Source organism: Chiloscyllium punctatum, chromosome 9, assembly GCF_047496795.1.
Source record: "Chiloscyllium punctatum isolate Juve2018m chromosome 9, sChiPun1.3, whole genome shotgun sequence".
Taxonomy (NCBI): domain Eukaryota; kingdom Metazoa; phylum Chordata; class Chondrichthyes; order Orectolobiformes; family Hemiscylliidae; genus Chiloscyllium; species Chiloscyllium punctatum.
In genome coordinates, this window is record NC_092747.1 from 16,668,890 (window position 1) to 16,813,068 (window position 144,179).

General features: G+C 43.2%; 1 protein-coding gene across 1 annotated transcript; it reads left to right on the forward strand.

The window, feature by feature from the left end:
* Window positions 1–55,252: 55,252 nt before the first annotated feature.
* Window positions 55,253–109,013, forward strand: LOC140480984 (cytokine receptor common subunit gamma-like). Its single transcript, XM_072576596.1, has 10 exons — window positions 55,253–55,328; window positions 62,137–62,254; window positions 69,417–69,583; window positions 74,693–74,828; window positions 75,206–75,390; window positions 82,749–82,894; window positions 89,438–89,597; window positions 90,591–90,684; window positions 102,624–102,708; window positions 108,726–109,013. Exons 1-10 carry the CDS (start codon window positions 55,253–55,255, stop codon window positions 109,011–109,013), a joined length of 1,455 nt encoding a protein of 484 aa, XP_072432697.1.
* Window positions 109,014–144,179: the final 35,166 nt, after the last annotated feature.

A 144,179-nucleotide genomic window follows, 5' to 3' on the forward strand; every position in this document is an offset into this window, starting at 1 on the left:
CAGTCACCACTAGATTAAGTTTTGATCGTAGATTCAATTCCAGCTACAGAGGATTTGAACTCACGGCCCTGAAACGTTAGTCTGGATCAATTGTCTTGAAAAAGCACACTACCACCACTTGGGCCTGTAATGTTAATGATTTTGTAAATAAATAGTAAGATAATCTTTCCTGTCAGAGACAAACAGCAACACCATACATTGGCTGAGTACATTTCTGGTCACCACAATACCAGAAGGATGTGGATACTTTCAAGATGGTACAGAAAAGGTTTACCAGGATGTTGCCTGGTATGGGAGATTTTAGCGATGAAGAAAGTTTGGATAGACTGGGTTTGTTTTCACTGGAACACAGGAGGTTGAGTGGCGACCTGGTAGAAGTTTATAAGATTGTGAATGGCATGGATAGTGTGAAAAATGTGAGACTTTTTCTCCCTGGGTAGAAGGATCAATTACTAGGGACACAGGTTCAAGGTCAACAGGGTTGTGGGCGGTGGAGGGGGGGGGGGGTTTAAAAGAGATGTATGAGGCAAGTTTTTCATGCAAAAGGTGGTGAGTGCTTGGAACAAGCTGCTAGAGGAGGTGAAGGAAGCAGACACAATAACAGCATTCAAAAAACACCTGGACGAATCCATGAATAGGAAGGGAATAGAGGGATACGGATCTTGTAATTAAAGACAGTTTTAGTATGGAAGGATAAAATGTAGCTGCACAGGCTTGGAGGGCTGAAGGGCCTGTTCCTGTGCTGTACTGCTCTTTATCCTTTGTTCTTGTTCTGTTAAGATAGCTTTGATGTCGAAAATGCACAGAGACATCAAGAGTAAAAAGGCAAAAGAGATTAAACGTGAGTTTGATCAAATGCCACATCAAAGAGATACATTTATAGGTGGAAGAGGGAAAAAGGAAGTCACTAGTTGATTGAAGTTCTGACTATTGATGTGAGGCATAGCTGAAAAAGGGGGTGGAGGAGTGGGCGTAGCATTCAGAATGAGTGAGGATGCACTGAGCTATGTTTATGCTTTTTTTTATAAAATCGTGAGGGACATAGGTAGGGTAGGCAGAAAAAGACCTTTCTCTTTGGGAGTGTCAATGACTGGGGTGGGGGATGGGGGAGGAGCATAGATTTAAGGTCAGTAGCAGAAGATTGAGAGGAGATGTGAGCAACAACTGTTTCACCCAGAGAATGGTGGGAATCTGGAACTCACTGCCTGTAAAAGTGGGAGAGGTTGAAACCTCTTCTTAAACGTGTCAGAAATATTTAGAAATGCACTTGTGATGTCAAGGCAAATAAGGCTGTGGGCCAAATCTTGGAAAATGACATGAGTATATTTCGGAGATTGTTTTTGACTGGTGCATATGCAATGGCTTGAATGGCCTTCTTCTGTGCTATAGACCTGTCAGTCTCAAAGATGCTGGCAAAGCAATTATGGGCAGAATCTTATAGAGAACGGATGGTGTGGTTGGATGTAACTGGTTGAAGCATTATGGGGCAGCAAAGTGGAGTTGAGGCAAAGATGAGATCAGCCATGTTCTTTCTATTTTTTTTTATTTTTTATTTTTCTCTTCCCAAGATAGGCAAAACACCCGAGTGGCCAGTGACAAGCACTGCCCTTCCCATCAAAGGGCAATGCTGTGTGATCAAAAACAGTGAAGGGGAGGGTAGGGACTAAATCAAAATAGAGTTGGAGGGAGAAATGATGCACTCCACTCCCTGCGGCGCCCACCTCTCCCTGAACAACTCCAGGGTGTTGGTGGACACCGCGTGCTCCTTCTCCAAGGACACCCGGGCTCTAACGTAACCCCATGTTCTTTTTGAGGGGTACATTTGAGGGGCAAATTGCCTACTCCTGCTCCTCATTCTTACAATGTGAATCATCCAAGAAGTCCAATGAGGTCTATCTCTACATTGGGAGCAATTTGACACAGCTTTCAACTAAGATCTAGATACCAAGGTGAAATTTTTGTTTCTCTTTCTTTTTTAACCCCTACGCTACCATCTAACTGCAGTAGAGCTTTTATTTTCCCCAGCACCCACATGTGTGTGCAGGCTCGTGAAATTTTCCTTTTTTTTTCTAATTTCTCTAAGAGCAAGTTATTAGATAGGCAGTTGCTCTCCCTCTAACTTTTAAAATACCGGGTTTCTTTTCTATTCTCTATAAAACCCCCACACTGCTGCCTAACTGCGGTAGTGCTTATATTTTCCCCGGCACCCATGTTGTGCGTGTGCAAGAAGGTGAAATTTTCATTAGGCAGATTGCTCATTAAAGAGGATTGTTACTTGTTAATGACCTTTTTAATTGCATCTCACCTCATTAACATGTATGTTCCTAGCCGTATTCTTGTGTTATGGACCAGGCCAGCCCCCTCAAAACATTTCAGCAAGGTAACCCAAACCCTAACATTATTAGTTGTTTTAAGCAAGTGTCCAGTGGATATGCCAAAAGAGAATCAGCTGGTCAAACCACTTTGTTTTAAACAAAACAGAATTTATTTACAAGATTAATGAATGAAACACAAAGAACAGAAAACAGAATACTGACTAACTTATCCTATCCAAAAACCCAATAGACTACCCTGACTTAATGATGCTGTCCCAAAATACTTCCAACAATTCCCATATATACCCCTTGGCATAAAAGGTAAAATCAAACACGTTCGTACGGGGTAGAAGTCAGAGAGAGAGAACCAGCCTGAGCTCACTTCCAGCAACATCAGGTTATAGCAGTTTTAAGTGGAAGCACTAGCTTTTGGAGCGCTACTCCTTCATCAGGTAGGTTGGGTATAAGATTGTAAGACACAGAGTTTATAGCAAATGTTTACAGTGTGATGCGACTGAAATCACACTGTAAACTTTTGCTATAAATTTTATGTCTTACAATCTTACACTCCACAAACAGCTGATGATGGAGCAGCACTCCAAAATTTAATGTTTCCCAATAAACCTGGTGTTGTGTGATTTTTAACTTTGTCCAGCCCAGTTCAACACCGGCATCTCCAAATCATTGCTTCCAGCAGCTTTTCTTCATGACTACTAAAACCAAACCGGAGATTAGCTGAGCTGAGAGACCTGGCCACCATCCTTTCATTATACAAGTTTTTTTTCTTTAAAACCTGAAAGCTTTCTGCCTGAGACAGTATCTGTTAGCTATCAAATTGGGCTCAAAACCCATTCAAACTCAGACTTTTCGGAACCTGTTTTTTTACAACCTCCTGAAGAAAAAAACAAGGAGAACCTAACCTTGTTAAAGGAACTGCTTCATCATACCCACCCCCCTCCCAAAAAAAAAGAGCCATCATTATCCAAAGATGGCTTCATTTTAAAACCCCTTAAAAGATAGTTAGTACTCGAAAACACTCGAATACATTATACTGACCATAAACGTGCAAACATACGCAACGACATTCCACCTCAGCCTGTTGCATTCCCGCCACTGAACGCCTCTGTTTCTCATTCGTGTCTCAACAATGCATTGGCAATCATGTTTACTCGTGCTGCCACTTGCACAATTTTCACATTGACTGGCTGTATCAACCAGCTCCACTGAAACAGTCTGGCATTTTTGTCCTTAAATTTCTACAGAAATTTCAATGGGCTATGATCAGTATATATGATTGTCTCAGACACATCACTGGTATGATAAACACTGAAATGTTGTAATGCCAACACCAGCCCAAAGTCTCCTTCTCAACTGTCAAATATTTCAGCTGTTGAATGTTCATTTTCCTGGAGAAATACCTGATAGGTCTTTCCATCTTCTCATAATCTTCCTGCAGGAGCACAGCACCGACACCCACATCACTCTAATTGATAGCCACTTTGAAAGGCTTTGTGTAATTAGGTGTGGCTAATACCAGGGCAACGATTGACGCAGCTTTCAGGCTGTTGAATACCTTCAGACAGTACACTCCCCACTGACACTTCTTGCCTTTCTTTAGCAATTCAGTGAGTGGAGCAGCCACACTGCTAAAATTCAGCACAAATTTTGATAAAATCCTCTCAATCACTGCCCTTTTTGTTGATGGTATGGGAAACTCTCCAACGACCTTTGCTTTTGCATCCTTTGAGGCCATTTGTCCATGTCCAATAACATGGCCCAGGAAGGTGACTTCAGCTTTGGAAAATTCACTTTTAACCAGGCTTAGCACCAAGCCTGCCTTCCAAAGTCAATCAACCAAATCTGATAAATGCTGTAAAAAATTTTTCTAAGTGTGACTAAAAATTACCAGGTCATCGGTATAAATGACACAGTTGGGTAGTCCGACAATGACCTTTATGGTTAGTCTCTGAAATGTGTCTGGTGCATTTTCATACCAAATGGCATGACTTCAAACTGATACAGTCCATTTGGTATTACAAAAGCTGAAATTGCCTTTGCTGTTTCTGACAAAAATACCTGCCAATAACCTCTGAGCAAGTCCTCTTAGAAATAAAAGTTGCTTGTCCCACATTCTCAACACAATCGTCCTAACATGGAATCGGATATGCATCAGTCTTTGTAACTGCGATAGTCCACACATAACAGTTGGGTACCATCTGGTTTTGGCATCATTACTATGGGTGAGCTCCAGTCACTGTAACGCACTTCAATTATGTCACCCTGGAGCATGCGTTCAATCTCCTTTTGAACCTGTGCCAACTTTAAAGGGTTATGCCTGTAAGGATGTTGCTTAATTGGAACAGAATCTCCGATATCTACATCCTGCATAATTAGGTTAGTACTTACCAGCTTATTTCCACATATCTCCCTATGTGATAGTAATAACTCTTTCAGGTCATTTCGATTTTCCTCAGGAAGGTAACTCAATACGTTATCAGAATTTTTGACAACTTCCTCATTCTCCAATTTGATTTGAGGAATGTCCAGCTCAGAATCCTCTGAATTTGGTTCTTCCTTCTGTGCTGTAATCAAGAACACCTTCTCCTCTTGCTTTCCTTCCCTGTCAAAATACCTTTTAAGCATATTCACATGACTCACTGTGTGACTTCTTTCTGTCTGGAGTCCCTATCAAGTAGTTCACCTCACTCAATTTCCTTTCGACTTGAACTCCTGTAAAAGCTTCCTCAAATGCAGGAATAGGTATTAAAGGTGCATGTTTCTTACCGCCTGTGGTTTTCCAATTACCTAACATATATGACATAGAGTCACAGAGTCATAGAGATGTACAGCACAGAAACAGACCATTTGGTCCAACCCATCTATGCTGACCAGATATCCCAACCCAATCTAGTCTCATCTGCCAGCACCTGGCCCATATCCCTCCAAACTCTTCGTATTCATATACCCATTCAGATGCCTTTTAAATCTTACAATTGTACCAGCCTCCACCACTTCCTCTGGCATTCTGGATTAGTGGTGCTGGAAGAGCACAGCAGTTCAGGCAGCATCCAAGGAGCAGCAAAATCGACTTTTCGGACAAAAGCCCTTCATCAGGAATAAAGGCAGTGAGACTGAAGCATGGAGAGATAAGCTAGAGGAGGGTGGGGGTGGGGAGAAAGTAGCATAGAGTACAATGGGTGAGTGGGGGAGAGGATGAAGATGATAGGTCAAGGAGGAGAGGGTGGAGTGGATAGGTGGAAAAGAAGATAGGCAGGTAGGACAAGTCTGGACAAGTCATGGGGACAATGCTGAGCTGGATCTTTGGAACTAGGGTGAGGTGGGGAAGGGGAAATGAGGAAACTGTTGAAGTCCACATGGATGCCCTGGGGTTGAAGTTTTCCAAGGCGGAAGATGAGGCGTTCTTCCTCCAGGCGCCTGGTGGTGAGGGAGCGACGGTGAAGGAGGCCCAGGACCTCTATGTCCTTGGCAGAGTGGGAGGGGGAGTTGAAATGTTGGGCCACGGGGCGGAGTGGTTGATTGGTGCGAGTGTCCTGGAGATGTTCCCTAAAGTGCTCTGCTAGGAGGCGCCCAGTCTCCCCAATGTAGAGGAGACCGCATCGGGAACAACGGATACAATAAATGATATTAGTGGATGTGCAGGTAAAACTTTGATGGGTGTGGAAGGCTCTTTTAGGGCCTTGGATAGAGGTGAGGGAGGAGGTGTGGGCGCAGGTTTTACAGTTCCTGAGGTGGCACGGGAAAGTGCCAGGATGGGAGGGTGGGTTGTAGGGGGGTGTGGATCTGACCAGTTAGTCACGGAGGGAACGGTCTTTGCAGAAGGCGGAAAGGGGTGGGGAGGGAAATATATCCCTGGTGGCCGGGTCTTTTTGGAGGTAGCGGGGAAATGTCGGCGGATGATTTGGTTTATGCGCAGGTTGGTAGGTTGGAAGGTGAGCACCAGGGGCGTTCTGTCCATGTTACGGTTGGAGGGGTGGGGTCTGAGGGCTGATGTGGACGAGATGCGTTGGAGGGCATCTTTAACCACGTGGGAAGGGAAATTGCGGTCTCTAAAGAAGGAGGCCATCTGATGTGTTCTGTGGTGAAACTGGTCCTCCTGGGAGCAGATACGGCAGAGACGGAGGAATTGGGAATATGGGATAGCATTTTTGCAAGAGATAGGGTGGGAAGAGGTGTAATCCAGGTAGCAGTGGGAGTCGGTGGGTTTGTAAAAAATGTCAGTGTCAAGTCGGTCGTCAATAATGGAGATGGAGAGGTCCAGAAAAGGGAGGGAGGTGTCAGAGATGGTCCAGGTAAATTTAAGGTCAGGGTGAAATGTGTTGGTGAAGTTGGTGAATTGCTCAACCTTCTCGCGGGAGCACGAGGTGGCGCCAATGCAGTCATCAATGTAGCGGAGGAAGAGGTGGGGAGTGGTGCCGGTGTAATTACGGAAGATCAACTGCTCTACGTAGCCAACAAAGAGACAGGCATAGCTGGGGCTCATATGTGTGCCCATGGCTACCCCTTTGGTCTGGAGGAAGTGGGAGGATTCAAAGGAGAAATTGTTAAGGGTGAGGACCAGTTCGGCCAAACGAATGAGAGTGTCGGTGGAAGGGTACTGTTGGGGACGTTAAGAGAGGAAAACACGGAGGGCTTGGAGGCCCTGGTCATGGCAGATGGAGGTGTAGAGGGATTGGATATCCATGGTGAAGATGAGGCATTGGGGGCCGGGGAAACGGAAGTCTTGGAGGCGGTGGAGGGCATGGGCGATGTCTCGAACGTATGTGGGGAGTTCCTGGACTGGGGGGATAGGACAATGTCGAGGTAGGTAGAGATGAGTTCAGTGGGGCAGGAGAATGCTGAGACAATGGTTCGGCCAGGGTGGTCAGGCTTGTGGATCTTGGGAAGGAGGTAGAACCGGGCAGTGCGGGGTTCCCGGACTATGAGGTTGGATGCTGTGGGTGGGAGATCTCCTGAGGTGGTGAGGTTCTGTATGGTCTGGGAGATGATGGTTTGGTGATGGGGGGTGGGGTCATGGTCGAGGGGGCAGTAGGAAGAGGTGTCCTCGAGTTGGCGTTTGGCTTCACCGGTGTAGAGGTCATTGCGCCAGACTACCACTGTGCCCCCTTTATCCGCTGACTTGATGGTGAGGTTGGGATTGGAGCAGAGGGATTGGAGGGCTGCATGTTGTGAGGGTGAGAGGTTGGATTGGGGGAGGGGGTGTAGACAGGTTGAGGTGGTTAATGTCCCAGCAGCAGTTGGAAATGAAGAGGTCGAGGGCAGGTAATAGGCCAGCGCGGGGTGTCCAGGTGGATGCAGCGTGTTGGAGGTGGGCGAAAGGGTCCTCGGAAGGTGGGCGAGAAGCCTGATTGTGAAAGTAAGCTCGGAGGCAGAGGCGGCGGAAGAATTGTTCGACATCACGGCGTGTGTTAAATTCATTGATGTGTGGAAGGAGGGGGATGAAGGTGAGTCCTTTGCTGAGGACTGATCGTTCATCCTCAGTGAGGGGGAGGTCTGAGGGGATGGTGAAAACTCGGCAGGGCTGGGAGCTGGGATCTGGTGTGGGTGTAGAGCTGGGAGTGGGGGGAATGGGGGTGGAGTCATGAGCAGGGGTAGTGTTCCCCTCGGGGTTCTGGGGGGTGGGGATAGTGACAGTGGGGTCTGTGGGGGGCATGTCAGCAGAATGCAGGTGAGTGGCGCTGGTGGGGGCGGAAGTGGTGGTGACCATGGCAGTAGGGGTGGCGGAAGTCACTGAGCATGTGACATCAGCGATGATGTGAGGGGCGGAAGTGATGTTGGGTGTGATGCACAAGAAATTGTGAGGGGTGGAAGTGGTTGTGGGAATGGCCATGATGGGGGCAGAAGTGACATCATCAATCAGCGTGGGGGTGGCAGCTGCATCAGCCGCATGGCTAATGGCATCTGAGTAGATTCCAAGGCCAGGGGAATCTTCTGGAATGTTTGAGGAGCACTGGTTATGGAGGTGGGTAGATAAAAGTTTGTCGTACTTACGGTTCATACCACCCTGTGTGTGAAAAAGCTGCCCCTTAGGTCTCTTTTATATATTTCCCCTTTCATCCTAAACCTATGCCCTCTAGTTCTGGACTCCCCCACCCAGGGAAGACACTTTGCCTATTTATCCTATCCATGCCCCTCATGATTTTATAAACCCATATAAGGTCACCCCTCAGCTCCAATGCTCGAGGGAAAACAGCCCCAGCCTATTCAACCTCTCCCAATAGCTCAAATCCTCCAACCCTGGCAATGTCCTTGTAAATCTTTTCTGAATTCTTTCAAGTTTTATAACATCTTTACGATAGGAAGGAGACCAGAATTGCATGCAATATTCTAACAGTGGCTTAACCAATGTCCTGTACAGCTGCAACATGACCTCCCAACTCCTATACCTGATATTCTGACCAATAAAAGAAAGCATACCAAACGCCTTCTTCACTATCCTATCTACCTGTGATACCACTTTCAACGAGCTATAGACCTGCACGCCAAGGTCTCTTACCATTAAGTGTATAAGTCCTGCTAAGACTTGCTTTCCCAAAATGCAACACCTCACATTTAACTAACTTTCATCTGCCACTTCTCAGCCCATTGGCCCATCTGATCAAGATCCTGTTGTAATCTGAGGTAACCTTCTTCGCGGTCCACTACACTTCCAATTATGGTGTCATCTGCAAACTTACTAACTGTACCTCTTATGCTCACATCCAAATCATTTATGTAAATGATGAAAAGTAGTGGACCCAGCACCAATCCTTGTGGCACTCTACTAGTCACAAGCCTCCAGTCTGAAAAACAACTCTCCACCAGCATTCTCTGTCTTCTACCTTTGAGCCAATTCTGTATGCAAATGACAAGTTCTCCCTGTATTCCGTGAGATCTAACCTGGCTAATCAGTCTCCCGTGGGGAACCTTGTCGAACACCTTACTGAAATCCATATAGATCACATTTACCACTCTGCCCTCATCAATCCTCTTTGTTACTTCTTCAAAAAACTCAATCAAGTTTGTGAGACATGATTTCCCATGCACAAAGCCATGTTGACTATCCCTAATTAGTCCTTGCCTTTCCAAACACATATACATCCTGTCCCTCAAGATTCCCTCCAACAACTTGCCCACAACTGACATCAGGCTCATTGGTCTATAGTTCCCTGGTTTGTACTTATAATCTTTCTTAAACAGTGGCACCACGTTAGTCAACCTCCAGTCTTCCGGCACCTCACCTGTGACTATCCAGGGAGAGTTACCTGGACGCTTTGTTTCAGGAGGCAGTCACACCTGGGAGATTAAGTAATTCACATTCAGTTAGTGATCAGGGACATCAGAGTGTGACTGTAAGTGAGGCAGGCAGGGGGAACTTGAGTTCAGGAGTGCAGGTGCCTCAGCCCTTGCCCTTGTCCAACAGGTATGAGATTCTTGCTCCCTATACGGATAAGGAAAAGGGCTCTGGACAGGATGAGCCAGCTGACCATGGAACCATGGTGCAGAAGGCCATTCAAGAGGGGGGAGCAAAAAGACAAGTAGTTGCTATTGGGGATTCTATAATTAGGGGGACAGATAGTATCCCATGCAAGCCGGATCAAGAGTTTCGCATGGTGTGTGTTGCCTGCCCGGTGCCAGGGTACGGGACATCTCCGACTGGCTTGAGAGGATGTTGGAGCGGGAGGGGGAGGATCCAGTTGTTGTGGTCCACACTGGGACTAACAACATAGGCAAGGCTAGGGTGGAGGACCTGTTTGGGGATTATCAAGCACTAGGAAGGAAATTGAAGTACAGGTCCTCAAGGGTCATAAACTTCGGATTACTGCCCGAGCCACGTGCCAATTGGCATAGGGATAAGAAAATTAGGGAAGTAAACATGTGGCTAAGGGATTGGTGTGGGAAAGAGGGATTCCACTTCATGGGACGTTGGGACGGTCTCCATCTGAACCGATCTGGTATCAATGTTCTAGCGAAGAGGATAAATAATGTGGTTAGTAGGACTTTAAACTTCTGAGTTGGGGGGAAGGGAAAGTGAAAGCGGCAGGGAGTATGGAGTTAAATGGAAAGATAAGCAGGAGGATAGCATGTATGCAGGTGGATTTAACCTTGAGGCAGATTAGGAATGCAACACAAAGGAAGGATAACTTAGGACATCTTATGACTTACAATATCTCTAATGATAAGAAAGTTAGCATGAAAGCACTTTACCTGAATGCTCGTAGCATTCGTAACAAAGCAGATGAACTAACGGCACAGATCATCGTGAATGATTATGATGTGGTAGGCATCACTGAGACATGGCTGCAGGGGGTTCAGGACTGGCAGTTAAACATCCAAGGATTTATAACTTATCGAAAAGACAGGGAGGTGGGCAGAGGGGGCGGGGTTGCCTTGCTAGTTAAGAACAAAATTAAATCTATGGCACTGAATGACATAGGGTCGGATGATGTGTGGGTGGAATTGAGGAATCACAAAGGCAAAAAAACCCATAGTGGGAGTTATCTACAGACCTCTTAACAGTGGTCAGAACCAGAGGCTCAACATATACTGGGAAATAGAGAAGGCATGTCAGAAAGGCAAGGTCACGGTGATCATGGGAGACTTCAATATGCAGGTGGACTGGGTAAATAATGTTGCCAGTGGATCCAAAGAAAGGGAATTCATGGAATGTTTACAGGATGGCTTTTTGGAACAGCTTGTCATGGAGCCCACAAGGGAGGAGGCTATTCTGGACCTAGTGCTATGTAATGAATCAGACTTTATAAAAGATCTTAAAGTAAGGGAACACTTAGGAAGCAGCGATCATATGGTAGAGTTCACTCTGCAGTTTGAAAGAGAGAAGGCAAAATCGGATGTAATGGTGTTACAGTTAAATAAAGGTAATTATGAGGTCATGAGAGAGGAACTGACGAAAATAGACTGGAAGCAGAGGCTTGCAGGGAAGACAGTAGAGCAAAAATGAAAGGAGTTTGTGGGTATAATTGAGGACACAGTACAGAGGTTCATCCCCAAGAAAAGAAAGATTATCTGGGGAGGGATTAGATAGCCATGGCTGACAAAGGAAGTCAGGAAATGTATTAAACAAAAGGAGAGATCCTATAAAGTGGCCAAGAGCACTGGGAAATCAGAAGATTGGGAAGGCTACAAAAACAAACAGAGGGTAACAAAGAGAAAAATAAGGAAGGAGAGGATCAAATATGAAGGTAGGCTAGCCAGCAATATTAGAAATGATAGTGTAAGTTTCTTTCAATACATAAGAACAAACGACAGGCAAAAGTAGACATTGGGCCACTTCAAACTGATGCTGGAAGCCTAGTGATGGAGATAAGGAAATAGCTGGAGAACTTAATAAGTACTTTGCGTCTGTCTTCACAGTGGAAGACATGAGTAATATCCCAACAATTAAAGGGAGTCAGGGGGCTGAGTTGAGTATGGTTGCCATTACAAAAGAGACATTGCTAGAAAAGCTAAAAGGTCGTAAAATTGACAAATCTCCTGGCCCTGATGTGCTACATCCTAGGGTTCTGAGGGAGGTAGCTGAGGAAATAGCAGAGGCATTGGCTGAGATCTTTCAAAAGTCACTGGAGTCCGGGAAAGTCCCGGATGATTGGAAGATCGCTGTTGTAACCCCCTTGTTCAAGAAAGGATCAAGACAAAAGACAGTAAAATTATAAGACAATTAGCCTAACCTCGGTTATTGGTAAAATTCTAGAATCCATCATTAAGGATGATGTTTCTAAATTCTTGGAAGAGCAGGGTTGGATTAGAACAAATCAGCATGGATTTAGGAAGGGGAGGTCGTGCCTGACAAACCTGTTAGAATTCTTTGAAGAGGTGACAAGTAGGTTAGACCAGGGAAACCCAGTGGATGTGGTCTATCTAGACTTCCAAAAGGCCTTTGATAAGGCGCTTCATGGGAGGCTGCTGAGTAAGGTGAGGGCCCATGGTGTTTGAGGTGAGCTACTGGTATGGATTGAGGATTGGCTGTCTGACAGAAGGCAGAGAGTTGGGATAATAGGTTCTTTTTTGGAATGGCAGCCAGTGACAAGCGGTGTCCTGCAGGGTTCAGTGTTGGGACCGCAGCTGTTAACGTTATATATTAATGATCTGAATGAAGGGACTGGGGGCACTCTTGCGAAGTTTGCCGATGATACGAAGATAGGCGGACAGGTGGGTAGTACTGAGGAAGTGGGGAGGCTGCAGAAGGATCTAGACAGTTTGGGAGAATGGTACAGGAAATGGCTGATAAAGTTCAATGTGAACAAATGCGAGGTCTTGCACTTTGGAAAAAAGAATATAAGCATGGACTACTTTCTAAACGGTGAGAAAATTCATAAAGCCAAAGTACAAAGGGATCTGGGAGTGCTAGTCAAGAATTCTCTAAAGGTAAACGTGCAGGTTGAATCCGTGATTAAGAAAGCGCATGCAATGTTGTCATTTATCTCAAGAGGGTTGGAATATAAAAGCAGCGATGTGCTACTGAGACTTTATAAAGCTCTGGTTAGGCCCCATTTGGAGTACTGTGTCCAGTTTTGGGTCCCCCACCTCAGGAGGGGCATACTGGCACTCGATCGTGTCCAGCGGAGATTCACACGGATGATCCCTGGAATGGTAAGTCTAACATATGAGGAACAGCTGAGGATCCTGGGATTTATACTTGGTAGTGTGGAAGAGCAGAGGGATCTTGGTGTCCATGTACACAGGTCTCTGAAAGTTGCCACCCAGGTAAATAGTGCAGTGAAGAAGGCATATGGCGTACTGGCTTTTATTGGTAGAGGAATTGAGTTCCAGAGTCCTGAGGTCATGCTGCAGTTGTATAAGACTCTGGTGCGGCCGCATCTGGAATATTGTGTGCAGTTTTGGTCGCCATACTATAGGAAGGATGTGGAGGCACTGGAACGGGTGCAGAGGAAGTTTACCAGGATGTTGCCTGGTATGGTAGGAAGATCCTATGAGGAAAGGCTGAGGCACTTGGGGTTGTTTTCATTGGAGAAAAGAAGGTTTAGGGGTGACTTGATAGAGGTGTACAAGATGATTAGGGGGTTAGATAGGGTTGACAGTGAGAACCTTTTTCCATGTATGGAGTCAGCTATTACAAGGGGGCATAGCTTTAAATTAAGGGGGGGTAGATATAGGACTGATGTTAGGGGTAGGTTCTTCACTCAGCGAGTCGTAAGTTCATGGAATGCCCTGCCAGTAGCAGTGGTGGACTCTCCCTCTTTATGGGTATTTAAGCGGGCATTGGATAGGTATATGGAGGATAGTGGGTTAGTGTAGGTTAGGTGGGCTTTGATCAGCGCAACATCGAGGGCCGAAGGGCCTGTACTGCGCTGTATTCTTCTATGTTCTATGTTCTATGTTCTATGTACTCATTGGAGTTTAGAAGATTAAGGGGAGATCTAATAGAAACTTACAAGATAATACATGGCTTGGAGAGGGTGGACGCTAGGAAACTGTTTCCGTTAGGTGAGGAGACTAGGACCCGTGGACACAGCCTTAGAATTAGAGGGGGTAAATTCAGAACAGAAATGCGGAGACATTTCCTCAGCCAGAGTGTGGTGGGCCTATGGAATTCATTGCCGCAGAGTACAGTGGAGGCCGGGACGCTAAATGTCTTCAAGGCAGAGATTGATAAATTCTTGATGTCACAAGGAATTAAGGGCAACGGAGAGAGTGCGGTTAAGTGGAGTTGAAATGCCCATCAGCCATGATTAAATGGCAGAGTGGACTCAATGGGCCGAATGGCATTACTTCCACTCTTATGTCTTGTGGTCTTATGGTCTAAATATCTCAGCAAAAGGCCCAGCAATCATTTCACTAGCTTCCCACAGAGTTCTAGGATACACCTGAATAGGTCCTGGGAATTTATCCACTTTTATGCATTTCAAGATATCCAGCACTTCCTTCTCTGTAATATGGACATTTTGCAAGGTGTCACCATCTATTTCCCTACATTCTATTTCTTCCACGATCTTTTCCACAGTAAATACTGATGCAAAATGCTCGTTTAGTATATCTCCCCCATTTTCTGTGGCTCCACACAAAGGCCACCTTGCTGATTCTTGAGGGGCCCTATTCTCTCCCTACACTTTTGTCCTTAATATATTTGTGAAAACCCTTTGGATTCTGCTTAACTCTATTTGCCAAAGCAATCTCATATCCCCTTTTTGCCCTCTTGATTTCTCTCTTAAGTATACTCCTACTGCCTTTATATTCTTCTAAGGATTCAATCTATCCTGTCTATACCTGACATATGCTTCCTTCTTTTTCTTAACCAAACCCTCAATTTCTTTAGTCATCCAGCATTCCCTATACCTACCAGCCTTTCCTTTCACCCTGAGCTGAAAATGTGTTGCTGGAAAAGCGCAGCAGGTCAGGCAGTATCCAAGGAACAGGAGAATCGATGTTTCGGGCATAAGCCCTTCTTCAGCCTTTCATTTCACCCTAACAGGAATATACTTTCTCTGGACTTTCACTATCACATGTCTGGCAAACTTCAACTACATCCTTGTGCAGTCTCGGTCAGTGAAGATGTTTTTGTATTTTAGCTTGTGTTTTCCTCACTTGTTAATGATCCTCAAGTGGAAACTCATGCACCACTTGCAATACCTCCTTTCTATAACCCACTGGCAATACAATTTGATAAATATCTGCCCATTTCTCATCTGCCTGAATATGTGATGGTGTACCTTTCCTTATTAAGACATAACTTTTAAGCTAATAACTTTCAGGGATACATTCTGATTCTTTTTCTGTGTATACATTTTGATATAATTACTTTAAATTTTCATCTTTCTGCTCTAACTCAGTTAATTTATTCAAACCAAAGATGTCTGCTTTGTCATCTATCTGCTCCTGCTTTGTCTCCACTATCTGATCAATGGGGTCTCTTGCTAATTCCACTTCAACTTCCTTATCTGTACTCTTGGATCTTCTCTGTTTCAATTAGGGTTTCCTTTTGACCCTGTGGTAAGTTTTCCTTATGACCTTCATCGGGATGTACCTTTCCCTTTCAACATGAGGATTTCTCTTTTCCCCAATTACTATCCCTCATGGATTGAAATTGATTTTGGAAGCCAAACTTTGCTTTATTGTCCAACTCATAATCATCATCCACTTCAGCTGCTAATCTTGCCATTTTAACTTTCTGTTCTTTCACGTGAGTTCTTATTCCTTTAGGAAGTGAATTTTTGAACTCCTCAAATAATTGTCTCTCTAGGAGTGTCATGGGTTTGCTTTATTTTTAATGCTCTTATCCACCTTCAAAATTACTTTGTTTGATCCTTTCAAACTCAGGAGAAATTGAGGACTGCAGATGCTGGGGATCAGAGCTTAAAAATGTGTTGCTGGAAAAGCGCAGCAGGTCAGGCAGCATCAAAGGAGAAGGAGAATCGACGTTTCGGAATTCCTGAAGAAGGGCTTATGCCCGAAACGTCGATTCTCCTTTGATGCTGCCTGACCTGCTGCGCTTTTCCAGCAACACATTTTTAAGCCTTTCAAACTCAGTATAGGCTTGACCAAGGTCCCTCCTTAGATTCCTGAAACATTGTCTGTCGACTTCGGGCACAAGCTCATATGCACTTAAAATGGCTTTCTTCATTCCTCATACTCCCCAAAGATATTCTCTAACAGTAATGAAATACCTTCAGCTTTAGCTGCAAGTTTTGTTTGGATCAATAAAGCCCACATGGTCACTGGCCACTGCATTGGTTTAGACACTTTTTCAAATGAGATGAAAAAGGTTTCCACATCCTTCTCATCAAATTTAGGCGATGCTTGAGTATATTTAAAAAGATCCCCACCAGGCCTTTGGCTGCCATGGGTTTGCTCACCCTCACTCTCTTCCTCACTAAGCTTACCTTCAGCCTTCATCTCCATCAATTTGAAGGTGACTTTCCTGTCTAAGTGCCAATTTCTGAAGTTCAAATACTCTCTCTTTTTCTCTCTCTTCTGCTTTTAATTGTAATTCAAACTGTTTCATTTCTGTTGCCCTTTCCCAGGCTTTTGCCTTTAACTCAAGCTGCCTCATTTTCAATTGAACTTTAGCCATCTCGAAAGATCCTGATGGTGTTTCCAGTAAATCTAAATGCTGAGCTATTGCTGTAATTATCTCCCCTTTCCTCATTGAAGAAGGCTGCTTCAGCTCCAGCCTGTCTGCTAACTCCAGCAGTTTGGCCTTAATCACCTTTTATAAGACCCCCAAAGTCACTTCTTCCACCCCCAGAAAACTCTTGGTGACTGAAAGAGCCACTGCTATCCCAAACGCTGTTTGAACCAACCACATTCAACATCCGAAACAAAAGAACCGAACACCTACAACTCGATGCCTTCGTGTCCAGCAACCCTAATCCCAATTTGGAACTACAAAGTAATTCCCGCAAAGAGCCCCCAATGTGTTATAGACCAGGCCAGACACCTCAAAACATTACAAGAAGGTAGCCCAGACCCTAACATTGCTCGATGTTTTAAGCAAGTGTCCAGTGGAAATTCCAGGAGAGAATCAGCTGGTAAACCCATTTCATTTTAAACAAAACAGAATTTATTTACAAGATTAATGAATGGAACACAAAGAACAGAAAACAGAATACCAAACAAGTTATCCTATCCAAAAACCCAACAGACTATGCCAACTTAATGATGCTGTTCTAAAATACGAGCAACCATCCCCATAAACACCCCTTGGCACAAAAGGTAAAATCAAACAAGTTCTTACAGGATGGAAATCAGAGAGAGAGAACCAGCCTGAGCTTGCTTCCAGCAGCTTTTCTCCACAACCACTAAAATCAAACTAAACCAGAGATAACGGAGCTGGGAGACCTGGCCACTCCCCTTTCATTATACAAGCGGATTTTTTTAAACTTGAAAGCTTGCTGCCTGGGACCGTATCTGTTGGCTATTATCAAATTGGCCTGAAAACCCATCCAAACTCAGACCTGTGTTTTTATGACCTCCTGAAGAAAAAACTAAGGACACCCTAACCTTGTTAGAGGAACAGCTTTGTCACAATTATAAATACCAAGAATTCTCAATATGGGCAGCTGCCTGGGAACTTCAGCTTACCATTGGCTGTGAGGCATCTTCATGTTGCTCAGCATGAAACAACATCTCAGGGCACAGTCCATGGGCACCAGCTGCATGCACTGGTCCTTGACAGACATTGCCATCTGACATTGCCAACCCCTTTTGCAATTGTCATGGTACCTCTCCAATCCACTTGCTGAATGATTTGGAAGTTGAGGGCGTTCCAGCAACCAGCATTGAAAGGCAGCTAAGGACTCATTGTGCTCAGGGGCAGGTATCCATAGATACTGAAGTAGACCATGTCCAAATACAGCAAGACCTGGATGTGTTCTCCCCTACATCGGGGACACAGGATGTCAACTCGCAGAGCATTTCAGGGAACACCTCTGGAAGACACACACTAAACAACCCTAACACCCTGTGGCTGAACATTTCAACTGCCTCTCTTACTCCACCAAGGACGTACAAGTTCTGGGCCTCCTCCACAGCCAAATCAAAGCATGGCTTGAGAACACCTCATCTTCCACCTCAGGACCCTCCAGCCACATGGCTTCAACATCAACTTCACCAGTTTCTAAATCTCCTCTCCCCCACCTCATCCCAGATCCAAACCTCCAACTCAGCACTACCCTCTTGACCTGTCCAACCTGTTCATCTTCCCTCCCACCTATCCACTCCACCCTCCAACCTATCATAATCACCCCCTCACCTTCATCCACCTATCACCTTCCCAACCACTTTCTCCCCAGCTCCTCCCCTACCCCCTATTTATCTTCACCACCTTCCCCCCACCATATTCCTGATGAAGGGCTTATGCCCTTCAACTCCCCTGCTTCTCAGGTGCTGCCTGACCTGCAGTGCTTTTCAAGCGCCACCCTTTTCAACTCTGACTCTCCATCATCAGCAGCCCTCACTTTCTCCAAGACCTGGGCAATTCTCAGCCTTGGACTGACAAATGGCAAGGAACAATTGTGCCACACAATTGCCAGGCAATGGCTATCTGCACAAGAGTAAATCTAATCATTGCCCCTTGACATTTAACAGCATTACCATCATTTTACCATGTTTCTCATGTCCCAGCTTGTCTCCAGAGGGTTGCAGCTATTAGTGCAATAGGTGGGGAAATGTGTTTCAGAAATCTATGTTCTGTCTCACCCTTTGTAGCATTGCCAGGGGTTAGTGTAAATCTTGTTGAAGCTATAATTTGTGAAGTGGCTTGTAGGAATGCGTGTTCTCCAGCTTCGTAACAGGCTGACATTTTGTTATGCATTTACAGATTTTCCTGCTCCTCGGATACTGCCTGAACTGCTGTGCTTTTCCAGCACCACGCGAATCCAGAACCTGGTTTCCAGCATCTGCAGTCATTGTTTTTACCTGTTAGGGGCTTTGGACTGTCACAAAAGTTACTATATAAATGCAAGTCTTTTCTTCATTAATCATCATTTAAATCAGGACAGATGTAAAAATAGGCTGATGGTTTGCTGTCACAAAAAACAAGTCACAGTGGAAATCTGGAAATTTTATCAGAAAGTCTTGGAGAAACTCAGCAGCCTAGGCAGCATCTGTGGACGGAGAAACAGAGTTAAGGTTTCAGATTGGTGACCATCTTTCACAACTGATGGATGATTTGCTATCATTTGCTTTACCGCCCAATTAAACCCCAGCATGATTTTGCAATTTGACCTTCAAAGATGAGACCAAGGTTGTTTTGCTTATTCAGGTGTTGCACCTTCAGTTTTCCCAGAGATTGATCAGTCTGCGGGAGAATTGGCCCCAGTCAGTGATATTTTAATCAGGGAATCCCAACAGTGTGGAAACAGGCCATTTGGCCCAGCAAGTCCACACTGACGCACTGAAGAGTAACTCACCCAGATCCATTCCCCATTACTCTACAGTTACACCTGACTAATGCACCTAACCTATACATCCCTGAACACTGTGGGCAATTTAGCATGGCTAATTCACCTAACCTGCACATCTTTGGAGTGTGGGAGGAAACCAGAGCACCTAGAGGAAACCAACGCAGACACAGGGAGAATGTGCAAACTCCACACACAGTCGCCCAAGGCTAGAATTGAACCTTGGTCCCTGGGGTTGTGAGGCAGCAGTGCTAACCATGAGCCACCGTGTTGTTTCTTTAATCAGTTAAGCAAATTATTTCAGGATGGCCTTAAGAACATCAGAAATTGGAGCAGGCCATTCAGGCCCTCAATCCTGTCTTACCATTCAGAAAGATCATAGCTGATTTGCCCTGGGCCTCAATTCCTATTTTATTCCAGTTCCTTCTCGTCTTCACTCAGAAATTTCAAAATGTATCTACCTTCTCTAAATATTTCCATTGAGCAACCTAGCCTCCACAGCTTTCTGGGGTTGAGAAGACCAGACATTCACTACACTCTGGGAGAAGAAATTTCTTCAACCACCATGTTAATTCAATGTCCCTTTATTCTGTAACTAACTCCCTAATTCAAGATACCCTTCACTAATGGAAACTACTCAGCATTTTTGATTTAGATTTAAGTGTTATGGTCATGTGTACTCAAGTACAGGATACAAGTTTACAGTTAAAAATGTACCAAGTCGCCGTTTCCGATGCCATCTTAGGTTCAAAACCTTAGGTACTAAGTAGACAGAGAAAAAAGAAATAAAGTTACAAGTTCAACATGACAGCTTAGCCATGCTGGCCTCGCAATCCCTACAAGGATTCGATCTCCTTCAAAATGGCCTCCCTCTCCCCCTGCTAGCTTGACCTCCCCATGCTCAATGTTGTTTTTTATTCAGCAACATGATGAGGGTGTCTTTGGCTAGGAATCATTTATTGCCCAGAGGGCAGTTAAAAGTCAACCACTTTGTTGTGGGCCTGGAGTCACATGTAGATCAGACCAGGTAAGGATGGCACTTTCTTTCACTAAAGGACATTAGTGAAGCAGATGGGTATTCCAACAATTAGCAATGGATTTATAGTAGTCATTAGATCCTTAATTCCAGATATTTATTGAATTCAAATTCCACCTCCTCCTATGGTGGGATTCAAACAGGGATCCCCAGGCCATTCCTTGGGTCTCAGGATTGACAGTCTAGTGATAATACCGCCAGGCCATCGCCTCCTCTATGTTGCTGGGACACCTGTGGTTACCTGTTCTTGCCACCACTGCAGATGTCAGGGGACCTCTCTTGCTGCCAAACTGGCTTGATCTCCTCTGTGCTGCACAAACTCGCTCTCCACATCAAGTAAGTAAATTACAGTACGAAGGTAAAAAAGTGAAAGAAGGAAAAAAAAGTACGAGCAGTCCGAGCAGATGAGCTCCGGACAGGAGCCTACGCACTGCACTGCTTCTCTGCCGCCATCTTTAATTAGAAAGAAACAAAAGACTTGTCTGCTCATGAAGATTAGCTTGGCTTACAAAGAAAGTTATCTTTGCTTGCTTGATGTCATTGTGGGAAAAGGTATTCCCTCGTCTAGTAGTCATCTTCTTTGCCTGACCTGGTGAACGAAAGGCTTTCTGCAATTCAAATCAACATTACAAATCAAGAGAGAAAGAAGGTAAAACAGAATTCGCTGGAGAAACTCAGTAGGTCTAGCAGCATCTGTGGAAAGAAGGCAGTGTTAACACTGTTGACAAAGTGAGGACTGCAGATGCTGGAGATCAGAGTCAAAAAGTGTGGCGCTGGAAAAGCACAGCCGGTCAGGCAGCATCCGAGGAGCAGGAAGTTCGATGTTTTGAGCATAAGCTCTTCATCAGGAATGTTGGGGGGGCCCAAGGGGACTGAGAGATAAATGGGAGACTGGTGGGGCTGGGGGAAGGCAGCTGGGAATGCAATAGGTAGGTGAAGATGGGAGTGAAGGTGATAGGTCGGAGTGGAGGGTGGAGTGGATAGGTTGGAAGGAAGCTGAAGAGGTAGGACAGTTCAAGACGGTGGTGCTGAGTTGGAGGGTTAGATTTGGGATAAGGTGGGGGAGGGGAGATCAGGAAACTGGTGAAATCGACATTGATCCCGTGTGGTTGGAGGGTACAAAGGCAGAAAGTGAGGTGTTCTTGGTCCAGGAGTCAGGTGGCTAGAATTTGGTGGTGGAGGAGGCCCAGGACTTGTATGTCTTTGGCAAAGTGGGAGGGGGAGTTGAAATGTTCGGCCACAATGCGTGTGTCCTGGAGATGTTCTCTAAAACATTCTGCAAGTTGGCATCCTGTCTCCCCAATGTAGAGGAGACCACATCGAGAGCAATGGACATAGTAGATGCGATGTTTGGAGGTGCAGGAAAATCTCTGCCAATCCACTGTACACAATATCACTCCCTCCTCTACTGCTACAGAGAGGCAGCTGGGTACACCATCTATAAGATGCACCATAGCAAATCACCAAAACTCCTCTGATCACACCTTTCAAACTCTTGACCTCCAGCACTTAGAACATGGAAAGCAGCGGATGCACCAGCCATGAATCAGTCACCCTCCAAGTCACATATTATCCTGACTTGGAAATATATCACCCTTCTTTCACTGGACTGTTAAAATTCTGCAACTCCCTTCCACACTGCATTGCAAGAACATTGCATCGTTGCACACTGCAGCAAGTCAAGCAGGTGGCCTACCATCACCTTCTCAAGAGAATGTCTTTTACTTCTTCTTGCATATTCCTTGCATCATCACAAATCTAAGTCCCAAAGGTGGACAACCATCTCACAGGTGTGTGTGTGTGTGTGTGTGTGTGTGTGTGTGTGTGTGGTTGGACTACCTTCACTCCTGCAGTAAGTTGTCCTCTGAAATTTGCACAGGGTCTGATCTATCTGATTACAGGAGGGGTGATGCCCCCACGTGGAGAGTGCAGATCTCATTGAGTGTAGACCACTGTTTTTCAGGGAAGCTGAACCCTGGATACTGAAGTGCTGAATGATTCATCAGATCTGTATTTCCGATATTGGTGTCGGAACCTTTGCCCTTTTGGTTAAATTGCAACATTGAGCTCCAGAAAGCTTTGGATTTTTTTTTAGGCTTACTTAAAGTCATAGAATGATAGAGATGCACACAATCCAACTTGTCCATGCCGACCAGATAACCTAAATTAATCTAGTCCTATTTGCCAGCAATTGGCCCATATCCCTCTCAACCCTTCCTATTCATACACCCATCCAAATGCCTGTTAAATGTTATTGCACCAGCCTCCTCTGGCAGCTCATTCCATACATGCCCCACCCTCTACATTAACAAGTTGCCTCTCAGCTCCCTTTTAAATCTTTCCCCTCTCACATTAAACCTATGCCCTCGAGTGTTGGACTCCTCTACCCTGGGAAAAAAAGACTTTGACTACTCACCCTGTCCATGCCCTTCATGATTTTATAAACTTCTATAAGGTCACCTCTCTGCCTTTGATGCTCCAGGGTAAATAGACTCAGCTTATTCGGCCTCTCCCTATAGTTCAAACCCTGAAACCCTGGCAATGTCCTTGTAAATCTTTTTTGAACCCTTTCAAGTTTCACAACATCTTTCCTATTGCAGGGAGAGCAGAATTGAACACAGTATTCCAATAGTGGCCTCATGCTCTTTGGTTTCAATGCTGTCATTGGCATGGGAGATGACATTTTTCATGTGATCCACCACATATTCAGGCCATAGGTGAAAGTGGGGACTGCAGATGGTGGAGATTAGAGTCAAGATTAGAGTGGAGCTGGAAAAACAGGCAGCATCCGAGGAGCAGGAAAATCAATGTTTCGGCCTGTTCCACCACAGAACACACCAGATGGCCTCCTTCTTTAAAGACAGTAATATCCCCTCCCATACAGTTGAAGATGCTCTCCAACGCATCTCAACAACATCCCATACCTCTGCCCTCAATCCCCACCCTCCAACCTCAGAAGGACAGAATCCCTCCCACCCCCACCCCCTGCCTCAGTCCTCACCTTCTATCCCACCAACCTCTGCATAAACCATATCACCCACAGACATTTCCGGCAACTACAAATGGACCCCCCCCCCCCCCCCACCCCCCACCCCCCTCCAACTCTGCCGAGGACATTCAGGACTTGGGCTTCCTCTACCACCGTTCCCTCACCACTCGATGCCTGGATGAAGAACGCCTCATCTTCCGCCTCGGAACCCTTCAACCCCCCCCAGGGCATCAATGTGGACTTCACCAGTTTCCTCATTTCCCCTTCCCCCACTTCATCCCAGTTCCAAACTTCCAGCTCAGCACCATCCTCATGACCTGTTCCACCTGCCTATCTTCCTCTCCCCCATCCTCTCCACCCTCCTCTCTGACCTATCACCTTTACCCCCTCATCCATCCACCTATTGCACTCTCAATTACCTTCTCCCCAGCCCTACCCCCTCCCATTTATTTCTCCACCCCCGAGGCTTCCAGCCTCATCCTGATGAAGGGCTCCTGGGCGAAACGTCGATTTTCCTGCTCCTCGGATGCTGCCTGACCTGCTGTCAACACTTCAATGCATGCAACTCAAGAACAATAACGAATGGTTCATAAATACTGGCTTAGCCAGCAAAATCCATAGTCTAACAGATAATAAGTTACAAAAAACATTTTGGGACAGCATGGTGGCTCAGTCCTTGGATAACACTGTCCTTTGTTGGGGTACAGTTATTGGTAAACTGTCCTTTGTTGGGATACAGTTATGGACATCACTGTCTTTGGTGGCTCAGTGGTTAGCACTATTGCCCCACTTCGCCAGCATCCCAGTTTTGATTCCAGCCTCAGGCGACTGTGTGGTGTGGAGCTTGCACATTCTCCTCGTGTCTGCTTGGATTTCCTTCTCGTGCTCTGGTTTCCTCCCACACTCCAAAGATGTGCAGGTTAGGTGAATTGGACATGCTAAATTGCCCATAGTGTTAGGTGCATTAGTCAGAGGGAAATTGGTCTGGGAGGGTTACTCTTTGGAGTGTTGGTGTGGACTTGTTCGGCTGAAGAGCTTGGTTCCACACTGTAGGTAATCTAATCAATATGGTAAAAACAAGGACTGCAGATGCTGGAAACTCGAGTCTAGATTAGAGTGGTGCTGGAAAAGCACAGCAGGTAAGGCTACATCCAAGGAGCAGGAAAATCGATGTTTTGGACAAAAAATCAACGAGGTAAAAACAATGATTGCAGATGCTGGAAACCAGATTCTGGATTAGTGGTGCTGGAAGAGCACAGCAGTTCTGGCAGCATCCAAGTAGCTTCGAAATCAACGTTTCGGGCAAAAGCCCTTCATCAGGAATAAAGGCAGTGAGCCTGAAGCGTAGAGAGATAAGCTAGAGGAGGGTGGGGGTGGGGAGAAAGTAGCATAGAGTACAATGGGTGAGTGGGGGAGGGGATGAAGGTGATATGTCAGGGAGGAGAGGGTGGAGTGGATAGGTGGAAAAGGAGATAGGCAGGTAGGACAAGTCCGGATAAGTCATGGGGACAGTGCTGAGCTGGAAGTTTAGAACTAGGGTGAGGTGGGGGAAGGGGAAATGAGGAAGCTGTTGAAGTCCACATTGATGCCCTGGGGTTGAAGTGTTCCGAGGCGGAAGATGAGGTGGTCTTCCTCTAGGCGTCTGGTGGTGAGGGAGCGGCGGTGAAGGAGGCCCAGGATCTCCATGTCCTCGGCAGAGTGGGAGGGGGAGTTGAAATGTTGGACCACGGGCGGTGTGGTTGATTGGTGCGGGTGTCCCGGAGATGTTCCCTAAAGCGCTCTGCTAAGCCCTTCATCAGGAATAGAGGCAGAGAGCCTGCAGGGTGGAGAGATAAATGAGAGGGGATGGGGGTGGGGAGAAAGTAGCCTAGAGTACAATAGGTGAATGGGGGTGGGGATGGAGGTGATAGGTCAGAAAGGAGGGTGGAGTGAATCGATGGAAAGGAAGATAGGCAGGTAGGACAGGTCATGGGGACGGTGCTAAGCTGGAAGGCTGGAGCTGGGGTGAGGTGGGGGGACGGAAAATGAGGAAACTGGTGAAGTCCACCTTGATGCCCTGGGGTTGAAATGTTCCGAGGCGGAAGATGAGGCGTTCTTCCTCCAGGAGTCGGGTGGTGAGGGAGCGACGGTGGAGGCTATAACAAGTTGGCATTAGAGGATTTCCAGTATTAACATGAGGCAAACTTTCAGGGGAGCAAGAAAAATCACAATGCATATTACAGCCTGAATGACGTCTGGTAGTAAATGGAACATCAAAATCAAGTCATTGAACTGAAATGGAAAGTATGACCCGAAAACTATTTTCTCAGATGTTATGACTGGAAATTATTCATGTCATGTGAATGAGATTTTATCAAGATCTGGGAGACTTAATATCAGAACTTCTTTGAGTCACAAAGTTCAAAATAATATATGGGTATTTACAATGAGGCTCGAAAGTCCAAACTTCAAGGCTGATAAAGAGAAATGCAATTAATATTATTCTTATAAATATTGAAATCTGGCTCAGCCTCAGCTATGTTTCTCATAGGTCTCTAAAGTGATTTTAACAGCTTATTCAAAATTATGTTAGTCAATTGGCAGCCACAGTGCTCTGGGAGCTCAGCTTCCCAGCTATGACAAACAAATCCATTTATCTTGGGTGAACTAGAAGTTTCAATGTAAAACCGGACACAAGTTCGTAAAATGGTGTCAAAAACCTGAAAACAGAGGTGCATATACATACTGTGCAGGTTGGGTGATAAAAGAAACTACATTGAATTGTTGATTGAAGGCATAAAATATCACGTCAGGTACTGAAAACTGTCAAAAGTTCTAAACTGAAGCATTCACAATGAGTCCCAATCGTGAAACAGGGCCGAAACAAATCTTTGCTACTTACCTGAGTTGAACTGATTTATCAATGTGGCTGGCTGCTATAAAAGTATCTAAACAGCTTTAGATTGGGAAGGTGAAGATTAAATATAATGCTTGATTGAAAATGGTTAAAAATCACACAACACCAGGTTATAGTCCAATAGGTTTATTTGGAAGTACGAACTTTCGGAGTACTGCTGCATCATCAGGTACTTCGGAAATAGAAGCAGTCTGACTCAGGACTGGGAGACAGACAGACTCTAACCTTATCCCTTTAATGCATTGTCAGAGATGAGATGTCACTTTTTTTTTGTAAAACCTTATGTTATCTCGAGAATGTGACATGAAAGAAGTTCTGGGATTTACATATTAATGAACCAAAACCTGCAACCCATTCTAAAAGATGGAAGACTTAACAGCAATTTAGTTATGTTCAATATATCGTATCGGTTGCATGACACTGTAATCTTTTGCTATAAATTCTGTGACCTATGATCCTGCTCCACAACTACCTGATGAAGGAGCAGCACTTTGAAAGCTAGTATTGCCAAATAAACCTGTTGGACTATAACCTGGTATTGTGTGATTTTTAACTTTGTCCACTCCAGTCCAACACCGGCTCCTCCATATCATGGTTGAAAATGAGCATTTCCTCCCTCTTTAGTTTCCATCTTACTCAATGGAGTTAATTTACTGGAGGGAGGTAACATCATGATAATGTCACTGGCCTTGTATTCCTGATCTAATCCTCTACCACCATCAGGCCCCTGGGGAATTCAGTTCAATTACTTATTAACTCTGAAATAAAACACTAACCTCATTGTGAAGCTACCAGATTTTAAAAAAAATCTCATCTGTCTCACTGGTGAACTTTAAGAGGGGAGGCATGCTGGGTTTATCTGGTATGAACTACATATGACTTCAGTCCTATAGCAATATGGTTAACTGCCTTCTGAAATGGTCTCACAGACAAGCCACAAAGTATATCAAGCCACCGGAAATGAAAGCATTGTGAATGTCTACACCACACAGAGTGCAGCATTTCGAGAGCATGGGCATTTACTTCATCCAACACATCTTTCTGTGGGATGTGAGTATCCCATGCACGACCTGCATTTGCTCTCCATTACTAATTGCCCTTGAACTGAACAGATTGCTGTGCAATTTCAGAAGGCAGTTATAAATCAGCACATTGCCATGGATTTGGAGTCACGTAGACAGACCATGTAAGGACAGCAGACTTCCTTCCTTGTCTTTCAACGGCAATCAATAATGGTCAGTATTAGAGTAGAGTCATAGAGTCACACAGCATAGAAACACATCCTTCAGTCCAACACTTCCATGCTGACCAAGTTTCCCAAACTAAACTAGTCCCATTTGCCTGCTTCTGGCCCATATCTCTCTAAATCTTTCTTAATCATGTATCGGTCCAAATATCTTTTAAATATTTTAACTGTACCTGCATCTGCCACTTCCTTGGATGTTTATTCCAAATATGCACCACACTCCGTGTGAAAACGTTGTACCTCAGGTCCCTTTAAATTCTTTCCCCTCTCACTTTAAACGTATGCCCTCTAGTTTTGAACTCCCCTAACACAAGGAAAATACCTTTTCTATTCACCTTATCTATGCCCTCATGATTTTCTAACCTCCATACATTCAGCCCTGAATGTCCTCCACTCCAGGGAAAGAAGTCCCTTATAACTGAAACCGTCCAGTACCAATGACATCCTTGTAAATCTTTTTTGCACTGTTTTCAATTTAACAATATTAACACTCCCCAGAGCTCCTCCTTTAACTGTGTAAGTCCTGACCCAGTTTGCCTGACCAAAATGTAACACTTCACATCTATATAAATTAAACTCCATTGGCCGTTCTTCGACCTAGTGTCCCAGCTGATCGAGATTCTATGGTACTCTTAGATAACCTTCTTAACTGTCCACCTAACTATCAATTTTGGTGTTATCCACAAAATTACTAACCACAGTTCCTATAATTCTCATCAAAATCATTTGTATGAATTATAATCAATGGTGGAGCCAGCATTGATTCCTGCAGAACACCACTGGTCCCAGGCTTTCAGAGTGATTAGGAACCCTCTACCAGCATCCTTGGACTCCAACTGTCAAGCCCATTTGGTATCCAATTGGCTAGCTGATCCTGGAGTCCACGTGATCTAACTTTACTAACCAGTCTACCATGTGGAACTTTGTCAAAGGTCTTACTAAAGTCTATGTAAACAATATCTACCACTCTACACTCATCTATCTTCTTGGTTACAAGTCTTTCAATGGATGAGGTAGGTGGCAGCAAGACCAGTGCTTGTTACCCAGGTGATATACTGAGCTAGATCAGAGGGTAACTAAAGGTCAACCACATTACTGTGAGTTTGGAGTCATATTTAAGCCAGACCAGATCAGAATGGCAGTTTCATTTCCATGAAGGCTTTACTGCACCGGATGGTGTTTTACAATAATCAATGATAGTTTCATGGTTACGAAAATGGAGACTAATTTTCTTATTGAATGCAAATTGAATCAGCTGCCTTTCAAAGGGGGCTGTTCACTGTTGAACAAAACTTCGACCTGGAAATCACGTAACAGAAAAGAGGCAGAGACTGGTATTGTGGCACTGCTTGTGGCCAGGAGGTGCATGAGCATTTCCCTCTGACCATGACCCCTCACCCCCAAACCACATACCATGTAAAGAGTCAGAAATGAGACATCCCCTTCACATGATCTTACACCTCCCCTTGTGACTGGCGATTAAGATTTGGATATTCTAAAGCCCTGGGTTGTGGATTAGACCGATCCATGTTCCCAGTGCAGCCCCGTGGGATTGGATCCCTCTCAGACTGTATTCCATCTACTGTCCCACTGGGATTGGCCACCACCATTGTAGTCCATCCACTTTCCTTGCCATACAAGTCTGTGGGTCAAACGTGTGGGGTGGGCTTACCCAGGTCCTGCACTTTGCTCAAGAGATCCTCCCACCCAAGCCCATCCATCAGACTGACTTGTAAGTAGATAAACCTAGAAAGGCCAAAAAAATCATTCTGTAGATTTATAATTCCATGCTTCCCACCTGAAACTTTCCTCTCCACACCTCACCCCTCTACCAGGTGGAATATCCAGACCACACGGTTTACAGCACAAAAAAACAACATTCTGATGTCTGCTGGTGTTTATGCTCCTTGTCAGTCTCGTCCCAGCCCTCTTCACCCACCCCCATCAACATTTCTTTCTATTCCTTTCTCCCTTTCTCTGCTACAGCCAAATAGAAATGTTGCTGAGCCCAATCATAGGAGAGCAACGTATTTCCCTGTAGTCTGTTGCTAGAAGGGACAGAACAAGAATAAATGCAAAAACAATGAGAAGGAAACCTTCTGTGACGGGCAGGGCAGAGGTCGTGGGGGTGCGGGGGTTGGTGAGGGGGTGGGGTGGGGTGGGAACAATTCAAGAGTTATGACCAAATGACAAAAACTCTCCACTGATCACTTCAGCAAAGGATGCTGCCTGGACTGGAGGGCTTGCCTTATGAAGAATGGCTGAATAAGCTCAGACTTTTCTCTCTGGCAAGTAGCACAACTTACACTTAACTTTGAGAAAGCTTCTGTATTCCTGGCATGCTGCTTTCACTGTACGCAAGAAACCGGGCATTGATGAGTCAACAGATTTGATGAGTCGACCTCATTTTGAGATTTATTTCATAACGTCCCTGGTTTACTCCTCTATCCTGTCAATCAGCTCAGCAAAGGCACAGCTTACAACAAGAAACAAAATAGAAGTGAATTTTTTAATGATCTCAGGTACCAATGAAGGTTGATTGAATTGCAGCAAGTGCAATGCTATCCTTTCCCTGATAGAAATTACTATCTTGTAGACATGAAAAAAATTGTGATTCCCAAATGAAATTATGTCAAATATTAAGCGCTTTTCTAAAGGGTGGCATTTGCGCCCCATTACTGGCAGCTCTGCCAATGCTGCACTCATCGGTTTACACACCCATCCTTTCTCTGCAGGTTGCTTCATTGAGTTACTCCCTTGAAGATTTTGCAGCAGAAATCGCATGTATCTGTGCTCTCTGATGTGCTGGTACCTGTGCTACCATTTCCCCCAGATCTGACTTCAGAACATTCATGCCCTGGGGTTTGTCACAAGCATTCATTGTCTTTAAGATACCCTTCAAAATACAGTCAGTATCAGTCGGAGGCTGGTAGCTACAAACTTGATAAAATCTTTTCAACATCTTCTTGCTCTTTCACCTCTTCCTGTTCCACCATTCCCTCACCAGGTTACAGCGCTTCAGATTAGAAAAGGAGAAAGGTGCAAGGGGAGGGTTGTGGTGAGGAGTAAATTGGAGAGGAGGTTCACTAGAAGAGCGCATAATCCTTTAACCACAGGCATCTTGCAAATCAGAGAAGTTTGAGGTACAAGGGGTAAGTGGGGAGTGACAATGAGGATTAGGCAGGTATATGCCATCACCTTCAATTCTCGCAGTCCCAGTACAAGTCACCATCTTCATCTTAGACACTCAAATAATGACGAGCACTTCCTTAGGGGTAAGGACAAGCAATTATATCTGTCTCCTATCAGGAGCAGCTGCTGCCTCTGGGTGTGTGGCACTATATACTGCAAGAGAGTGAGGCAAGTGTGTCAGTTGTAGTGTAAAGGGAATGCATATTCCAATGATGATGATGTTGGAGCATGATGTTACTTTGACATAAACACAACACAATTTAGAAAAACAGATGAGACAGAAGTATGCGAAGGAGCTTGTGTTAGAAACTCTATGAGGAGCTATAGTCAGGAACATGCATTGCTGTATATATAGCTTAAGACCATTAGATTGAGGAGCAAATGCTGTTGAATGAGACCATGGTTGATCTGATCATTTTCTCCTTCACTTTTCTGCCCTTTCCTCAAAACCCTTGATTCCCTTACTGATTAAAAATTTGTCTGTCACAGTTTTGAGTATACTTATTATCCAGCTTTTACAGCCCTCTGCAGTCAAGAATTCCATACAGTCACTAGCTTCCTCACCTCTGTCTTAAATAGGCAACACCTTATTTTGAGATGATGTCCTCTGGACCTAGAGGTCCCAGGGAAACATCTACCATGCCAAGTCCTTTAAGAAACTTACTTGTTTCAAAAAGTTTGATTGTCTTTTTTTTAAAAAAAAGCTCCAGTGAGTACAAGCCCCACCTATTCAACCTTTCCTCATAAGACAATGTCCTTGTGGCATCATTGCGAGACCATTAATCTTGAGACTCAAGTAATATTCCAGGGACCTGTGTTTGAATTCTGTCTTAGCAAGTGGTGGAATTTGAATCTTGGAATAAAGAGTCTAAAGCTGTGCATGAAAAGCATTGTCAGGAAAAATCCCTGCGGCTTCACTAATGTTCTTCAGGGAAGGAAATGTGCCATCCTCATCTGGCCTGGCCAACATGCAACTCAAGACCTACAGCAATGTGATTGATTCTTAACTGCACTCATGGCAATTAGGGATGGGCAGCAACATCCCACATGGACGATATTTTTAAAGTCCCTCCAGAATGGTGATCAATCGAGTGAACTTTCTTTAGTCTGTCTCCAATGCCAGTGCATCCTTCCTTAGAAAAGGGGTGCAAAACTATTCACAGCACAATCATTTCTTCCATAGTGTGATAGTCACAATCCTGGGTGACCCCACACTATACAAGAATCATATAATACAAATAACACTTAAAATGTTGACGATGCCATCGCGCTATAGACAACACATATTTTACAAGCTTGCCCTTTGGAAACAGCATTCCCTATTTGTCAATCGCGTTAGTGAATTTGTGCTGACAAAGCACGCGTTATAGCAGAATGACCTGTCTTTCAGCTCAGACTAGTGCCATGTGCAATTGCAGAAAAACCTCTCTATTTTCATACTCTTTTTCCTTTGAAGTGAGTTATATCTGATCATAAAGTGTCTACAATACTAAAGAGACTAAGATATTGTGACTCTTAAGGATAAGGATGGATAGGGTGAAACATTATGCAAACATGGATGGTCTGGTTCAAGAACAAAGGTTGGCCGCCAGCAGGTTAGGAGTCGACCCCAAAACCTTCATTTCCTGTGGGTGGGTTAATTGACCTCCCAGTGGGACATTCACCCCTCATCGGGAGGCAGTCAACTGATTGGCTGGCAGCTCTAGAAGTCCCAATAGCATCACACCATGGTTGCGGTCACTGCTGGAACTGCAAGGAGCCCGATCAATTATTTATTTGAGGCAGGTTCTGTGACTTTGGGCTGAGGGTTATTGACAACTCAAGGAATGGTGATGGTGGGTGGGGGGTGTTGGGGAGGCGGGGTTGTGGAAGGATGGGTTTCAATGGATTTGTGGCTAAGAAGGGGGAGGGTGTGCAACCGCCTTGGGGATGTGCCCCCAATGGGCAAGGCATACTCCCTTCCTTCCTGCTGCCTAAAGACCATAGAATAAAAGCTCAAGTCAACTGTAATATTAGCATAATATTGTGATCAATTGAGCTTTTAAAGAGCATGTTTGATCCTAATATTTTAATTACAACATAATGGGTGGGCTACCAATTTTAATGCATGCCCAGCCTCTGTATTATGGGGGTGCGGGTTGGGGTTGGATGGGCTAGGCTCCTGAACTGTGATATATTTCCCTTCCACCCAACACATGCCCGGTGGGGGCAGGAAATATCTGGCCTTAAGAAGAATGCCAGCCTAGTAAGAAGGTAGCAGCCTCAGACAATGAATGTGTAAGTACAGAACAGAAATTGCTGGAGGAACTCAGCAGGTCTGGCCGAATCTGTGCAAAGAAAATAGAATTAACATTTCCAGTCCAGTGACCCTCCTTCAGAACCCTCTGAACCCTGTTTATCTTTCAGATTTCTAGCATCTGCGATGCTTTGGTTTGTAAGTGTTGGTGCAATGTGAGTCTCATGAAGCATGCTGGAAACAGTAATCATTTTGTGGTAACAAGGGAGACATCAAAACCATTGAATGAAAATGAGATTGCACTCCACTTGAGCACTGCGGAGTAGACAGCATCAGGGCTCCTGAGCCCAGGCTTGTTCCTTTGTCCACTTTTTCTTTTTCTTTTCCCTTTCTCCCCTTCCTTTTTTCTCAGCTTTAGTTTTCATTCAAACTGAGACCATCAGACATTCAAGTAGACATTAGGCCAGTCGGCCCATTGAGTCTGCTCTGCCAATCAATCACGGCTTTGAGGTTTTCAATCCCATTCTCCTGCTACCTCCTCAAAACTCTTGATGTCCTGGGCAATCAAGAACTTATCTATCTCTGTTTTAAAGATACTCAATGACCTGGCCTCCCCAGCCTTCTGTGGCAGTGAATTCCACAGATTCACCATGCCAACCTGATAATGAGAGCTCTTCAGAAAGAAGGAAGCTGTGATGGGTTCTGGAGCAGCGGCATTGTATTCAGTGGGAGTGTGGCTCCAAAGTCATCGGGCCTGTGAAGACTGGAGTGTGGCTCCAGAGTCATCGGGCCTGTGAAGACTGGAGTGTGGCTCCAGAGTCATCGGGCCTGTGAAGACTGGAGTGTGGCTCCAGAGTCATCCGGCCTGTGAAGCCTGGAGCATGGCTACAGAATCATCCGGCCTGTGAAGCCTGGAGCATGGCTACAGAATCATCTGGCCTGTGAAGCCTGGAGCATGGCTACAGAATCATCCGGCCTGTGAAGCCTGGAGCATGGCTACAGAATCATCTGGCCTGTGAAGCCTGGAGCGGGACTCTAGTGGTGGCATGGCATGAGCTGGGAAGACAGGAGCGGGCTTGAAGCAGCGGAGAAGGATAAATTGGACTCTCTTAAGTTATTTTCTTCAGTTTTTATTTAAGTTAACGTGAATGGCACCTATGCAAATCGACATTACACTTTTCACTTACATTGAATACACAATAAATTATTCGAAAGCCTTGAGAATAAAGAGGTAAGGCTCCAAAGGATGGAGCAGACTCTTGGCAGACTTTGAAGGCAAAATAGCACAACAGGACATCTCCAGAAATCAGACAGATAATTGAAAAACTGTGAGCAAAGAAAGGAAAAGCTTCAAGTCCAGTGTAGTAACATAATCTATCAGAATGGCAGCTCCAGTCGAGACATTACGGTGGTTTGAAAATGCTGAGGACCCACTAACAGTTCAGAAGTGGGAACTCAGGCAGTAGCCATTGCAGATCTGGGATTACACCAGGGTGGCATCTAAAGGGACAAAGGCATGAGGTCGAGACATTCCTAAACCCAGTTGGGATTACAAAAGGTGAAGTTCTCATAAGGCAGGGTGCCACAGAAAGTACTCCAGGCTTTAAAGCTGTTTTTGAGGCACTCAATACTTACCTTAGTCCAAGCAGAAAGCTGGTCATAGAATCACTGAGATTTAATCAATGGTTCCAGCATCAAGGAGAATGGATTGAACTGTTTTTTTCTTAATCCAATTTATACAGATTAGTAAAGTGCTGCAGAACTGGAGACTTAAAAGGCAAGGTAACAACAAATTGCATCATTGTAGGCATCAAGATGAAAAGTTATCTGGTTTTCTTCAGTGAAACAAAGTGTTCACATGAAACAAATAACTGGACAGGCTAATTAAGCTGAGATCTAGATCCATTCCTTGAATAAATGCTGAGGTTCCATCCAATTCACTCAGACAGGAGAGCCTCAAAATGCTGCCGTCACTTAGCCAAACACTGGGCAGAATGCCAAAAGATCCAGAAATAACATCATTGCTCAAATTCAGACTTACAAGGTTTACTGTAAGGTAACACCATAACCATCAGGAGTGCCATTCAGGTAAACGGAATGCTATCAATGTAAATTATCTCAAAAACTGCCACAGCTCAGCAGTTCTTTCACAACAAGAGAATCAGTTGAGCATTCACACCTCGGGAGAAAATCCTGACAGATGTGAATCATTTAGAAGAGAAAAGATCCAACAGATCAAGGATGAAGACCATCAAAGTAATCAATATTTCTAGGGGAAGATAAAGAGTGCCCACAGAGGTCTGGACTATTGTCTTACAAGTAGAAAGATTTTACACAGAATTTAAACTTGATCGAGGGGCAACAATGACTATTATGACAACTTGCCATGATTAAAGTCAGAGAATGCTCTACCTGTAAATATCAATCTGCGAGGTCCAGGGAGCACAGATCTTCAGGTACTTTATCAATGCACCATGGTCAATTTGGGGGTGGCATGGTGGCTCAGTGGTTAGCACTTCTGCCTCACAGCACCAGGGACCAGGTTTGATTCCCATCTTGGGCAACTTCTGTGAGGAGTTTGTACATTCTCCTCATATCTGCGTGGGTTTCGTCCGGATGCTCCGGTTTCCTCCCACAATCCAAAGGTATGCAGGTCACGTGAATTGGCCATGCTAAATTGTCCATTGTGTAGGTTATTTGTCAGGGGTAAATGTAGGGGAATGGGTCTGGGTGGGTTACTCTTCGGAGGGTCAGTGTGGACTTGTTGGGCCGAAGGACCTGCTTCCATACTGTAGGGAATCTAATCTAATCCATCACCAAAACCAGTCATTAATGTTGAGAAATCAATGACAGTCTTGACATATTGAAGAACCAGTACACATTATTACTAAGTAGGAATGCAGGTTTTCAGCTAGATCTCTTCAAGACAGTGGACATAGTGCTACAGGATGAAAATTTTGTCAGGTGTTTCCAATATTATTCAGAGGCTTAAATGAACTAAACAGGGCAATATCTTTCATCCTAATAGCTACAATGATGTAATTTCTTATTCATAGAATCCCTACAGTGTAGAAGCAGGCCATTCAGCCCATCGAGTCCACACCAACCCGTCAAAGAACATCCCACCCAAATCTACACCCTCTACCCTATTCCCATAATCCTGCATTTCCCATGGCTAATCCACCTAAACATCCCTGGGCACCATGGACAATTTAAGTGTCACCATTCCACACACCCTGCACAAAGAAATGCTGAGCCCATGTAACCATGTATTCCCTGAAGAGTCCTTCAGTCACTATTTAAATAAATAATGGCTCAGCCATGACACAAAGATAGATGGAGGAACAAGTTGTGTTGAGGAAGCGTGAAGGCTGCAGAAGGATTTGGCTAAGCTAGGAGAATAGACTTGCCGTAGGGATAAAGCGGAAACGGGCAAAAACAATATAACGAAGGTCCTGCCCCACCAATGCCCCACCCACCTCTTCACATAACCACCTTCTGCACCAAGTGTGGCAGAGTGTGCAGAAGTCGCATCGGTCTGTACAGCCACCTACAGACTCAGCCTGAGAGTGGAAGAGAGGCATTCTCATTTGCAAGGGACCACCAGTGACGATGATGGCATGTATATAATGTAAAAATAACTAACATAAACATAGAACCCAGACAACATGCAAGAATGAGATGTCATATTAGCGTACATAGTTAGTTGTCAATACACTTCTCTGTCGAGAGTGTGGTGCTGGAAAAGCACAACAGGTCAAGCAGCATTGTTTCGGGCATAAGCCCTTCATCTGACCTATACATCTGCAGTCTTCATTTTCTCCTAATACATTTCTAAGTATCCATCTCAATACGAACCTGAGATTTTATGGATATTCTACATGGGTTTACATTTAGAGAACAATATATCAAGGTGGTCACCTTAAGTAAGATTATAACTCATTAGTAGACAAAGGTTATTTGAAAATTATTCATGGAATGTTAACCTTCATCTCTAAAGGGTGAACAAATAAAGGATAGAATTCATGATACAACTATATAGAGCTCTTTTGCAAGCACAACTGCATTAATTTCAGGACATTCTACTTCAAGGGGAGTATATTGGTCTAGAAGTGGTGGATTGGAGGTTCACCAGAATTGTTCTGGGGCATAAAGTGTTAGTTAATCTAGACCGGGATATTCATCCTTTGAGTATAATTTAAGCAATAAACTAACTGATGTGGTTAAGGTGATTAAACAAATTGGGCAGGGTATGTAGAAATTAACAATACTGTTCTTCCAGGACAAGAAATCACAGTCTTAACATTACAACCAGACCATCTAGGGAACATGGATTTCATTCAAAGCATAGTGGGAGCCTGGAGCCCTTTCTCTCAAAATGGTTTTGTGGCTGAGGTTCCTCTTGACACTGGGATTGTTGTGTGTTCGTTAGACAAAAATATTATTAGCTACGGACCAAGGGGGCCAATTAGAGCTAGGATATAGATCAGCAATGAAGTAACGGAATAGTTCAAAGGGCTGAATGGCCAACGCATGTGGCTATGTTCCTGTGTAGCTATCCAATGTACCCCAATGGACAGTCTCCTTTAAAATTTCCATGACAGTGTGGAAATATTTATCAAAGGACCCAGGCATCTGAGCACATCAAGCATTAGACAGAGAGGTTAATCTTCATTAAGAGGAATCCTGCTATCTTAGTTACCTGTGAGACATGAACAGAGAGTTGACTGTTCAGTTGCACGCAGAACGTTTAGTTAATGTACCATTAAACAAGGATTCAAATGGTTCTATAAATATAAATTATAATATAAATATGTTAAATGATGCAAAATTACAGTAATTCATCAAATGATTTACCTCCCGGGGCAAGTTAAATTAAAGCCATGATGAAATTATTTCCTTACAAAGGCTTCAAGATTGTGTTCCAGATGTTTGCTGTTACTATAAAAGCATTCAGTTGAATTCTCTGGTAATCGCTGTTAGGTGGTTTCTGTACTGAATCAGTTCCATGCCTGTTTGATTCCAAGGAATTGGTTTGATTTGCATAAAACATACAATAGAGAAAAGTTGGAATGCATAGTTGTAACATAATCAAAGGCTGGAGCTGATATTTCAAGCTGACATGAGTGAAGCTATAGTGATTTACTAGTGTTGTCTAAAATCCTGAAATTGAATTGTGACCTTTAATTCGATCTGAAGTGTTGTTAAGTCAGGAAACTACAGACACGTATTTGAATATTTTATGTCCTAAAGCTATTTGTGATTGAATGGTTTGCGAGTTGAGTTTATTACTGGCTGAGTTTATTACCATTTAAATAAATGAACCAACAAAGATAGAGATCTAAGTAAGGATGGAATTGACCATTTCCCCCTGCATTCCACGCCCCCACCTCCCGCAAGTCCAGCAACTCTTCTCACTTTTGCTTAAGATGCTTCCTCTAGCTACAGTTATGATCCCATTCACAAATAGAAACATTGAAACAGAGAAATATAGAAAATAAGAGCAGGATTAGGTCATTTTTGTTCTTCAAGCCTGCACCACCATTCAATAAGATCATGGTCAATCATGAAATGTCACCATCCCATTTCCACTTTCTCTCCATACCCCTTCAGCCAAAAGAGCTATGTCCAGCTGTCTCTTGAATATATCGAATGAACTGGCCCCTACCTATTCCTGTGAGAATGAATTCCACAGGTTCACAATTCTCTGAGTGAAGAAATTCTTCCTCATCTGAATGGCTTGCTCGTTATTCTGAGACTGTGACTCTTAGTTGTGGACATCCCCAACATCGGGAATATTCCTCCCTCATCTAATCTGTCTAGTCCCATCAGGATTTTCTATGTTTCTATGAGAGCATTCCCCTTTCTTCTAATTCCAGTGAGTACAAGACCAGTCGATCCTCTTGATATAATCCGAGTGATCTAATTTGCTGGCAAGCACTTTTTTAAAAAAAAATTGCATTTACGTAGTCTCTTTTGAGGCAGCCCAAATATTGATACAGCCATTTTGAGTTCTTTTGATTTCTTCAGTTCATCTGATAATGCCATATATCCTGACCTCTGATACTCCTTCCCACTTTACAATCCACTGAATCCAAGGTAGGATTATGACACTCAGTCAAATAGACTGACTGATGCAAGGCTCGTTGAAAGAACAGTTAGTGTTTGGAAGAACAAGAGGGGCTGATTGAGTGACAAACTCATCAGATTTTTATCATTAGCACTTTCCAAATCTTTGATCTCTCCCAGCCAGAAGGAAGGGGCAACAGATACATGGGAGCACCGCCACCTACTAGCTCCCCTTCAAGTCACAGATTATCTTAATTGGGAGCTATGTCGTCTTCCCTTCACTGTCACTGGGTCAAAATCCTGAAACATTTTCTCAGGCAGCATTGTGGTGATCCCTCAGAATGTGGACTGCAGTGATTCAAGGAAACAGTTCACCGCCACCATCTCCCGGATAATGAGGATAGGCAATGAACACTGGCTTAGCCAATGAAACCCAAATATCCCGCGAGTTACTTCAAAATACAAACGCAAAATAGCTAATCCGGTTTGCAAATTCCAAGAAAAATGGAGACTGACATTCATTTAGTATTATTTTCATTACCACTGGATCTCTCAAAGAGAGATTTGTTTTTGGACAACGAGACCCATTTTAAACTTTGCTCACTATTATAATGTTGGAAATGTAGTTGTTAATTATGCACACAACAAACTCCCATGAATGGTAATGTGAGAATAGGAAGTTAATTTGTTTTGGTCATGTTTATTGGAGGATAACTATCAACTAGGACAACAGGAAGAACTCAGCTGGTCTTCTCTGGACATTCTTAATGAAGGGCTTTTGCCCAAAATGTCAATTTTCCTGCTCCTTGGATGCTGCCTGACCTGCTGTGCTTTTCCAGCGACACACTCTCAACTCGGGTGTCCTTCAAATTTGTAACTCAGGATCTTTTGTACTAAATCATGCAAGCACTTGGGGTTTCCTTTGAACATCTTATTCAAAAGACAGAATCACTAACAATGACACACTCTCTTACTACAATCTGTCATTCATCCAGATTTTTGATCTTGTGCTCTGGGGAGTTGATCCTGGAATCCTGTCACTTAGAGGTGAAAGTGATAATGACTGATCTATTGAAATGCACTTTCATGTAGTGAAGTGAGTTCTGGACTGCATTGTTTAAACGGGAAATGGGAGCGGATTCAATGGTAACTTTCAAAGGCAAATTTGATAGATACTTGAAAAGGAAAAATATGCTGGCCAATAGTAGAAGATGATGTGGAAGTGCTAGTGTTGGACTGAGGTTGACAAAGTTAAAAATCACACAACACCAGGCTATAGTCCAACAAGTTTATTTGGAAGTACAAGCTTTTAGGGCGCTGCTCTGTCATCAGGTAGCTAGTGGGGCAGGATCACAAGACATAGAGTTTATAGCAAAAGATTAAAGTGTGATGGAACTGATGTGATGTAATTTACAAACCTAGATTTCTGTTAAGTCTTTAATCACTTAGAATGGGTTGCAGATTTCAATTCATTAATATGTAAATCCCAGAACTTCTTTCAAGTCACATTCCTGATATAACTTAAGATTTTATGAAAAAAGATGACAGCTTAGCTCAGACAATGCATTAAAAGGTGTGAGGTTAGATTCTGCATCTGGTTATGGTCTCAGCAAAGAACAAGTCCTTTTTATAATAGATGATTTGAAAAATACCAGTTATTTACAAAGAAGTCTTCAAGATTTCATGGTTTAAAAGACGAGCAAAAATAAATATTAAATACAATGTATAGTAAACTTGAATATCCAGAATTAACATGAGTTAAATATGAATTATAAGTAATTTACACTTAATTGTAAACCATGATGTTCAGATTTTTAGTGGCAGATACTGTAAGACAAATCCTATGAATTATTTTAGAACACCACACAAATCTTGATCACTGTAACACTCAGTCATGAAGTCCATTTAATTTTGTCTTCACCATGAAGAATCTTAGCTCCTCTGCGTCTCAGAGCTAGTGTGATCCCAGCTGAGATCAGCACACAACCAGATTGAGTACTGCAATCGTGGGCTTCACCACAAATGGTACAAATCTACAGAATGTGTTCAGTTTGTTATCAAAAGCATAGATTCACCAAACGTAGCAGCAGAAGCAGTGAGAGGAGTTTATTTTGGGCTTTGGAATCTAACTTCCATTTCTTCAAGTTGCTTATTCTGAACTCATGAGCTTATACTGCTGCCACTTACAAAATGTGTTGTTGAAACTCAGGCTCCTTTGACCACACCTTCCAAAGCTGAGCCCTTTACCACTTTGAAGGGTAGGGGCAGCAGAAACGTGGGAACACCAAGTGCTGAACATATACTCATAAGCTTTACAGCATCCTGACGTGGAGCCATTTCTTCACTGTCTGAGGGATGAGTACTTGGGGGTCCCGATCATCCAGTGCAAAATCCATCAGCTCAACAAACAACTTTTTGGTTTCATATCTGTTATTTAAAAATCGGAAGTTTGCAAAAGTCCAGTTGGAGAACTCATTTGCTGTTCAAAATCCATGCCTTCATTTTGGCTGCCTCCAGAAACCCCACATTGCCGCCGTCATTACCCAAGTGGAAACGTTCCAGTCCAAAGCTACTTCCGGGTCAGGTGCCACGTCCAGTTCCAAGTTGGTACCCCAGTTTTTGTGACCACCTACCCGAATCCCCAAGTACTCACCATTACTTTATTGTGGTTGAATAAAACCCTGGAACTTCCTCCCTAACAGCACAGTAGGTATAAGCTTCCCACGGACTGCAGCAGTTCAAGGTGGAAGCTCATCACCCGCTTCCAAGGGGCAAATGTGGATGAGCAATAAGTCTTGCCTTGGCCAGCAATGCCCACATTCTATCTTGAAGGCAATGTGTTCATAAAAACATAATTTGCTCATACTGTGTCCATCAGCTTCTGAACCAGGAGATTATTCCAGACAAGAGATGACAATATTAGAAATATTCAAAGAAGAGAAGAACGAGTGGAGTGAGCACATGATCATCATAGAATCACTGCAATATGGAAGCCGTCCCATTTGGCCCATCCAGTTCACACTGACCCTCCAAACAGCATCCCATCCAGACCCACCCCCTACCCTAGCTCTATAACACTGCATTTCCCATGCTAACCCACCTAGCCTACACATCCTTGGACTTTGGAAGAAAACCCGGAGCACCTGGAGGAAATCCATGCAGACCCAGGAGAGAATGTGGAAACTGCACACAGACAGTTTCCCGAAGGTGGAATCAAACCTGGTTCCTTGGTGCTGTGAGGCAGCCGTGCTAACCACTGAGCCACCGTATTGCCCCTTAATGTATTTCACCTGGTGCAGGGTAGCATTGATTCCATGCATGAGAGTCTGATAGTCCTGAGTATTCATGCTGATGTCTGCTGTAACTTCAAAGATACCCACACCATCAAGATACAGTCTGGGGAATGACTCCTCTTGTTGCATTAGCCGCAAGGTGTTTATCAGGTGCCAGTCAGCTATACCCAGCACTGGGCCACCATAAGGAACCCATGGATAGCTGTGCTATCTTATCTACTTCAACTCATGACAACTCTCTACCACCTGACCACCCAAGGACAACAGAAAAGAAAAAGACTCATGGAAACAAATATAGGTCCCTTACAATCAACGGAGAGGTGGAAGTTCATTTTAGTGCATGTTTGGGATTTGTCTTCACAAAGGAAGACATAAATAACATCCCAGAAAGGTTTGGAAACACAGGGTGTAGTGAGAGAGAGGAACTGAAAGAAATCAGTAATAGTAGGGCAATAGGGTTGGGGAAATTGATAGGATTCAAAGTTGATAAATTCCTAAGGCCTAATAATCTATACCCCAGAGTACTTAAGGAAGTGGCTCTGAAAATCCACCTGGACACCCCGCGCTGGCCTATTACCTGCCCTCGACCTCTTCATTTCCAACTGCCGCCGGGACATTAACCACCTCAACCTGTCGTCCCCCCTCCCCCACTCCAACCTCTCACCCTCACAACATGCAGCCCTCCAATCCCTCTGCTCCAATCCCAACCTCACCATCAAGCCAGCGGATAAAGGGGGCGCAGTGGTAGTCTGGCGCACTGACCGCTGAAGCCAAACGCCAACTCGAGGACACCTCTTCCTACTGCTCCCTCGACCATGACCCCACCCCCCATCACCAAACCATCATCTCCCAGACCATACAGAACCTCATCACCTCAGGAGATCTCCCACCCACAGCTTCCAACCTCATAGTCCGGGAACCCCGCACTGCCCGGTTCTACCTCCTTCCCAAGATCCACAAGCCTGACCACCCTGGCCGACCCATTGTCTCAGCATGCTCCTGCCCCACTGAACTCATCTCGACCTACCTTGACACTGTCCTATCCCCCCTAGTCCAGGAACTCCCCACATACGTTCGAGACACCACCCACGCCCTCCACCTCCTCCAAGACTTCCGTTTCCCTGGCCCCCAACGCCTTATCGTCACCATGGATATCCAATCCCTCTACACCTCCATTCGCCATGACCAGGGCCTCCAAGCCCTCCGTTTTTTCCTCTCCAGACGTCCCCAACAGTACCCTTCCACTGACACTCTCATTCGTTTGGCCGAACTGGTCATCACCCTTAACAATTTCTCCTTTGAATCCTCCCACTTTCTCCAGACCAAAGGCGTAGCCATGGGCACACGTATGGGCCCCAGCTATGCCTGTCTCTTTGTTGGCTATGTAGAACAGTTGATCTTCTGTAATTACACTGACACCACTCCCCACCTCTTCCTCCGCTACATTGATGACTGCATTGGCGCCACCTCGTGCTCCCGCGAGGAGGTTGAGCAATTCATCAACTTCACCAACACATTCCACCCTGACCTTAAATTTACCTGGACTATCTCTGACACCTCGCTCCCCTTCCTGCACCTCTCCATCTCCATTAGTGACGACCGACTTGACACTGACATTTTTTACAAACCCACTGACTCCCATAGCTACCTGGATTACACCTCTTCCCACCCTATCTCTTGCAAAAATGCCATCCTGTATTCCCAATTTCTCCGCCTCCGCCGTATCTGCTCCCAGGAGGACCAGTTCCACCATAGGACACACCAGATGGCCTCCTTCTTTAGAGACCGCAATTTCCCTTCCCATGTGGTTAAAGATGCCCTCCAACGCATCTCGTCCACATCCCGCACCTCCGCCCTCAGACCCCACCCCTCCAACCGTAACAAGGACAGAACGCCCCTGGTGCTCACCTTCCACCCTACCAACCTTCGCATCAACCAAATCATCCACCGACATTTCCGCCACCTCCAAAAAGACCCCACCACCAGGGATATATTTCCCTCCCCACCCCTTTCCGCCTTCCGCAAAGACCGTTCCCTCCGTGACTACCTGGTCAGGTCCACACCCCCCTACGACCCACCCTCCCATTCTGGCACTTTCCCCTGCCACCGCAGGAACTGTAAAACCTGTGCCCACACCTCCTCCCTCACCTCTATCCAAGGCCCCAAAGGAGCCTTCCACATCCATCAAAGTTTCACCTGCACATCCACCAATATCATTTATTGTATCCGTTGCTCCCGATGTGGTCTCCTCTACATTGGGGAGACTGGGTGCCTCCTAGCAGAGCGCTTTAGGGAACATCTCCGAGACACCCGCACCAATCAACCAAACCGCCCCGTGGCCCAACATTTCAACTCCCCCTCCCACTCTGCCGAGGACATGGAGGTCCTGGGCCTCCTTCACCGCCGCTCACTCACCACCAGACGCCTGGAGGAAGAACGCCTCATCTTCCGCCTCGGAACACTTCAACCTCAGGGCATCAATGTGGACTTCAACAGCTTCATCATTTCCCCTTCCCCCACCTCATCCTAGTTTCAAACTTCCAGCTCAGTTACTGTCTCCTTGACTTGTCCGACCTGCCTATCTTCTTTTCCACCTATCCACTCCACCCTCTCCTCCTTGACCTATCACCTTCATCCCCTCCCCCACTCACCCATTGTACTCTATGCTACTCTCTCCCCACCCCCAACCTCCTCTAGCTTATCTCTCCACGCTTCAGGCTCACTGCCTTTATTCCTGATGAAGGGCTTTTGCCCGAAACGTTGATTTCGCTGCTCGTTGGATGCTGCCTGAACTGCTGTGCTCTTCCAGCACCACTAATCCAGTATTTGATTTTCAGCATCTGCAGTCATTGTTTTTACCGCTCTGAAAATAGTGGTCATCTTTCAAGATTCTATTGACAATGGATCATTTCCCATAGAAGAAGGGCAGCTAATGTAACCCCACTATTTAGAAAAAGTGGAGAGAACAAAGGAAATTATAGGCCAGTTAGCCTGAAATTGGTAATGAAGAAAATGTTACAGTACATTATAAAAGTGTTAATTGCAGAGAATTTGAGAAACAGAGACAAGATCAAACAGGATCAGTATGGTTTTATGAAAGGGAAATCTTGCTTGACAAATCTACTAGAATTTTTTAAGGATATAACGAGTAGAGTTGATAAGAGGGAGACAGTGAATATGATGTACTTGAACTTTCAGAAAGTTTTCAATAAGTTCCAAAATAAGAGATTAGCATGTAAAATTAAAGTGCATGGCATTGGGCTAGTGCACTGGCATGGATAGAGAATCAGTTAGCAGACAAGAAACAGAGAGTATAAATAAATTTGTTATTTTCCAAGGAGCAAGCAGGGCATCACAGGAATCAGTGCTTGGACCCCAGCTTGTTAATATATAGTCATAATATATTTTAATGATTTAGATGAAGGAACTAAATGTAACTTCTTGAGGTTTTCAAATGATGCAAAGCTGGGTGGGAAGATGAACTGAGAGGACGATACAGAGATGCTTTGGTGTGATTTGGATAAGTACATTTAGAACATAGAACATAGAACATTACAGTGCAGTAATGTTGCGCCCTTGGTGTTGTGCCCTTGATGTTGCGCCGACCTGTCATACCAATCTGAAGCCCATCTGGACTCATGTATTGCAGATGAAGTATTAAATGGATGAATATTAGGTTATCCACTTTGGTAAGATGAAACAGGAGCAGATTATTATCTGAATGGTAATAGACTGGGAAAGAGGGAGAAGCAACGAAAGCGTGTAAGTGCAGCAATGGATGAAGAAGGTAAATGGTAGGTTGGCCTTCATAGAGTCCTAGAGTCAGAGAGCATGGAAAGAGACACTTGATCCAACCAATCCATGCCAAACATAATCCCAAACTAAACTAGTTCCACCTGCCTGCTCCTGGACCATATCCCTCCAAACCTGTCCTATTCATGTCGTCTAAACCTTGTAATTGTGCCCATAGTCACCACTTCTTCAGGAAGTTTATTCCACATGCAAACCACCTTCTGTATAAAAAAAAATGCCCCTCATGTCTTTTTTAAAGCTCTCTCCTTTCACCTTAAAAGTGTACTCCCTAATCTTGAAGTCTCCCATCCTAAGGAAACGACACCTAACATGAACCCTATCTACACCCCTCATGATTTTACAAACTTCTATAAGGTCACCTCTCAACCTCCTATACTCCAGTGAAAAATGTCCCAGCCTATCCAGCCTTCTTTTATAACTCAAATCTTTCAAACCCAGCAAAATCCTGGTATATCTCTTCTGAATTCTCTCCAGCTTAATAATATCCTTCCTGTAACAGGGTGACCAATGTCCGACATAACTTCAACATGACTATTCAACTTCTATACTAAAAGAACTGAACAAGGACAATTTGAGTGCTAAATACCTTGTTAACCACCCTGTCGACATGAAACACAAACTTCAAAGAATTATGAACCCCTGGGTCCCTCTATTTTACAACACTGCCATTAATTGTACAAGCTCTACCACTGTTTGTGGTATCAATATGCAATACCTCACATTTGACAAGATTGAACTTAGTGAGAGGATTCGATCCAAGAGTGATGTTCCTGATGATGAGGAAATTTCAGAACAAGGGGTTATATTCTAAGGCCATTTTGGACTGGGATGACATGAAATATTTTCACCCAGGGAGTGGTGAGCCTTTGGAACTCACTACCACAGTAAGTTGTTAAGGCCAAAACATGGAAAGTTTTCCAGAAGAACTTAGATATAGCTTAAAGGGAACAAAGGATAGAGGGGAGGAAGTGGGAGCAGGAGCCTGAGTTGGATGATCAGCCATCATCATGCTGAATGGTGAAGTAAGCTCAAAGGGCCAAAAGGCCTACTCCTGTTCCTATATCCTATGTTTCTAAGTGACATGTCAAGAAGTAAGACATGTCCAACCACGAGGGATATTCTAGTTTACTCACAGTGACTAGGTTTGAACAATCAACTGCATCGGTCATGTTGGCAGTACTATTCAGTCATTGTTTAAGTTAAAAACATATCCTGTAATTGGTACTTTTTGGACAATCTTGGGAATTAAGCCAGTTACAAATAGGAAACCAAGATTTTCTATGCAGGCATTTGAAACGAACATATGCCTTAACTAAAGCTTGCAAACACAATTGTTCAATTGAGGGCAAAGGCCCTTTCCTTAATTGAGTCTCACTCATTTCATGCCCTTGATTTTTAATAATGTATTGATGGTCTGTACAGATGAGCAATTGAGGGCTTTGAAAGGGTAAACCCTAATTGCTAACGATTGGAGTCCTCGTTTATGAAGTGGTGACTTTAGCTGGTACACTATTGATTATGATCTTTACAGAATGAGCACAGTGACAGTGGGTTGAAGTGGACTTTTTTAACTTTGTCATCTGTGCCATCCAGTAATCACCTCCTCTGAGCAAGTTGATAGTATCTCTTAGATAACTAAGATGACAAAGATGCAGAGGTATGCTTCTCTCAGCTGGTTACGTTCTGAGTCACTGGCTGAATTTTAAAAGTCAGAATTAGGTGGAGTGAGCTTGGCTCAGGTGCTAACACTTAAAAAATCTGAATCTGACTCAATACCTCCAACTTCCAGACTTCACCGAAGAAAATGCAACTAACCATTTCTCATTACTATGGCCATCATTATAAAAGTTTTGTTCAAATATACTTAGCACGCTGACTATCGTCGAGCAGTTCAATGAATTTGGATGCTTGGTTTACTGATTTTAAGGAAAAATTAGGTGTTCAGGAAGTTCAGTAAGAAGCCTTGCTAACTTGCTGTACTGTTTCCTGCAATGTTTGATGTCTATAAGATGCACTGCAGCAACAAAGCAAGGCTTTTTTTTTGACCGTAACTCCTTCACCAGTGTTCTCCACCACTTAGAAGATCATGGTAGTGTGTGTTTAGGAATGGTATCACCTCCAAGCTCTCCTCCCATTCACACACCATCCTTACTTGGTCCTATTCTCCTCCTTCATTGCCTCTGAGCCAAATTCTTGGGAGTTCCTACTTGGAACTCAGTACATTTCAACAGAATGCATGCTGCAAATTTTCTGAAAGATCTGATAAGATGCATAATAGCATCTGTAACATTTTCTTCTTTGTTCTTGTCTGCTTCCAGGCAAAGCGATTCTTTTCAGTGGTAGATAATCTGAACTAAGTCTGCAAAAAAAGGCCCATGCAATTTGTTTTTTTTTAAAAAAAGAAACAATTATCATAGAATCCCTACAGCGTAGAAGCGGGCCATCCAGCCCATACCAATCCTCCGGAGAGCATCCCACTCAGATGAGCATCCCATTCCTGTAACCCTGCATTTCCTATGGCTAATCCACTTCACCTGCATATCTCTGGACAAATCAGCAAAGCCAATCCACCTAACCTGCACATCTTTGGATTGTGGGAGGAAACACATGCTGACACAGGGAAAATGTCACCCAAGGGTGGAATCGAACCCAAGTGCCTGGTGCTGTGAGGCAACAGTGCTAACCATTGAACCACTGTCTGATGTTCAGATGGACATGTTCTTCCATTCATTGCAACATTTTGGAACCTAATTTCAAAGTTCCTATCCTAGGAACAATGAGTTAATCTGTCAGATTTTCAAGATGGGCAGTGCAGGTTTGTTTGACTTTAACTGGTTGAGAGAGACGGTAATGTAGTTAATGGAGCTAGTGCTCTGGGGACCAAGAACCCAGCAGTTGGTGGGATTTAAATTCAATTAATAAATTTGGAAGCCAGCCTCAGTTATGGTGAACATTGTTGTAAAAACTCATCTGATTGAGGAAGGAAATCTGTTGTCATTTCCTTGTCTGGTCTATCCAGTGTCTGCACCCACGATAAAATGGCTGACCTTTAACAGCCCTCATATGATGACAAGATGGTGGTGCGGGCAAGGTAGGCTGCATTCAGGCTGCTGGGCTGGTCTGCTCCAGGCGGTCACTTCCTCCCTTCTTTCTTCATACTTTTTGTCTCCTTTCCTTTTCTTTCTCTTCCTCCTCTTCCTGTCAGTGGCAGAGGAGGGGATGGCATTGTGGAGGGCAGCAGCTGGAGCAAGACTCTTGGCAAGGTGATGGCCTGGCCTGGCAGTGGAACTAATGACTCCTGGGCTCAGAGTGTGGATTCCAGGCATCAGTGATGCAGCAGCTCCTGGTTGTGGTGGGATCAGGGTGGGGACTCCAGGCATCAGTGATGCAGCAGCTCCTGGTTGTGGTGGGATCAGAGTGGGGACTCCAGGCATCAGTGATGCAGCAGCTCCTGGTTGTGGTGGGATCAGAGTGGGGACTCCAGGCATCAGTGATGCAGCAGCTCCTGGTTGTGGTGGGCCCAGAGTGGGGACTTCAGGCATCAGGGAGGTGGCAGCAGCAGCTCCAGGTTGTGGTAGGCCCAGAGCTGAGAACTCCTGACTGTGGGGCAAGTGTAGGTCCGGTGTGGAATCCAGCATTGGTAGCCCCTTAGCAGGGTGGGCCCACTGACAAAAACATGGGGCCTGAAAGGTGGCAACTCCGACATTGGTGGATCTAGCACAGGTGGTGGCACAGGTGTCACTGGTCAGCCGACTCAGGGTTCTAGACGCACGGTGGAGGCAGCGGAGTGAAGATGGACTTTCAGCTTTGTCTTTTTATTCTTGATGTATTCGGATATTGCTGAGTTGTGGCGACAGTTGAAGCTTTTCACTGTATTTGTCACTTGCACTCAGTACAAGTGACAATAAGCCACATTCATTCACAAATGGTTGAGCAGGCAAGGGGCACTTAGAGATGGACTGCAAATGTTGGCTTGGCCATTGATGCCCACATTCCATGAACGAATACAGAAAAATGTCGCCTGCATTTAGTTAAATGCTGAGGACAATTTGTGAATCAACAATGGGGAGTAGAGACGATTTGAATTAGCTGAGCTAACCTGTAGGGGACGTGTTTGTAGCCCCATAACCTGGGCTAATAGATGTTTGTGGAGGTCTGGGAGCAGATTCTGGGAATGCTGAACAAATATTCCAAGGATATTCCAAGGATTGGCAATCACACTCAGCTCGTTTTTACGATAAGAAAGAGGTCTGCATTTCTCAGAGGAGATTCTGATCAGAGGTCCTTCAGAAATGCGGAGGCATACTTTAGTTCTGAGAGGTCCTTCCTAATACAGGATAAATGGAAGGTGGGGGGGTGGGGGGTAGGTGGTAATGGCAAACATCATCCCTACTTCACATCATCCACTTGCTATGCTTTGTGAGTGAAAGGTCCAGCAGCACAGATAGACAGTTTGACAGCTCCTGTGAATGGGTAAGTATCTAATGTAAGAGTGAGATCAGGGTGTCAAATGAGCCAGCTGCCAGAGCACAAGGTGGAAAGAGGGCTAAATAAGTAATGGAGAGTTTAGGGCAGGTCAGGTTTGATGGGAGATATTGGATCTGGTGGCTGGGGAGGTGAATGCTCCCTTGGGGGATGGGGCTGTTAGTTCCTGTGAAGACAGGAGGAGGCAAATGCCTAGTGGTATTATCACTAGATTGTCAATCCAGAGACCCAGGTAATATTTGGAGGTACTTGCTTCAAATCCCACCATGACAGATGGTGGAATTTGAATTCAATAAATATTCGGAATTAAGAGTCTAATGGTGACCACGAATTATCAATTGTCAGAAAAATCCACTTGGTTCCCAAATGTCCTTTAGGGAAGGAAATCTGCCATTCTTACCTGGTCTGGCCTACATGTGACTCCAGAACCATAACAATGTGGTTGACTCTTAACTGCCCTCCGGGCAATTAGGAATGGGCAATAAATGCCCTCATTCCATGAATGAAAAAAATGTGTCCAGCAGTGGGGAAGGGAGTATGAAGTCCTGAATAGAGAGGATGATGTTGTATCCTATGGACAGGGTTTCAGATCCAGAGATGGAAGGACAATGGGCTGTTGGAGGGGACTGAGGTGCTGGGCAGAAGAGGTTGGTTGAGTGCTTAAATGAGAAGAAGCATTAGATTCTGGGCAGAGATTGTATTGTCAGATGGGATTGTGCTTCTACCATGTTGTTTGAAATCTTTCAAATTGCATTGTGTGTAAATATTTTGGTTTATTCTACCTTCACTCCATTTGTTATGTGCAATAAATTTCTCTTTTATTGTTAAACCTAAATCTGCAACAATGCGTGCTTGTGTTCCAGTGAAAGACCACCTTGTTATGGAATCATAGAGATATACAGCACGAAAACAGACCCTTTGGTCCAACTCATCCATGGTAATCAGGCGTCCTAAATTAATCTAATCCCATTTACCAATATTTAGCTCATATCCCTCTAAACTCTTCCTTATCATGTACCCATCTAGGTGCCTTTTAATTGTTATAATTGTACTAGCCTCCACTACTTCGTTTGGCAGCTAATTCCATACATGCACGTGCCCCTTAAGTCCATTTTAAATCTTTCCCCTTTCACCTCAAACCTATGCCCTCTAGTTTTAGACTCTCCAACCCTGCAGAAAAGTTTTTGTCTATTTACCCTATCCATGCCCCTCATAATTTTATGAACCTCAGTAAGCCTCTGACAATCCTCGGAAAATAACCCCAACCTATTCAACCTCTCCCTATGGCCCAAACTCTCCAACCCTGGCAACATCATTATAAATCTTTTCTGAATCCTTTCAAGTTTCCCAAAGTATTTCCTATACCAGGGAGACCAGAATTACACACAGGTTTCCAATAGTGGCCTAAACAATGTCCTGTACAGCTGCAACATGGCCTCCCAACATCTATGCTAAGTGCACTGACAAATAGCAACAAGCATACCAAACGCCTTCTGAAATAAAAGCAAATCAAAAAACAAGCTATCAAGTCAGATTTCAGCTTGAGATCTGAAATGATCTCTCGTCCTGTAATAACTTGATCTAGGATTATAATGGCTTCCAAATGCTTTGATTTAGAATGATACTTCAGAGATTGGGAGGCATTAATGAGTTGCTCATTGGAATCTGCAATTTCCCAGGTAATTCCCTCGGACTTTGTTAGTCAGGGATTCCACAGGATCCTGATGTGCTACTCCCAAAAATCTGTTCATCAGAAAATCATGACCCATATATCCAGTAACACAAATATATATGATAAAAATTACATTCAAATAAAATGATACCTACCAAAACAAGACAAACAGATTTGGTAATAAAATCTGTTTGAGAATGTTAAAGTGAAGTTATAGAATGTGATAGCAATAATTAACATGAAGACACATTTTTATCAAATTCCTATTAAATTTTAATGATGGTACCATTGGTTTAAGATGACTGAATTCATAAAATAGCACGTATTTTGTCTGACTGTGGTCAAAAGTTTGTTATCACCAACCCACAGGGCAATTGCAAGACATTTGTGTTAGTTTCTACATTTGTCTCTCCCTTAATTTTGAGAGCATTTAGTAATATTGACAGCACCAAGTACATATAATAGCAAACAAAATAAAATATATGGTGCTCTTTGCAGCCTCAGGACATCCCAAGGTACTTTGCAGCCAATGAAACACATTTAAAGTGTAATGTAGGAAACATAGGAGCCAATCTGTGAAGAACAAGCTCCCAAAAATCTCAGTGAGATAATCAAATAATCTATTTGCAATATTGGTTGAGGGATGTACAATGACGTGCTCACCAACTCTAAGTCACATAATCTTCTTTAAAATAATGCCATGGAATCTTTTATTTGTCCATCAGGACCTTAATTTATTGTCTGATCTGAAAGATGATACCCCTGTGTATCACCCCTGTGTGCCAGTGTAGCACCTCCATAGGACCACACAAAAATATCAGCCTTGATTTTCGAACCCAAGAGTTAGACTAAGACTCAATTCCACAATCCACAAGCTGAAGTGTGGTAATGTTACCATGGAGCCACAGCTGATATCAATAATCCGGTACATTGGTGTTGAAAGAGGGAGCTGTTGTGGTACAGTGGTACAGTGTCTCGACAAATGCTGCCAGATCTAACTTTAAGTTTAATCATTCCAACCTAACAACGCCACTAATTCTAAGCATGTCAACTTAACAAGTAACCTTGCCATCTGCAATTTCAAAAATCTGATGCTGTTCTCTCCAATTTTAACTCGACTGAATTCTATTCTAACGTTCACCCTTATAATATTTTCACTTGCCTCATTTTTTCATCTGTTTCATGAACACAATCCAAATGAAACCAGCATAAAGATTGCAAAACTTCAAGTCTAAGGTACATATATCAAGTGCAAATTTTGTTTCTGTTATCTTCAATGTTGTTTTTAAAAATAAAATCACCCAAGTACAAGCAAAACACTGCAGACATTGGAAATCTGAAACAAATTCAGAGAATGTTGGAGAAACCTATCAGGTTTAGCATCTTCTGAAGAAGAGTCTTATCGGACTTGAAACATTAAACCTATTTCTCTCTCTATAGATGGAGCCAGACCTACTAGGCTTCTTTAGCATTCCCTGTGTCCAACTCACCAAAGCAGTCTCCATGCAGATGAAAAACAAAAAAAAATCAAGTTTCCACTAATTATAAGCAAAAATATTTGTGAGCTATGATCGGAGTCCAGTATCATAGAAAGACAAAACCATTCAGACGATGAGTTAGTGTGTAGATTCAGTCAGAGAGAAAAGACACTGTTGGTTTAGCAGTCTCCAAAAATAGCCCTGAGTTGCCTAAGAGAAATACAAACAGAAATGCAATGAGTCTACAGCTGTCATTACCAAACAATTGATACTGAGGTACAAAACCAGTAAGAAGAGCGGCCAGAAAACTGATAGAAGGTGAATGTGTGGAAAACCCATGAGTTTGTTCCACAAGTGCTTTGAAGTCATTAAGAAGAAAGCTTCAGAAACCAATTATATCCTGCCAGCTGAATGAGGTATTTTAGCCTGAGAGCCTCAGCAGACATTTATATGTTTGTTACATTGTTGTTGAAGGTAAGAGTGATGAATCTTTATTTCTGATATTTGTAAGACTGTTTCGAATAGTTCTTGTATAATATATAGTTTGTGGGGTTTTTTTTTCCTTTATTGTACAATAAACATTTAGGTTCTTTTATTGGAAGTACAATGGCAGTCTCTTGTGAATATGTTCAGTGACTAGAATAACACATTGCAAAGATAAAACCTATGGTTTATCAAGACTGATTTCATTCTGGGACCTGACTTGTCCAGTTTGTCAGCTTGAATCAAAAAACAAATGAAGTTTCAAAGGCAATTGCAGAGTAACTTTAGGCTTCACATTAGAATTCATAGGACTGTAGGAGAAGTTCCCATTTTGTACATGTCTAGGAGATTAGGCCCAAAGTTACTCTGGAAAATTAAGTCAGTTTCTCTCCACAGATACTACCCTACCTACTGAGTATTTCCAGTTAATTTGATTCTATTTCTGATTTGGGCACCCACAGTATTTTGCTTATGTAATACTGAAAGATGTTCATGATCTTATTCTCCACAACCACCTGATGAAGGAGTGACTTGAAAGCTAGTACTTCCAAATAAACCTGTTGGCCTATAACCTGGTGTTGTATGGTTTTTAACTTTGACCACCCCAGTCCAACAGCAGTACCTCTAAGTCATTCCAATACTGTTCCTTTTAACTTAAAAGCTCTTGCACATACCATAAATGGTTATTTTCAATATTACACATTTTAGTTTGGAACTTAACAAATGTGTTACATTTGATGGACATGATATGGAGATGCTGGTGTTGGCCTGGGGTGGACAAAGTTAAAACTCACACAACACCAGGTTATTGTCCAACAGGTTTATTTGGAAGTCTTAGCTTTCAGAGCACTGCTCCTTCATCAGGTAGCTCATGGAGCAATATGACAAGACACAGAAATTATAGCAAAAGATCATTTGCATTTGAAGGAGCAAGCACAAGCTTTTAGAAACCACAGTAAAAATCCGAAATAAGATACTTTATTTGATTAAAGTGACGAGTTTGTAAAGCAGGAAATGAGTTCAGGAAGCATGACAAAGTCAACATTTATCATTTAAGGATATAATGATAAGCCACAAGCTCCTCCATGCTAAACCAGATGAATGAATTAAATGAAGAGGTGTAGTGGCAATACATGTAGAACTAGACTTGAAAATCATTTCACTTTTCAAAAATGGCTTTGATGTTTCCTCTTTGTGTGGCTTTCCTTGTCAGTTTGCAACAAATGGGTGCTCAGTCCACCAAGAAAGGTAAGTACTGAATGATTTTTTCTATGGGATGAAGGTAGGACAGTTTGGACAAGGGTAAGGTGATTTGGTATTTGCCATTGTAATTAATGTTTTTTTTAATGACATTGCTTTGAAGTCGTGTCATATTTATTGATTAAAGAAAAATCCAGAGTCAAGCGATGCATGTCTACAGCTTTCACATTATCACCATACCCACTCTGGAGAGAGAGTGGACAGATCTTTGATTCCAAAACGCTTGAGTAGACATCCCTGAAATCTAGACATAGTAGAACGTGCCTTGTTCAGCTTCGGTTCATTAGTAAGGAGAAAGTTGAACTCAATGACCTTTCACAAATTAACCGAGGAATGTGGATAGGTGGGAAATATAATATGCCAATGCTTTATTGCCATCCCTGGGAGGTGCTGGTACAGCGGTAATGTCACTCAATTCGCAATGCAGAGTCCCCAGGACAACGTTGTGGGGAAAAAGGCACAAATCCCACCATGGCAGTTGGCAAAATCGGTATCCAATACAAAAAAAACTGCAATAAAGAGTTGGTTAATTGTGGCTATTGTTAGTTAACATAGAAGCCCTCCTGGTTCACTAATCTCCTTTAGAGAACAAAGTCTGCTGTTAACCATCTGTATTGCATTTAACTCCAGACCAACGACAATGTGGTTGACTCATTATTGCCCTCTGGGTAATTAAGGGTGGGGAACAACTGCTGACCTAGCCAGTGATGCTCAGATTCTGTGAAAGAATAAAAGAAAATTGTATTGTTGGTAATATTTATATTTTATGTTAATTTAGTGTAGCAAATGAAATAAAAGTCATATGCTATTGGTATTTTTTTTTCTATTTTACCCAATGTCCAGATACATCACTAAACTTTGGCTCAAAAACTAACTCTTTTAACTAATTCAAGACAAGCATGGCCCTTATTTAGAAATGGAATTCTCTCGAGCTGTCACAGTGACACAGTGGCTCAGTGGTTATCACTGCTGCATCCCAGTACCAGGGACCCGGGTTTGATTTCAGCCTTGGGCAACTATCTGTGTGGGGTTTGCATATTGTCCCCGTGTCTGCGTGGGTTTCCTCCGGGTGCTCTGGTTTCCTCCCACAATCCAAAGATGTGCAGGTCAGGTGAATTGGCTGTACTAAATTGCCTATAGTGTTAGATGCATTAGCTAGTGATAAATGTAGGGGGGTGGGTTACTCTTCAGAGATGAGGACTTGTTGGGCCAAATAGCCTGCTTCCACACTGTAGGGAATCTCATCTAATCAAAACATTAACTCTGTTTCTCTGTCCACTGAAGCTACTGGACCTGGTGAGTTTATCCAACAATTTCTATTTTTGTTTCAGATTTCCAGCTTCTGCAATATTTTATCTTTATTCTATGATAACATCGTTCTCTCTCAATACTGCGCTGGTGTGTGAAGGGATGACGTAGAGAATCCCAACAGTGTGGATGCAGACTATTCAGCCTATCATGTTCACACCAACCCTCTGAAGAACACCCCACCCAGACCCATGTCCCAATCCTATAACCGTACATTTTCCCATGGTTAATCTGGTTTGCACAACTGTAGACATTAAGGGGCGATTCACCATGGTTAATCCATCTAACCTGCACATCTTTGGACCATGGGACGAAACTGAAATGTCCACAGGAAACCCATGCAGACACAGGAAGAATGTGTAAACTTCACACAGACAGTGGCCAGAGGCTGGAATTAAACCTGGGTCCCTGGTATTGTGAGGCAGCAGTGCCACTAATGTCTGATGTATTAGTTAGTCTTTATGATGACAGTTGATTTAATGTTCTTTGTGTTTTTATTTTCACAATGCTTTAAGACCAAATCAGTTTTGTTTTATTATGTGCCTGACATAATAGAGATAGTGAATTACTTTCTAGGTAATCTGATAATATTCTGCACATATTATTCATATGTATTGCTCAGAAATTTCCATTGCAGACTAATACATGTCAAGGTGTGAATCATTGGTTTCTTGCTAATCCTTTCCCTGTTTGGAGGTTAAAATCAATGAAGTTTCTTTTTTTAATAGAAACCATCTTTGCCTGGAGACGATTGAACATTGCTAGATAAATTGTGGTGTTTCAGAATATCACGAAATGTTATATAGGCACTTTTATGAAGTGTTTTCTTTTACAACCTCAGCAACATTTAATGTCAAAAACCTGTGAAGAGCTGTGAATGCTGGAAAGCAGAAACAAAACCAGAAACTGCTGGAAAAACTCTGGTAGCATTTGTGGAGAAAAAGCAGAGTTAACATTTCAGGTCCAGTGACTCTTCTTCAAACTCTATTTGCCCTCCCCAGTACCCACTGAGCTTGGGGGTTGCTTTCTGTGGTTCATGCACAAGGAAGCCCAACCCCTGTGTGCTGCACTCCCTGCAGTCACCATTTAAATAATATTCACCTCCGCTATTCTTCCTGCCAATGTGCACAATCTAACATTTCCCCACATTATAGTTCATCTGAAAGCTTTATTTTCCCACTGTGTTAACCTGCTTATAACCTTCTGTAAACTCTTTGGGTCATCCTCACTACATGCCTTCCTACATATGTTTGTGTTAACTCAAACTTAGATGATGATAAATTCACTTCCCACATTGAGGTCATTAATTTTGTTTGTAAATAATTGTAGCCTCAACACTAATCCCTGTGTCATGCCATTTGTTAAGGCTGCCATCCTGAAAATAGCCCCTTATCTCAATTCTCTGTCTTCTATTATTTAGTCCATGTTAATATACTACCTCCTACACCTTGGGCCTTTTTCTTATTAAGTAGCTTTATCTACAGTACCTTAACAAACAACTTTGAGAAATCCAAATATATTACACCTACTAGCTTCCCTTTTTCTATCCTGCTCACTTTCTCTTCAAAACAAATTGATTACATTTGTCAGGCATGAAGCCATGCTAACTCTACTCAATACTATCATGTGTTTCTAAATGCCCTGCTATTACATCATAGACAACAGACTCTAATACTTTCCCAATGATAAGTGTTATGCTAAATGGCTTATCTATACCTTTTTTTTCTTAGCACTCTCTATTTTTGAAGAAGAGTATTACATTTACAGTTTCTTAGTCTGCTGGGACTTTACAAAACTCTAAGGGTCTATTGGAAATTGAAAAATTGCTAATACTCCATTCACCATCTCTGTAGCTATTTCCTTTAAAATCATAACCAGCTACCATGATAAAACTTGCATCAGTGCATTCAGGGCATATGTGATTAAAACATTTGCCTTGGACTCTCGGCAATTGCTCAGTAGCAATACCACGATGCCACCATCTCCACTTTGGTCTTATGGTCAGGTTTTTGGTACATTTAAAGGGAAAAAAAAATGTGGGTTAAGGAGATGGAGATGTTAAAGGAGAGAATTTCAAGTCTTAAACCTTGGCATATTGTCCATTGTCAGAAAAGGATCCGAAAGAGACTAGAAATAGAGCAGTACAGGTTGGATCAGAGAGCACATAGGTAATGTGGATAGGGCTTAGTGTTAGTCAGGACCTCAGCAATCATTGACCTCACAGTTATGGAAGATAATCAGCCAAGAATACACTGGAATTGTCAAATCCAGAGGGAACAAAGGCATGGATTCTGGTTCCATCAGCAGTTTTAGCAACACTTCCAGTAGAAATGGATGATCTCATTAACAAGTGCTCAGCTGACAGTTCAAACTTGTATAAAAGGATTTTTTTAGGCAGGGTTCTGTATTGACAGTTGGAGACAGCTGTTGAAAGACATTTGCTTGCCTGTTGTATTTACGTCATTATAATGCATTGTTCTTCCTTTTGTCATTGTCTCAATGTTCATTTACACAAGATCAAGAGTTATGAAGTGTTGGAAGTCTCTGTTGTTAATACTTTAATGGTCTGTCTGATTGGCACTTACAGAAGTTGTGTGTACAGCAGTTTTCTTAAAGATTTGTGAATGAGCATTTCATTTCTGAACAGCTCCACACTCATCAGTGTTACTTCTTGGAGTGCAGGTTCCTAGCTCCTTGAAAATAGAGTCACAGGTAGATAGGATAGTAAAGAAGGCGTTTGGTATGCTTCCCTTTATTGGTCAGAGTATTGAGCATAGGAGTTGAGAGATCATGTTGCAGCTATACAGGACATTGATTTGGCTTCTTTTGGAATATTGCATCCAGTTCTGGTCTCCTTTCTATCGGAAGGATATTGTGAAATGTGAAAGGGTGAAGAAAAGATTTACAAGGATGTTGCCAGGGTTGCAGGATTTGAGCTGTAGGTAGAGGTTGAAAAGACTGGGGCTATTTTCCCTGGAATGTCAGAAGCTGATTGGTGACCTTATAGAGGTTTATAAAATCATGAGGGACCATGGATAGTGTAAATAGACAAGGTCTTTACTCTGGGGTCAGTGAACTAGATGGCATAGGTTTAGAGTGAGAGGGGAAAGATATTAAAGGGACCTAAGGGGCAACTTTTTAATGCAGAGGGTGGTACGTGTATGGAATGAGCTGCCAGAGGAAATGGTGGAGGCTGATACAATTGCAACATTTAAAAGGCATCTGGATGGGTATATGAATAAGAATGGCTTAGAGGGATATGGGGTAAAAACAATGACTGCAGTTGCTGGAAAGCAAATACTGGATTAGTGGTACTGGAAGAGCACAGCAGTTCAGGCAGCATCCAACGAGCAGCAAAATCGACTTTTCGGGCAAAAGCCCTTCATCAGGAATAAAGGCAGTGAGCCTGAAGCGTGGAGAGATAAACTAGAGGAGGGTGGGGGTGGGGCGAGAGTAGCATAGAGTACAATGGGTGAGTGGGGTAGGAGATGAAAGTGATAGGTCAAGGAGGAGAGGGTGGAGTGGATAGGTGGAAAAGGAGATAGGCAGGTCGGACAAGTCCGGACAAGTCAAGGAGACAGTGCTTAGCTGGAAGTTTGAAAGTAGGATGAGATGGGGGAAGGGGAAATGAGGAAGCTGTTGAAGTCCACATTGATGCCCTGGGGTTGAAGTGTTCCGAGGCGGAAGATGAGGCGTTCTTCCTCCAGGCGTCTGGTGGTGAGGGAGCAGCGGTGAAGGAGGCCCAGGACCTCCATGTCCTCGGCAGAGTGGGAGGGGGAGTTGAAATGTTGGGCCACGGGGCGGTTTGGTTGATTGGTCACGGAGATGTTCCCTAAAGCGCTCTGCTAGGAGGCACCCAGTCTCCCCAATGTAGAGGAGACCACATCGGGAGCAACAGATACAATAAATGATATTAGTGGATGTGAAAGTAAAACTTTGATGGATGTGGAAGGCTCCTTTAGGGCCTTGGATAGAGGTGAGGGAGGAGGTGTGGGCACAGGTTTTACAGTTCCTGCGGTGGCAGGGGAAAGTGCCAGATTGGGAGGATGGGTCGTAGGGGGGTGTGGACCTGACCAGGTAGTCACGGAGGGAACGGTCTTTGCGGAATGCGGAAAGGGATGGGGAGGGAAATATATCCCTGGTGGTGGGGCCTTTTTGTAGGTGGCGGAAATGTCGGTGGATGATTTGGTTTATGCGAAGGTTTGTAGGGTGGAAGGTGAGCACCCAGGGGCGTTCTGTCCTTGTTACGGTTGGAGGGGTGGGGTCTGAGGGCGGAGGTGCGGGATGTGGACGAGATGCGTTGGAGGGCATCTTCAACCACGTGGGAAGGGAAATTTCAGTCTCTAAAGAAGGAGGCCATCTGGTGTGTTCTATGGTGGAACTGGTCCTCCTGGGAGCAGATATGGCGGAGGCGGAGAAATTGGGAATACAGGATGGCATTTTTGCAAGAGATAGGGTGGGAAGAGGTGTAATCCAGGTAGCTGTGGGAGTCGGTGGGTTTGTAAAAAATGTCAGTGTCAAGTCGGTCATCACTAATGGAGATGGAGAGGTCCAGGAAGGGGAGCGAGGTGTCAGAGATGGTCCAGGTAAATTTAAGGTCAGGGTGGAATGTGTTGGTGAAGTTGATGAATTGCTTAACCTCCTCGCGGGAGCACGAGGTGGCGCCAATGCAGTCATCAATGTAGCGGAGGAAGAGGTGGGGAGTGGTGCCGGTATGGGCCAAGTGCTGGCAGATGGGACTCAATGAGGTTGGGATATGTAGTTGGCAAGGACGAGTTGGACCGAAGGGTCTGTTTCCATGCTGTACATCTCTTTGACTTTTACTCCATGATTTCACGCATACTGTATGTTCAGTGAATAGGCCTGGAAAAGAAAGGAGAGGCATGGACAGGATGTGGAGTTATGGGAGCGCTTGTAGGAAAGAATTGGCATGTGTTGACAAGGTAGCTGTAAGGGTCCATGAGATTAAAAATGAATGTGAGTTCGTGTGGAGGTGACAGAAGGAAGGGGTATTATGGTGAGAGCTAGAGGGCCAAACAGCCTTTCCTACAACTGTGATTGTATCTCAGAGAACTCAGGTGATCTTTCTAACCAGTCTATCCAGTACGCATCTACCCTGTGGCTCTGCTTTCGGCTTTTGCAAGCCATACCTCATCACACACTCTCCCCTCTCTATTTAACCCCTCCACTCCTTTCATAAAGATCATGTAATTCAAAGGCTTTTCAACTCAGACTGTCAGACTTGGTTATTGAAAATCTGGTCCGTGCTGCCAGTTCTGTATTGACCTAGTTTTAATGCCATTTCACACCAGCAGAAGACTGGTCGAGTCTAAGCGGGAATAGGTAATCCAGGAAAACTTGCTTAAAACCAATATTTCGAAATGAATCAATAAAAGAGAACTGTTATGAAACTGTTTTTTAATCTTGTGTGTACTGCATTCCTGTCATATTTCAAATAACGCTTTATATCTGCCTAAACTGCTTATAGGAGAAAGTCTGATTGCTAAGCAGGTCAATTGTATTTATCACAATATGGAGTATGTAAACTGCACATGGAAATTGAAAGAAAGGACTGCACATGGTGTTAATAACACATTTTATTATGGGTGAGTAGCAATCTTGATTAAATGCATTAAAATTTAAAATGTTCCTATTTATCTCTTTCTTCCACTTAGTATCTCTGTTGCAATCCTCGATAGCATACGACAGAAACTTTCTTCAAAAGGCAATTCTTCTCTCATGCTCAATTTGTCTTTGTGACAGAATTTGACCCCATTTAACTCTTCATGTCACGGTCCATGTTCTTTTCATTTTCTCTTCTTGCTCATTCTTTGTTTAAAGTTTGCTCCTTCTGCTCCCTGTGTCACTGCAGTGTTGAAATCCAGAATAATTGCTTGGTCCTTTATTTGGAATCATCTTATTCCAAAGAGTTGCTCACATCAACTGATGACCTCAATTCTGTCAAAATTCTATAAATTCCATTTCAAAAGAAACCATCAGTAAAAACCACAACAGCCATTCCTAGAATTAGTATTGCTGTTTCACAAGAGAACGAGCAATAGAATCGAAAATAGTACTGAATCCTTGAATGGAAATCTAAAAGCATTTAGATCAAGTTCTGTTTTTGTTTTTGATCCTATTGTCAAAACTTCTCCAAAAGGCATCATGTGAATTGATACGAATATCGAGAAATGTTACATAGAAGAACATTTTGTTCATTTTTTTTTCCTGTGTAGCCCCTGGAAACCTAATTATTTCCATTCCTCTGGCTCTTAGAACATAGAACACTAAAGCTCAGTACAGGTCCTACCGACCCTTGATGTTGCGTCGCCCTGTGAAACCAATCTGAAGCCCATCGAACCGACACTGTTCCATACTTGTCCATATGCCTATCCAATGACCATTTAAATGCCCTTAAAGTTGGCTAGTGTACTACTATTGCAGTTAGTGTGTTCTACACCCCTACTACTCTCTGAGTAAAGAAACTACCTCTGACAGCTGTCCTATATATATATATCACCCCTAAACTTAAATCTACATCCCCCTGTGCTAGCTATCACCATCTGAGGAAAAAGGCTCTCACTGTCCAAACTAACCTCTGATTATCCTATATGTCTCAATTAAGTTATTTCTTTACCTTCTCTCTAACGAAAGCAGTCTCAAGTCCCTCAGCCTTTCCTTGTAAGACCTTCCCTCCATACCAGGCAACATCCTAGTAAATCTCCACTGAACCCTTTCCAAAGCTTTCACATCCTTCCTATGATGTGGTGACCAGAACTGTACGCAATACTCCAAATGTGGCCGCACCAGAGTTTTGTACAGCTGCAGCATGATCTCATGGTTCCGAAGCTCAATCACTCTACCAATAAAAGCTAACACACCATATGCCTCTTCACAACCCTGTCAATCTGGGTAGCAAATTTCAAGGATCTATGTACCTGGACACCGAGATCTCTCTGCTCATCTACATTACCAACAGTCTTATCATTAGACCAGTACTCTGCATTCCTGTTACTCCTTTTAAAGTGACTCACCTCACAATTTTCCACATTAAGCTCCATTTGCCACATTTTAACCCAGCTCTGCAGCTTATCTATGTCCCTCTGTAACTCACAACATCCTTCATCACTCTCACAACTCTGCCGACCTTAGTGTCATCCACAGATTTACTAACCCATCCTTCTAAGCTCTCATCTAGGTCATTTATAAAAATGACAAATAATAGTGGACCCAAAACAGATCCTTGTGGTACACCACTAGTAACTGAACTCCAGGATGAATATTTCCCATCAACCAACATCCTCTGTCTTCTTTTAGCTAGCCAATTTCTGATCCAAACCGCTAAACCACCCTCAATCCCATGCCTCTATTTTGTACAATAGCCTCCCGTGGGGAACCTTATCAAACACTTTCCTGAAATCCGTATATACCACATCAACCACTTAACCCTCATCCATCTGTTTGGTCACCATCTCAAAAGAACTCAAGAAAGTTTGTGAGGCACGATCTACCATTCACAAAACCGTGTTGACTATCCCTAATCGACTTATTCCTTTCTAGATGATTATAAATCCTATCTCTTATAACCCTTTCCAACACTTTACCCACAACAGAAGTAAGGCTCCCAGGTCTATAATTTCCAGGATTGTCTCTACTCCCCTTCCTGAACAAAGGAACAACATTTGCTATTCTCCAGTCTTCTGGCACTATTCCTGTAGACAATGATGACATAAAGATCAAAGCCAAAAGCTCAGCAATCTCATCCCTGGCTCCCCAGAGAATCCTAGGATAATTCCCATCTGGCCCGGGGACTTATCTATTTTTACACTTTCCAGAATCGCTAACATCTCCTCGCGGTGAACCTCAATCCCATCTAGTCTAGTAGCCTGTATCTTAGTATCCTCCTTGACCACATAATCTTTTTCTGGTGTGAATACTGACAAAATTTCTTCATTTAGCACTTCAGCTATTTCCTCTGACTCCACACACAATGTCCCACTACTATGCTTGATTGGCCCTAATCTTGCTGTAGTCATTCTTTGATTCCTGATATACCTATAGAAAGCCTTAGAGTTTTTTCTTGATCCTATCCACCAACAACTTCTCATGTCCCCTCCGGGCTCTTCTTAGCTTTCTTTTTCGGTCTTTCCTGGCTAACTTGTAACTCTCAAGCGCCCTAACTGAGCTATCACATCTCATCCTAACATAAGCCTTCTTCTTCCTGTTTACAAGAGATTCAACTTCCTTAGTAAACCACAGCTCCCACACTCGACAACTTCCTCCCTGTCTGACTGGGACATACTTATCAAGGACACACAGTAGCTGGTCCTTGAATAAGCTCCACATTTCAACTGTGCCCATCCTCAGCAGTTTCCTTCCCCATCCTATGCATCCTAAATCTTGCCTAATCACATTGTAATTGCCTTTCCCCCAGTGGGTGGCATGGTGGCTCAGTGGTTAGTACTGCTGCCTCACAGTGCCAGGGATCCAGGTTCGATTCAACCTCAGGTGACTGTCTGTGTGGGGCTTGCACCTTCCCCCTGTGTCTGTGTGGGTTTCCTTTGGGTACTCTGGTTTCCTTCCACAATCCAAAAAGGTGCAAGTCAGGTGAATTGGCCATGCTAAATTGCCTGTAGTGTTAGGTGCATTAGTCAGGGGTAAATGTAGGGCAGGGGAATGGGTCTTGGGCTGAGGGGCCTGTTTCTATATTGTAGGGAACCTATACATTTTGCCCCATGACATATACCTATCCCTTTCCATCACTAAAGTAAACATAATCAAATTGTGGTCACTATCACCAAAGTGTTCACCTACCTCCAAATCTAACACCTGGCTGGATTCATTACTCAGTACCAAATCTAATGTGGTCTTGCCCCTTGTTGTCCTGTCTACACACTGTGTCAGGATACCCTCCGACACACATTTGACAAGTACTTGAACTATAGTATTCCCAGTGACTATTTGGAAAGCTAAAGATCCCCATAACAACTACCCTGTCACTCTTGTTCCTACCGAGGGTCACGTTTGCTATCCTATCCTATACATCTCTGGAACTGTTTGGAGGCCCTTTTGAAAACTCCCAGCAGGAGTTTCCTGTTTCTAATCTCCGCCCATACTACCTCAATAGATGAGTCCTCAAACGCCCTTTCTGTAACTGTAATACATCCTTGACTAACAATGCCGCACCACCCCCTCTTTTACTATTTTCTCTGTTCTTACTGAAAAATCTAAATCCCAGAACCTGCAACAACCATTCCTGTACCTGCTCTACCCATGTCTCTGAAGTGGTCACAACATCGAAGTCCAAGGTGCCAACCCATGCTGCAAGTTCACCCACCTTATTCCAGATGTTCCTGGCATTGAGGTCGACACACTTCAAACCAATTTCTTGCGTTCTAGTGCCTTCTTGCGATCTTGAAATCTTAGTTCTGTCTTCATTACTCTCAAACTCCGTATACTCGAACTACAATTTTGGTTCTCATCCCCCTGTTGAATCAGTTTAAACCTACCTGAAGAGCACTAGCAAATTCCCCTCCACCCCAGGATATTGGTACTCCTCTGGGTCTGGTGGAGACCATCCTGTTTGTAGAGGTCCCCACCTACTCCAGAAAGAGCCCCAATTATCCAGGAATCCAAAACCCTCCCTCCTGCACCATCCCTGTAGCCACGTGTTCAACTCCTCTCTCTCCCTATTCCTCACCTCACTAGCATGACAGCTACCTCTTTTGCCCCCAAGTTTGGAAGTTCTTCCCTTTTAAACAGGGCTCAAATTTCCTTTGAAAATGACTACTCTGCCTGCTTCCATTGTTCTTCCAACTTATAAGAATGTTTCTGTATAAGAAAAGAAACTCCCTCTCCTCCCCTCTGGTTTGTTGTCAATTATTGTAAGTCAGTGTATAGTGAAGGCCAACGACCCTCCTCCCAGGCAAACCATTTCCCCCACTTGGCTTTGGATCACTCAGCTCCTGACCTCATGACAGCCTTAGTTCAACACTGGACAAAGGAGCTAGGCTCCAGAAGTGAGATGAGAGTGACAGCCCTCAACAACAAGGCAGCTATTGACTGAATGTGATATCAAAGAACCTGAATACACCTGAAAACAATGGGAATCAAGGGGGAAGTCTCTTAGAAAGGGTGCAAGGGGGAACGTTTTCACGAAGAGTGTGGTCATGTAAGGAATGAGCTGGCAGAGGAAGTTGTGGAGGCTGTGCCATTACAACATTTAAAAGCCATCTGGATAGGTACATGAATAGGAAGGGTTTAGGGGTATATGAGAATCTGGATTAGAGTGGTGCTGGAAAAGCACAGCAGTTCAGGCAGAATCCGAGGAGCAAGAAAATCGACGTTTCGCGCAAAAGGCCTTCATTTACGGGGATATGGTCTAATTACTGGAAATGTGACTAGATTAATTTAGGATATCTGGTCGGCATGGATGAATTGTTTCTGTGCTGTATAACCCTATGACTCTATGATTCTTCACTTATTGGAGATCATGCCTTTGATTGTGTTTATTAAAAGCAAATCATCGCAGCTCCAATGGTTATGACAGGAATTCCTCAGATTAATATGGAGGCCAACCCATTTTCAGCTGCTTCATCGATGATCTCCCCCTTATCATAAGGTTGAGAGATGTTCACTGATGATTGTGCAATGTTCAGCACCATTCATAACTCCTCAGATACTGAAGCAGTCCATGTCTACACGCTGCAAAGACATGGACAATATCCAGACTCTGCCTAATAAATAACAAGTCATATCCACACCAGTTAGTTATGAAGACAGATTGGATAAACTGGCATTGCTTGTGTTGGAGACAAGGAAACTGAACAGGGACAAGATTGAGATGTATAACATTATGATGGGCATAGATAGGATAGACAGAAAGAAACTTTTCCCTTCAGTAGAGGGATCAATGAGCAGAGACCATAACTTTAAGGTAAGGGAATGGAGGTTTCGAGAAGATTTGAGGAAAATCGTTTTCACCCAAAGGATGGCAGGAATCTGGAACTCCCTGACTTCTAAGGGTGGCAGCGACAAAAAGCTTCACATTATTTCAGGTATTTAGCTGTGCACTTGTGATGCCAAACGCAGCCAAGACTAGGGCCAAGTGCTAGAAAATGGGATTGGAATAATTACAAAAACAGAATTTGCTGAAAGAGCTCAGCTGGTCTGGTGGCACCTGTAGATAGAAAGCAGAGTTAATATTTGGGTCCGATGACCCTTTCTCAGAAACTGGAATAGTTAGTTGGTTGTTTTTGACCTACATGAACTCGATGAGCCAAAGGGCCTTTTTTTCTGTACTGTAGACTGATATGACTTGATAACTCCTTAACAGAAAGGCCACTAAATGAGAACTTCATATCAAACAACTTTCCCTTGAGATTCAATAGCATGAATATCTCCGCAACTCCACTATCAATATTCTGGGGATTAACATTGACCAGAAACTAAACTGGGCAGGCCATGTAAATACTATGGCTACAAGACCAGATCACAGACTTCAAATTTGGCAACATTAACTCACCTCCTGCCTCCCCAATACCCATCCACCATCTACAAGGCACAAGTCAGGAGTGTGATGGAATATTCCCCAATTACCTGGATGAGTGCAGCTCCAACGATACTCAAGAAGCTTTGATGTGGAATTACTGGTGTTGAGATTGGGGTGAACAAAGTCAGAGATCACACCACACCAGGTTATAATCCAACAGGTTTATTTGAAATCACAAACTTTCGGAGCACTGCTCCTTCATCACCCATGATGAAGTAGCAGCACTCCAAAAGCTTGTGATTTCAAATAAACCTGTTCGACTACACCTGGTGTGGTGTGATCTCTGACTCAAGAAGCTTGACACCATTCAGAACAAAGCAATCCGTTTGACTAGAAGCATATCTGAGGAGCAGGAAAATCAACATTTTGGGTAAAAGACCTTCATCAGGAATGAGCCCTTCCTCATTCCTGATGAAGAGCTTTTGCCTGAAACATCAATTTTCCTGCTCCTCAGATGCTGCCTGACCTGCTGAGCTTTTCCAGCACCACTCTAATCTTGACTCTGATGTCCAGCATCTGCAGTCCTCACATTCGCCTAGAAGCATATCTACCACCTTCAAAAGGCATTATCTCCACCACCAAAGCACAGTAGCAGCTATGGTACCATGACATATGAAATGCACTACAATAACTCACTACACCTCCTTCAACAGCAACTTCCAAACCCACAACCTCTATCACTGAGAAAAGCAGCAGACACATGGGAACACCTAAATATGGAAGTTCCCATCTAAGCCACATACTATCTTGACTTGAAAGTATATTGCCTTCCCTCACTACCACTGGGCGAATGTCCCAGAACCATCTCCCTTCTTAATAGCTACGTGGCTGTGGTTACAACTCAAGAGCCACAGCAGTTCAAAAATGCAGCTCACCTCCACCTTCGCAGGGGCAATTAGTGATGGCTAATCAACGCTCACATCAGTGAAGAAATACTTTTAAAATTTCAAAATCCATCTTATTGTTGATGACCTTTATTAAACCTCTTAACTTTGACTGCTCTAAGGAAAACAATCACAGCATGTCCAGTCCCCCAAGAAAATTGTGTGCTCCTTCTTGCTGACAGTGGACATCTAGTAAATTCTCTCCATTTTCTCCTTGATTTCCTCTCTGTAAACTCCTTATGTTGCTTTTTAATTCCAGGGTGTGTATGATTAAAACAGTTAAATGTATGAACTAGCCACTAAAATTTCTTGCACAAATAAATTCTCCTACAGGTTTGCAAAGTCTAACTTCCACAGAAAGTTCTGCAGTTTGAATAAAGAGAACCAAAGTTGTGGATTGAAAAAGAGAAAGAAAGCACAGAAGTGGTTGTGGTTATATATAACAACTCTGAACAATTCCACGCTGCTGGCAGTGGATAGCTTCCGACTTCAGAAGCATGGTATGAAGAATTTGTGCTTGCAGCGAACTTACCCTGTGCGGTCATAATTTTCTTGTGCCCAGCTATTACACCATAACTTGCAAGCTACCCCATGCCACTCTGTCTTGGAACAAAGTCATTGTTCCTTCACAGTTGCTGGGTGAAAATCCTGGAACTTACTTCCTAACATCACTTTTGGATGCCCTGTCCTCCAAAGACTGCAAAATCTCATTAAAGGAGCGCACCACCATCTTCCCCAGGGCAATTAGGGATGGAGAATAATTCTTGACCGAGCCAGAAGCATCTACATTGTGTGAATAAATGGTTCTAAAAAATGGCATTCCAGTTGGAGTGGGATGTTTATGTATTACAGTTCACAGAAAAGTGCAATAGTTTATGAGAGGTGAGATAGACAAAGTTAAAAATCACAAACACCAGGTTATTGTCAACAGGTTTAGTTAGAAACACTAGCTTTCGAAGTGCTGCTCCTTCAGCAGGTAGTGATGAAGAACCACCTGATGAAGAAGCAGTGCTTCAAAAGCTCGTGCCTCCAACTAAACCTGTTGGACTATAACCTGGTGTTGTGTGATTTTTAACTTTGTACACCTTGGTCCAACACCAGCCGCATCTCCAAATCATAGAAAGAAAAAGACTTTTCCTTTCTGCAGTTGTTAATTTAACAGTAATCAATGATGCTCTCCTTTTAAGATCCTTCCTGAGATATGTTAGTCAGAATTGATGCTCCACATGAGGCCTAACCAGTGATTGTAATGATTAAGTAGAATTGCTTTTATATTCCATTGTAATTTTTTCATATTCCTGAGAGACAGTGAAAGCAAACCGATGTTTTCCCAGCAGAATAGGACTATTTGGCACCGCCCTTTTGGCGCCGATCATTTGGCCCCGCCATTTTGGCTCTAAACTGTTTTGGAGCTCATTACTTTGGCGCTGAGCTGTTTTGGCATCAATTCAGAATTTAAAAAATAGTCTTGTAGAGCCTGTAAGAAATTTTTTTTTATTGCATTGTAACAAATAAACCTAATTCTTTTTATGCATTATTTTTAACCTATTCATTATAAAAATGAAATTCTACATTTTGCTACATTTATCAAACACATATAGATAACCATCGTGTGAAAATTTTGGTTTGTTTCTCTTGCTTAGAATGTTTTCAACCATTTCTGGTATGGGCTCTACAAGACTTCTTTTAAATTTTGAATTGGTGCCAAAACAGCTCAGCGCCAAAGAAATGAGCACCAAAACAGTTAAGAGCCAAAACGGCAGGGCCAAATGATCGGCTCCAAAAGGGCAGCGCCAAAATGGACCCGACCCTTTTCCCAGAGGGCTGACAAGGGAGTGAGAAATCTGGAGACACATTAGTTTCAAATTGAATTAATTGTACAGAGGCTGGTATCCCATCACCAAGTCCCCCTTTATTTACACGAGCACAGCACATGGACTCTGACCGACTAGCTAGAGTGAGGAGACACCCTAAGACTCCTGTTTATACACTGTCAGTCCGGGCTCCCTGATTGGGACTGGTTAACAACCCCAATCAAGGATCTCATACTTAATGTGATACATATGGCCAACCTCATTACAATAACCAAACAAATGAACATATGAACTCAGCCCCTCAATCTTGCTCATCAGTAAACAAGATCATGGCTGGCCTGATTATTTCACATTTTCACCTTCCGCTAATAACCTTTCGTCCTCTTTTATTTATTGAGAATCTATCTACCTCTGCCTTAAAAATATTCTAGGAATCTGCTTTCACTGCCTTCTGAGGAAGGGGGTTTCAACAATCTCACTGCTCTGTGTGAAAGAAAGAAAATCTTCTCACTTCTGTTTTAAATTTATGATTCCTTTTTAAACAGTAACCTCTAGTTCTATATTCTCCCACAGAGGGAAACATTCTTTCCGTGTGTATCTCATCAAGACCTCTCAGGATCTTATATGTTTCGATAAAGCCATATCTTAAGTTTCTAAACTTCAGCAGATACATACCTAGACTGTCCATGTTCTCCTCAAAATCCAATCTACCGACTCCAGGTTCCAGTCTTGGAACCATTCTCTGAACTGCTTCCAATGTATTTACATTCATTTTTTAAGTACATACTGTACTTCATATTCCAAAAATGCTCTGACTGATGCCCAATATAATTGAAGTATGACTTCCCTACTTTTGTATTCATTTTCCTTCACAATAAACAATAATATTCCACTAGCTTTCCTAATTATTTATCTTACTGCAAATTAACATTTTACAATTTATACAAAAGGACACTCAGATCCCCTGGCATCTCAGAGTACTGAAATCTCTCAGCATTTAGGTGTATTCTTCTTTTCTTCATTCTTCCTGCTAAAATGGACAATTGCACATTTTTCCACATTATACTTCATTTGCTGGACCTTTTCCTAACATATTTTTGTAGTCTCCTTATGTTATATTCACAATTTATCTTTCTGCATTTCTTCATCCCATCTTTAAATTTAATGGCTATACCTTCAGTCATATCATGCAAATCACTTCATAGAGTCATAGAGTCAAAGAGATATACAGCATGGAAACAGACCCTTCGGTACAACTCGTCCATGTTGACCAGATATCCCAACCCAATCTATTCCCACCTGCCAGTACCTGGCCCATATCCCTCCAAACCCTTCCTATTCATATTCCCATCCAGATGCCTTTTAAATGTTGCAATTGTACCAACCTCCACCACTTCCTCTGGCAGCTCATACGTACATACATTTTAAGAATTTGAGGCCCTAGCACTGATGCCAAAACAGAAATTGCTGGAAAAGCTCAGCAGGTCTGGCAGCTTCTGTGGAGAGAATGTTTCATGACCCTTGCTCAGAACTTCCTCAGCCTCTCTGGTAAAGGAAAAGCTCTGCAACTTAGTTAACCATGATTTGCCTTTAGCAATTCCATACTGGTTTTCTTTAATTAACTCATATTTGCTTATGCCATAGCTGCATGCAGGCTTTGTCTCCCCACCGAAGAAAGAGAGTGCAGAACAGGTTCATTAACATCATCACAGAGTTGGCAGGACTGTCTGGTCAGCTTTGACTGGGTCTCTATTCACCAGAGTTTAAGGATAAGAGTGTACCTGATTGAAATACTTAACATTTCAACAAGGCTGGAAAGACTAGATGCTGGAAAGGAGTTTTGCCTGGTTGGAGAGTCTAGAACCATGGGACATAATCTCAGGATAAAGGGTAGGACTTTTGGGACTGAGAGCAGGCGAAAGCTTTTTTCACTCTAAGGGCAATGAATCGATGGATGGAGGCCATGACATTGAATATATTCATGAAAGGGATAGCTTTTTTTTTGGATTTTATAGCCATCAAGAAGTATGGAGAGAAAATGGGAATATGCATTGAGATAGAGGATCAGTCATGATCATATTGAATAGTGGAGCAGTCTTGAAGGGTTGAATGATCTACTCCTGCTTCTACTTTCTATGACTACATGAATCTTGTGCTACTTCTCGACAGGATATCTGGTCGGCATGGATGAGTTGGACTGAAGGGTCTGTTTCCGTGCTGTACGTCTCAATGACTCTATATCATATGGCATTCTGGTAATGATTTTGGCCTAGAAATCTACAGACCCTGATAAGCACAAGTGAAATAGATTGAAATTCCATTTTGGCTGATGAAATTTATGAAGTCAAGACTATAAATCTTAACTGAGTAATGGTGACCCTAAAACTATCATTAATTGTTGCAAATATCCATATGGTCTACTCATGTCCTTCAGGGCAGGAAATGGACCATTCTTACTGGTTGGGTTAATATGTGTCTCCAAACCCGCAGCAGTGTAGCAGATCCTTAATTTCCCTCTGGAATGGCCTGCTACTCGGTTGTACCAAACTACTGTTAAGTGTTTTCCTGAGTTCCCTATCAGATTTATGGCTTGGTGTCTTCAGAATCTTTTTAATTTCAAAAATATGCTTTATTCATAAAAATATCTTTACATGAATAGTCACTGAAGTAGTTTGGTTCTGTACAGCAACATGTGAAGATTCAAATCAAACACTGGAGTTTGACTCTATCCAACAAACATTTCTTACTTATACAAGATTATACTTACATATATTTGAGGTAGCAGAGGGTCTGATAACTGAACAGCCCCCCATTTAACTTTGGACCTTGGGATGTTCCGGTCAGCAACATTCAATCAGGATCAGCTTCTTGTTTTGGAAGAGCAACAAGGTTCGGGCAAACCAAAGAGCATCTTTCACCAAGTTGATGGTCGTCCAGGCACAGTTGATGTTTGTCTCAGTGTGCGTCCCAGGGAACAGACCATAGAGCACAGAGTCCTGCATCACGGAGCTGCTCAGGACAAACTTTGACACAAGCCATTGCATCATCCTTCAGCCTTCCTGTGTAAAGGGACATTCTAGTTGAAGATGTGTGACAGTCTCTATCTGCCCCTCCCTCCCCCGCAGATGCTGCGAAGGCATTGTGTGGGGGCACAGAGAGTCCAGGCATTTATCTCAAAGTATGTTACATGCTGACCACATCCTGAAGGACTTGTGGTCAAAGGTGTTTTTCTTTGTAAATTTCTCCACAAGGGACAGGTGATACAGAAAAGTCCAGCTACTTGGAGCATTCCAAGGGAACGAGGCCAGTCCCATCTGTTGCAACACCAGGGCCAGGTAGAATCTCAGTAGATGGTGACACTTGGTGTTTGTGTACCCAAGGTCTGTGCACAACTTGATGCTGCCGCATGCAAAGGTGCCCATCAGGATGAACGCAGCACTGGGTACGTTCTTCCTCCCTTATCCAGTGTTTAGTACATGGTGCCCCTAGGGACACAATCTATCTTCGACCGCCAGATGAAATGGAAGATGACCTGAGTGACTGCAATGGCACAGATTACGGGAAGGGCTGGACCTGCGCCATGCACAACAAAGAGGGTCCCGCATCTGATGACCAGGTTTTTTCCCACAATGGAAAGTGAGCAATGCTACCAAAAGCCCAGTTTCTGCCTCACTTTGGTGATCCATTCCTCCAAAGTTCAGAATATTATTGCAGTTTTAGGAATTCATAGTCAAATATGGAATACTTCATTCTGCTTTACCTGTCTAATGCTGTGTTTTTCATTCCATTGTACAGGACCACATAGATTGACCAATAAAGAAACAAACACTTCCAATTTGGATTGTACATATTATGATGATGGAAATCTCAGTTGTATGTGGACACAAGACAAAGATGCAATGTATAATAGCGAATATGAAGTTAATTACATGTAAGTTACATTCCAGAGTCTGGGGTGACAAAGCAATCTGTTAAAATGGATTTAAAGAGCCATTCAAAGGCTCCGTCAGAAATCCCTGGAGTTTAGAGGAATGAGCTGATTGAGGTCTTTCGGTTACCTCGGGTCAAAGAGGCAGCATATAAATGTAATTATTTTTTAATTAAAAATTAATTGGGAACTTCAAGCTAATCACATTGGAAATTCTGCTTCGTCCACGTTTTAATGTGTTGATTAACTCAGGTATGTGAAACCTTTTTTTAAAATAATATTATGGATCTACTGACAGTACCTGAGAAAAGACAATTAAAACTATTTCTGTGAACAGTTAACTTTCTCATTTAACTAGATTAACAAATTGTGCATTCCAGGTTCTCAGAAACTCCCTTGCATATGAAACAATGCAGCAGATACTTGCAGAACCAAAGATTCAATGGTAGCTGCCTTTTGTTTGAGGATTCAAACATTTTTACATCCAACTGGCTCTATGTATACATCACTGACGTCAACAGTTACACCATTGTGAAACCATATACATTTATGCTTGTAGAAGAAGGTATGGCCAATAACTTTTAACTCTTCACAGTTTGGTAACTCCATTCATGGACAGGCAGCAGTGCACTGGCTCTTTACTTCTCCTGGCTTCATGCCTCATCTTAGAAGATATTTTTGTTGCTGGGTTGGAAGAAAAATGGGGGATAGGCAAACAGGCTACGCTGTCTAGTCATGATAGGGTAACAACAATGACTGCAGATGCTGGAAACCAGATTCTGGATTAGTGGTGCTGGAAGAGCACAGCAGTTCAGGCAGCATCCAAGTAGCTTCGAAATCGTCGTTTCGGGCAAAAGCCCTTCATCAGGAATAAGCTTTTGCCCGAAAGGTCGATTTCGAAGCTACTTGGATGCTGCCTGTCTAGTCATGATGCTGACTCAAAACATTGACTTCTCCACCTCCTGATGCTGCCTGGCTTGCTGTGTTCTTCCAGCCTCTTGCTTGTCTACCTTGGAATCCAACATTTGTAGGTTTTTTTTCTCTAGTCATGATGCTGCAGCTATCTTAACAGGAGGTTGACTTGACCAGCCAACTGGTCCTTCCAAGCCAGTACTTTCTTTCACTTGCAATGAGTAAGTGTTGAAATGCCTGGTTTGCAAATGGGTTCCATTCTTGAGACTGTTTGCAAGTCAATTTGTATTCAAGTCGGAATGCAATGCAGGAGAATATAAAGGAGACATTCATGAGTACAGGTGACGTTTGTAAACTGGATCTTTAAAACCAGTATGAGATCATGCTTATAAATGCGAGTGTTCCTAAATTGGAATTGCATAAATCAGGATTCCTTGTATTCCTAAATATGATAGGCCACAGGAAGGCTGACTGTTTATGGAACACAGGTTAATGTATTATGTTACTACTTTAAAGGGTGCAATAAGGTTATTAGGGTGCTACAGTAAAGGAAATCTGCTGTCCTTTCCTGTATGTAACTCTAGACTTATGGCATTGTGGGAAATCCTCAATTGTCATCTGAAAATAGCGTAATTAGCCATTCAGTTTGAGGAAAATGAGAGATGAGCAATCAATGCTTGCTTTGCTAGGGATGCGCATGTTTTGAGAAAGCCAAAGAATATTTCCTTAAACTCCTTATAGATCTATCCTCATTTGATGTAGTTGCTATTAATATTTTACAAGAGATTTAACTAGGGATTCTCAAGTATTCTGTATGAGGTTCATTTGACACCATCTGGTGATCTGGGTGAGACACTCTTCAGAGGGTCAGTGTGGGCTGAATGGCCTGCTTCCACTCTGTAGGGATTCAAAGCTTCTATGTTACTTTTGCAATGTTTTCTTTGCTCAGTCAGATGACATCAACAATAGTAAAGATCCAACAGACAACCTGAACTCCAGAAGTGATTTGCCTTTGAAATCAAGACTGCCCTCTCCCCATGTATCAAAAAGGAGCCCAAGCAAAACTAGATACATTGTGAATTGGGGTGTAAAAAGAATCTCCTTTGAGTTGGTATTTATCTTGACAATAAGGAAGATGGCTTCAGTTATTGGAGACCAGTCCCCTAGCACACCTAGGGACATTTCTGCAGGAGTTCTTTCGGGTATTTATTTTACTCAACCTGTTCAGGGATGTTACGATGTACCTTGGAACAGGTGGCAACTTGAGCCCAGGCTTACCTGGTTTTACTTGTGGGGATACTACTCAAGAGCCCTCTCCACTCTTCAGGATAATGTCCAAGACTCAACCACCTTCAGCTGCTTCATCACAAGGTCAGAAGTGAGGGTAGTCGCTGATGATTGCACAATGTTCAGTTCCATTAGGAATTGCTCAGGTTCTCAAGCAGGCCATGTCCATCTGCAGGAAGACCTGGACAATAGCCAGGCTTTGAAAAGGGACAAGTAAAATCTGCACCACAGAGATGTCAGGCATTGAGCATCTCCAGCAAAAGAGAATCTAACCATTATCCTTTGACATTCAAAAGTATTTATCAGCATCCTGGGAGCTGACATTAACAAAAAACTGAACTGGACCAACCATATGCATATTGTGGCTATAAGACTACATCAGAGGTTAGAAATACTCCAATCAGTAACTCACCTCTTGATTCCCAAAACCTGTCCACCATCAACAAGACACAAGTCAGGAAAGTAATGGAGTACTCCCACTTGCCTGGGTGGATCCAACTCAAACAACTCTCAAGAAATTTAACAAAATCCAAGAAATATTTGCCCATTTGACTGTCATCGCATCTACATTCACACTCTTCAACAGGACATTCAGGAGCAGCAGTGCATGCTGAATATAAGACACCCCCATAATCATTTGTTCCTTTTTCCTTTTAAACCTTTGGTTAATAAAACTCTATCTAGCCCTCCAGTTTTGAAATTGCCATTTGATCTAGCAGCTAGCAGCTTGATGGCTTAATGGTTAACACTGCTCCCTCACAGTGCTGGGAGCCCTGGTTCAATTCCACTCTTGGGTAATTGTCTGTGAGGAGTTAGCACATTCTTCCCACATCTGTGGGGGTCCTCCGGGTGCTTCGCTTTCCTCCCACATCCAAAGGTTGTGCAGGTTAGGTGAATTGCCCAAGGATGTGCAGGCTAGGTAGATCAGCCATGGGAAATGCAGGGGTACAGGGATAGGGTGGGCCATGGTGGGATGCTCTTTGATGTGAACTTGATGTGCCAAATGGCCTGCTTCCACACAGTAGGGATTCTATGAATTGCAGAGGTCAGTTCTCAATTCTTACTACCCGTGGTGCAAAGAATATTTTCCTTGGTTAGTACTGAACTCTGCAGCAATGACACAATTTGCAACAAAGCAGTCTATCTGATCAGCAGTATCCACCCTCCATCCACTTTCTCCACATCCATGTACTATCGACAAGATGTACTACCACTCCTCTCAGCACTTCTAATCAAACCGACAATATCTGATTGATTGATTGATTTGAACTATTGTCATGTGTACCTAAGTACAGTGAAAAGCTTTGTTTGCGAGCAGTACAGGCAGATCATAGTAAGTGAGGAAACACAGATCATGGAGTGAAACACATCTTGGACAGAATGACGCATACATCTATCATTCAGAAGAGCAGTGGATGCACTCCAATTTCCCTTCCAGTGCACCGATCATTTTACTTTAGGCAAACACATGCTGCTCTTTCGTCAACACTGGTTCAAAGTCCTGGATCTCCCTTCCAAACAAAACCATCACCATCACCTCAGTTTTTTAAACTGCGCTTTGATAGACATTTCTAACAATGTCAGCACTTGCCATCCATAAACTAAATGATGTACAAGGTCATTTCAGAAGCCAGATTGCTGTGGATCTGGAGTCATATCAAGATTAGACTATTTCAGGATAGTGGATTTCCTTCCCTAAAGGGTACGAGTGAGTAAGGTGGCCAAATTATAGCTTGTTTCATGATCACTGGAATTGGAATAGAAAAAGAGAGATCCTGTAAAGTGATCAAGAGCACTGGGAAATCAGAAGATTGGGAAGACTACAAAAACAAACAGGGGATAACAAGGAGAGAAATAAAGGAAGGAGAGACTCAAATATGAAGGTAAGCTCACCAGTAATATTAGGAATGATAGTAAAGGTTTCTTTCAATACATAAGAAATGAACAAGAGACAAAAGTAGAAACTGGGCCGCTCTAAATTGATGCAGGAAAGCTAGTGATGAGGCTAGTGATAAGGAAATAGCCGAAGAACTTAATAAATACTTTGTGTCAGTCTTCACAGTAGAAGACATGGGTAATATCCTAACAATTAAGGAGAGTCAAGGGACAGAGTTGAGCATGGTAGCCATTACAAAAAAGAAAATGCTAGAAAAGCTAAAAGGTCTAAAAATTGATAAATCTCCTGGCCCGGATGGGCTACATCCTAGAGTTCTGAGGGACATGGCTGAAGAAATAGCTGAGGCATTGGTTGTAATCTTTCAAAGGTCACTGGTGTCAGACAAAGTCCCAGATGATTGGAAAAAAGAAAGAATCAAGACAAAAGATGGAAAATTATAGGCCAGTTAGCCTAACCTCAGTTGTAGATAAAATTCTAGAATCCATTGTTAAGGATGAGGTTTCTAAATTCTTGAAAGCGCAGGGTTGGATTAGAACAAGTCAGCATGGATTTAGTAAGGGGAAGTTGTGCCTGACTAAGCTGCTAATCCAGATGCTAGAATTCTTTGAAGAGGTAACAAGAAGGTTAGACCCAGGAAACTCAGTGGATGTTATCTACCTAGACTTCCAAAAGGCCTTCGATAAAGTGCCTCAGGTTGCTGAGTAAGGTGAGGGCCCATGGTGTCTGAGGTGAGCTACTGGCATGGATTGAGGATTGGCTGTCTGACAGAAGGCAGAGAGTTGGGATAAAAGGTTCCTTTTCGGAATGGCAGCTAGTGACAAGTGGGGTCCTCCAGGATTCAGTGTTGGGGCTGCAGCAGTTCACTTTATATATTAATGATCTGAATGAAGGGACGGGGACATTCTGGTGAAGTTCGTCGGTAATACGAAGTTAGGTGGACAGGCAGGTAGTTCTGAGGAGGTGGGGAGGCTGCAGAAAGATTTAGACAGTTTAGGAGAGTGGTCCAGGAAATGGCTGATGAAATTCAATGCAAGCAAATGTGAGGTTTTGTACTTTGGAACAAAGAATACAGACATGGACTATTTCCTAAATGGTGAGAAAATTCATAAAGCCCAAGTACGAAGGGATCTGGGAGTGTTAGTACAGGATTTTCTAAAGGTTGACTTGCAGGTTGAGTCCATGGTTAGGAAAGCAAATGTAATGTTGTCGTTTATCTCAAGAGGGTTGGAATGTAAAAGCAGTGGTGTGCTACTGAGACTTTATAAAGCTCTGGTTAGGCCCCATTTAAAATACTGTATCCAGCAGAGATTTACACAGATGATCCCTGGAATGGCAGATCTAACATATGATGAACAGATGAGGATCCTGGGATTGTATTCATTAGAGTTTAGAAGGTTGAGGGGAGATCTAATAGAAACTTACAAGACAATGCATGGCTTAGAAAGGGTGAACGCTGGGAATTTGTTTCCATCAGGTGGTAATACTAGGACCCATGGGCATAGCCTTAGAATTAGAGGGGGTAAATTTAAAATGGAAATGAGGAGACATTTCTTCAGCCAGAGAGTGGTGGGCCTGTGGAATTCATTGCCATGGAGCGCAGTGGAGGCTGGGACATTAAATGTCTTCAAGGCAGAGATCGATAAATTCTTAATCTTGCAAGGAATTAAGGGATACAGGGAGAGTGCATGTAAGTGGAGCTAAAATGCCCAACAACCATGATTGAATGGTGGTGTGGACTCAATGGGCCGAATGGCCTTACTTCCACTCCTATGTCTTATGATCTTCTGGAGATGAACATTATACTCCAGGTTCATAAATTGATTAGACCAGTATCTGTAACTTTAAGAGTTGTATTTTGTCCTAGTTTCTTTCAAAAGAGAGATTGAGCTAGAGGGGACGAGCAGTCTGTGATAACATAAACAATTTTTGAGGCTTTGTGTTTTTTTAAAAGTTGGAACAATAGAAGCAGCCTGGATGGGTGTGGTCAGCTCTCACAGACCAGGCTTTCTAATTTTCTTTTAGCTTTAAGCAGTTGCTGTTGTGGGCTTGAAGAAGTGGAAGCTATTTTTCCCTCTCTTGATTGCAACCGAAAGATAGAGTTTCTCTTCCTTCTATGGGCATTGAATGTGAGAAAGTCTGATTTCTGAATTTGCCTTTTGACCAAAGGGTGTGTATATGGAAAGTTACTATATTGCAACAGGTTAATGTGTAATAAGTACTGCATCTATTATTCTGTTAAGTATTCCAATAGAATTACGTTATTTTAAGTTCTTCTTTCTTTTGTTGTATTTTTAGTAAAGAGTTTGAATAAATTGTGTTTTGCTTAATGTCAAGTAGTTTGACCAATTGAATTGTGTCTGGAACATGGCATGTTACATTTACTTTTAAAATAAGGAAACATTAGGGTCTAGGCTACCATCTTAAATATTTGTGGCACAGTGGTGAGCACTGCTGGCTCACAGCGCTAGGGACCCGGTTTCAAATTAAACCTCGGCTGACTGTCTGTGTGGAGTTTGCACATTCTCCCAGTGTCTGCGTGGGTTTCCCCTATGTGCTCCAGTTTCCTCTCACAATCCAAAGATGTGCAGGTTAGGTTAATCGGTCATGCTAAATTGCCCATAGTGTTCAGGTTAGGTGCATTAGTCAAGAGTAAATATAGGATAATAGGGTAGGGAAATGAGTCTGGGTGGGTTACTCTCTGGAGGGTCAATAGACAATAGACAATAGACAATAGATGCAGGAGTAGGCCATTCAGCCCTTCGAGCCTGCACCGCCATTCAATATGATCATGGCTGATCATTCCCAATCAGTATCCTCTTCCAGCCTTATCTCCATAACCCTTGACTCCACTATCTTTAAGAGCTCTATCCAATTCTTTCTTAAATGAATCCAGAGACTGGGCCTCCACTGCCCTCTGGGGCAGAGCATTCCACACAGCCACCACTCTCTGGGTGAAGTAGTTTCTCCTCATCTCTGTCCTAAATGGTCTACCCCGTATTTTTAAGTTGTGTCCTCTGGTTCGGCACTCCCCCATCAGCGGAAATATGTTTCCTCCTGCCAGAGTGTCCAATCCTTTCATAATCCTATACGTTTCAATCAGATCTCCTCTCAGTCTTCTAAACTCAAGGGTATACAAGCCCAGTCGCTTCAGTCTTTCCGTGTAAGGCAATCCTGCCATTCCAGGAATTGACCTCGTGAACCTACGCTGCACTCCCTCAATAGCCAGAATGTCTTTCCTCAAATTTGGAGACCAGAACTATACACAGTACTCCAGGTGTGGTCTCACCAGGGCCCTGTACAGCTGCAGAAGCACCTCTTTGCTTCTATACTCAATTCCTCTTGTCAGTGTGGACTCGTAGGGCCAAAGGACCTGGTTCCACACTGTAAGGATCATATGGATTCTATGGGCCTAGTCTGATTTATAACAGCTTCCATGATGGTGTTTGAATGTACATACCCACATTGTTAGTCTGAATGTTAGACCAGTGGCATTATGACTAATGCATTATCTTCTACCCACTCTTCAAGAAGGTAGCTCATTACCATCTTCCCCAGGAGCAACTAAGGAATGGACAGTAAATCATTGTCTTTGCTGATATACTATGACCCAGGGATTAAGTCCAAGGCATTCAAATAGCCAGCATAATACGGGAATACCAGTTTATTAAAACTTTAACCTTTCAGAAGAAAATGTTATATGGAGGATTGGTCTACCATAAGTAAAGTGTATTACTTTGAAATGAAATGTTTTGCTTTTTATCATGCAAACAATGTTTAGGTTATATTTCATTGGTATTTTAATTTAGTTCTGATTCTTATCATTCCAGTTAAACTGAATCCACCCCAAAACCTGAGTGCTAAACTTATTGGAAAGGAGGCGATTTTGTTGACCTGGGATTTACCAAAAAACCAGAAACGAGAGTGGCTTCAGTATGCAATAAAATACAAAAGCAACATGGACTCAAAATGGAAGGTTTGTGCTTTTCACATTGAAAGGCAAGAAGCCTTTGTATTCTGCCCTTATGTGTGTTCTTGTGGCTCTTCAAACCCCACCCATCGCATTGACATCCCTGGCTCGATAACTAAATGTAATTTCTGTGCTGTTGTACTTCTGGACTTGAGCTCATTCCTGCTTCTAATTGCTTCACCATTAGTGGCAATCCACTCAGCTGCTTGGATCCAATGCTAAAGGAGAATTCTCTCCCTATATCTTTCCAATTCTCTACCTCGCTCCTTAGAGTCCCTCGCTCCTTAGAGTCTACCTTATTTATCACATTTCTAACTTCTTGTTCTAATACCTGTTCAGGTGGCTTCTTGTTAACATTATTTCTGATAGCCCTCCTGTGATGTCCTACTATGTCCAAGACACTACCTAAATGCAGGCTGTTTTTTTGTTGGGCAGCAAAGAAGTTAGCAAGTCAAGGTCATGTGATGTAGAAAGGAACCTCTTGGTGTGTGAGTTAAGAAGAAATAGATGACACAAAATAACCTCAACAATTTGCAGTGAATTATTAAAATGCAATGGAGTAAGAAACATTAAAATAAGGTAGATTTTAATTCAAAATCATCAAGTTTTACTCCAAATGACTGACCGATAATTAGTTGTAATTCATAAACACTCACAATGGACAGGAAAGAGTGTTCAATTTTCCTTGATCAATGCATTATCATGAAACTCCTTTGACCATTAATATAAAATTTAAAATAGAAATGACTTCCTCACCAGTAGTGTTTAAGAAATAGCAGTCCTTAATGTCCTTTATAATTCCATCTCACTGCAACATAATTCTCCTTGCATGGTTAACTAAAGAGGCTTCGGAAAGAGGATGAGGAGAAAGTTAAAAAAATTCAATAGATGGAGAGCTAAATATGTAAATTCAGCCCTTGAGAGAAGTTTCAATTCATTGCAGGCAGGAAATGTTGCAGGTTGTCCTGCTACACTAGAATTTCTGTGGTTAAATATCTATTAAAACCTCTTTTCATATATTTCGAGACTGAATAGGCTTAATTTTGTCTCCAGCTGAGAATGAAAAACAAGCTATATTACGTAACTCTCCTGATTTTCGTTTCCATCATTGTGAATAGAACTGTAACTTGGGTGAGGTTCATAGATCATAGTCATTGTAGAGATGTCCAGCACGAAAACAGACCCTTCGATCCAACTCATCTATGTTGACCAGATATGCTACACTAATCTAGTCCCATTTGCTAGCACTTGGCCCATATTCCTCTTAACCCTTCCTATCCATATACCCATCCAGATGCCTTTTTAATGTCGTAATTATACCAGCCTCGACCACTTATTCTGGCAGCTCATTCCATACACGCAACACACTCTGTATGAAAAGGGTGCCCCGAAGGTCCCTTTTATATCTTTCTCCTCTCACCCTAAACCTATGCCCTCTAGTTCTGGACTCCCCGACCCCAGAGAAAAGACCTTCTCTATTTATTCTTTCCATGCCCTTCATGATTTTATAAACCTCTACAAGGTTACCCCTCAGCCTCCAACACTCCACAGAAAACAGCCCTAGCCTATTCAGCCTCTCCCTATAGCTCAAATGCTTCAGCTCTGGCAACATCCTTGTAAATCTTTTCTGAACCCTCTCAAGTTTTATAACATCCTTCTGATGGGAAGGAGACCAGAATTGCACGCAATATTCCAAACGTGGCCCAACACACATCCTGTACAGCCACAACATGACCTCCCAACTCCTATACTCAATGCTCCGACCAATTCTTTTCATGTTTTTGATGTCCAGTGAAATAAAGAAGCCCTGCTTCGTGATCTTTAGGTCGTCCATGAGTTCAAATCTCACATGACAATAATGAAATTCTTGATCATTTCGTGACCATAATATTCTCTTCTGAGAGTGTATGTTTTATACATCTCTGCAGGAAAATCCAGGAAAAGTGTTTGTGAACTGCAAATGCCACAGAATTTTCACATTCCCAGCTCACAACATATTAAATCAAGTGGGTGGAATTTGTGAGCTGAGGGCTGACGATGTTTTCAGTTTTTGTTCCAGGATGCATCTGGAAGTAGGGCATTTTAATTTGAAGCTGTTGTTTTGTGGTCCATTCTGAATATGTTATCTACCATGGTTTGTTGCCTCCCGGGTGCTAGGGTCCGAGACGTCTCGGACCGTGTCTTCAGAATCCTTAAGGGGGAGGGTGTGCAGCCAGAAGTCGTGGTACACATTGGCACCAACGACATAGGTAGGAAGAGGGGTGGGGAGGTCATTCAAGAGCTCAAGGAGTTAGGCTGGAAGCTAAAAGCTAGGACAGACAGAGTCGTCATCTCTGGGTTGTTGCCGGTGCCACGTGACAGAGAGGCAAAGAATAGGGAGAGAGTGCAGTTGAACACGTGGCTGCAAGGATGGTGTAGGAGGGAGGGCTTCAGATATTTGGACAATTGGACTGCATTCTGGGGAAGGTGGGACCTGTATAAACAGGACGGGTTGCACCTGAACCAGAAGGGCACCAATATCCTGGGGGGTAGGTTTGCTAGCACTCTTCGGGGGGGTTTAAACTAATTTGGCAGGGGGATGGGATCCGGACTTGTAGTCCAGCAAGTAAGCTAGCTGTGTGTCAGGATGTCCAAGACTGTAGGGAGGCTGTGGAGAAGGTAGCACTGACAGGGACTACTTGCGGACACAGAGATGGGCTCAAGTGCGTATACTTCAATGCAAGGAGTATCAGAAATAAGGTGGGTGAACTTAAGGCGTGGATCGGTACCTGGGACTACGATGTTGTGGCCATCACGGAAACATGGATAGATGAGGGACAGGAATGGCTGTTGGAGGTTCCTGGTTACAGATGTTTCAGTAAGATTAGGGAGGGTGGTAAAAAAGGAGGGGGGGTGGCATTGCTAATTAGAAATGGTATAACGGCTGCAGAAAGGAAGTTTGAGGGGGATCTGCCTCTGGAGGTAGTATGGGCTGAAGTCAGAAATAGGAAAGGTGCAGTCACCTTGTTGGGTGTTTATTATAGGCCCCCCAATAGCAGCAGAGATGTGGAGAAACAGATTGGGAAACAGATTTTGGAAAGGTGCAGAAGCCACAGGGTCGTAGTCATGGGCGACTTCAACTTCCCAAATATTGATTGGAAGCTCTTTCGATCAAGTAGATTGGATGGGGCGGTGTTTGTGCAGTGTGTCCAGGAAGCTTTTCTAACGCAGTATGTAGATTGTCCAACCAGAGGGGAGGCCATATTGGATTTGGTACTCGGTAACGAACCGGGACAAGTGGTGGGCTTGTTGGTGGGTGAACATTTTGGTGATGGCGACCACAATTCTGTGACTTTCACCTTGGTTATGGAGAGAGATAGGTGCGCACAACAAGGTAGATTTTACAATTGGGGGAAGGGAAATTACGATGCTGTAAGACAGGATTTGAGGAGCATACGTTGGGAGCATAGGCTGTTAGGGAAGGATGTGGTGGAAATGTGGGACTTTTTCAAGGAGCAGATACGACGTGTCCTTGATATGTATGTACCGATCAGGCAGGAAAGAAATGGTCGTGTGAGGGAGCCTTGGTTGACGAGGGAGGTTGAATGTCTAGTAAAGAGGAAGAAGGAGGCTTACATAAGGTTGAGGAAACAAGGTTCAGACAGAGCAGTGGAGGGATACAGGATAGCCAGAAGGGACCTGAAGAAAGGGATTAGGAGAGCTAAGAGAGGGCATGAAAAATCCCTGGCGGATAGGATCAAGGATAACCCCAAGGCATTCTATGCATATGTGAGAAACCTGAGAATGACGAGAACGAGGGTAGGTCCGATCAAGGACAGTGGTGGGAGACTGTGTATTGAGTCGGAAGAGATAGGAGAGGTCTTGAACAAGTACTTCTCTTCAGTATTTACGAACGAGAGGGACCGTATTGTTGAAGAGGAGAGTGTGAAACGGACTGATAAGCTAGAAGAGATACCTGTTAGGAAGGAAGATGTGTTGGACATTTTGAACAACTTGAGGATAGACAAGTCCCCCGGGCCTGACGGGATATATCTAGGATTATGTGGGAAGCAAGAGAGGAAATTGCAGTACCGTTGGCAATGATCTTCTCGTCTTCACTGGCAACTGGGGTGGTACCAGGGGACTGGAGAGTAGCGAATGTTGTGCCCCTGTTCAAAAAAGGGAATAGGGATAACCCCGGGAATTACAGGCCAGTTAGTCTTACTTCTGTGGCAGGCAAAGTAATGGAAAGGGTACTGAGGGATAGGATTTACGAGTATCTGGAAAGACACTGCTTGATTAGGGACAGCCAGCACGGATTTGTGAAGGGTAGGTCTTGCCTTACAAGTCTTATTGAATTCTTCGAGGAGGTGACCAAGCATGTGGATGAGGGTAGAGCAGTGGATGTAGTGTACATGGATTTTAGTAAGGCATTTGATAAGGTTCCCCATGGTAGGCTTATGCGGAAAGTCAGGAGGCATGGGATAGAGGGAAATTTGGCCAATTGGATAGAAAACTGGCTAACCGGTAGAAGTCAGAGAGTGGTGGTAGATGGTAAATATTCAGCATGGAGTCCAGTTACAAGTGGAGTTCCGCAGGGATCAGTTCTGGGTCCTCTGCTGTTTGTAATTTTTATTAATGACTTAGAGGAGGGAGTCGAAGGGTGGGTCAGTAAATTTGCAGATGATACAAAGATAGGTGGAGTTGTGAACAGTGAGGAGGGCTGTTGTCGGCTGCAGAGGGACTTAGATATGATGCAGAGCTGGGCTGAGGAGTGGCAGATGGAGTTCAACCCTGCCAAGTGTGAGGTTGTCCATTTTGGAAGAACAAATAAGAATGCGGAATACAGGGTTAATGGTAGGGTTCTTGGTCAGGTGGAGGAACAGAGGGATCTTGGGGTCTATGTACATAGATCTTTGAAGGTTGCCACTCAGGTGGATAGAGTTTGTAAGAAGGCCTATGGAGTATTATCGTTCATTAGCAGAGGGATTGAATTCAAGAGTCGTGAGGTGATGTTGCAGCTGTACAGGACTTTGGTTAGGCCACATTTGGAGTACTGTGTGCAGTTCTGGTCGCCTCACTTTAGGAAAGATGTGGAAGCTTTGGAGAGGGTGCAGAGAAGATTTACCAGGATGTTGCCTGGAAGGGAGAGTAGGTCGTACGAGGATAGGTTGAGAGTTCTCGGCCTTTTCTCGTTGGAACGGCGAAGGATGAGGGGTGACTTGATAGAGGTTTATAAGATGATCAGCGGAATAGATAGAGTAGACAGTCAGAAACTTTTTCCCCGGGTACAACAGAGTGTTACAAGGGGACATAAATTTAAGGTGAAGGGTGGAAGGTATAGGGGAGATGTCAGGGGTGGGTTCTTTACCCAGAGAGTGGTGAGGGCATGGAATGCGCTGCCCGAGGGAGTGGTAGAGTCAGATTCATTGGCGACCTTTAAGCGGCATTTGGATAGGTACATGGATGGGTGCTTAATCTAGGATAGAAGTTCGGCACAACATCGTGGGCCGAAGGGCCTGTTCTGTGCTGTATTGTTCTATGTTCTATGTTCTATTTTTCTGCTGTGTTCAAATACCTCACTGATATTCACTATAAGAGTTTGTACATAAATAGCTTCCACAGAGGTCACAGAGGGAGTTTGGCACCTATGGCACCCCATACTTTAAGTCCTCAATCCCCTAACCTAATGACGACAATATTGTTTACTTATTTAGGGGTGGCATGGTGGCTCAGTGGTTAGCACTGCTGCAACACAGCACCAGGGATCTAGGTTCGATTCCTGCTTCAGGCAACTGTCTGTGTGGAATTTGTACATTCTTCCCCTGTGTTTGCATGGGTTTCCTCCCACAATTCAAATGCGTGCATGTTAGGTGAATTGCCCATAGTGTTCAGGGATGTGTAGATTAGGGGCATTAGTTAGGGGAAATGTAGAGTAATAGGATCAGGGAATGGATCTGAGATGTGTTGCTCTTTGGAGGGTTGGTGTGGACTTATTGGGCCAAGTGGCCTGTTTCCACACTGTATTCTATGATTCTGATATCCATCATCTGGGGTGTTTGTTGGGGTTCCGATGGATATGTAGGTGACTGTTGAGGTTCACGTGTGCCCAGAAGGTTCTACTGCAACCAGAACAGAGAGCCACAGATGATTGAGTTTAAGATGAGTTGCTGCCTTGGGAATTATATCTAACAAGCTTTCACTCTGTCTCTGATATTCGCTTACTTTCAATGGAGGCCACATCACTTTTTATTTGGTTGTGCCAAGTGCAGAGATACTGAGCAAATATCTCAAAGGATGTTAATAGCAAAACTCCAAAGTGAAGCTTTCAGAGTATTCCTGTGTGTGTGTGTATATATATATATATATATATATGAAAGTAATTGATCATCATGAAAGACCACCCAGATTCACACTCTCCTCAGAAGACTCGCTTTGGTAAATGAGGGGTCAGTGATTATAGGAGAGGAACAAGGTGGAGAGAAAAAGGTTATGAGTATCAAATGCATTAAATTTTGCTTCTTCTGCACTGATGGCATAGTCACTCTCAAATGCTGTTCTTCGTTGTAGGTTGAAGAATTTCAAAGACAATCTTTTACCTTGGCAAGTGTTGATCCGACGAAGTACTACACGTTATATTTAAGGTCCCGGTTGAATCATATGTATGCGCGGAAGTGTTACTGGAGTGAATGGGGACCCATGCTTATTTGGAAGCAAAAGACTGCAGCAGGCATGTACAGAATTCTGGAGGTTTTTTCTGATTTCATAAATGTTTACCTGGAAAATTGGAAGAGTGGTGTCCATTTTACAGGCGTTTCAGAGCCTTGTACGTGGGAGATAAGAAGTGGCTGCTCATTACCAACTGGAACGGTGCCTCCTATTGCTGAAAAACAAAAAATAGGGGTGCAGTGCATGTCCACAATTTATTTTTTAAGTTGTTTATTTGTAATTTCCTTGAGAAGGTGGTGTTCAGCTACTTAATTGAACCACTGCTGTCCTTGGGGTGTAATGCTGTTAGTGAAGGAACACCTGAAATAGGCATTACAGCCTTAAGAAAATAAGGGAACCTGATGGGGTTCCGTCACTGGAACATAAATGCAATACAGCGGGTAGCATTCCTACCTCTGGAAAAGAATTTCCAGATTAGAGTCCCATGCCAGGACTTGTTGGTTTTTAAAAGAGTACTTGTAATGTGACCAAATGAATTGACTGTCAACCTATAAGGCTTCTCAACACATATGGTACCAGGCAGTAAGAGTGGGTCAATGTCAGACTGCTCCAGTAATTTTCCCATCAGTGTAGACCAATACAATGGGAATCCTGGGAACTGAGGGCAGGAGATAAGACAGACAGCCCAGAGGGAGTTGAGAGTGTGGTGTTGGAAAAGCACAGCTGGTCAGGTAACATCTGAGGAGCAGGAGAATCGATGTTTTGGCAAAGGCTCTTCATCAGGAATCAACCCTCTCCTCGCTGATCTCCAGCAACTGCAGTCCTCACCTTCTCCTAGCCCAGAGGAAAAAAGCCAATAGCAGTGAACCAGTAAAAGATGAACGTAATATGATTTGTATGACTGGCACCATTGGCATTAGCCATCACAGTAATAGAATGCCCATCTTGAGGCCCACATTACAGGACCATTAGTCACATCTGGATTTTCAAGATTTTTAAAACCTGAAATAATTGCTTTTTAATGTGCTATTGTTTCGTTTATTTCTTCCCCAAGACTCACCAAGGTTCCATTCCTTTATTGTGGTTTTAATACTGGCAGTACTTCTGGCCATGCTTGTAGCTGGATGCGTGGTGTATAAAGTAAAGAGGTGAGTGACTTTTTCTTCAATAGGAAGGTTATCCCTCAAGAGTGCTGCAAGTTGGATTTTATCATTGCATACTTCAAAAGGATCAGTAAGACAGTTTTAGGACAGTGGATTGTGGAAGATTGAAAGGAAATATTTTCATCTCGAAGTATCTCATTCCCCTTTTGTCTCTGGAATGATACTATAAGATTAGATTAGATTACTTACAGCGTGGAAACAGGCCCTTCGGCCCAACAAGTCCACACCGCCCCGCCGAAGCGCAACCCACCCATACCCCTACATCTACCCCTTACCTAACACTACGGGCAATTTAGCATGGCCCATTCACCTGACCTGCACATCTTTGGAGTGTGGGACGAAACCGGAGCACCCGGAGGAAACCCACGCAGACACGGGGAGAATGTGCAAACTCCACACAGTCAGTTGCCTGAGGCAGGAATTGAACCCAGGTCTCTGGCGCTGTGAGGCAGCAAAGCTAACCACTTTGCCACCGTGCCGCATAATGATGCACAAAGCCAGCAAAGATTTTTAAGGAAGGCAAATTTCATCTTTCATATGCTTAACACATCCCTTTGGGCACTGTTTCAACATATTTTCATCAATTATAACTCCCTTCCAAATAAGTCATGAAATTCATGAGGGAAGTGTCAAGATATCAGACATTAATCTCACCCAGTCCAACTTCACTTCAACTGCTTTATTTGACTGCCATTGTTCAAGCTGCCACCACATACAACATGGTTCATCTTCCAGAGGCAGGGAAATCTTGATCCAGATTGTGTATGGGCTGTGATCCTACCCACATCTCTTTGGAAATGGTGTGCCGGGATATGGGGAAAAGGCAGGAGATTGGCCCTCGGTCATAGAATCGGTGCAGGCACGATGGGACAAAAGGGCTCCTTTTGCATCTGCACAATTCGGTGAATTTCAGGATCTGAGTTTTTAGATTAGATTCCCTACAGTGTGGAAACAGGCCCTTCAGCCCAACCAGTCCACACCGACCCTCCGAAGAGCAACCCACCCAGACCCATTCCCCTTCATTTACCCCTGACACTATGGCCAATTCACTTGACGTGCACGTCTTTGGACTGCGGGAGGAAACCGGAGCACCCAGAGAAAACCTACACAGACACAGGGAGAATGTGCAAACTCCACACAGACAGTTGACCAAGGCGGGAATCGAACCCGGGTCCCTGGCATTGTGAGTCAGCAGGGCTAACCACTGAGCCACAGTGTTACTTGCAGAGAGACTCTGCTAAAGGTGGATAGGCTTTCAAACTGGGTCAAAGATCTTGCATCTTCAGAGAAGCAGCAGGCTGTGATGTACACCTCCTCCAATTTATTTAAAGTATAATTCAAATATATATTCAGCAGCTGGGCCAACATTATGTGGTCTATGTCTGTTTTTGCACTGAGGCAGCCATTTAGGCTGGTCTGTACCACAGGCCCCTTCTTGGCATGCACTGGGAGATCAGCTCCAAACAGTCAAACTGACCCATGGAACAATGGAGCAATTCAGTTCAGCTTAGATTAGATTCTCTACAGTGTGAAAACAGGTCCTTCAGCCCAACTAGTCTACACTGACTCTCCGAAGAGTAACCCACCCAGACTCATTCCCCATATTTACGCCTGACTAATGCACCTAACTCTATGGGCAATTTAGCATGACCAATTTACCTAACCTGCACATCTTTGGACTGTGGGAAGAAACCAGAGCACCCAGAGGAAACCCACGCAGACACAGGGAGAATACGCAAACTCCACACAGACAGTCACCTGAGGCTGGAATCAAACCCAGGTCCCTGGCAGTGCTAGCCACTGTGCTGCCCTTTTAGTTTGCCTCAGTTCGGCTCATAGACTCATGATAGGTCAGTCGCTACATATGTGGATAGGTAATCCCTTCCTGCTCCCAAACTGAAGCCCCATACCCCCAGTCCCATTACAGAGGTGTCCCAGAGGTGAAGTAGAGCTGAGAAACTGATGGACTGAGGCCTAGTGGATATTTTAACATCTGCCCATCTCCAATGCCAACCCATGCAGATTCCAAAGAATGCACTCCACAGTCATCATTGTTGCTCAGTGGTGTCACATACTTTATTTATCGCAAAACTACCAATCAAACAACAGGATCAGTAGAACAATAATATGCGTCCTTTAGGGGAGTTAAGGATGATCAGTTCTGCCATGATCTCATTGATAGAACAGACCGAATGAGCCAAATAGCATACTTTTGCTCCTATGTCTTATGGTCTTATTGTAATTAAGCCATGCTCACTGACAGAGAACAAAAATGCCAAGCATATAGTGGGGATTTAAAGCTGTTGAAATACTCAGTCTAGGATCCATGGCTGGTACTGCTACCATGGAAGCCATGACCCTGCAATCCTGATTTATGACCCATTAGACATGGTGACACACATTTCAGGAACCCTGATGCTAAGAGCTACTGCTGCTTGACAATGTTAATATTTATATTTAATTAGAATGTTTATAATACAAGTACTTTTCCTGAAGCTTGGGGAACTTCCTGAGGAACTGGCGGATGTGGAAACAATTACAATACTTAAAAGCCATTTGGATATGTGCGTGAATAGGAAAGGTTCGGAGGGAAGTGGGCAAGGAAAACGGACAGGCGGGGCTAGTTTAGTTTGGGATTATATTCAGCATAGACTAGATGGATCAAAGGGTCTGTTTCTGTGCTGTATAACTCTGACTAATTTAATGTCGAATCAACATGAGTAACCTACATGAGTAATGAAAAGATTGTAATCAGTGACCTCTGGCTTTGAAAACTACAGAAATAGGAAATGCAGAAGCAGTCCGATCTTCCCACCTTGCTTCTGCCTGCTTTCTGGAAGAGCTTTCTACTGATTTCCCATCCACAGTTCTGCCCTGTTGTCCTCTGTAGTTATGTGCACTTTGTTTCAATCACAACTGCACTTTCTACGAAACAACAGCAATGTGTGAGTAGAGTTCAGTTTGGTGGAATCCTGCCTGTTCATTTCCCACCCCCGGATCATAGTTTCGCATTTGTTTCTCAACTTATGTCAGTTTCAGCTGAAAACCTGGTTTACTTTCACTTAAGAGGTGACAGTGAGTAATGAAGATCTGCAACTATTTGGTGCACAGTGCTCTATAATTTAATGCGGTACATTTGTATCAACTTCAGAATTGTGAATGATTCACCTCTGCATTTTATTTTCAACTAAACAGGAAGCATTGGTTTCCAGTCGAACCCACAATTTATTGATTGGTGGCTTATTGGAGTCTATGGACTGCCACCTGTTTTTTTTTACTTGTCTCAGTAATTTTGGGTGCAGAGATACAGCGTTAAGAATTTGGATTGTGCAAGAGGTCTGAGAAGGAACACTGCAGTGGTAAAGGAAGCAGAGGTGAAAAGACCATTCATTGGTGGAGAGACACAGTACTGGATTTTCAGTCTGTAGGTGGGTGTGCATTTCCTCTTTAGGAGAGTGGGTCAGGTAACAGAGCTAGGTTGGCAGTCCAAGACTGATTACAGAGCTGAGAGAACACACAAGCTTCCCTGTTCAAGTCCACCCTCTCTCTACCTTGTGTTCTAGTGAACCATAAACTGGACACCAAGATAGACCAATGTTATGGAATGGAGAATCTCAAGATTGACTTATCTTTGATGGCAACATAGATGACTTAAGAGGCTAGATTAGTTCTGAACTGACAACTAAAAAGTAAATTCACTTGACTGCATCATTGCTGCTGAGCTGATGTACTGTAATTTCAAAACACTGGGAGAATCTTGTTACATTGTTAAAGCGTTGGTCTCCTTCATGAAAGAAAGATGTAAATGCGCTAGAAGCAGTTCAGAAATGGTTTACATTACTCTAACCTGGAAATGGTGGGTTGTCCAATGAGGAGAGATATTACCAAGTGCTTCTATATACAAAGACTGGTAAATATTTTGACCTGTTTTCCACAGTTGTTCTGTTTATTCATTTAAGAGATGTGGGCAGTGTTGATTGGGCCAGCACTTATTGTCTGTCCCTAGTTGCCCTTGAAAAGGTGGTAATGAGCTACCTCTTGAACCACTGCAGTCCATCAGATGTAGATTGACCCACAAAGTCATGAAGGAGGGAATTCCAGGATTTGGTTACTAGCAGCAGTGAAGGAATGGCAATATATTCCCAAGACAGGATGGTGAGTGGCTTGGAGGGGAACTTGAAGGTGGTGATGTTCCCTGTACCTTTTGCTCTTGTCCTTCGGAAGGTGCTGCCTGAGGATATTTGCTGAACTTCTGCAGTGCATTTGTAGATAGTACACACTGCTGCTACTGAAGGGTGTGAACGTTTGTAGATGTGGTGCCAATCAAGTGGGTTGCTTTGCCCTGGCTGGTGTCAAGCTTCTTGTGTTGTTGGAGCTACACTCACCCAGACAAGTGGGGAATATTCCATTATACTCAGTTGATGCTAGATCAATTGTTAATTTTAAATCAGAGGGAGATAAAAGTTCTGTTAAGCAAAGGGATTATGGGCTAAAAGCAGGTATTTGGAGTTAGGCCACAGATCAGACTCAATGGGCTGAATGGTCCACTCCTGTTCTAAGAAAGTATGAACAGGCTGCAGTGTAAAAGACATCTTGATTGAAACTGATTGGGCCTGAGGAGTTGACAGGGTGGATGTGAAAAAGATGTTTTCTCCTTTGGGGAGAATCAGGAAATAGGGGGTCACTGTTTAAAAAAAGTGCACTCCTATTGGAGAGATGAGGTGTCACTGTTTTGCTGCAGGTCATGTGCCTTTGAGACTCTTGTCCTTAGAAGGCAGTGGAAACAGGGCTTTTGAATATTTTAATGCAGGATCGATAGATTCTTGGTAAGCCAAGAGGAAGAAGCTCCAAAGGGTATGTGTGAATGTGGACTTGAGATTAGGGCAAGGGCTACTTCAGGGTGTGGTGATGTATGTGTATCTTTAAGAGGGAACATTGTAAATTGTTGTCTATCACTATCTTCCACAAGACAGGAAGTAATGTCAAATACAATGGTCCCTGTAGATGTAACAGGCAGCAATCCTACAGCTCAGCTGTTGACAATATGCTATAGATGTGGAGGAGCCACTGTTGGACTGGGGTGGACAAAGTTAAAAATCACACCACCAGGTTATAGTCCATAACCTGAATTTGGAAGCACTAGCATTGGGAGCTCTGCTCCTTCAGCAGGGAAGTCACAACCTATAAACTGTCTCCACATTGAGATTATATAAAAACACTCAATTGCCCTCTGAGGCAGAAACTATAACCACAGCCTGTGAAAAACAGAGTTATCACTTTTTCAGGGCAATGATGAGTTTTAAACCCCCTTCTGCTCCATCTGAAATAACTGCACAGAAGCAGTATCCCATCACACTTTATTTACATGTGCACAGTATATGGGCTCTGACTGGCCAGCTCAGAACTCATTCCAAGACGGAGGGGAAATTTCAGTCTCATACTGAGACTGAATCTCCTGTTTACACTTTTCCTCTTACTTCCACACGGCTACCTACCAGCAGTAGTGCTTGCTTTTCCCTAGCACCCATTCCCTGTTTATGCATACCCATGTAGGACAGTGAAAAAGCAAGCATTTAAATATTTATATTCCACCATCAGGAAGAAAGAAAATACCTGAGTGGCTAGTGACAACCAATGCTCTTAAAGGGAATCTCCTGTTTATCTTTCTCACTGATCTAGCTCCCTCAGTCAACTGTCAGAGTGAATTCTCCCCCCACACTACCACCTGACAGTAGTAGTTATTTATCCCCAACACCTATGCCATTGCACACATGCAGGTGTCAGGCACAGTGAAGAAAAACAAGTTTTTAATCTTATATTCACCACCATGAAGAAATGAAATACCCAAGTGGCCAGTAACAAGCAATATCCTTCCCAAAAGGGAATCTCCCGTTTATTATTTTCTTTAAAACAACAAACATTACAGTTGTATACAGAAACAGCAATTTTGCAAGGGAGGGGAATGGCAAGGCCAAGCCCCAAACCCTGACATTCAACCAGTTTTCAGGGAAATGAGGACAAACCTCAAATTCCAGTTTGTCATTACAAACAGTAACAATGACTTTGTACATAAGAGTCCAATTACTTAAGAAACCATGCATACAATACAGACCCCCAGAAAACCCAGCAAGGCCCCTCCCACCTTCCAGCCACTAAAGCAGCCCACCCCACACCCCTTCCAGTTCTGTCCACCCTGACACGTGATCACCTCTGGTAAGCCAGCCTTGGTACCCACCCAGGGTGACAGCACTGAGGATAGCCTACCCACCTTCCAGCCCTCTGCCTGCCCCTACATACCATTGGGCACTCACCCATCCTGATGCACTCTGGCCCCTGGACTACCCTGACACCTTCCAGCCATCTCTAGGACAGCCCATCCCCTTCCCCTGGGGGAACAGGGCAGCCCACAAGCCTTCCAGATCTCAGCCTGCCCCTACGCACCTTCTGGCACTCAGCTGCTCAGACACCTTCAACCAGATCTAGGATGCCTGTCCAGATTACCCCTTCTCAGGATACCAGCACTCAGAACAGACTACCCACCATCTAGCTCTCAGAGATTAGAGTGCCTTACCCACCCCCCAGGTCTCAGGACAACCCGAGAGCCTCCCAGCTCACAATAAGGCCTGCCAGACCCAGGGACACAAGACAGTACAGGTGATAGCCCCAACAAACCACATGACAGTTAATCATGAAATAGAGTCTTTCTGGTACATAGAGTCCATTAGCATAGACAGTTCTCTTCAAAACTGAGTCTATTCCCAGGAACAAATGCAACTCCAGTATACAAACTACATTGTCAGAAATGGAGTCCACTCCAAACTGCAGAGTCCATTGCTAAAGACAGACAACAAACAAGGGCAGTCCACTCCTGAAGACAGAAAATGCATAGTACACAGGTGTTCAGTCTCATGGAGTCCTGGCCCATCCTTGGACAACCAGGCCCACAGTATATTGTAAAGGTGCAGTTAACTCACAGGAGTTTGGTCCACTCAAAGGACAAGGTCTTCTCCCAAACTGCAGGATGCAGCAAGTGCTCACCTCCCAGCACAGGTGTTTAGCCTTTACAGAGACCTAGTCCAAGGGCCAGGCCTACCCACAGGAACAGCTCACCTGGAAGGTTGTAGTTTCTCACAAGGGCTCAGTCCAAGCAAAAATAAAAAAAAGTGAAGACATACAAAAAAAACAAAGAAAACTAGAATCCAAAGGCTAAGCCCTACCACAAAAAAAACATTTGTTCTTTTCTCAAAAGTGAAAGAAAAATGTCACACACAGCATGTAACCAGTCAGTGAAACAACAATCCCCTAACAAGAACAGAGTTACACCTGAAACACATTGTGTGCATCAGGAGTTTAGTTTCCACACAAAGGGAATACTGGCGAATCAGGAATCAGGAATCAGGAATCAGGAATCAGGAATCAGGCAAAAAAAAAGCCAAAAGCAACAGTAACACACAGACTATAGCACCAGCCAGCACATAGTCAGTCCCTTAGAACATAGAACATAGAAGAATACAGCGCAGTACAGGCCCTTCAGCCCTCGATGTTGCGCCGATCAAAGCCCACCTAACCTACACTAACCCACTATCCTCCATATACCTATCCAATGCCCGCTTAAATACCCATAAAGAGGGAGAGTCCACTACTGCTACTGGCAGGGCATTCCATGAACTTACGACTCGCTGAGTGAAGAACCTACCCCTAACATCAGTCCTATATCTACCCCCCCCCCCCTTAATTTAAAGCTATGCCCCCTTGTAATAGCTGACTCCATACTCTTTAAATTGAGGGGGTCCTGAATCTCTTGTTTATTTCTTTTTTTTTCTATCCCCACACTACCGCCTAAGTGCGGTAGTGCTTATTTTTTTTCCCCCAGCACCCATGGTGTGTGTGTGCAGGTGTGAGACACAGTGAAAGACACAAAGTGAATCTCTTGTTTATATCTATCAGCCAGGGCTCCCTGATTGGCCCAGGTTAACGATCCCAGTCAAGTAGCTCATAGTCAATGAGATCCACCTGGCCATGTTTCCAAACACTACACCATCCCGCTTGCCAGTACCATGCAGCATTGCCCTTTGATGTGAAGGGCCAAAGAAAGAGAAAAAAAAATCCCACTTGCCAGTTTTCACTCAGAGGTTATGGGGAGTCTGAGGCTTTAAAATGAGGCACAGTGGGTCAAAATTATGAGAGTAAATCGCGATGCTTGCTCACCCCTAAAATCAGGGTGCTCTGAAAGCCACACACCAGTTGTGCTTCTTTGAGAGCCCTTCATGTCATTCGATTGAGGCCTGTTCCATTTTCTAAGTAACTGAAACACTGTGGTTATGGTTATTTTCTTTCAATCCCTGAATGTAGACATTGTTGGTAAGCCTCAGGATCTATTGTTTATCTGCTATTAGCCTTGAGCAGGTAGTTGTGAGCTTCTTCCTCATGTCGTAGCTATAGACCCCCTGTCATGTCAAGAATTCTAGGATTTTGACCCTGCAATGATGAGCAGTGATATAATTTAAAATCAGGATTGGTGTGTGCCTTGGAGGGGACTTATGGGCCAAATGCTGGCAAATGGGACTAGAACAGTTTAGGACATCTGGTCCGTCCAGACAAATTAGATTGATAGGTCCATTTCCAAACTGTAAACCTCCAAGAGTCTGTGGTTTATAGATAGTGCATCTTCTGGTTATTCTGGGTCGAGAGTGTGGTGCTGGAAAAATGCAGCAGGTCAGGCAGCATCCGAGGAGCAGGAGAATTGACATTTCAGGCATTCGCCCTTCATCAGGACTCTACTGTTGAATATACAAACAAGGAACAAATTTGGACCATCTTGTCTCTTGAGCCAGCTCTGCATTTAATAAGAAACCAAAGATGTTTAGGAGTATAGTTAACAGGAATTGGGCATTCAATCCTTAAAAACATATTCTACTTTTCAGATTGCTAATTATCTAGATACCTTAATGTTGACTGTAATCTCCCATTGCTTTTCCATTTAACTTTACTAATTCTGGATAATACACCGTGAATCAGAAAACATCTTTACTTCAGGAAGAGGCAAGTGATGGCTGCAGCTGAAAAGGTGTACACTGTTTGCTCAGATGTAGCTTTCAGTATCAGTTACCTCTGTTCCTCAGTGAGGAAGCTCAATAGCTCTATTTATATATTACTTTAGTATGTACTTCACCAATACATGTACGTGGCACAGTGGCTCAGTAGTCATTACTGCTGCCTCACAGCACCATTGGCCTGGGTTCAATTCAAGGCTCAGGCAGCTGTTTATATGGAGTTTGCACATTCTCCCTGTGTTTGCATGGGGTTGCTCTGACCACCTCTCCCTCAGTCCAAAGATTTGCAGGTTAGATGGATTGGCCTCGGGAAATGCAAGGTTACAGGGGTAGGGGAGGGACTCTGGTGGGATGTTCTTTGGAGAGTCAGAATGGACATGTTGGGCCAAATGGCCTGTTTCCTCACTGTAGGGGTTTTATGATTATAAAGACTTGTTCTTGACTTTTGATGTGAGTTCTTGTAAAAACATTGGAAAAAAAATAACAGGTAAGTTGAAATAATGTCCAAAGCAAGTGTGAAATAGGAGAAGGAGACCAAGTTACTTGTATTTATACAGAGCCCTTTATGACTGGGGATGTCCAAAAGTACTTAATATCTGTGGTGATATCATGTGGAAGCTCTGGATGAATGAGAATTGGACATCACTTAAGTGTAAATAAATCAGCTATTTACTAAACGAATAAATTATTTACATCACGTACAGAGCACATTTCACTAGAAGCTTCTTTAATACATTCTAATTCTATGTAATGTAATCTGATGTCACAGTCTCATTACTAACACATTATAAAACTCCTACATTATGGGAGTAGGCCATTTGGCCCATCAGGTCTACACTAAACCTTCGAAGAGCATCACACCCACATCTAATCCACCTTCCATGCACATCCCTAGATACTACAGGCAATTTAGCGTGGTCAATTCACCTGACCTGCATATCTCTGGACTGTGGGAGGAAACCCACGAGGATGTGGGAAGATTGTACGAAAGCCACACAGACAGTTACCAAGGCTGGAATCGAACCTGGATCCTTCGCGCTACAAGGCAATAGTGCTAACCACTGAGCCACCACGACATTCACAAAGTCTATCCCATTTATTACCAATATCCAACAAAGTAATTTGGAATCTTAGTCACAGTTGTCATAAAGAAAACAAGGCAGCAGATTATCTTGCAGGAAGGTTCTGTTGGATAAGGCATAGGGTTAAATGAACTGAAAGGGTTAAATGGCAACACAAGGTACATTGCACCCATCAAAATGTAAAGGTCTGTTCTCAGAAAAATTTCTCCAGTATGTGTTCTCCATTTGTTCACCAGAGTTGTGTAGTACATCCTAAAAAGTGATTTAATGATAATTATTGATGTTAACATCGTGTAGCTAAACATAGTAATGTCTACTTACTCTTAATTCTGATTTCTCTCCATTGATGCTGCCAGACCTGCTGAGCTTCTCCAGTAATTGCTTTTTTTTCACTGATTTACAGCATCCACAGTTCTTTCAGTTTTTATAATATTAGCTCTGCTGGCAACTAATACTGTAAGAGGTTCTACAAGCAATAGCAAGAAAACAACCAGCTCCTTTGTTTTAGTGATGCTTTTTGAGAGCTGAAAGTAGACAAGGAAACTGGGAAACTACCTGTTTGTGGGCAAGTGCCACACAATCATTTGCATCCATCTGAGAGAGTAGTTATCAAACTTCTGAAAGGACCAGTCAAGTTTTAAACTTAAATGTCATTCTCACACTTTGCGCACCTTCTCTGCAGCTTAAACATTGTATTCCTCACTCCGTTCTATTACCCTAGTGTACTTTGTAAGGTTTGATTTGCCTGTACTGCATGCAAAACAAAACTTTTCAGTTTTCCTAGATACATGTGACAATAATAAATCCTATCAAGTGAATAGCCATATTTCTTCTGAAAGGCAGCACGTCTGACTCATGGAGTCATAGAGATGTACAGCACGGAAACAAACTCTTCAGTCTAACTTGTCCATGATAATCAGATAGCCTAAATTAGTCTAGTCCCATTTGCCAGCATTTGAAACATACCCCTCAAACCCCCTTCTATTCATGTACCCATCCAGGTGCGTTTTAAATGCTGTAATTGGGCCAGCCTCCACCACTTTCTCTGGAAGCACATTCCATACATGCACCACCCTCAGTGTGAAACAGTTGCCCTTTAGGTCTCTTTTAAATTTTTACCCTCTCACCTTAAACCTATGTCCTTTAGTCTTTGATTTGCCTACACTGCGATAAAGAGACCTTTCTAACTTATTTTCTAACTTATTATTTGCCATTTTCTGTATCAGGTGTTTGCCACCATCCAAATCTTTTGCAGCAATCTGTTGCCACTGAGTTGATTTTTAAATATTTTAGTGTCACTCTTTAAAATTTAAACTTATTCCTCCACTTTTCATTGAGCATATATCCTGTTTTAACTTTTTGCTTTTAATAAGTGCTGTGAAAAGGTTTTAATAAGATTGTCCTTTTGAATAAAATGAGTATGGGTCCCAGCTCAAAATTACTTCTCATTCCACACACTCACTCAGAAAATCCATGCCATTTTAGGGTTGGGAACATATTGCTTTAATAAGTCACTGAAAGATGCTATCTCTACCAAGGTAGAATTCCCTTAGCATTGCCCAGGAATATTAACATTGATTTTGTTCTTCAGATGGATCTTGAAACTGTATCCTTTCTACATAAAGAATGCAGCCACAGATGATGGATATATATTCATGAATGTGTTAGATGTGACAGATCTAGTTACTGTGCTTACTTTATTTTTTCAGTTCATTTCTTCATTTTTCAGTCCATGGTTATATGTTTGTCTCTGATTATGCACTCAAAACATTGTGTTCATATCTTCTAGAATAAATACTCATATGTTACCAGGAATACCAGATCCGAAGCATTTATTTGTGGAACTCTTTGAGGACTACAATGGAAACTTCCAGGTAAATTTGGAAGCAGTTTGTTTAAATGTTATCTCAATTCATATGTTAACCTGAACCTTGAAAAATCAGGATTTGACGAGAGATAGTCAGCATGGCTTTGGGATGGGCAGGTCATGCTTCACAAGCCTTATTGAATTCTTTGAGGATGAGACAAAACACTGATGAAGACAGAGCAGTGGGTGTGATGTACATGGATTTTCGCAAGGTGTTTGACAAGGTTCCCCACGTTAGGCTCATTCAGAAAATAAGGAGGGATGGGATACAGGGAAATTTGGCTGTCTGCATACAGAATTGGCTGGTCAATAGAAGACAGAGGGTGGTAGTAGATAGAAAGTATTCAGCCTGGAGCTCGGTGACCAGTGATGTTCTGCAGGGATCTGTTCTGGGACCACTGCTCTTTGTGATTTTTATAAATGACTTGGATGAGGAAGTGGAAGGGTGGGTTAGTAAGTTTGCCAATGACACAAAGGTTGGGGGAGTGGTGGATAGTGTGGAGGGCTGTTGTAGGTTGCAACGAGACATTGACAAGTTGCAGAACTGGGCTGAGAAGTAGCAAATGGAGCTCAACCAGGAAAAGTGTGAAGTGTTTCATTTTAGAAAGTCAGATTTTTATTAAGAATATAGGGTTAAAGGCAGGATTCTTGGCAGTGTGAAAGAACAGAGCGATCTTGGAGTCCATGTCCATAGATCCCTCAAAGTTGCCACCCACGTTTATAGAGTTGTTAAGAAGGCATATGGTATATAGGCTTCATTAGCGGGGGATTGCGTTTATGCTCAAAACGTCGGCTATCCTGCTCTTGCTCCTCAGATCTGCCTACCTGACCGTGCTTTTCCAGCACCACACTCTTTGCCTCGGATTGAGCTTAAGAGCTGCGAGATCATGCTGTAGCTCTGTAGAGTCCTGGTTAGACCACACTTAGAATATTGTCTTCAATACCGGTCACATTATTATAGGAAGGATATGGAAGCTTTACAAAGTATACAGAGGAGATTTACCAGGATGCTGCCTGGACTGGAGGGAAGATCTTATAAAGAAAAGTTGAGGGAGCTAAGGCTTTTCTCATTGGAGCAAAGAAGGGTGAGAGGCAACTTGATAGAGGTGTACAAGATGATGAGAGGCATAGATAGAATGAATTGTCAGAGACTTTTCCCTTGAGTAGAAATGGCTATCACGAAGGAGCGTGATTTTAAGGTGATTGGAAGAAGGTTTAAGGAAGAGGTCGGTTTTTTACACAGAGACTGGTGGGTGTGTGGAATGCACTGTCAGTAGTGGTAATAGAGTCAGATACATTAGCGACATTTAAGTGACTCTTGGATTGGCACATGGATGATAGTAAAATGAAGGGTATGTAGGTTAGTTTGATCTTACAGTAGGATAAAAGGTCGGCACAGCATCAAGGGCCGAAGGACCTGTACTGTGCTGTATTCATCCATGTTCTATGTTCTATGGACAGTGGGTACTGGAAATTCATAAAGTATGATCACTTGACAAAAAGATTTGTTGGATAATAGTTGGTTGTGCAAATACTGACTGCTATTTGTCAATCATAGCCCATCAACTCACTTCTACCACAGCCTTTATATGAGATTAAGTTACAAAGAATATGCAACACAGATGCAAACTATTTGACGCATCTAGTCTGTGCTGATGCTCATACGCCACAAGAATCTAATTTTACACACCCCTATTCCATTTATCTCCTCTCAGTCGAGATTCCTTTCAAAATTATTTGCTTCAATCACTCTTTCACTATTCACAAGTTCCACATTTTAACTCTTGAAGCTTGCTTGTCAATGGACGACAAGGTCTTCAATTCAGGAGGTGATGGCCTAGTGGTTTTATCACTGAACTGTTAATCCAGTGACCCAGATAATGTTCTGGGGACCTGGGTTCAAAACCCACCACGGCAAATAGTGGAATTTAAAGACAATTTTAAAAAACCTGGAATTAAGAGCTTGATGATGATCATGAAACCGTTGCTGATTGTCAGGAGTAACCATCTGCTGTGACTCCAGACCCACGGGAATATGGTTGATTCTTAACCACCCTCTGGGCAATTAGGAATGGGCAACAAATGCTGGCCTAGCCAGCTACGCCCTCATCCCATGAATGAAAAAAAAACTAGAAAACCCAAATGGATAAAATCTTCATGAGAATATTTCCAATCCTGCTCCAGGTGGGGTTAAATTTTACAAGTTAGCCATCCCAGCAGTGAACCCTAAAGGAATGCACATCCAGCAAAAACAAAACTAAATGGTGTGCAGGGATCTTGGGAAAAGATGGAAATTGGGCCTAGTTAATGGAAATGGTGCATGCACAATGGGCTCAATGGACTCCTTCTCCATGGTAACAATTCTCTCAAATAGTACCTGCAACACAGAAAGATGTCCAGCAACACTTCACAAAGGAATTAGCTGGGGGAAGGAGTAGACCCTGACTCACAAGTAACAACAGGAGCATTGACATAAATTTTAGATCTGAAAGTTAGATTTTGAGGTGGACCTGAAAGGTTGAGAGGGAGGTAAAGGAGTTTTGGGGGTTAAGAAAATACAGATCATGGAGTTCAGGCAGCTAAAGGACTATCTATTACTGATACGGCATTGATGAAGGATATCACAAGGATATCACATCCTGGGAACACAAGGTATGAGTCAGCCTGACATGATGCCCAGGGAAGTGGATTTTGATGGAATTAGTAGCAAGAATATCAAATTCATGGCATGGATGGAAACTGATGGCTGTCGTCCTCATAATATTTAGCTGGTGAAACTTCAGACCCATTTTAGACTGGATGAGTAAAACAGGCAGTGGAGAGACTGTGTCAGTTAGTGAAAGAGGAGAGCTGACTGTTACTTGTGTCCCTTGTGGATGCCATTTTTTATTAATTCACTCATGGGACTGAGGCATTGCTGATTAGTTCAGTATTCATTACCAAGTTGCTCTTGAGATGGTGAAAGGGGCAAAGGACCAGGAGAACAGGTGTAGGCCATTCAACCCATTGAGCCTACCTCATCATTCAATTAAATTAGACACTTTAATACCTTTTCTCCATTCCATGTCCATCACCCTGTGCCCACTGGTATGCAGAAATCTGTCAATCTCCATCTCTAAAATACTCTAACACAGCCCTCTGTGATGGAGAAGTCCAAAGATTCACAACCCTCTGAGTAAAAAAGGTTTGACTCATCTCGGAGCTCAGTGGCATCTCTTTATTTTTAAATTGTGCCCCTGGCGCTAGACTCCCCAACCAGGTGAAACATCTTACCCGCACCTACCCTGTATATCCCTTTATTTTGTAAGCTTCAACAAGATAATTTCTCATTTTGCAAAGCTCTAGAGAATAGAGTTGCAGTTTGCCCAGTCTCTCTCCATAACATCCCAGGAATGAGGTTGGTGAACCTTTGGTGCACTCCCTTGACAGCAGTAATATCTTCTCTGAGATAAGGAAACAAAACTGCACATTGTACTCCAGGTCTAACAGGGCTCCTTTACAATTGAAATGAGACCTCACTTCTTTTCAGCCATAATATTTTATTCCTCACTCTGTTCAATCATCCTATGATCTTTGTATGTTATGACCTGCTGTACTGCACACAAAACAAAACTTTTCACTGTACTTCGGTACATGTGACAAATCGAATCTACCATACTCAAATCCTCTTGCAAAAGAAGGCTGGCATTCTATGAGTCTTCCTAATGGTTTGCTGCACTTACAAAGAACAAATAACAAAGAGCAAAGAAAATTTACAGCTCAGGAACAGGCCCTTTAGCCCTCCAAGTCTGAGCCAATCCAAATGTACTGTCTAAATCCATCGGTCAATTCCTAAGCTTGTTTTACAAGTTATGTTTGGTGACTTATTGATAAGGATGCCAATGTCCCTTTATATGTCTACATTTTCTAACTTCTTATTATTTAAGAAATCTGTCACATATCTGTTTCTCCTTGCAAAGTGGATAGTCTCACATGTGGCTATGAAAAAGTTAGGAGTCCAATGATAGATCTTGGGGAACTCTCCATATAAGTCAAGAGTGTGGTGCTGGAAAAGCACAGCAGGTCAGGCAGCATCCGAGGAGCAGTCCCCCAACCCCACCCCCCCCATCCCATTTATCTCTCAGCACCCCCCGGCCCACAAGCCTCATTCCTGATGAAGGGCTTATGCCCGAAACATCGATTCTCCTGCTACTCGGCACTACCCTCCTGACCTGTCCATCACCTTTCCCCTCGATCTGCTCCTCCATCCTCTCCAACCTATCACCTTCTCCCTCACCTTCATCTACCTATCGCAATGTCAGCTATCTTCCTCCCCACCCTCCCCAAGCCCATCCCCCTTTCATTTATCTCTCAGCCCTCCAGCCCACAAGCCTCATTCCTGATGAACAGCTTATGCACAAGACGTCGATTCTCCTGCTCTCTCAACTCTGATCGCCAGCATCTGCAGTCCTCACTTTCTCCTAGAACTCTCCATATAAACCATGCAAGAGTGGGGAATGAAGGGAAGTTTTGGGGTCCTTCTGTTATCTCAATCAGATTAGACCACCCTGTTCGAACGTTTTCCAAAGCTGAGGGCCACAATCCAGAAGCACAGCATGGGAGTCCTTTCTGCGAGAGGATGGATCGAATAAATGTTTAATTTCTAGACCTCCAAATTTTCCAATTATTTTTAATGATCAGAAAATTTGCTTTCTGTACCTGAGATGTCTTCCTGTCAGTGATTAGTAAAGTTTACCTTGTATAGACTATCAACCGTGTGGGAGTAAAATTAAGAAAAGACAGTGCAGAATCCCTTAACTGTTAATAAAGCTACAGGGAGCTGAACTATATCTATGGGAATGCAAGCCAAGAAATTATTGCTTTTAATATTAGCGCACGGATACTCAGAGTTCATGTGACATCGCACTGTCTGTTATATTAACTGAGAAGACAACTCATTTAAAATATGTGCATTATAAGCAGTTAAAGTGGATAGGGAGATGTCATATGAACATGTTAAGCATTTGTACCTCATTATCTCACGCAGAAATTTTGAGGCGACAGTCATTATCATGGGCTTCTGCCATATATGCTCATTCAAATCACTTACACTAGCCTGGTTCAGAAACCTCTTTAAGCTTGCTTCTGCATGATGTCAATGTCGCAGAACGCAGTTAAACAGAAAAAAAGGCTAATAGGCATTTTCCTGGTTGTGTGGGAGCCGCATGTACCACTTGGTAGCGTACTGAGAGAATATGTTACGGTTACATGTTCAATTCCTGGGGGTGCCTTTGCTGCGTAGGCTGATCTTGCCTGTGCATCAGTAATAAATGCTACAATTGATCTAAGTGTTTCTAGGGGAGAAAAAGGGTGAGACAAAAAAATCATTCAAGGTTTCTGACTTGATTGATGGAGGCTAACTAAATGTTTACCTGCATACAGAGGGCAAAGGATTCAGACTTAATTGTTACACATCACATGATATCCTGCCAATACTCACTGAGCTCTTTCATGCAAAATCTTCTGTTGAGTGAGATTTTCAAGGGAATTTGGCCCCCATTTAACTGAACGTAAAAAAAGAGGGAATAAAAGGATGCTAAGGCACTAATATGTTTTGTGTTACTAATAATTCCTCTTCACAGAAGTGTGGACTAACAATGCTGAGTTTAGGAACTGACTAGAATGATGTTGAAGTTAGCTTTAGATTATCGACAGTTAACTGTGTGAATAAGAAATAGTGAGAGACTAACACCTTGTGATCTCTGTTCTATTAATAATATCCCTTTATCAGAGTTTGAATGACTGTCTATCAGTCAGGCTGTATTTAGTGAACCAGCACAGAACAAAAATGATATTGGACTGACACAAAATCTACTATATGACAGGGTATTAAATAGTATCCTTCCAGTAAAAGTGAGTGACTGATCTATCCAAAGCAAATTGATCGATCCAACTATTATCAAGTGACATTTGGAGTGGGATAGAGATGTAGTAAATATGAAGACTTAAAGAATAAAATACTACAAAATCCTCTTCTTCCAAAAGGAATGGATTGGTGTATCTAAGTATCTAATCGTGGAATCGCAATCAGAGTGTTTTCCAATGGAATGCCAAATTGAAGAGGAGTCAGGGAGGCTGAAATTAGAGCAGGAGGATTCTCAACAGCTTCCATTAGACAAGCCTGGGAGGCCTAATTCAGTCTCTGAGAGCATTAATGAGAAGAAGGAAAAGTCTGTTAATGATGCAGCAAATTCACAATTACTGGTTCCAGAGAATGCAATGATCGATATGTCCAAAGTGATCATGGATGCAAATATGTATGTAAGACTATGAATGACAAGTTCAAACATGCAGTTCTTCAGCCGTGAAGATACACAATACATGTTAAAGGGAAAACAAAAATCTGAACAACAATCCCTGAACTGTGTACTGATGGCACACTGGTAAAGATTATGCTTGAATAAATGTTTACAGACTAATAGCCTCATACCTCAACAGAACAGCCAATTATCCATTGCAGATCACTTGATTATCTCCTTGCTCAATCACTGCTTAAACTGTGTCAGTAATTAAATCGATGTGTTGGAAATTGAAGTGGAGAAAAAAATACTGTTGTCCATCATATAAAATTGTCTGTTGATTCAGATGTTAATAATTGTATTAAATGAATGCAAATGTATATAAGCTCAGTCACTCGATAAATGAAATCTCAGCTCAATCTAATGGAACAATTCAGTGCCAAACTATGGGTGTGAAAATGTAACACAATAAACAATTTAATAAACCATTAATGTTACTCAAACTTAACATAGTGTTCTTGTATAACAATGGAGTATAATGTTGGAAAATATGAAATTGTCCATTTTATCAGAAAAAAAACACATAAACATATTTCTAAATGAGAGATCAGAGGGCTTTAAGATGCAGAGGGATCTGAGAATCCTTTTGGATGAATAGCAAAAGGTTAGTATGCAGGTACAGTAAATAACTGAGAAAGCTAATAAACTTATTATTTCTCATTAGGGCAATGAGTACTAAAAGTTGTGCATCAGTTAAAAAATGTATCTGGAATGTATTAAGAATGTATCTGGAGTATTGGACACAGTATCAGCCACCTTATTTAAGGAAGGGTATAAGTAAGGAAGGGTGTACTTTAGAAAAGGTTTACTAAACTAAACAGAGGTTGGGAGAAATTCTTTCTCTGAGGCTTATGAGTCTTTGAGTAGAGCTAGATGGATTCTTGTGAAGCAGACGATTGAAAGACTCTCAGAGCCATGATCTTATTGAATAGCAGACCATGCTGGAGAGACTGAATGGCCTACATCTGATGCTAGTTCATATGTTCACATGCAAATAGCAACTTATTGAGAACCACAATCATTATCCATGTCATACCCAAGGACTCAAACTCTGCAGTGCATTACAACATATCAATCAGAGGGTCCTAAGACATAGATCTATGCCTGGGATAGGAAAGCCACACAACAAGAGTGTTGTTGCTCATGGATGCAGGTCAACCCATTGTTCTTTGCAGCTGTTGAAATGCTTTTGAAGTCTAGTCACTTATGTAATGTAGCAAATAAAACAGCAACTTGTATACAGCAGTCCCTGCAAATGAGAGAAATGTCCAGATTATTTGTTTTTTTTAAAATACTTGATAACAATGGCCAGAGCACTGAGTACGACACCCTGACTATTTTCTGAATGGTGAGTTAGAAATTAGCATTCTGCTTATTGAGAACCAGATAAAGTAAAAGTCTTGGTAACAGTAAGAGCATCAGGTCCATCAAATTATTCTTACTTTTATAGGTCAGTCAACTGACACATCATACTAGGCAAAAGTGAGTACTGCAAATGCTGGAGATGGTATCCAATACTCCAGATATAGAACATAGAACATAGAACAGTTCAGCACAGAACAGGCCCTTCAGCCCACGATGCTGTGCCGACCACTGATCCTCATGTATGCACCCTCAAATTTCTGTGACCATATGCATGTCCAGCAGTCTCTTAAATGTCCCCAATGACCTTGCTTCCACATCTGCTGCTGGCAACGCATTCCATGGACTCACAACTCTCTGTGTAAAGAACCTGTCTCTGACATCCCCTTTATACTTTCCTCCAACCAGCTTAAAACTATGATCCCTCGTGTTAGTCATTTCTGCCCTTTATTCTTAATACATATATATTCTTAATACATTCCAGATACATTTTTTAACTGATACATAACTTCCCTACTTTTAGTACGCAATTGCCCTAATGAGAAATAATAAGTTTATTAGCTTTCTCAGTTATTTGCTGTACCTGCATACTAACCTTTTGCTATTCATCCACAAGGATTCTCAGATCCCTGTGCATCTCAAAGCAGATGCTGGAGATCAGAGTCAAGATTAGAGTGGTGCTGGAAAAGCATAGCAGATCAGGCAGCATCCAAGAAGGAAAATAAAATCGATGTTTTGGGCAAAAGCCCTTTATCAGGAATGGTGAATTCCTGATGAAGGGCTTTTGCCCAAAACATTGATTTTCCTACCACATCATATTACTCCATTCCCTCCCTCCTGAAATTTACCTCTTACGTCCATTTATCCTGTCTATTTCAATCGCCTTACCCACTGACATATATCACAAACATAACACATTTTACAAGAAGGTTTGTCTCATCTTTACCTTGTGTCTCTGATATTCGAATTTCACCATAAATACTTTACCTGGACAATTTTGAATGAGCAATTAGAATCAACATAAGATGAGATCTAGCATTTTTTTTAATGTTTCATTCCAGCCTTCAAACACAAACTCATCACTCACTCAGCTAGGACTGATAAAAAAAATTGAGAGTTTATAAATGGAAGATTACAGCTACATATAGATGCTGCTGGAGAGCACTTACTAATATTTTAATTGGTCAATTAACACATTTCAAACTTGTGTTAAATGGCAGGTGGGGACTTGATGATATCAAGGCAATGAAAGCAGATGAGTGGGGCTGGCAAGACGGATACAGAACTGGCTTAGTCATAGGATCCAGAAGGTAACAGTGGAAAGACATCTTTCAGAAGGGAGGACTGTGACTAGGGTATTCCAGAGGGATCAGTGCTGGGACATCTGCTGTTCATGATCTACTTAAATGATTGGAAGGAAATAGTAGCTGGTCTAATTAATAAGTTTGCAGTTGAGGCAAAATTTGATGGAGTTGCGGATAGTGAGGATGATTGTCAGAGGATCCAGCAGGATACAGATCAGTTGGAGGCATGGGCAGAAAAATGGCAGATGGAGTTTAATCTGGACAAATGTGCGATGATGCATTTTGGAAAGTCAAGTACAGGTGGATATTATACAGCGAATGCAGAACCCTTCAGAGTATTGATATGCAGAGGGATCCGGGTGTGCAGGTCCACAAATCACTGAAGGTGGCAGTGCAAGTAGTAAGGTTATAAAAAAGGCTTCTGGCATGCTTGCCTTCATTGGAAGGAGTAATGAGTATAAGGACAGATAAGTTATGCTGCAACTTTGTCGAACTTTAGTTAAGCCATACTTGGAATATTGCATGCAATTCTGGTCACCAGACTACCAGAACTTTGAGGATGCTTTGGAGAGGGTACAGAAAAGGTTTGCCTGTTCTGGGGGATTTTAACTGTGAAGCAAGGTTGGATAGATGGGTTTTGTTTTCACTGAAATGCAGGGGGTTGTGGGGCGACCTCATTGAAGTTTATAAGATTGTGAATGAGCATGGATAGAGAGGAAAGTATGGGGCTTTTTCCTGGGGCGGAGGTGTCAATTACTAGGAGACGCAAGTTCAAGGTGCAAGGGGGGGGGTGGGGGGGTGGGATGTTTAAAAGAGATGGGTGAGGCAAGTTCTTCACACAAAGGGTGGTGAGTGCCTGGAATATGCTGCCAGAGGAGATGGTGGAAGCAGACACAATTGTAGCATTCAAGAAGCACATGGGTGAATACATGAATAAGAAGGGAATAGAGGGATACGGATCCTGTAAGTGAGGACAGTTTTAGCACGGAAGGGCAAAATGTGCAGCACAGGCTTGGAGGGCCAAAGGGCCTGTTCCTGTGTTGTATTAGAGCATAGAACATTAAAGCGCAGTACAGGCCCTTTGGCTCTCGATGTTACATCGCCCTGTGCAACCAATCTGAAGCCCATCTAAACTTCACTATTCCATTCTTGTTCATATGCCTATCCAATGACCATTTAAATGCCCTTAAAGTTGGCGAGTCTACTGCTGTGTCAGGCAATGCTTTCCACGCCCCTATTACTCTCCAAGTAAAGAAACTACTTCTGACATCTGGCCTATATCAATCACCCCTCAATTTAAAGCCATGGTCCCTCATGCTAGCCATCGTCATCTGAGGAAAAAAGCTCTCACTGTCCAACCTATATAACTCTCTGATTATCTTGTATGTCTCAATTAAGTCACCTCTCAACCTCCCTCTCTCTAACAAAAACAGTCTCAAGTCCCTCAGCCTTTCCTCGTAAAACCTTCCCTCCATACCAGGCCACATCCCAGTAAATCTCCTCTGAACCTTTTCCAAAGCTTCCACATCCTTCCTATAATGCGGTGACCAGAACTGTATGCAATACTACAAGTGCGACCGCACCAGAGTTTTGTACAGCTGCAGTATGACCTCAATCCCTCTACCAATAAAAGCTAACACACCATATGCCTTCTTAACAACCCTATCAATGTGGGTGGCAACTTTGAAGGATCTATGTTCATGGACACTGAGATCTCTCTGCTCATCTACATTATCAAGAATCTTACCATTAGCTCAGTACTCTGCATTCCTGTTACTCCTTCCAAAGTGAATCCCCTCACGCTTTTCCGCATTAAACTCCATTTGCCACCTCTCAGCCCAGCTCTGCAGCTTATCTACATCCCCCTGTAACTTACAATGTCCTTCATCACTATCCACAACTCTACCGACCTTAGCATTATCCGCAAATTTACTAAACCATCCTGCTAAGCCCTCATCCAGGTCATTTAATAAAATGACAAACAGCAGTGGACCCAAAACAGATCGTTGCGCTACACCACTAGTAACTGAACTCCAGGATGAATATTTTCCATCAACTACTACCCTCCGTCTTCTTTCAGCTAGCCAATTTCTGATCCAAACCTCTAAATCACCCTCAATCCCATGCCTCTGTATTTTGTGCACTAGCCTAACATGGGGAACCTTATCAAATACCTTACTGAGATCCATATACCACCATATCAACCATCTTACCCTCACCTGTTAGGTCAACTTCTCAAAGAACTCTAAAAGGTTTATGAGGCATGGCCTACCCTTAACAAAACCATGTTGACTATCCCTAATTAACTTATTCCTTTCTAGATGATTGTAAATCCTATCTCTTATAACCCTTTCCAATACTTTACCCACAACCAAAGTAAGGCTCACTGGTCTATAATTCCCTGGGTTGTCTCTATTCCCTTTCTGCAACAAGGGAACAATATTTGCTATCCTCCACTCTTCTATAGTTCTTTGTTCTAGTAATCCAGAGAAGAACAAGGGTTCAATTCCCACCATGGCAACTGGTGGAATTTCAATCCAATGAAAATATATCTGGACTTGATTTATTGTCTGGGTAACACTGCCATGAAAGCATTGTCCTAAAGATCCATCTCATTCAAAAATGCCCTTTAGGGAAAGGAGTCTGCCTGACATGTGACTCTGAATCTATAGTATCTGGTTGACTCTTAACTACCCTCTGCAATGATTTGGCAAGCTTCCCTGTTTAATGGCAATTAGTGATAGGCACCAAATTCTGGTCTTGTCAGTGATGCCTATACCTTATGTAAGAATGAATGAGCAAAAGATAGCATCATATCCTGTCTGATGAAGGACAATGGTAGAAGTTTGTATCAAAGTGTGTGGGACTTGTGTGGTGAAATGCTAGTGCCCCTATCTCTGGACCAGGAGGCTTAGACTCAGATCCCAATTCGGCTCGGGTAAGTGTCAGAGCAGGTTGATTACAAATAGCGATACCGCTGTGTCTTCATTTTCTATATCATCCCTCCGCTATTAAAATACTGTATTGTGATGTGAAGCAGGAGAATACTTGCCCATAATAGAAAGTGGTTAGAGACCACAACTTCTATTTTATATCAGCTGCTAATAGAAACTCATGCACTTGTGGAACATTAAATCATCATTGAAGAGAATAAGTTTTGTTTTATAAAACTAAATGTGATATTTTCAGTTGTTTCTGTTACCTTTGTCCAGGCAAACCAGATCAAAATTCATAAAAACTTTTCGTGTTTCTTCTGTTAAATTTGTGAGCAAATGTTGTAAATTTTAACGAACAGGTCTGAGACAAAAAGTAGCAGAAATTAGAGCAAGTATTATAGTTACTAAGTTAAATTTCAATAAAGACTTTGAAGATATGTTGTGAGATAATGATATATGAACACCTAACAGCTGATGGTTGTGTTACATATTTCACTTGGGGTATTAACCCACATCAAATTAATCACTTTCTGTCTTTGCTGAAATGACTGGAAGATGTATTTGTGATGACTGCGTTTAGCATTTATCCTTTCATACTCCCCAGCATGATTGCAAGACCAAGGAATTATTTTTGTATTTACTGCCTCAGCCCGAAAAGGCTGTTAACAGGCATGAAGCCATAGCCCACTATTAACCTTCTATAAGGAATGAAGGAAATTATACTTTAAAAAAAACACTAAAAGTGAAACCACGTTTTCAATGGCTTTCTTGTTATATTCGTTGCTCATTGTGAAGTAAATCAAATAAATAAGGAAAGGTTTAACTTCGCCTGTGAATTACTGAAAAAGAGGCATGCTGTTGAAGATTGTAAAGTTCACAACAGATGCAAGATTGCTGAATTTCAAAAGGAGCAGCAACTTGCACTGCGTGAGAAGAAGGTGGTGATTGGTTGGCAAGCATTTGGGATGCAATGGTGCTAACAGTGTGGGTTCAATTCCCACACTGGCTGAGGTTACCATGCAGGACACTTAGAGTCATAGAGCCATAGAGATGTACAACATGGAAACAGACCCTTCGGTCCAACCCTGTCCATGCCGACCAGATATCCCAACCCAATCTAGTCCCACCTGCCAGCACCCGGCCCATATCCCTCCAAACCCTTCCTATTGATATATCCATCCAAGTGCCTCTTAAATGTTGCAGTTGTACCAGCCTCCACCACTTCCTCTGCCAGCTCATTCCATGCACATACCACCCTCTGCGTGAAAAAGTTGCCCCTTAGGTCTGCTTTATATCTTTCCCCTCTCACCCTAAACCTATGCCCTCTAGTTCTGGATTCCCTGACCCCAGGGAAAAGATTTTGCCTATTTACCCTATCCATGCCCCTCACAATTTTGTAATCCTCTATAAGGTCACCCCTCAGCCTCTAATGCTTCAGGGAAAACAGCCCCAGCCTATTCAGTCTCTCCCTATAGCTAAAATTCTCCAACCCTGGCAACATCCTTGTAGATCTTTTCTGAACCTTTTCAAGTTTCACAACATCTTTCCAATAGGAAGGAGACCAGAATTGCATGCAATATTCCAACAGTGGCCTAACCAATGTCCTGTACAGCCGCAACATGACCTCCCAATTCCTGTACTCAATACTCTGATCAATAAAGGAAAACATACCAAACACTTTCTTCACTATCCTACCTACCTGTAATTCCACTTTCAAGGAGCTATGAACCTGCACTCCAAGGTCTCTTTGTTCAGCAACACTGCCTAGGACCTTACCATTAAGTATATAAATCCCCCAATTGTCAAACTCTCCCCTCACTTCAGGCATGTAACCCTTAAGTTAAGTCACTATGTGTCGTGTCTATCTAATGGGAATGGCACTTTGGTTTGGTAAGAGTATGGTGACTTCAGCTTACTTATAACTTCCATTGTGAGAGGTGTTTCAATGGAGAGTGCCTCAGGAAACTATTATCCTTCATGCATTTGTTTCCTTCAAAAAGTACAATGCCTGAGACATCTCCCTTCTTCCCTGCTAAGGGACTATTCTCTTCATATGAACATAAAAAGAATGCTTAAGTGAAAGGCTGGCTAAAAAAAAAATGAAATATGTGGTGTGTATAAATCTTAAAATTAATCTCAGAAAGATATTTTAGGATTCAGTAAGCGTGACATTAGGGAATGAAAGGACCAATGTTTTCACCCCTCACTGCTGTCCAGCAACTGGAGAGGCAATGGCCTAGTGGTATTATCACAGTCAACATTTCGGGCATAAAGACTTCATCAGGAACATCACCGTAACCCTTCATCACATTCCTGATGAAGGGCTTATGCCCGAAACGTCAACATTCCTGCTCCGTGGATGCTGTCTGACCTACTGTGCTGTCCTGATGCCACATTTTACAACTCTGATCTCCAGCACCTGCAGCCCTCACTTTCTCTTCCACGTATTATCATTAGATTATTAGTCCAGAGACTCTGATAATGTCCTGGAGATCTGGGTTCAAATCCTACCGTGGCAGATGGTATTCAGTAAATCCAATAAATGTCTGGAATTAGAAGTCTAATGATGACTATGAAACCATTGGCAAAAATTGTCAGGAAAACTATTTAAGGAGGAAACTGCCATCGTTACGTGGTCTGGCCTACAGGTAATTCCAATGTGGTAGAAACTTAACTCCCTTCGGGCAACTAGGAATGACTAATAAGTGCTGGTCTAGCCAGTGATACCCATTTCCCATGAAGGAATTTTAAAAAAACAAGCTCGCTACTGCATGTGTTGACTGTAATGATAGGATTGGATACAGTTATGATTTAATTCTATTTAAATGCTGACTTTGAATACAATATCTCAACCATGACAATCAGCCACATGGGATATTACCTCAAATATTGACAGATCTCCAATGTCCATGGAAATGTTCTCAAGAAATACATTATTTTAATATCCATAGAACCCCTACAGTGTGGAAGCAGGCCATTTGGCCCATTGAGTCCACACCGACCTTCTGAAGAGAATCCAACCCAAATCTACTCCCACTACCCCATCCCTGTAACTCTGCATTTCCCATGGCTAATCCATCTAACCTTCCCCTGCTTGGCCATTATTGACAGTTTCGCCACGGCCGATCCATTCAACCTGCACACCCTTGGACTGTGGGAGGAAACCGGAGCACCCAGAGGAAACCCACATAGACACAGGGAGAATGTGCAAACTCTATAAAGGCGGTCTCCCAACTCTGAAATCAAACCCAGGTCACTGGCACTGTGAGGCTGTCATTTTCTTCGTATCACATGGAGTGAATCAAATTGGCTGAAGAGTGGTTCCACAAATTGTGACTCAGAAGTGAGAGACAACCACAGAGCCACATGTGCACTGATTTGTGGTCTTGCTGGTTGAACAGAAAATATGCTTCTAAGTAATGTCCATTCAAATGAGCCATGAATAAGATATTCAAGAAAGATGTGCTACAATCACCACAAAACCAGCAATTTTTCAAAACAAATTCAAATTGCGCGTGAATGACTGAATGGATTGAACAGTATTTCCAGTTCTAAGATTTTACAGTAACACAAACGAGAAGTAACATTGACTACACAATATTTCAGTACAGAACCTGTAGTAGAAAAGATACCATACATTTTATTTCATTCATTCATGCAATGTGAGTGTCACTAGTTAGGCCAGCATTTATTGCCTGTCCTTAATTGCCCTTGAAAGGTGGTGGTGAGTTGTTTTCTTAAACAGCTGTAGTCTCACAATTTCCTTTGGGAAGCAATTATAGATTTTGACCAAGCAGCTGTAAAGGAACTGCAGTGATTGTAATGATATCAGCCAGATGGGCCTCACAGAATATGAGTTCCCTGATTGGGACTGTGAATCTGGTCCAATCAGGGAGCCCTGGCTGACAGATATAAACAGGAGTGTCCACACGAGTGTTTCCTTTCTTCCTGGTGATGGAATATAAACAAAGATTTACAAATGTGTTCTTCACTGTGTCCTACACATGTCTTGAGTGCTGGAGAAAAATAAGCACTACAGTGGGTAGTGTGGAGGGAAAAAAAATTAAAAAATAAAAGAAGTGTCAGAGCTTCTGAGAGCTGGCTCTGAGGAAGCTGGATCAGTGTCAATGACTCTCCACATGAAAATGAAGAGTTAAAGAAAATAAACAGGAGTGTCAGAGGTTCTATTCACTCCAAGAGCTGGCCCTGAGAGAGCAGGATCAGTGCCAAGGACTCTGCACGTGTTGATAAAAGGTAACTTGGTGACAAGATACCGGCCTGGGTGGAGTTAGTTCAGTGGTGATGAGAGAAAAAGAGTGCTCCTGAAGAAATTTGTTTGCAATAATTGATTTTGATTTGGGGTAAGCATTTCTGGCATTGTGCCATTATTTGCAAAGCATAGCTTGTTCAATCCTGCCATTGAAGACTGGGCCTCCGTACGTGGGAAGAATGCTTTATCTTTTATGGGCAAATGATATTGGGGCAGATGAAAAACAAAGAGGAGTTCTCCTGACAGCTTGTAGACCTGCAGCTTTATCAGTTGCTAAAAGCCTAACATTTCCTAAGGCACCAGACACTAAAATCTTTCAAGAGTTGACAGATTTAGTTAATGAATATTATAACTGCAAATCTCCTCTAATTCTGAGATACGATAGGTTTTACTCAGCAGTTCGAGAACCTGGGAATCCATATCAGGGCTTTTGACAAGGTTAAGACAACTGGCAGAGGCATGTGACATTGGTTTAACCCTTCATGAGATGCTGAGAGATGATTTGGTATGTGGAATTAATGATGTAACCATGCAAAAGTTCCCACTAGCAGAAGTCCAACTGGATTTCAAACAGACACTACAATCGGCCTTATTATTGGAAAATGCAACCAGTGGAGCAATGAGTTAGAGGGTATTCCAGTGGAAGTGGACATCCTTACCAGGCTGAGCTGAAGGAATTAAATAGCCTCACTCAGGACATATCCTGAACAGAGGAACTCTAGGTCAGCCCCTAGCAAAACCCCTATACAAAGACTTGACCAAACGGTTAAAATTTTCTTCAGGATCTGGCTGAAAGCATGCCAGTATGCAGACTCGAGATAGCAAAGGAGTCCTATTAGCTCTAAATTGAGCAGAAGTACTCACAGGCTGGTATCCATGACAGTGCAAACCTGGGAAGTCAACCTATAATTGGTTTGGAACAGTTAAATTGCTTACCGAATCAGAACCAATCAAAATAAACGTCTGATTAAACGGTCATCCAGTTCGCATGGAGATGAACATCAATGCGACTATTGCAGTGATCACAGAACTGGACTTTAACAAAGTTCACCCTGGACTCCAACCTTAACACTGCACAAGACCCCAGCCAGACTGAGAAACTATACCGGGGTGCCGTTACAGATTAATGATATAACTTCCGTTCCAGTCTCACATGAGAATCAGTTGATTCAGTTAGCAGTGATTGTAGTAAAAGGCCTGGGCCCAAGCTTAATCGGGTGCAATTGGTTGAGAAAGATTCACCGAGATTGAGTTAACTTTCTTCCATTAGAAAATGGCCTGAGTGAAGTCCGAATTAAAAACAGGACGTTTTTCAGCAAGATTAAAGGTTGGGGGGGGGGGAGGCATTGACCAGGAAGCTATTCCATGATTCTACAAGCCCCGCCCAGTGCCATTTACCTTACAAGCAAAGGTGGAGGCAGAAATCAGGAAGCTGGAAAGTGAGGCAATCATCAAACCAGTCCAGTTCGTGGAATGGGCAGCACCTGGAATGGTTGAAGCCTGATGGATTGGCTTGCATTTATGGGAATTTTTTAACAAATGATAAACCACTTTTTGCAGCTGGATAAGTACCCAATCCCTTGCATAAAGCATCTCTAGCAAAACTGGCAGGGGATCTGTCCTTCACAAAGCTGGACATGAGCACTGAGTACTTGCAGTTACCATTAGATGAGGATTCCCAGAAGAATGCTACAACTAATACACACAAGAATTTGTCTCAATATACGAGACTGCCATTTGGGGTATTGTCAATCTGTGTAATTTTTCAGTGGACGATGGAGAACATTTTACAAGGTCTACCCCAGTCTGCTCCACATTGTGAGCTGGCTCTGAGGGAATTGGATTGGTGTCAAGGACTCTCCACATATAAATAAAGGGTGAGTTGGTGATGGGATACCTGCCTCTGACGAAAGAGCAGTGTTCCGCAAACTTATAGTTCCAAATAAACCTATCGGAATATAACCTGGTGCTGTGTGATTTTTAACTTTGTCCACCCCAGTCCAACACTGGCACCTCCACATCATAGTTGTTTCAGAACAGTGATACATTCCCAAGTCAGGAAGGTAAGTGGTTTGGAGGGGAACTTGCAGGTTGTAGTGTTCCTATGTATCTGCTGTTCTTGTCCTTTTGGATTTTACTGGTCATGAGTTTGAAGGTGCTGTCTAAGGAGCCTCAGTGAATTTCTGTGGTTCATCATGTAGATAGTATGCACTGCTACTACTGAGCATCAGTGGTAGAGAGAGTGGATGCTTGCAGATATGGTGACAATCAAGTGGGTTGCTTTGTCCTGGATGGTGTCAAGTTTCTTGAGTGTTATTGGAGCTGCACCCATACAGGCAAGTGGGGAGTATTCCATCACACTCCTCACCCTTGTAGATTTCAAGTTTAAAACTTAAAATCACCAAAGTCTCTCTCTATGGTCATACTTGATTCTCTCCGCAAAGCATCTTTTCATTCTCCATGATCCAATCCAGAGTGATTTCAGAACTCTTTTGTTTCTTCACTCCTTCAAGCCAAAAGGAAGACCATTTGGTTTTACTGGCTGGTAAGACTGTCATTGTTGTTGCCTGTGGGAAGGGGTCAACTTAAAGAGGACTATGGTTAATTGACAATTTACAGGTTTCAATTAATGTTAGTCTGAATTATTAGTTGACCATGTAAGGAGCTGTGTGGTACTGGAAAAGCACAGCAAGTCAGGCAGCAACCACGGAACAGGAGAATCGATGTTTCGGATATAAGCATGGCTTATGCCCTAAATGTCTGTCCTCCTGCTCCTTGGTTGCTGCCTGACCTACAGTGTTTTTCCAGTGCCACACTTTTCAACTCTAACTCTCTAGCATCTGCAGTCCTCAACCTCACAATATTTAAAAAGTACTTAGATGTGCATGTGAAGGATCATGACCTTCAAGGTTATGGGCCTAGTGTGGGAAAGTGGGATTAGCGCAGGTAGTAGAATATTTCTAGTGGTCCAGGCTCGTTGGACTTAAGGGCCTCTTCAGTGTTGTATGATTCTATGACTTTATGAATTAGTCATGGCACTGGTAGGCCAGATCTTAATCCCTTTGGTGGTTAGAAGGTGGTGGACATTGCCCTCTCGCCAACCCACTCAATTATCCTCCCCTCCCACCACCTTCTTTGCTACATTTCAAGAGGGGAATATTCTGCCTGTAATCTCCAAATTTTACAAAACCTAAAGTTGGTATCATGTAACAGTGGCATCTTGGCACATTATTTACTTGCCATTTGGAAAGATTATGGCTCCTTATGTGCATGTTTCCATCTTTAGTGGATGATCTTCAGTCCTGACCCTGTGAGCTCCTCAATGGAGTTAGGATTCCGCAGATAAAGGCAGTGTTCAGTTTTCATTAGAGAAAGGAACTCTCAAAATGGCTGTGATTAGTTAAAGGCTGGAGGCAGACGGGAATTATACCTGCAATCATTCTTCCCCAAGGGTAATTTCTTATCCATTTCTCCTATTTCTTTATTAGGCTCATTCCTTTTTTGGCCCTGGATTCATACCATTTTTAATACTTCACAGTTGTAGAGCTATGTTAGTGTGTCCGATTCTGCTTTTATTTTATTCAAACCTTACTGCTTTCTTTCAAGTCCCATTTGGTCTTCACAGAAAATATGCTTGGCCCCTGGATCTACACCACTTTAACAATTTGCAGTCACAAAACTAGACTTACGCTGCTGGTTCCATTTTCATTCAGCATTTCCATTCCTAATTCCCTAAATGCACCATCCTACACAGTCTTCCGGTACCTTGTAACTTCCTGATGTTGCTCAAGTGATTATTTCCTGACCTCCCTCAGCCTTCTCTTCATCTTAACAATCTGGAGATTTTTAAAACAGTTGGTGATTTATCTTTCTTTCACTCCCAGTCTGTTCAAACATTGGTGGTCTCTATTATAAGAGTTAGTTCTCCATTTAGCATTGGAAGGAAGTTTGCATTCTTAAATCAATTGACTGATCCAAACTTCAACTGCATTTGTTGACTTTAGCCTGTGACCCTTGATATCCTGACTAAACAAAACTCTGGCGATTAAAACAAAACAAAGAACAGCATCGGAAATCAAAAACAGAAGTTGTTAGAAAAACTCAGCAGGTCTGGCAGCATCTGTGGAGAGAAGCAGAGTTAACATTTCGGGTCCATTTACCCATCTTCAGAACTGATGGCAGCTGGGAAAAGGTTGGTGTACATACTTAGATTAGATTGGTTACAGTGTGGAAACAGGCCCTTCGGCCCAACAAGTCCACACCGACCCACACCCATTCCCCTAAACCTAACACTATTGGCAATTTAGCATGGCCAATTCACCTAACCTGCACATTTTTGGACTGTGGGGGGAAACCAGAGCACCCGGAGGAAACCCACGCAGACACGGGGAGAATGTGCAAATTCCACACAGTCAGTCACCTGAGATGGGAATTGAACCTGGGTTTCTGGTGCTGTGAGGCAGCAGTGCTAACCACTGTGCCACCCATACTGAAGATGAGGGGGGGGAAAGGGGAAAGGAGGAAACAATAGGTGGACGTGGAACTCAGAGAGAGAGAAAAAAAACAGTCAACAGACAAAGGAATGGGTAAAGGGCAGCCTGGAAATACCTGGTCACCCTGCTTTAGGAAGGATATTATTAAATTGAGAAGGTTCAGGAATGATTTACCAGCAGGTTGCCAGTTATAAGGATAGGCTGGGTTTTCTTTTTCAATGGAGTGTATGAGGTTGAGGAGTGACCTTATAGACATTTATAAAATCATGAGGGGTATAGGTTAGGTGATTAGCGGAGGTCTTTTTGTGAGGGTAGGGGAGTTTAAAACTAGGGGGCCTATTCTTAAAGCGAGAGGAGAAAGATTTAAAAGGAACCTGAGGGGCAACCTTTTTACACAGAGGGTGGTTCGTGTGTAGAATTAACTGCCAGAGGAAGTGATAGATGCAGGCACAGTTACAACATGTAAAAGACATTTGGACAGGTACATAACTAGGAAAGATTTAGAGAGATATGGCCCAAACACAGGTAAGTGAGACTAATTTTGGTTGAAAAGTTTGTCAACATAGATGAGTAGGACTGAAAGATCTGTTTCCGCGCTCGACGACTCTGTGACTCTGTAATGGGATTGATTCCTGGGATGGCAGGACTGATACATGGAGAGAGATTGGATTGGTTAGGACAATATTCATTGGCAATTCGAATAATGCAGGTGGATCTCATGGAAACCTATAAAATTCTAACAGGAGTAGATGGAGTAAATGCAGGAAGGATGTTCCAGATTAATGGAGACCCCAAAACCAGGGGTAACAGGCTAACAATTATGGGGTAAACCAGTTAGGATTGAGATAAGGAGAAATTACTTCACCTAGTGAGTAATGTGCCTATGGAATGTGTTTCCACAGAAAGCAGTTGAGGTTAAACATTGAACCTTTGAAGAAGGAGCTAGATACTGTTTTCAGGGCTAAAGAGATCAAAGAGAATGGGGAGAAAATGGGCTGGATAATCAGCCATGATCATATTAAATAATAGAGCTGGCTGATTTGGGTTACCACTGCTGCTTTTTTCTATGTTTCTTTAACCTGTCGCCTTTGCAACACATTTTTGTTTTTAGTGTCCACTGTATTCATAGATTCCCAAAAGCTAGAGTGTAATGACTATTGGCCCATCAGTGAAGTCGCTGGGGTTAATGTGGGACAGACAATGTTGTGCAGGTTGGAGTAGCAGGTCTTAATGAAGACCAGCTCATCTCAGAGTTAGATACAACAAATTTGAGAACTGTCTGATTCAGCTTCAGATCGTTATCAAGGAGTTGGACGGGATTAGTGCCAGTGGAGCAGTTTGTGGTAGAAGCATCAGTGTTCACAATAATAAAAAATAAGTGGGTCCTCGGATATAAAAGCAAAATGCTAAAGATAGTAGATTATTCACTGAAACAGATGCAGAGATTCTGGAGAAACTCAGCAGGTCTGGCAGCTCCTGTGGAGAGAGAAACAGAGTTAACATTTCGAGTTTGATATGACTTTTCCTTAGAACTGGATTCATACTGTCCTTAGGATGTTAACTATGTTTGTCAAGCTGTTTGGCAATTTGAAGACAGGTGAAAGTGTTAAGAGTACGTGGAGATTACACATCAAAAAACCTTTTGAGCTGTTATCCGCTTTGTATTATCCTGAGGAAGTGAAGAAGGCTGTATAAACACAAGGTAATTCGTTTTGTCCTAACTTGATAAAAATGAAAAAAAAATGATTTTACATCAATGACTTCATTCCTTTAGAGTCATAGTTATACCACACAGAAACAGGCCCTTTGGCCCACCATACCTATGCCGACCAACAAACATCAAGTTACAATACTCTGAGGAGGGATCACTGGACCTGAAACGTTAACTCTGATTTCTCTTCACAGATGCTTCCAGACCTGCTGAGCTTTCCCAGCAACTTCTGTTTTCGCTTCTGATTTCCAGCATCCAAAGCCCTTTCAGTTTTTATCAAACTGCACTAATCCCGTTGACCTGCACTTGGTCCATAGCCTCATGTGCCCTGGCACTTTAAGTGCTCAATCCAGATGCATCTTAAATGTTATGAGAGTACCTGCTTTACCACCTTCTCAGGCAGCACGGTCCATATATCAACCACTCTCTGAATGATAAAAACTTTCTAAGATCTACTCGAAACCACTTACTCCTCACCTCGAACCTCAGTCATGGGGAAGAGATTCTCAAGATCTATCATTTCAATGCCTCTCAAGATTTTGTCTTCCTCAATCAGATGCCCCCTTAGCCTCCTCTGCTCCAAAGAAAAACAACCCAGTCTTTAGTGCCTTTAATATAGTAAACCATCCCAAAGTGTAAAAAAACAAAATGTTGCACATTCTCCATCAGAAGATAGAGAGACAGCACCTTTAGAGATTGAGGGGTGAGGGGCATCACACCACAGCTAATGGCACTGAAGAAATGAACGGGATGGGTGACCAGCTGGCAATCAGAGAGAGTCGGGCAGGTAGTGCAGGGGTCCTCTGTGGACCCCTTCCAAATCAGGTTCCCATTTTGGAAACTGAAGAGGGTACTGGTTCCTCAAGAGAGTGTAGTCAGAGTCTGGCTTCTGACACCACAAGCATCGACTCTCCAGGAGGGGGAGGAAGAAGCAAACAGGAGCAGTCGTTATAGGTGATTCATGAGTAAGGGATATAGACAGACTGCAGACGTAACTCCAGGATGGTGCGTTGCCTTCTTGGTGCCAGGGTTAGGGATGCCACTGAATAACTCCAGGGCATCAAGAAGGGAGTGGATGGTAAGACAGAGGCTGTGGTACACATTGTTACCAATGACACAGGTAGAATGAGGGATGAGGTCTTGCAGCAAAAATTCAAGGGACTGAATAGTTGATTAAAAAGCAGGACCTCAAAGGTGGTAAGCTCAGGATTACTCCCAGTGCCACCGAGTAGTAAGTAGAGAAGTAGAAGAATGGAGCAGATAAGTGATCAGCTGAAGTGTTGGAGCAGGAGGGAGGGTTTTAGATTCCGAGATCACTGGGACTGTTTCTGGGGAAGGTGGGATGTCTCCAAATGGGAGTCTGCACCTGAATCAGAATGGGACCAACATCCTTGCAGGAGGGTTTGCTTGGGCTGGTGAGAGGAGTTTAAACCAGTTCGATACTGGTTGAGAACACTGCATTAATTCAATAGTGATAAATTAGAATTCACAGCATAAGTTAGAAAAAGAACCAAGACAGAGCAAGATTAGTCATGTGGTGTCTCAAAGAAGTAAGGCAAGGCTGGATGGCTTCTACTTTCTACATGGTTGGATTGACATGTGGAATTGTGATCTGAGAGACATGGTGGAGGGATGGGCAAGACTGCCGACTCAACGTTTTGGGGCATAAGATCTTCGGGTGAGACAGAGGAGAGTGCAACAACAGAGGTGGTGTTGCAATATTACTTCGGGAGACTATTATTGCAGCAAGGATGGATGATATCTTGGAAAGGCTGTCAAATGAGGCTTTGTGGTAGAACTGACAAATTAAAAAGGGAGCAGTCACATTGTTCAGAGTGTATAGGAACCCAAGTAGTTAGCGGGCAATTGAGGAGCAGTAGTCAATTCACTGATATGTATAGAAATAACAACAGGACAATTATATTAGAGAACTTCAACTAAACTGATATTAATTGGGATAACCGCAGTATAAATTCATTTTAGGAGGCAAATTCTTGGAATGTACATAAGAGTGCTTTTAATGTCAATATGTAGTTGCTCCTAGACAGTGCAGTGCTGGACCTAATTCTGGGGACAAATGTTCAAGGTAACTGTGGTGGAGCGTTTTTGTGATAACGACCACTACACCATATGTTTAAAGTTTGTTATAGAAAAACAGAAAAATTGTCTGTTTAAGAAAAAGATTTGGATTGGAGTAAGGCAGATTTTATTAAAATAAGACAGGACCTGGCCAAAATAAACTGGGAAAAACTACTTCAGGGTAAATCTACAGCAGAACAATAGGCACTTTCAAAAAGCCATGGGGAAGGGGATAGCTAGGTAGGAGAGGAGGAGAGGTGACATAGACCTAGCATATTCCCCCTAGGAAGAAATGTAGGAGCAACAAGCCCAGAGAACCATACATGTTTAGGAACATTCAGGGTAGAATAAAAAAAACAAGATCTACATCAGGTACAAAGAGAGCAAAACAATGGAGACTCTAGAGAAATTTGGGAACTACCGGAAGGAACTCAAGAAAGTAATTCAGAAAGCTAAGAAAGGGCCGTTGGTGGCTGGCAAGATTAGGGAGCATCCCAAGATAATTTACAAGTATATAAAGGAGAAGAGAATAACCAGGGAAAGAGTAGGGCCTATTAGGGACCAAGGGGGCAATCTGTGTGTGAAACAAGAGTGTTTTAGTTGAATGTTAAATAAGTACTTCACATATTTATTTTGTGGGTGGCACGGTGGCACAGTGGTTAGCACTGCTGCCTCAAAGTGCCAGAGACCTGGGTTCAATTCCCGACTCAGGCGACTGACTGTGTGGAGTTTGCACATTCTCCCCGTATCTGCGTGGGTTTCCTCCGGGTGTTCCGGTTTCCTCCCACAGTCCAAAGATGTGCAGGTCAGGTGAATTGGCCATGCTAAATTGCCTGTAGTGTTAGGTAAAGGGGTAAATGTAGGGGAATGGGTGGGTTGCGCTTCGGCAGGTCAGTGTGGACTTGTTGGGCTGAAGGGCCTGTTTCCACACTGCAAGCAATCTAATCTAATCTGTCTTTACTAGAGAGGAGGATTCGGCAAGTACAGAATTCAGAACATGGAGTGTGAATTTCCTAAGCAGACTGACATAAGAAAGGAGGAAATATTGGAGGTTTTAGCTGATTTAAAAGTAGACAAATCCAAAGGAGTAAAACGGTTTCCTTCGGGTGCTCTAGTTTCCTCCCACAATTCAAAGATGTGCAGGTTAGATGGATTGGCCATGGGAAATGAGGGATTGCAGGCTAGAACGGGATGCTTTTTGTAGTGTCGGTGCCGATTCAATGGACTGAATGGCCTCTTCCACACAGTAGGGATTCTATGATTCTTGGTCTGGATGAGTTGTATCTCAGGCTGCTGTGAGACCCAAGGGAGGAAATTACAGAGGCCCTGACCCCAAACTTTTAAATTATCTCTGGCCACAAGGGAGTACCAGAGGACTGGAGGATACCTAATGTGACCAGACTTACCAGTAAGGGCTATAGGAATAGACCAGGGACAATAGACAATTGAGCAACATGAATGGTCAGGAAACTATTGGAAAAAATATGGAAGGATGAAATTAATCTCCAGTTAGAGAGACAGGGTTTGATCAGGGATAGTCAGCATATCTTTGTCAGAGGGGCACCATGCCTATCAAAAATTGGCTGAATATTTTGAGGATTTGATGAAGTGTGTAGATGAGGGCAGGTCAGTTGATGTAATTTATCTGGATTTCTGCAAGGCCTTTGACATGGGAGACTGATAAAAAAGGGAAAAGCACATAGGGTCCAGAGCAACCTGGCAAAGATGGATCCAAATTTGACTTTGTGGCAGGAGACGGGAGTGGTGGTTGGAGGGTGTTTGTGTGACTGGAACTCAGCGTGCAGTGGCTTACCACAGGGTTTGGTATTATTCACAAACAATGTAGATGAGAATGTGGGAGGAATGATAAGTAAGGTTGCAGATGTCACACAGATTGGCTGAGCGGTTGAAATTGAGGAGGAAGGTGTTAGGTTGCAGGAAGATATAAATAACTAATCAACTGGGCAAATCAGTGGCAGATGGAATTTTACCTTGATAAATGTGAGGGCGTGAAGTTTAGAAGAAGGAACAGTTCAAAGCACTACTCAATGATTGGCAGTGGACTAGCAGCCAGAGAAGAATAGAAGGACCTAGGGTGTGCTTGTTCACAGATCCCCTGAATTTGACAGGAAATGTTAATAGAGCAGTTTGAGTCGATAAATTGTGGAGCTGGAAAAAGCACAGCAGATCAAGCAGCATCAGAGGAGCAGGGAACTTTTCATCAGGATTGGGTAAGAAGGTATAAGTGACGATTGCCTTTATAAGGCATGGCAGGAATTATAAGCCACAATTTTGGAGTTGTGCAGAACTTTGGTTAGGCCACATCTGGAGTACAATGTGGAGTTCCGGTCAGTGCACTATAGGAAAGATGTGATTGCACTGGAGATTGTGCAATAGTGATTCACCGGAATGTTACCTGGGATGGAGCAGTTTAGCTGTGAAGAGATACTGGAGAAGCTTGTGTTGTTTTCTTTGGAGCAGAGAAGATTAAAGGGAGACCTGATAGAGATGGATAAGATTATGAAGGGGCATGGACAGGGTAGATAGAAAGCAGCTGTTCCCCTTAGTTGAAGAGTCAATAACAAGAGGGCATTATTTTAAAGTGAAAGGCAGGAGTTTTTAGAGAAACTTGAGGAAAAACCTTTTTACACAGAGAGTGCAGGGAATCTGGAACGCACTGGGAGGGTCTTGAGACAGGAAATCTCACAACCATTAAAAAGTGCTTGGATGAGCACTTGAAGTGTCAAAATGTTCAAGGCTATGAGCCAATTGTTGGCAAGTGGGACTGGTGTAGGTAATAGTATATTTATGTTAGTACAGGCTTGATGAACCAAAAGGCCTGTTCTGTACTGAAGAGTTCTAAGCTATTTAGTCCAGATACCTAATTGTTAAATGGAGGTTTTGTTTATCTGGGAACCAAAGTAGGTCAATGAGTGCAGGGGTAATGGGTGAGTAGGATCAGACTGTTTCTATAATCAGATAAAGATATCGTCAGTTGGAAGATATTGTCTGAATTCCCCTTTATCTATCCTGTATCTAGCTTACCCGAAATATTAGATCGGCTATCGGTTTCTGTATTATCATTAAAAGAGGATGTGTCGTTATAAATTGTATTTTGTTGCAGTTTGTGACTTTGATAACAGCCTATCTTGTTCAGAAAGTGTGTGCACGTTATTATTTAAACCTTTTAATCTGGTTGTTAAGTGAATGCTATGGAAATCATATACAAGCAAGTAAGTTCCAGGAATATGACCACATTGCGATCATCATATCTATGGCTTCAGTCTGCATAAAAACTAGCAAGTCTAATAACACAAACAGAAGTTGCTGGAAAAGCTGGCTGTGCCTGTGAACAGAAATCTGCGTCAAACATTTCAGATCTGGTGACCTTCGAATCCAAGCTGCCTGACCTGCTGAGCTTTTCCAGCAACTTTGGTTTGTGTTTCTGATTTACAGCATCCACACTTCTTTCAGTTTTTATCTGCCTACTCTAATAATATTGCTACCATTTCCTTATAGTGTTTCATCTTTTTTGTTTTTAATTCCCTGTTTGAAATGATTGCTTTGACTTCAACACTACCAAGTAGTCCAAAGATGTGCAGGTCAGGTGAATGGGCCGTGCTAAACTGCCCATTAAGTTAGGTGCATTAATCAGGGGTAAATATGGGGATTAGGTCTGGGTGGGTTACTCTTCAGAAGATCAGAGTGGACTCAAAGTTTGGGAGAAGATTTGTAGCTTGGGTGCTCGTTGTTGTGGTTCTGTTCGCTGAGCTGGGAATTTGTCTTGCAAACGTTTCGTCCCCTGTCTAGGTGACATCCTCAGTGCTTGGGAGCCTCCTGTGAAGTGCTTCTGTGCTGTTTCCTCCGGCATTTATAGTGGCCTGTCTCTGCCGCTTCCGGTTGTCAGTTCGAGCTGTCCACTGCAGTGGCCGGTATATTGGGTCGAGGTTGATGTGTTTGTTGATAGAGTCTGTGGATGAGTGTCATGCCTCTAGGAATTCCCTGGCTGTTCTCTGTTTGGCTTGCCCTATAATGGTAGTGTTGTCCCAGTCGAATTCATGTTGCTTGTCGTCTGTGTGCAAAACTAATGTAGTGTACAAAATCCCATGCAAGGGCTGCACAAAACACTACATCAGACAAACAGGAAGACAGTTAACGATCCGTATACACGAACACCAACTAGCCACGAAACAACACGACCAGCTACCCTTAGTAGCCACACACAGAGACAGGCTACTATAAATGCCGGAGGAAACAGCACAGAAGTGCTTCACAGGAGGCTCCCAAGCACTGAGGATGTCACCTAGACAGGGGACGAAACGTTTGCAAGACAAATTCCCAGCTCGGCGAACAGAACCACAACATCAGAGTGGACTAGTTGGGCTGAAGGGCCTGTTTCCACACTGTAGGGAATCGAATCTAATCAAGTATTCTCCAGTAAAATCATAGATACCAGGAGCAGGAGTAGGCCATTCGGCCCTTCAAGCCTGCTCCACCATTCAATATAATCATGGCTGGTCTTCTCTCTCAATGCCACATTCTCATTTTCTGCCCACGCCCCTTTATACCTTCAATATCTGAAGGTTTGTCAATCTCTTTCTTGAATATATTCAGTGACTTTGACTCTACAGTCTTTCTGGTAGAGAATTCCTCATCTTCACTCGCCTCTGTGTGAAGAAATCATTCTTCATCTCAGTCCTAAATGTCTCACCCCACATCCTGAAAGTGTGACCCCTGGTTCCCAACTTCCCAACACAGAAAAATATCTTCCTTGCATCAAGTTTGTCCAGTCCTGCTAGACATATATGCGTTTCAATCGGATCCTCTCTCATCCTTCTAAACTCTAGTGAATACAGGCCCAGTCAAACCAATCTTTCTTTCAATGAAAATCCTGCCTAGTAAGCTTGTGGCACACTGGCCTTCATCAGTCAAGGCACTGAGTATAGAAGTTGGGAAGTTATGTTGCAATTGTGCAGGATGTTGGTGAGGCTGCACTTGGGAGTATTGTGTTCAGTTTTGGTCACCTTGCTATAGGAAGGATGTTATTAAACTGGAAAAGTACAGAAGATATTTACAAGGATGTTGCCAGGACTCAAGGGACTGAGTTATAGGGAGAATTGGACAAGCTAGGACATTTTTCTTTAGATCGTAGGAGACCAAGTGGAGATCTTATAGAAGTGTATAAGATCATAATGGGTGTGGATAGGTTAAATGCACTCAGTCTTTTTCCCAGGGTTGGGGAATCGAAGATGAGAGGACATCTGGAAAAAGAATGAAAGAGAACCTGAGGGGCAACATTTTTATAAAGAGGATGGTATGCATATGGAATGAGCTGCCAGTGGAAGCAATTGAGGTGGGTATATTAACAATATTTAAAAGGCATTTGGACTAATACATGGGTAGGAAAGGTTTAGAAGGATTTGGGCCAAGTTCAGGGAAATGGGGTTAGCATAGATGGACATCTGGGTTGGCATGGACCAGTTTGGGCTGAAGGGCCTGTCTCACTGCTGTAGGACTCCATGACTCTATCAATACTCCCTCTGTGGCAAATATGTTCTCTCTTAGTAAGAAGACAAAGTTACAGACAATACTCCAGACATGGTTTCAATTGCTATTTACATTAAAAACTCTTCCACTTCCCTATACTTTTAGCACTAATCACATATATATAATGTTCTTACCTACAGATTATTAAAAAAGTAATATTTTAATATTTAAACTTTTGAATTCTTATTAACAGTTAAGCATTTCTAAAGGGTTTGGCCGCAACCTTCTCTATTCAACTGGTTACAATGTCGACTAAGTACAATTTTGATTGCCTTATTCATGGTGAGGATGTTGGTATCCTTGTCAAGTTTGATATTTCTTACCTTTCTTGAGTTTCCTTGAATAAATAATGTTGGGCTGTCCTGTTAAACCATGACATTATATGATGAAGTAAACGCCTACATTGCTGTTTGAGAAAGAGTTCCAGGATTTCAACCCAGCAACTATAAAAGAACAGCAACACATGTCCACATCAGGACCGTGCTTGATTTGAGTTGGGACTTGGAGTCACTGGTATTCTCAGACAATTGTTGCTTTTGTCTTTCTGAGTGGTGACAGCCAATGGTTGGAAGTTACTACTGAGTATGTCTTTGTGAGGTGGACTGTGCAATCACGGTGTGCACAGACTGGGTGAATGTTTTGGATAATGTATGAGAATCTTTATAATGGGGTGACAACTGAATTTTACTTCAACTGAAGTCCAAATCATGTTTTGTATACTTTTGTTTACAACTCAACCTAAAATATAAAATCCCACTGGATTTTTCACCGTAATCTTGCTTTTAAAGTTTTCTGCAGACAGCCCGATTTTTTCTTTATTGATAAATCACCCTTATCATAAGAGCAAACTAACAGGTTGTGCTCTCATAATGAAAAGCTACATACTCTGGATGTTAGTGACCTGAAATAAAAACAGTAAACGTTGAAGAAAGTCAGCAGGTCTGATAGAATCTGTGGAGTGAGAACAGTTCCAAAGAAGATTCTTTTCACTTGAAACATTAACTCTGTTTCTTTCTCCACAGATGCTGGCTGAATGTCTACACCACTTCCGTTGATATTAGGATTCACTTTTCTGCTCATTCACTCAGATGTACTCTTTACCTTTTTGAATATATTTTGTTCACCACCTGTTGTGCAGAAATAGGGAAGGTCAGAATAGACAAGGAAATTTGATTTCTTTGGGATGGCGTGGTGGCTCAGTGGTTAGCACTGCTGCCTCACAGTGCCAGGGACCCAGGTTTGATTCCAGCCTTGGGCAACTGTCTGTGTGAAATTTGTACATTCTCCCCATGTCTGCGTGGGTTTCCTCCGGGTGCTCCGGTTTCCTCCCACAGTCCAAAGATGTGCAGGTCAGCTGAATTGACCATTCTAAATTGCCCATAGCATTAGGTGCATTATTCAGAGGGCAATAGGTCTGGGTGGGTTACTCTTTGGAGGATCGAAATGAGCTAGTTGGGCCAAAGGGCCTGTTTCCACACTGTAGGGAATTGAATCTAATCTGATGTAAAACTAAGTTTAGCAACAAGCGTGCATTGCTCAGACTATTGAGTATACGAATTTGGACATCATGTTGTACATGATGTTGGTGAGGCCACCTCTGGACTACTCTGTACAGTTCTGGTCATCCTGCTATAGGAAAACAACATTATTCAGCTGGAAAAGGTGCAGACAGTAATTAGAATTAGATTTTATTGTTACATGTGCTCAAGCATAGGGATACAGGAGTACAGTGAAAAGTACACAATATCACCATTCCTGGAGTCAACTTAGGTGCAGAATCTTATGTGCGAAGTAGAAAAAAAAGAAATAAAGTTTAAAAAACTTGACATTAAAGCCCTTCTTAAGTGCTTTGCCATGCTGGGCTGGCAATTCTCTCAAAGGTTCAATTTCCTCCAAGTTTGGCTCGCTCTCCTCTGCATTGGGCTCACTCTCTCACTCTCCCCCATGTTGGACTGGATCTCCACCACACCGCACCAGAGTCAACTCCATCCACCGCCATTGCCACCAGGAAGAAACCTTGCCTCAGACCCATTGAGTGTCAGTAGATTAAAGTAAGCATTAAAATGTGGATAGAGCAGAGGAACTTGATGCTGGAACCTGCATTCTGTGCTGTTACCAGGATGTTGCCGGGACTGGATGGCTTCCATTATAAGGAGTGGCTGGATAGGCTGGGACTCTTTCCCTGGAATAATCTGTAATGTTGGACTTTTATTTCTGTAGTTTTCTTTCTTTTTCCCTTAGAATTAATGCTGAAGTATCTATACCTAGGTACCTTGTGGGGTGACCTCATGCCAACCAGATGGAGACCAAAGGTTCATTAGCAGGAGCTCGTCTGCTTCAGCCATTTCCTTTTTCCTCATTTTTTTGTGGTTTTTTTTTCCTTCCTTCTTCTCAGCAATATCTTGAACAATTTGCCTCAGCGCAGACTCAGACTTGGCCTCTGCATGGATGTGGTGTGGCAATCGCAAGGCCCAGCCTGGCAGCCTCGTCGTCCATTGTAGTGATCTCTCGGCCCGGCGTGGCAGTCTCCTAGCCCAGCATGGTGGTCTCTTGATGGCCCAGCATGGTGTTCTCCCAGCCCAGCATGGTGTTCTCCCAGCCCAGCATGGTGGTCCCTCGGCCTGGCATGATGGTCTCTCGATCTGGCATGATGATCTCTCGGCTCAGTGTAGTGGTCACTCAGCCCATGGCGATGGTCTCCTCTCCCAGCATGGCAGTCTCCTGACCTAGTGTCTCAACCCAGGAGGTTGGTCTCTCACCCTGGTGGGATGGTCTTTCAGCCTGGGGTGGCAGTCTCCCAGCCTTGGCTGGCAGTTACTCGGCCCAGGGTGGTGGTTACTCAGCCTGGGATGCTGGTGTCTCAGCCTGGGGTGGCAGTCACTCAGCCTGTGGCGCTGGTCTCTCAGCCTGGAGTAGGGGGTCTCTCAGCCTGGAATGGCGGTCTCTCAGCCTGGCGTAGTGGTCTCTCAACCCAGGGTGGTGGTCTCTCAGCCTGGGTGGTGGTCACTGAGCCTGGGGTGGTCGTCTCTTAGCCTGGGGTAGCAGTCGCTCAGCCTGGCATGGTGGTCTCTCAACCCAGGGTGGTGGTCTCTCAGCCCGGTGTGATGAAATTCTGGCCCAGCCCGGCATGGCCTCAGTGTGGACTTGCAGCCTCGAGGTGAAGCCAGCTGCGATACAGAGGCTGGGTACCAGGTTAGACTGAGTTGGAAGGACTGTTATTTTAATTTTTAATTTTTTTTCTTATTTTTCTAATTTATTCCTATAATCTGTAATGCTGAACTTTTATTTCCTTGAGAATTGATACTGAAGTATCTGTACCTAGGTACTTTGAACCTAAGATGGTGTCATAAGTGGTGATTTGTAAACTTTTCACTGTACTCATCTGAGTACATGTGACAATAAAGCTCATTCAAAATTCTAAGGTGAATAAGCAAGGTTTGTTTCCCAGGATGGGGGAGTTCAAAACTTGTGGGCATACTTTTAAGGTGAGAGCAGAAAGATTTTAAAGTGATCTGCGGGGCAATCTTTTCATACAGAGGGTGGTACATATGTGGAATGAACTGCCAGAGGAAGTAGTAGATACAGATACAGTTACAACATTTGAAAAACATTTGGGCAATTACACAAATGGGAAAGGTTTAGAGGGATATGGGCTAAAACCAGTTTTGTTTGGGAAACTTTCTGAATGTGGACTAGTTGGACCAAAGAGTTTGTTGCTGTATGACTGTATGACTCTAAGTCTGTCATTTTGATACTGTAAAATGCATGTACTTTCCTTAAGTTCTGTGCTTCTGTCTGTTCCAGACAATACTGACACAAACAAAAAAACAAGCACTTCTAAGAAGCTACTGAACTGTCTTTCAGTTTTATTAGTTTGAGATCTTAGATACAACAGGCAATGTCTGCAGTTTGCATACAGACAAACAGCAGACTAAAAGTTCATCGCTCGCTTTTAGATCCAAAGGTAGTTTGATATGAACTAGGTGAACTGAGAAGCCTGTGAGTCTTGTGTAAGTTAACTCAGAGAACTTCTGGTTCTTAACCAAGTAACTCAGTCTTCTGTTGCACTGAATTTCAAGCTGCCTGCCACTTTGACAGTGGCTGCAGCAATGTGCTGGGTTGGGGTACCACAGTTAGGGGGGCAGGATTTGACTGAAGTTGGGAGTGTCCATGATTCCTGCTGTTCCTGGCTCCTTGTCAAACAAAAATGTTTTTCATAAGGATCATTTTAATGCAGCCATGATCTTGCTGTTTGCACACCTTCTCTGCAGCCGTAAATATTGTATTCTTCACTCTGTTCTATTACTCTAATGCACTTTGTATGGCATGATCTGCCTGTACTGCACGCAAAACAAAACTTTTCATTGTACCTAGGTATGTGTGACAATCATAAATCAAATTAAATTAATTACATGTCATCCCTATGAACAAACCTAGAGGACAGCTCAATTTTTCAGATGTGGCATGGGGCTCTGCACTTACTGAATGTGGCTGTTGCTTATCCTTGGTTACCCGCATACTTGTCCACAACACCCACCCTTATTGAATCTGTTTTCCATGTATTAAGAAGCACAATGAAATCTAATTGTGGGATATGGTTCTGAATCTTCTAGCTCCTTGACAGCTAAACTGTCCCTACCTAAAGATGAGAACAGGGTTCATTTTTAAAAATCTAAAAGGCAACCCAAATGTGCTGGAAAAGTTCAGCAGATCTGGCAGCATCTGTGGAGAAAGAAATGGAGTAAATGTTATGTTTGAAGTCCAGTGAGCCTTTACCAGAACCTGGGAAAAGATGCTATCTCTGCTGATGATGTGTGTGACACGGAGACTATGCCTAGAGAGAGGCAAAGAAAGAGATAGACAAACAAAGAGATTGCTGATGATGAGCTGAAATGCTACATAGGGAGGTAACAAGAAGTGTAGATGGTTGAAAATGGTTCAGATGTGTTGGGAGCAGCCCATTCAAATTACTCAGGTCTCTCCCCACAACTCTTTCTCTGCTGCATCAATGAAATAATCAATATTGCTTTTCTCTCGTGTTTGGAATTGGAAAAATTTATCAATTTTGCTTCCAATTTGCACTTTGCTCTCACCTTCACCCAGTCCATCTCTACTCCTTCCTTGCCTTCCTCGACATCTCTCTTTCCATTTCTGGGAATAGACTGGCCACTAATAAGGTAAAAACAATGACTGCAGATGCTGAAAACCAAATACCACTAATATCCATCACAAATCCACTGACTCCCACAGTTACCTGGACTATACATCCTTCCCCTGCCACCGCAGGAATTGCAAAACCTGCGCCCACACCTTCCCCCTCACCTACATCCAAGGCCCCAAAGGAGTCTTCTACATCCATCAAAGTTTCACCTGCACTTCCACACATGTACTGTATCTGTTGCTTCCAATGTGGTCTCCTCTATGTTGGGGAGACAGGAAGCCTCCTCTCAGAGCGCTTCAGAGAACATCTCCGCAACACCTGCACCAACCAACCCCACCGCCCCATGGCCCAACATTTCAACTCTCCCTCCCACTCTGCCGAGGACATGCAAGTCCTGGGCCTCCTCCATTGCCACTCCCTCACCACCCGATGCCCTGGACGATAAATGCCTCAATTTCTGCCACTGAACCCTTCAACCCCCCAGGGCATCAATCTGGACTTCACCAGTTTCCTCATTTCCCCTCCTCCCACCTTACCCCAGTTCCAAACTTCCTGCTCAGCTCCATCCTCATGACCTGTCCCACCAGTCAATCTTCCTTCCCACTTATCCGCTCCACCCTCCCCTCTGATCTATCACCTTTACCCCTTCCTCCATCCTCCTATTGTACTCTCAACTACCTTCTCCCCAGCCCCACCCCCTCCCATTTATCTCTCCACCCCCCGAGGTTCCCAGCTTCATTCCTGATGAAGGGCTCCTGCTCGAAACGTTGATTTTCCTGCTCTCGGATGCTGCTTGTCCTGCTGTGCTTTTCCAGCAACACTCTAATCTAGTCCTCACTTTTGCCTGGACTATGCAGCCATCCACCCTGCTTCCTGGAAGGATTCAATTCCATTCTCCCAAGCCTTCCTTCTCCATTCACATCCATTCTGATGATGCCACCATCTGCAGGGTCCTCGGAAATGTCCACCTTTTTCCTCTCATACCATGTTTAAATGGGCCTCTAGCCATGTTCAACCCATTTCCAGCACTTCTGCCCTCCCTCCTTCCCTCTCCTCCTATAATACTAATAGGTACCCCTGGTCCTCACTTTCCAACCCAGCAACCTCTATATCCAAAATATTATAAGCCACCATTTCTGCTACCTCCAGACACATATCCTCTTCTCTCCCTTGTCAGTGTTTCATAGAGACTGTACCCTCTAGTCCACTTTAGTCTACACCTCATCCACTCCTAACACCTCCACATATGCCCACGAAATGCAATTCCAACATTTGCCCATTTACCTCCTCCCTCCTCACTATCCAGGGCTCCAGATATACTTTTCAGGTGAAGGAGCGATTTACCTGCACTTCACTCAATCTAGTCTACTCTACTCGCTGTTCAAAAGGTGGTCTTCTGCATTTCAGCAAGACCAAATACAGACTGGGTAACCACTTTGTTGAACATCTACACCCTGTCTGCAAAAATGGCCCTGAGGTTCCAGTTGCCTGCCACTTCAACACACCGCCATGTTCCCTTGTCAACTGTGGGTGACATGGTGCCTTAGTGGTTAGCACCGCTGCCTCACAGCACCAAAAACCTGGGCTCGATTCCACCCTTGGGCGACTGTTTGAGTACAGCTTGCACATTCTCCATGTATCTGTATGGGTTCCCTCCGGGTGCTCCGGTTTTCTCCCACAGCCCAAAGATGCGCAAGTTAGGTGGATTGGCCATGGGAAATAAAGGGATAGAGTAGGCTTGGTCTGAGTAGATGCTTTTCAGAGAGTTGATGTGGAGTCCATGGGCCGAATGGCCTGCTTCCACACTCTAGGGATTCTATGATTTCTGTCTCAAGACTACATCATTGCTCCAATGGCACTCACTGTAAGTTGAAGGAGCAATACCTCATCTTCTGCCTGGGTATCTTAGCCCTCAACACTTAACTTTGAGTTTAACAATGTTAGAGCATGAACAGCATTCTCTATGTTTGCTACCCTCTCCCTCACCCCTGGGTCCTGGTTGGTATGGTTTAATCCCAGCATAGCCAACCTGTTTTTAACAATTTACGCTCCTCATTCGCACCCTACCCAGCATTTCTCTCTCTCCCGACATATAATCAGCAATCTCTTTGTTTGCTATCCCTTTATTCTCTCTTTTTCTCTTTCTCTCTCTCTCTCTATCTGGGCACCAACTTCAAAAACCCAATTCACTCCATCCCATATCAACACTGTGAGTTTCACTATGCCACATGGACTGCAGCAGATCAAGAAGGCATCCTCCTCAAGTGCAATTCAGGATAAGATAGAATGCTTTCTGTGGTGCGTCTGGTCATGTGGGCTGAATGGGCTCTTTCTATGCTGTAACCATTCGATAATTCCACTTATGTAATTCCCATGAACAGAAGGGGGAGGCAGAGTTAGCTAAAATTCTAGTGTAGCTTTGGTGACTCCAAAGGGGTGAGTCGAGCATGGGCGGCTGTGATTCCCCTCATTGTCAAATAGTCTGCTGGCATTCCCCTATCTAGGCAAAAGGACAAATGCCAGACACATGGGCGAGCTAGTAGAGGACTTGAAGAATGAGGTATTGGAAACATGATAGGAGAGGAAGGGAGAGAATTACAGGTGGAATGGTTTGTAAATAGCTTTTAGGCCAGGCCAATGTTTTTAATCTCAAATTAAGGTTGTAACAAAGCCGTTCTATAGTGCACCTTCACTAATGTTTCAGACTAAAATCTGCAGTCACACTCACCGTCTGGAATGTAACTACCCCCGGTTCACTTCTCTGGATCTAGTTATTTTAACATTGCTAATCACCACTCCTGCCATATGAAAATAACAGTAGGGCTGAGGGCATTAAGGCAACAGGTGAAAAGTTAACAAAATCACTTTGAAAATTAGGTTGAGAGTAAGCATTTCCTGAAAGAAAATGTCCCTCACTGGCCTGAGTGAATTAGCTTTTCGAAACAGATGGCAACTCTTGCTGATTAAAACCGTACCGTTTCATTTTGTACGTCGTAAGAGATGAAACATCTTTAATGGATTAGCCATGGCATGTGCTGTTTGATCGACTCATAGGTCAGCTGTTTTTATAATTGCTTTATTGTTATAGGGAAGAAAAAGTTCAAGCTCAATATTAAGCGCAGGCTAACAGCAGCGGAAACGTCAATTACTTTATATAGTCTCAGCGGAGCTTGTTAATTATATATCAGTGAATTTTTGCAGGACTTTACTATTGATGTAATGTGCATATTAGAGATTGCTTGAGATTAAGTGCAATTTTCCATGAGAAATATGTTCCATTTCTCTCTCACTCGCAGGTTTGTTGTGCAACATAATTTGCAGAGTTCACCAATCTTTTTTCCAGCTTTAAAGATTGTATACTGATATACGTTATATTTTTCACCCCACCCTCTCCGGAAGATTGTATCCAAATGGTGATAGGGTTCTAAGAGTGCCGCTGAGACCTAGCCCAAACAGCTATTTTACAAATGTTTGTCTCGACAGTGTAGATTAGGCTTGCAAATTGCAGTGCTGAACTAATATGGTGTCTCAGAGTATGGTAAAGAAGGAGACCATTCAGCCCATCAAATCCATGTCAGTTCTACAAAGACAGAGCAATCCAGCCATTTATGCACACTGCTCTTCTGACTGAATTAAGAATTGTATTAGCTTTATTGTCACACTTACAAACATGAATACAGTAAAAAGTTTACAAATCGCCACTTGTAGCATCTTCTTAGGTACCAAGGTACCTAGGTAAAGATTTTAAGTCCAAAGTGTCAGTGGAAAAAAAATTTGAAAAATATAGGAAAAGAAAGCCCAGCAATAAATGAGAAAAAAAGAGAAATATGAGTTCAGAATAACAGTGCCTCTAAACCACACTGCATTGCATTGCAATTCAAAGCTGGGAGTGCGAGTCCACACTGAGGCTGAGAGTTCAAATCCACATTGAGGCCAAAGGTTCAAGTCTGTGCTGAGGCAAGGTGGGGTTCGAGTCCGCGCTGCGGCTAGGATTTAGAGTCCACGCCGAGGCCAGGAGTTTGAGTACACACTGAGGCCAGGAGTTCATGTCCACACCAAGGCCAGAGGTTTGTCACCATGCTGAGGCCGGGCATTGGAGTCGATGCTGAGGCTGTGAGTTTGAGACCACGCTGAGGCCAAGAGGTCGTGTCTGTGCTGAGGCTTGGGGTTTGAGTCCATGCTGAGGCCAAGAGTTCGTGTCTGTGCTGAGGCTGGGGGTTTGAGTCCATGCTGAGGCTGGGAGTTCGAGTCCACACTGAGGCTGGGAATTTGTGCCCATGCCAAGGCTGGACATTTAAGATCACACTGAGGCCAGGGGTTTGAGACCACGCTGATGCCAGGAGTTTGAACCACACTGAGGCTGGGAGTTCGAGACCCATACTGAGGCCAGGCGTTTGAGTCCATGCTGAGACTGAAAGTCCGAGTATACACTGAGGCCAGTAGTTTGAGCCCACGTTAAGGCCGGGAGTTGGAGTCCATGTTAAGGCCAGGAATTTGCGTTCATGCCAAGGCTGAGCTTTTGAGATCAAATTGAGGCCAGGAGTTTGAGATCACACCTAAGCTGGGTGTTTGAGTACACGTTGAGGCTGGGAGCCCAAGTATTCACTGATGCTGGGTGTTTGAGACCACACTGAGACACGGAGTTTGAGTCCTTGCTGAGCCCGGGAGTTCAAGACCTCGCTGAGGCTGGGTGTTAGAGCCCACACTGAGGCTGGGAGCTTGAGTCCATGCCAAGGCCAGGGGTTTGAGACCACACTGAGGCTGAAAGTCCAAGTCTGTGCTGAGACTGGGGATTCGAATCCACACTGAGGCCAGGGGTGTGTAAGTCCACGCTGAGGCCACGAGTTTGAGTTCATATTGAGGCCAGGACTTAGAGTCCACACTGAGGCTGGGAGTTAGGGTCCAGTTTGAGGCCGAGAGTCCAAGTCCATGCCGAGGCTGGGAGTTCAAGTCCACACTGAGGCCAAGAATTCGTGTCTGTGCTGAGGCTGGGAGTTCAAGTCCACACCAAGATCAGGGGTTTGAGACCACACTGAGGCCGGGAGTTGGAATCGATGCTGAGGCTGGGAGTTCAAGACCACCCTGAGGCCGGGAGCTTGAGTCCATGCTGAGGCCGGGAGTTTGAGTCCACACTTAGGTTGGGAGTTTGAGTACACACTGAGGCAGTGAGTCCGGTTCCACACTGAGGCAGTGAGTCCAGTTCCACGCTGAGGCAGTGAGTCCAGTTCCACGCTGAGGCAGTGAGTCCGGTTCCACACTGAGGCAGTGAGTCCAGTTCCACGCTGAGGCAGTGAGTCAGGTTCCACACTGAGGCCAGGAGTTCAAGACCACACTGAAGCGGGGAGCCCCCCTAGCTTTCACATAGCTGAAGGTGCCCGAGGATAGGAGGTAAAACGAAAAAGATAAAGGAAAGAAATGTGAAAAGAGAGTGAAAAAAGACAAGAAATGGATGGAGTCAACAAGCTCCAGCTCAGGAGTCATATTACGGCGCCATCTTGGTATATATCTTGGATTGATGATAGTTGGAGATAAAATTGAATAAAATTTGTAACAATGTTCAGCCAGAAGTGCCAAATGGATGATCCATCTTAGCTTTCTGTAGTCCCCATCAACACAGATGCCAGTCTTCAGTCACTTTGATTCAAAGAACAAAGAACAAAGAAAATTTACAGCCCAGGAACAGGCCCATCGGCCCTCCAAACCTGAGCTGATTCACTTCTCATGAAATCAAGATCTGGCTGGAGGCAGTGATTACTGGAAATGCAATAGGCCCTGGCAACACGCTAGCAAAATTACTGAAGACTTGCTCTAACATTGCCAACGCCATAGCCAAGCTGTTCCAGCATAGCTACAACACTAACATCTGCCTGATACTGTGGAAAGGTCCCCCGGTATGTCCTGTGCAAATCCAATTCATCGAATTACCACCCTTTAGTCTACTCAGTCATCAATAAAGTGATGGAAGGGGTCATCAATTGTGCTGTCAAACAGCACATGCACAGCAATAACCTGCTCAGTGAAACTCAATTTGAGCTCCACCAGGGCCATTCAGCTCCAGACCTCATTTCACCCTTGGTTCAAATATGGGCAAAAGAGCTGAAGTCCAGAGGTGATGTGACAGTGACAGCCCTTGACATCCAGAACATTTGATTGAGTATGGTATTGAGGAACACAATCAGACTTGAGTCAATGGGAATCATGGGAAATACTCTCTGCTAATTGGAGTCAAAACTGGCCCAAAAGAAGATGGCTGTCCTTATTGGAGGTCAGTCACCTC

Excerpts from the sequence above, each read along its gene's own strand:
- LOC140480984 (XM_072576596.1), top strand. The coding sequence starts at position 55,253 with ATGGCTTTGATGTTTCCTCTTTGTGTGGCTTTCCTTGTCAGTTTGCAA. Across the intron at positions 69,584-74,692 it reads CTTCCGACTTCAGAAGCATG|GACCACATAGATTGACCAAT; the intron begins GTATGAAGAATT and ends TCCATTGTACAG. Across the intron at positions 90,685-102,623 it reads GTGGTGTATAAAGTAAAGAG|AATAAATACTCATATGTTAC; the intron begins GTGAGTGACTTT and ends CATATCTTCTAG.